General features: G+C 35.4%; 5 protein-coding genes, 1 long non-coding RNA gene and 1 other non-coding gene across 11 annotated transcripts; 2 read left to right on the plus strand and 5 right to left on the minus strand.

The window, feature by feature from the left end:
- Nucleotides 1–38,836: 38,836 nt before the first annotated feature.
- On the minus strand, nt 38,837–47,406 carry fbxw10 (F-box and WD repeat domain containing 10). Its single transcript, XM_051124607.1, has 14 exons — nt 46,742–47,406; nt 46,511–46,669; nt 46,196–46,426; nt 44,647–44,774; nt 44,229–44,345; nt 44,015–44,127; nt 43,727–43,930; nt 43,530–43,651; nt 43,244–43,398; nt 42,914–43,056; nt 42,625–42,783; nt 42,276–42,499; nt 40,371–40,565; nt 38,837–40,238 (listed from the first exon to the last, which is right to left on the minus strand). Exons 1-14 carry the CDS (start codon nt 47,268–47,270, stop codon nt 39,556–39,558), a joined length of 3,162 nt encoding a protein of 1,053 aa, XP_050980564.1. The 5' UTR covers nt 47,271–47,406; the 3' UTR covers nt 38,837–39,555.
- A 1,015-nt stretch (nt 47,407–48,421) lies between these two features.
- Nucleotides 48,422–48,492, minus strand: trnag-ccc (transfer RNA glycine (anticodon CCC)). Its single transcript has one exon. It is a non-coding gene; the product is annotated as a tRNA-Gly (tRNA).
- Nucleotides 48,493–48,515: 23 nt separating this feature from the next.
- On the plus strand, nt 48,516–69,752 carry unc13d (unc-13 homolog D (C. elegans)). 3 transcript variants are annotated; one of them, XM_051124153.1, is made up of 35 exons: nt 48,516–48,540; nt 51,735–51,843; nt 52,675–52,719; nt 52,822–52,869; nt 53,832–53,888; nt 53,969–54,076; nt 54,172–54,231; nt 54,514–54,580; nt 55,179–55,356; nt 55,450–55,494; nt 55,600–55,671; nt 55,802–55,871; nt 56,411–56,515; nt 57,833–57,925; nt 58,111–58,211; nt 58,448–58,565; nt 59,500–59,621; nt 59,733–59,823; nt 59,965–60,021; nt 60,127–60,224; nt 60,514–60,565; nt 60,673–60,803; nt 62,217–62,337; nt 63,116–63,268; nt 63,346–63,441; nt 63,990–64,196; nt 65,130–65,204; nt 65,311–65,390; nt 65,490–65,595; nt 65,768–65,839; nt 66,207–66,290; nt 66,374–66,494; nt 66,741–66,864; nt 68,093–68,289; nt 69,505–69,752. In XM_051124153.1, the coding sequence occupies exons 2-35, from the start codon at nt 51,781–51,783 to the stop codon at nt 69,606–69,608; spliced, it is 3,321 nt and encodes a 1,106-aa protein (XP_050980110.1). In that variant the 5' UTR covers nt 48,516–48,540; nt 51,735–51,780; the 3' UTR covers nt 69,609–69,752. The 3 variants fall into 3 exon arrangements, with proteins under 3 accessions (XP_050980110.1, XP_050980111.1, XP_050980109.1); XM_051124154.1 differs by lacking the exon at nt 48,516–48,540 and adding an exon at nt 51,332–51,550; XM_051124152.1 differs by lacking the exon at nt 48,516–48,540 and having other exon boundaries at nt 51,572–51,843.
- Nucleotides 69,753–69,775: 23 nt separating this feature from the next.
- On the minus strand, nt 69,776–83,717 carry unk (unk zinc finger). The gene is given in 16 exon segments (XM_051124159.1): nt 69,776–71,216; nt 72,734–72,994; nt 74,777–74,961; nt 75,192–75,377; nt 75,501–75,599; nt 75,925–76,093; nt 76,179–76,244; nt 77,299–77,340; nt 77,342–77,523; nt 77,714–77,798; nt 79,081–79,198; nt 79,468–79,603; nt 79,694–79,824; nt 81,470–81,646; nt 81,733–81,942; nt 83,494–83,717. Coding segments are annotated over 16 exon segments (2,361 nt in total). The 5' UTR covers nt 83,646–83,717; the 3' UTR covers nt 69,776–71,054.
- A 1,966-nt stretch (nt 83,718–85,683) lies between these two features.
- On the minus strand, nt 85,684–94,401 carry si:ch211-250n8.1 (uncharacterized). 3 transcript variants are annotated; one of them, XM_051124187.1, is made up of 17 exons: nt 94,124–94,400; nt 91,327–91,566; nt 91,138–91,242; nt 90,377–90,452; nt 89,950–90,106; nt 89,831–89,876; nt 88,601–88,659; nt 88,460–88,495; nt 88,313–88,365; nt 87,945–88,077; nt 87,085–87,302; nt 86,939–86,984; nt 86,742–86,807; nt 86,577–86,636; nt 86,408–86,496; nt 86,075–86,169; nt 85,684–85,963 (listed from the first exon to the last, which is right to left on the minus strand). In XM_051124187.1, the coding sequence occupies exons 2-17, from the start codon at nt 91,334–91,336 to the stop codon at nt 85,929–85,931; spliced, it is 1,284 nt and encodes a 427-aa protein (XP_050980144.1). In that variant the 5' UTR covers nt 91,337–91,566; nt 94,124–94,400; the 3' UTR covers nt 85,684–85,928. The 3 variants fall into 3 exon arrangements, 2 of the variants coding, with proteins under 2 accessions (XP_050980144.1, XP_050980143.1); XM_051124186.1 differs by lacking the exon at nt 91,327–91,566 and having other exon boundaries at nt 85,685–85,963; nt 94,124–94,399; XR_007828832.1 differs by lacking the exons at nt 85,684–85,963; nt 91,327–91,566 and having other exon boundaries at nt 86,134–86,169; nt 86,722–86,807; nt 94,124–94,401.
- LOC127174020 (uncharacterized) lies at nt 93,603–102,334 on the plus strand. The gene is made up of 5 exons (XR_007828836.1): nt 93,603–94,078; nt 96,888–97,030; nt 97,334–97,463; nt 99,003–99,203; nt 102,153–102,334. It is a non-coding gene; the product is annotated as an uncharacterized LOC127174020 (long non-coding RNA).
- LOC127174014 (galanin receptor 2a) lies at nt 101,491–105,255 on the minus strand. Its single transcript, XM_051124199.1, has 2 exons — nt 104,648–105,255; nt 101,491–102,788 (listed from the first exon to the last, which is right to left on the minus strand). The coding sequence occupies exons 1-2, from the start codon at nt 104,992–104,994 to the stop codon at nt 102,047–102,049; spliced, it is 1,089 nt and encodes a 362-aa protein (XP_050980156.1). The 5' UTR covers nt 104,995–105,255; the 3' UTR covers nt 101,491–102,046.
- Nucleotides 105,256–144,179: the final 38,924 nt, after the last annotated feature.

A 144,179-nucleotide genomic window follows, 5' to 3' on the forward strand; every position in this document is an offset into this window, starting at 1 on the left:
AACGATGCTGAATTTATTCATACACATCATCTGTGGATTAGTAACAGCTCTTAATTGAAACCATCTCATGCAAGTCGGCCCATCGCGTGTCGGGTATAGTGAAACGGGGCCTGATGCGTTCCAGTCCCATAATGTTCAGTGAAATATGAAGAGCACTGGCACTTTCAAAGGGGGAATTATGAGTCTTTATTTTTCCTTGAGGAACCTGGTTGGTAGGTTTTGCGGTACGACGCAGAGCAGGAGGTTTTGATGGAGACTGAGTCTGCTGGTTTTGCACCTCCTTTGCATTTTGGTGGTTATGCTGCATTTGGGTTTGTGGAGATTACTTTTGTGCTGGACCTTTTCACACGTTACAGCTCTCAATTGTTTTACATAGACCTCAATTAGATTAAATAGAAAGCAAACGGAGACCGTTTAAGTGGACATATCAGCAACGTTGCACAATTAGATGGTTTCTGAATGAACAACTGTCTTTATTTTGATTAATAATAAATATTTTGAATTATTAATGGGAACTGTGGCATTATTGGCATTATCACCGATTCAGATCTGGTAATAATTGGCAAATTAAATAAGTGTTTACATTAGTAACTCAACTTCTAAAATCTAAAAAATAAATATATAAGAAAAAATATAAGAAAGCTAAGAGAGCTAAATTAAGTCTCCAAAATAAAATGAAATAAAATATAAAATAAAATTAGTGATTCAACTCATAAAATCTCAGGAATATCTTATAATGTCAGATGGTTTGCAATCAAAAATTAGATTTCATTATGAACCAACGGTCTCATCTGCATCTATTTCAATTTGATGGGAATTTTAGGAGAAACATCTATGAAGCCAATATTCAATAAAGCGTAACTGAGTCTCTAAAATAAAATAAAATAAAATAAAATAAAATAAAATAAAAATCAGAGCTTATATGTGTCCTAAATAAAATATAATAAAATTAAAAACTGAGAGCAAAATTAAGTCTCCAAAATAAAAGTTTAAATAGGTAAGTTAAATAGGCTTTTAGATTACTGACTCGATTAATAAAATCTTAAATTGATATTCAATGAAACCTAATTCAGAGCTAAATAATGTGATTATTTAGAGCTATTTATGTAAAATAAAATAAAATAAAAAATAGGTTTTTGATTAGTGACTCTACTCAAATGTTCTATGAAGTTGATATTTGATGAAACCTGAGCTAAATGAAGTCTCTATAATAAAATTAAATTAAATTAAATTAAATTAAAAAAAGTTAATTCTCCAAAAATTAAGTCTCCAAAAAAATTAAGTAAAATAAAAAATAATAGGCAAGTTAAATAGGTTTTTAGATTAGTGACTCGGTTAAAAAAATCTTAAATTGATATTCAATGAGCTAAATTATGTGTCCTAAATAAAAAATAAAATAAAGAGTAGTTTTTTTAGATTAGTGACTCAATTCATAAAATCTAAAAAAAAAAAAATCAATATCATTAAATATTAAGTTTTATAAAGTTGATATTTAATGAAACCTGAGCTAAATTAAGTCTCTAAAATAAAATAAATATATAAAAATAAATATAAAATATAAATAACCTAAAATTAAAAAAACCTAAGAAATTACATTAATTGTGACACCCAAGTGCCGCTGGTGATTTATTGTGCTAGGCGAGTTAAATAATATTGTTATAAAAACATATAACCACAAATCGATTTTTGCCTCAACTCATAAAACCTCAAAAATCGTGCATCGTGCATCAACCTCTTGCAGCTGTCTCGCTTTGTTCCTCATTCTCTCTGTCTCTCTTTAACACATACACACATGGGACGCCCATGTCTGCTTTTCGACCCAGTGTACATGCCTATCAATCTCTATGATATATTCAAGTGGGAGACAAATTGCCCTGCGCCTGGTCTGCACCCAGTCAGCCTGTCTGGCGTGAGCTCATTGGTGGCCTGCTCTCTCGTTTGTCTTTGACAGCCGCCTGTTGTTCGCCACCAGCGCTATTCATCTCAGTGTCAGTCACTAAATAGGAAGTCCCACGGTGAAGACCTGCTCATTAATATAGATCTGATCACGGCCAGACAAAAGATAGAGTGTGCGGATGCCTTTTCCACTCGTGACCCAGGTGAGAAACTGTCTCACATCACAGAAACGTCTAACAGACAAAACACAGCTGGCTGAACTCAAGAAATGAAATGGATGAGAAAATAATATGTAAATCTGTCAATGTGCCATTTAGAATTAACAAACCTCACAGATGCGACAAACATATCAACCTTCTAATATGCTTTGAAATAATAGCAAGTAAATTGCAGAGATATTGTCCTTTAACAAATACTGTTTTGGCTTTGAAATAACAGACTAAATAACTTAAAGGGACAGTTCACCCAAAATCATTTACTTACTGTATCTAAGTAACTGAATTATTCACTAATTGAATCATTCACTTACTGTATCTAATTCTTTCAGCAATATGGTTTCATCTAGAAACAAGTGACTGTCCTTAAAAAAGGCTCAAATGTAGAGCTCTGAACAAAGGTCTTACGGATTTGGAACAACATGACGGTGAGTAATTAATGACAGAATATCTGAGTGAACTATCCCTTTAACTGTTGAAATACTACCATAACAACAGTTTTCCTATAGATCTGAACAGTTTTCTGCAAAAAAATAGTAAATAATAGAAACCAAATACATATCAAGTTGATATTGTTGAAAAATTACTAGAAGCAGATCTTTTCATGTAGTGGGAAGAAAAAAAATGGCAGGCAACTGAACCTTCTGATACTCATACATTTTTCATAACGAAATGTTTTTTTAATGATGACCTTTAAACAGAGAGACAAAGCTACAGTAGACAGAAAAAATACTTTCTCCACCAATACAATCAGACTCATATTACTAATACTTCTGAGGAAATAAATAAATAAATAATAAATCTATCCATCGTTTACTCTCCCTCATGTAATTTCAAAATTTGAATACTTTTGCAGAACACAAAAGAATATTTCAGCTGTTTTACCCCAAACAACAACATTGGATCACACTTACTTTCACTGTATGGAATAAAATAAAATAAAATAAAATTAAATTAAATTAAATTAAATTAAATTAAATTAGTAACTCATCTCATAATATCTCAACAAAAAAATATCTCATCATGTGCTCAGATGGTTTGCAATCAAAAAATAAATTTCATAATGAGCCCACTGTATCACCGCCATCTAATTTTTTTTTTTTTTTTAGGAGAAACATCTGAGATTAAGTTGATTTTTTGATTAAACCTAACTGAGAGCTAAATTAAGACTTGGTGACTTAACATTAGGAATCATTTAATTTTATGAAAATATTTCTTAAAAATAAAATAATTTGCACTATTTATTTGAGTTTATTTATTTATTTTGTTATTTACATAACATAAAATGTTTAAATATTAAATTTTAAAAATAATTTTACATTGAATATTTATTGTATATTTTTATACCTTTTTATCAATTGTATTTTTTAAAGGAACATAAATTAATGTAGTAATTAATGCAAATAACTGTCGAAACAAATGTATATACACGACCAGTCAAAAAGTTTTTTAACAGTAAGATTTCTAACATGTTTTAAGAAGTCTCTTCTGCTCACTAAGCCTACATTTATTTGATCCAAAGTACAGTGAAACAGTCAAATTTTAAGTATTTTACTATTTAAAACAACTGTTTTGTATATATTTTAAAATGTAATTTATCCTTGTGATTTCAAAGCTGATTTTTTAGCATCATTACTCCAGTCACATGATCCTTCAGAAATCATTATAATATTCTGATTTGCTGCTCAAAAACATTTATTATTATTATTTTAACAGAGTAGAATTTTTTCAGATTTCTTTGATGAATAGGAAGTTCAGAAGAACAGCATTTATCTGAAATAGAAATCTTTTGTAACATTATAAATGTCTTTATCATCACTTTTGATCAATTTACAGCATCCTTTCTAAATAAAAGTATGAATTTCTATCATTTTTTTTTTTTTAAACTGACTCCAAGTTTTAAATGGTATAGTGTATAATGTGTTTATTGAACAGCAAATCAGCATATTAGAATGATTTCTGAAGGATCATGTGGCACTGAAGACTGGAGTAATGATGCTGAAAGTCCAGCTTTGATTACAGGAATAAATTACATTTTAAAATATATTCAAATAGAAATCAGCTACTTTAAATAGTAAAAATATTTCACAATATTACTGCTTTTGCTGTATTTTAAATCATTAAAAAAAAAACATTAAAAATCTTATTGTTCAAAAACTTTTGACTGGTAGTGTATATATAAATAAATTCTTTTTATACACACACACACAAAGATGAATATTACTTTCGAAGTGCCTTCCCCAACATTGGTAGTACATTTGTGGTATTATTCAGCAAATGAGTACCAGCAATGGTTGACAGCCTCAAACAGTAACTAGAATTGCATTTCGAGACGTCCTACCGACATCATGGGATTTTTATGGAATCACTGCTTTCAGACCTAAAATAAAATCTGGTTCATTTGAGGTACAGTTGAGAGCTGAAATGACCATTCATAAGTCACTTGTGGTTTGATAATGTTTAGTTTGCAAATTGATTTTTGATGGATGTACATTTAAATACCCTTAAGAGACCTGCTTATTACATTCACCATGCAAGTCCACCACCAAAGGGCCAAGACATACAACAGGCCTGCAATTTTTTTGTCAGAGTCACGGCTGGAAGCCTACATTGTAATTTACACCTTTATTAAAAACATGCCTTCCCTTTTCTACCGCTCTCCGTCTCTCCTTTTGTATCTCAAACCTTTCAACACTACCATCTCCACCACTCGTTCTATCAATCTATCGCTCTATGCATCAGGCAATTTGATGTGTATTCATTATAACTCACTGTTTGACTATTCTGTGCTTTTAAAAGCTGTCTGTTATCTGTCCTCACTCTCCGTCCGGGTTCACCCTGTGCTCACAGCACCTCTTCGCTGGATCACAGCCAAACAGGCCAGCCTTAAAAGGTTTCCCGCTTACCGGTGTGGAAGCTGACAAAAAAGGGGTCAAGTTTGAAGCGCTCATCTTGTTATCTCTTTTAAGCCAGCAGCAGTCTGGTGGCTTCGACACTATTATCACTTGTCTGACCATGTATGAGTAAAGATGCATGGGGAAATATTGCATTTGGCAGTGGAGCAGGGATTTTACTGTGGCCAGGAGAAGCGCCTCATGTGGTCATGCCTGTTTTCTTTCATTTTCAAAGGCTGTGTGAGAGAGCGAGAGGAAGAAGAGTCAGGCAAACAAGATAGTGTTTATTCTAAACTTACATCATCTAACAACTCATATACACACCAAATGTTAAAACGTTTGGAGTTGGTATGATTTTGTTAATGTTTTTCGAAGTCCTTTACACTCACAAACGCTGCATTTATTTGATTAAAAATGCAGAAAATCTTAAAGATAGTAAAATATTATTACAATTTAAAATAACTGTTTTGTATTGTAATATAATTTAAAATGCTATTTATTCCTCATGTCAAAGCTGAATTTTCAGCATCATTACTCCAGTCTTCTGTCTGAGTAATTAAATCATTCATTGATTCATCCGATTTGCTCAAAAACACTAATTCATGCAGCAATGAAACACGAAACAAGCGGTTAATTGAGTCATTCACTTACTGTATCTAAATAACTAATTCATTCACTCACTGAATCATTCGCTTACTGTATCTAATTCATTCAAAAACAAGCAACTCTTTGAATCATTCACTTACCATATCTAAGTAATTGAATCATTGTCTCACTTAATTATTCACTTACAGTATCTAATTTGTTTAAAAACATGGTTTCGTGTACAATCAAGTGACTGTCCTTAAAACAGCAAAACAAGAAAAACAAGCAACTCATTGAATCATTCACTTACTGTATTTTATTGGTCCAAAAACATGATTTAATGTGGAAACAAGTTTTTTTTTTTCCCCGAAGGTTATATATTGCTATGTTAATAGGTTTCCAAAGTCATGAAGTGAGATGTTCAATCATTGATTCATTCATCCGATTCACACATTCATCCAGAAATGAAACTCACTTAATCATTGAATGATTCACTTACTGTATTTAAGTATTGGAATCAGTCACTGAATAATGACTGAATAATTCACTTACTCTAATTCATTCAAAAACATGGTTTCATGTAGAAAACAAGTGACTGTCCTTAAAACAACAAAACACGAAAAAAGCTACTCACTAAATCATTTATTTACCCTAACTAAGTACCTGAATCATTCGCTTACTGAATCAATGAATCATTTACTTACTGTATCTAATTCGTTTTGTGTAGAATCAAGTGACTGTCCTTAAAACAGCAAGTCACTTACTGTATCTAATTTGTTTAAAAACAAGCAACTAATTGAATCATTCATTTACTGTATCTAAATAACTGATTCGTCCACTCACTGAATTATTCACTTACCGTATCTAAGTAACTGAATCATTCTCTCACTTAATAATTCACTTACTATATCTAATTTATTCAAAAACATGGTTTCATTTAGAATCAAGTAACTGTCCTTAAAACAGCAAAACATGAAACAAACAACTCATTGAATCACTGAATCATTCGCTTACTGTATTTAATTTGTGAGTCTTTATGAGTGAGTTGTTCATTCATTCATTCATCTGATTCATTAAGTAATTGACTCATTCACTTACTATATCTAATTCGTTCAAAAGCATGGTTTCATGCAGAGACAAGTAACTGTCCTTAAAACAACAAATCACAAAAAAATACGGCTCATTGAATGATTCTGTATCTAAGTATCTGAATCATTCACTCACTGAATCATTTACTTACTATATCTAATTTGCTCAAAAATGGTTTCCTGTGGAAACAAGTGACTTTTTCTGAAGGTTATATATTGCTATGTCAATAGGTGTTCAGAAAAGAGACAGTCTTCGCAAGCGAGTTTTTTGTTCATTCATTCATTTATTCATCCATCTGATTCACACACACTAATTTATCCAGCAATAAAACATGAAACAAGCAACTCTGAATCATTCACTCACTGTATCTAAGTAACTGAATCATTTACTCACTGAATCATTCAAGTACTGCATCTAATTCATTCAAAAACATGGTTTCATGTGGAAACAAGTGACTGTCCTTAAAACAACAAAACACGAAACAAGCGATTCATTGAATCATTCACTCACTGTAAGTCACTGAATCATTCACTCACTAAATCATTGAATCATTCACTTACTGTATCTAATTTGTTCAAAAAGATTGTTGTATGTGGAAACAAGTGACTGTCCTTAAAACGACCTATTAAGTCATTAATTTAAATGATTCATTCAGGAATAAATTACATTTCTGTCCTTATGAGTGACTCATTCACATGTATGTATATTCCTTGAGAGAAAAGGCACAAAACCCCTTGAAGCCAGCAATCTTGCTGCTATAACACTTCACCCCCTCACCAAATAATTGTACTAGAGGCTAAAATTACACATACATAAAAATATCTGGATTAATTGGCTTTCCTTTTCTTTTCAATGTTCATCAACCTCAGGGACTCACAAAAGTACCCAGCATCACCCGAATAATGGGCTGCTCACAGAGAAGAAAAGAACAGAACAAAAGGCTTTTGGATAATAACGATATCATCAGTTCTCTAAAGCAGAACCAAAAAACAGACACCTTGAAATTTCCATGTCGGCTGGAGGATGTGGATAAGTGTGTGATATTTCACACTCTCCCACTAATCGCATTGCAAAGTAATGTGAAGGACTCTCCTTCATGGTCATCTGAGAGTGCTGCGACTGATGGAAGGAGGATGGCACGCTATGCTAAACCGCAGCTGCGCAGAAATCAGGAATATCTTGATGGGATGCAGTGCAGCAGAAATTCCTTTTGGAAATCTGTGGGTAATTAGGCATTTCAGGCAGACCTAAGGTGGGTTTAAGTTAAGCCTATAAGGTTTATGGGTTATACCTGTTTTTCAGAATTCCTTGAAATCTGCCAGAATTCGCTCCTCATTATTTAGGATAGGCATTATAACCTTTGCCAAGATTCCCAGATGCTGCTGATGCACAGCTGGAAAAAATGAGCTCATGGTTCTGTCTGGGAGAGACTCATCCACCGGAAAATGTCTTACTCTGTGAATGAATGACTTATAGTGCTGTCATTCAGCTCAAATACAAGACAAAAGCACCCTAAGATAATATAAATATTAGTTTAGATCAAGGGTCTTTAAACTTTTTGATGCTACAGACCTTCTTCCTAAAATACAAAGGCAGCTACACTACCATTCAAAAGTCTGGGATCAGTAAGTTTTCATTCATTTATTTATTTATTTAAAAAAAAAAAAAAATAGTACTTTTATTCTTCAAGGATGTTACATTGATCAAAAGTAAAGACAAAATTTCTATAATTAAAAGAAATTCTGTTGTTTTTTTTTTTTAACAGTATCAGTATCATATTTTCGGGAAAATATTAGTGTTTTCTACATTGATAAAATCAAGGTTTTTTTTTTTTTTTTTTTTTTTGAGAACCAAATCAGCATATTACACTGTTTTGTAATCAGTTTCATCATGTGAAGACTGGAGTAATAGCTGATGAAAATTTAGCTGCACATCAGAGAAATAAATTACATTTTCCAACATATTAAAAGAGAAAATAGTCATTTTAAATTGAAGTAATATTTCACAATATTACAGTTTTACTGTATTTAAGATCAGATAAATGTAGCCTTGGTTACCTTTCAAAAAATAAAAAATAATTATAAAAATAAAATAAAATAATAAAATAAAATACTTACAGGCTCCAAGCTTTTAATTGGTACTGTTTATATTTTATATATACTTTTAAAAATAAAATATCCTAAAAATGTGTAAAATGTTACCTTAAAAAATATATATTATAACATATTTGTTATATATGTATGGACAAACCCAGCGACTGGGTTGTTTTGACCCAGTGGGTATTTTTATTTAACTGAACTACTGTTTAAAAATTACTATATGGCTGGGTTAAAATGAACCCATAACAGGTTGGAAATAAAAAAACAGACATATAATTAATAGAGGCATCAGAAATAATCAAAAGATTTATTAATTTACAAAATTTATTAATTAACAAATAAAAAAGTATTTTTTAAAATTTACAACCTGTTTTTGGGTTTATTTTACACAAGCAAAAATACTGTAATTTTTAAGCAATAGTTGAGTTAAATAAAACTACCCAGAAGGTTGGGTTAAACATTTAACCCAACCACTTGGTCAAAAATCTTAATCACTGTTTTTGTCCGTATTTCACCCAGCGCTGGGTTGTTTTTAACCCAGCATTTTTTAGAGTGCATTATTATTTGCTTTGATTCTAAAAGCAGCACATATTTATCTTAGTCGCTCTATTAACAGCTTAAAGTATTCACATTGCGGGCAAAAGCACAGATGCAAGAAGGGTTAAATGAATGAAAGAAGTTTGACTGAATTAATTATGAAAACAAAGAACGGAAAAATAAAGAAAAACATGATGAAAGAAAACTATAGACAGACCCAATTTCAAGACGCCCCTCCTCTGGCGGAAAGATAAATCGTCTGAACCGGTCCTGAACCTTATCACTGTATGAACTGAAAGAGAATCACTTCATTAAGATTCCCAGCTCGTCTATCCCACTCCTTCTCCTGCTGTTTATTAAGTCTAGCTCTATCGGCATGGCACTTATCTCTGTTTTCATGTCTGCAGAATGTTTATTGTCATTTCAAGCTTGTTTTCTGTGACTACAGGGAGATTGTATTCCTCTTGCTGTCATTATTAATCATGAGAGGAGGAATGCATGTGGAATTAGATCCACCAACACAATCACGGCGGCCATCCGTTCACAGGTCCTTTCAAAAGTGCATTTTTAAATGCACTTTTGCTTTTGCAATCAGACTGGCTCATGAAACGCTTGACTTGCATGTGATTATTAACACGCTGTTCGGAAAACTATGATGTAGCACCTTTGATACGAATTTCACACATGAGTGACACTGGCTCCAAACAATCTCCTTTTTCGAATTTTCTCACTGTTTATCCGTGTCTGGTTTATTTTCCAGATCCACACACTGTGTGAAACCAATAATGAACTGACAAAACTGATGTCAACAGTTACGCAACGCTGAACGCCTCACCTGTATCTTACACTGCAAATATGAGCCCTCGTGTTAAACCCAAATATTAGGGTTGAGCGTTTCTCCCCCTTTTTCCATGATGTAGTCAGTGCTAGCACCCTTTCCATCATTCTAGGCATGTTTACAAGTTCTACAGCCACAAGATCACCCAAAATCAGTTTGTGCATGTCAAAAAAATGAAAGCTTAAATGTTGTTTAAAGCAAAAAGCTTCTAGACAGACCTGTCATTAGCCCTAAGATTAAGCGGTTTTTCAGCATTTTTGTGTATTTGAACCCTTTCCAACAATGACTGGATGATTTTGAGATCCATCTTTTCACACTGAGGACAACTGAGGGACTCATATGCAACTACTACAGAAGGTTTAAACGCTCACTGATGCTCCAGAAGGAAACACGATGCATTAGAAACCGGGGGGTGAAAACTCTTCAAACTGAATTTGAAGATCAGGGTAAATTTAAGTTATTTTTTCTTCTGAGGAACATGTAAGTATCTTCTGTAGCTTCTGAAGGGCAGTACTTAATAGAAAACAATACCATATTTATACAAAAAAAGAAAAATGTACACATCTTCATTCAGTTTCAAAAGTTTTCACCCCCCGGCTTTTAATGCATTGTGTTTCCTTCTGGAGCATCAGTAAGCCTCAGTGTGAAAAGATGGATCTTAAAATCATACAGTCATTGTTGGAAAGGGTTCAAATGCACAAAAAAGCTGAAAAAACAAGAATTTGTGGGTTCCTAATGAACAGGTGGCAGTTTAACTGTTCAGGACAAACAAGGAACTCATGAACAGCTATCACTAAACAAACAAACAAACAAAAACACAGCTGTGGATCATTCAGGTAACAACACAGTATTAATAATCAGGTGTATGTAAACTTTTGAACGGGGTCATTTTTTATAAATTCAACTATTATTTTTTCTATGTGTAAACATATTTTATGTGAAATATCTTATTCAGGTCAGTACTAAATAAAAAATAACATGCAATTTGTATGATCCCTCTTATTTTGGTAAAATAATTAACATTTTGCAGATTCTGCAAGGTGTATGTAAACTTTTGACTTCAACTGTATGAAAAAAATATTTTATTAATCACATCCATTCTTTTGGATGCGATTAATTGTGATTAATCAATATGACAGCCCTACTTAGTACATATATTTCTGGTATATATACAGATATATATTTTAAAAAAAAAACTACAGTATTTTTATGCAATTTACTTTTATTTTGCAAGTCAAATTTTGTGCACAGCTTTGAACAGTCTGTGTAATAAAAAAAAAAAAAAAACATGGAGAAAATAAATACAAAAAATACTAAAAATAGTCAGAAAATGAAAGAAGGAAAGAAAATTAATTTATCATTAAATTACTACCATACATAGCTGCCATATATAACCAAAATAAATCTCTTATGCTTACCAAAGCTGCATTTATTTGATTTAAAATACAGTAATTTTACAATAAAACAGTACACTTTTGAAATATTACATATTACTACAGTTTAAAATCATTTTAAATATTTTAATAATGTAATTTATGTATTACATTAAAAATGTATGTAATATTTTAAAAACATGTTTTTTTTCCTGTTATGGCAAAAATTTCAGCAACCATTACTACCAATCTTCAGTGTCACATAATGTTATTTTTTTTAAAAGATTTATTAAATAAATTTAATGGAATAAAAGTATTAACTACTAACCTCAAACTTGTTAAATATAATTATAACATAAATAAAATCTAAATATTAATGTATATCCTGGATGAAATTATCTTTAAGCAACCAAACCGACAGGAGCATTTGGTAATAAACAATAGGGTCATTTCCACATCCCAACTTTGTTCTGTCCATGAAACATTTTGATAAAACCGTAATCATCAGTGTCTCGCTATGACTCTCTGCAGGTGAATATCTATGAAATGTCTGCTATGTTGATCGTGGAATGGATAGAGGATATTGGCAGCCACTACAATTCCTTCCCAAAAGCTGTGCAAATAAATGCAGACCTCCAGCTAATGTCAGCAGATATGAGAGGAAGTAGGCCTGGCAGGACATTCTGACACTTGTGGGGCATAAACAGAGAAAGAGCCTGAAAGGGGACATCAGACATGCTAACCGCTAGCCCATGGTATGTTATTGTTGCCGTGGGAGAAAAGGGCGTTAAAAAGTATGCAGAGATATTTTACAATCCCAACCAAGAAAAACATCCACGGTTAGACCTTTACAGCTCCTGAGCATTGGGGTATTGTTATACTATAACAGTACTGCAGTGGGTCAGATACGTTAAAGCCAAGAAACATGGTTTATGATAGATATTCTGGGTATATTCACACAACCGGATCTGCTGAAATATGAATACGAGCGGATGGAGGAACAGCTCAAATCTGATACTGAGCCAGTCATGCCTACTGCTCACATGTGGAAATATGGCTTTTTGAAAAGCTCTGGATTCATTCAAACAGCATTCGCAGATCTCTTACTGGAAAAGACTATTATTTAGGGCCCACTGACATGGCGCAGTATCATCTGAGAAGCATCGGGCGAGAGTTGCCTTTTAAAGCTCACCGCTTGCCCTTGATGATGACAGATTTAATACGGGCATACAGACACAAGGCAGATCTGATATCAAACGTATCTTGTGATTTTATTCGTCTCCTCTGGAGTTATTTTCAGCCGGCCGTGACAGTCACACAGGTCGCAAATACCGACCGAAGCCAGAAATGGAAAGGCCCGGGCGGGCAAAACCACATTGTTTTTGAGTTTTCACTATACCAAAGACCTGAATACGGAGGGCGAGTTGGAGCTGATTAGCCATGGAGATTATTCCCACTTGGTTTTCATTTTCCCACCTTGTTTATAAAACATTACATTCCCCCAGAGTCCCAAAACAGCAGCTGAGGTTTCAGTAAGATTACACACTGTACACGGAGGGAACGGGGTATTTGTTACTTTAGACGAGGCTTTAGAGTACAATTGGGTAAGTCAAACATCCAATTAGTTTTACTGAAACATTTGCGGCCAGCCCATACTGTAATGTTTTAATTGCGCAGTCTGTTTTGTGCCCAAGTCCTTCTGTGCTTTTACTGGCGGACGATGGGCTTGCAAAGTAGGTGATGAATTGTAATGTAAGCGTGTCGCATATAAACCGCTCCTCTTTTCAATTTGATCCTGATGTATTGATGTCATTAGTGCGCTTGGTTTAAATGATAAGCACAACTTGAAAGGTTAGTTTTGGCCCCTAGTGATGTCATTATACACGTTATGTCTGTATTGCCAGACCTCAGTGTTTTATTCTGTCTGCTAAAGGTTACGCAAACATTTCCTTAATGAGCAAAATCAAATTCATTTATCAACGCATACCACATTTTTTGAGGGTAACACATTTCTCTTAAAAAATAAAGGTTCTTTATTGGCATCTGTGTTTCCATGAAGAACTTCCATCCATGGAAACGTTTAATTCCACAAAAGATTCTTTGTAATGAAAAGGTTCTTTAGAACCTTATTTACTAAAAGTTTGTTTACTAAAATATTCATTAAAATTTTTTTTTTTTTTTTTAATTTAAATATATTTTTTAAATTCTTTTTTTTATTTTTTTTTTTTTTTTTTTTAGTCTTTGACTTATGTAAGCCTCTTTCTGCCACGGAATATAAAATTCAGGTTTTTTTATCTCACAATTCTGACATTTGTTTCTCAGTATTGTGAGATATAAACTCACAATTGCAAGAAAAAAATGGGAATTATGAGATTTAAACAATTCTGAGAAAGTCGCAATTCTAAGAAATAAAGTCACAACTGCGAGATGTTAGCTCACAATTCTGACTTTTTTCTGGGTCTTCTGAGAATTCTGAGTTTGCATCTCAAAATTCTGATTTTTTTTTCTCAGTATTGCGAGCTATAAATTTGCAATTGCGAGAAAAAAACTCTAAGAAATTCTAAGAAATAAAGTCACAATTGCGAGATATTAACTCTATATTAACAATTCTGACTTTTTTCCTCAGTATTGCAAGATGTATACTCATAATTGCTAGAAAAAAAACTGAGAATTGTGAGATTTAAACACAATTATGAGAAAGAAAGCTGCATTTCTAAGAAATAATCTCAATTACAAGATATAAACTCACATTTCTGACTTTTCTAAGAATTCTGAGTTTATATCTCGCAATTCTGATTTTTTTTTTTTGCAGTATTGCGAGACATAAACTAGCAATTGTGAGAAATAAATCTCAGAATTGTGAGATTTAAACTCACAAATTCTGAGAAAGTCACATTTCTGAGAAATACACTCAATTATAAGATATAAACTCACATTTCTGACTTTTTTCTGAGTTTTCTAAAAATTCTGAGTTTTTCTGAGACTTTTTTTTATAAAAAATTTAAGAAAAAACTCAGAATTTTTAGATTTAAACTCGCAATTATGACTTTTTTCTGAGTTTTCTGAGAATTTTGAGTTTTTGTCACAATTCTGACTTTTTCTCTCAATATTGCGAGATATAAACTTGCAACTGTGAGAAAAAAGATCAGAATTATGAGAATTAAACTCACAATTCTGAGAAAGTCACAGTTCTAAGAAATAAAGTAACAAACTCACAATTCTGACTTTTTTTTTACAGTATTACAAAATATACCCTGACAATTCTAACTTTTTTTCTGAGAATTGTGAGTTTGCATCTCACAATTCTCATATTTTTTTCCCCAGAATTGTGAGATATAAACTTGCAATTGCGAATTATAGAGTCCAGTTCTAATGGGGAAAAAAAGAGTTTATATCATGCAATTCTAAGAAAAGAAGTCTGAATTGCAAGTTTATATCTCACAATCCTGGCTTTACAATGCGCAATTGAGTGTTTATATTCTGCATTTCTGACTTTATATCTCACAATTCTGACTTTATAACTTGCAATTGTAAGTTTATATCTCATAAGTTTGGAAAAAAAGGTCAGAAATCTGAGATACTCAGAATTCTGAGAAAAAAAGTCAGAATTATGAGATAAAAAGTTGCAATTACCTTTAATGTTTTTTTCAGTGGTGAAAACGGGCTTTCATGTTGACTTTTACAGAGTTGTCATGACATAAATAAATTAAAAAAAATGTATTGTGAAAATCCTGACAAGCTTATGAAAGATAGATAATACAAATGCATTATTTTATTTCATATCTGTTTTTGTTTAAAAAACAAAATTCATTATTGCAATGATCCTGTGTAACACTTGACGGTATAAAAAGCTAAAATATCAAGGTGCAATCTTAGTCAGAGTATTAGGTTACAGAGGACTGGCACAGGATCTAAGGAACCTCAACAGGATGTGTTTTTATGATGCATCCTCAAATATCTAACCCACTCGAGCTGTGGGTGACGGCCAGCATACTGTAGCTACTAGCGGTTGGACGCTTGCACTTTTTCCCCTTAAAGGGACATTTGCAAGAAGCCATAACCATTTGCTAACACTGTCCGCTTATACTTCTCTCACACTGATTTCCATTTTTATAACATGAAGAACTTGATGGAGGTTTGCTGCCAGAAAACATCCTCATAAAACAAGAGATGATATCATAATGGCTCGACACATTTATGTAGTGAGGAAACCTGAGATATTACTTGTTTGTGATGCAATTAAAATGTAAAAATTGAAGAGAGGAGTACAGACTGGTTATATACGGGTCATTCTACAACTGTGGGTACATCTCATGTCTGTGAAGTATATTTCTAATATATTTTCATTAATATAAAGCCCCGATGCTTAATTTTCTAGTACACAATTTTAGGATTTTTCCCAATCACACTACTATATGTTGAAAAAGGATGTTCATATCACATACAACCCAGGTATTCAGCTGTTTGATTTTGTGAAGTTGCTCATTCTACTCTGCATTTAAGCATGAAAATTACCTAAAATATAAATTAATTTCATAGTTTTGCTTTCAGTTAGATTAGGTTAACAAGACATTTGGGTGTGCGCTACAAAAATAATATGTGTTTATTGTGATATAACATGTCCGAAAAACCACTGTCAACCACTGTCAAGTTATCCACTTTTCATTTTAATGTCATTATTTCATTTTAATGCTCATGTTTTGTCATTATTATTAAATTTATTATTTTTTAATATATGACCCTGGACCACAAAACCAGTCTTAAAGGAGAAGTCCACTTCCAGAACAACAATTTACAAATAATTTACTCACTCCCTTGTCATCCACGATGTTCATGTCTTTCTTTATTCAGTCGTAAAGAAATTATGTTTTTTGAGGAAAACATTTCAGCATTTTTCCCCATATAATGGACTGATATGGTGCCCCGATTTTGAACTTCCAAAATGCAGTTTAAATGAGGCTTCAAACGATCCCAAATGCGGTTATAAACGATCACAGCCGGGATCCCAGAAGGGTTTTATCTAGCGAAACGATCGGTTATTTTAATAAAAAATAATACAATTTTTATACTTTTTAATGCCAAATGCTCATCTTGTCTTACTCTGCCTGAACTGTTTTTGTTCCTGTTCGTGACAGTCAGGGTATGTCGAAAAACTCCCATCTCGTGTTCTCCCTCATCTTCAAAATCGCCCTATATCGCTATTTTACCTTTTTTGTTAAGGGTGTTTGATCTTCTTTGCATGTTCACTTTGCAAAGACTGGGTCGGTACTTCTGCAATGATATAGGATGATTTTGAAATTATTTTTGAAGTTGAGGGAGAAAATACGGTCTGAGTTTTTCAACAAATCCTAACTGTCTTGAACCAGAATACACAGAGTTCAACGAGAGCAAGGCAAGAGGAGCGTTTGAGAATAAAAAGTATTTAAATTGTATTTTTTAATGTAAATAATCAATCATTTCACTAGATAAGACCCTTCTTCCTCAGCTGGGATCATTTACAACCGCACCTGGGATCGTTTGAAGCCGCATTTAAACTACGTTTTGAAAGTTCAAAATCGGGGCACCATATCAGTCCATTATATGGAGAAAAATGCTGAAATGTTTTCCTCAAAAAACATAATTTCTGTATGACTGAAGAAAGACATGAACATCTTGGATGACAAGGGGGTGAGTACATTATATGTGAATCTTTGTTGAAGTGGACTTCTCTTTTAAGTAGCACGGGTATTTTTGTAGCAATAGCCAAAAACACATTGCATGGGTCAAAATTATATATTTTTCTTTTATGCCAAAAATCATTAGGATACAAAGTAAAGATCATGTTCCATTAAGATATTTTGTAATTTTCCTACCATAAATATATCAAAACTTAATTTTTAGCTAGTAATATGCATTGCTAAGAAATTTTTCTTAGTATTTTCTTAGTATTTTGATTTTTTGCACCCTCAGATTCCTGATTTTCAAATAGTTGTATCTTGGCCAAATATTGTCCTGTCTTAACAAACCATACATCAATTTGATTTATTCAGTTTTCAGATGATGTATAAATCTCAGTTTACCCTTATGAGTGGTTTTATGGTCCAGGGTCACACACACACACACACACACACACACACACACACACACACACACATATATATATATATATATATATATATATATTAGTTTTAGTTATTTTAGTAATTCAATGAAAATGAGCAATGTTTTGGCACTGCAAGGTAACATCTGAAATAACATTATGTTTATTTCAGTTAATGCTTATTGTATTTCAAGTACTGTAAATGTTTTGTGGTTCTAGCTTTAGTTTGAGATACTATCAAAGTCAAAAGGTTGGGAAATTCAGAATCCAGATTTGAAATTTCACATTTACATTTTGTCTTTCAAGAAAAAATAAATAAATAGCTAAAATAAAACTCTTAACATGCTCAAAAACATGTTGAGTTTTGTGTCCATCTGGAAGGTTTAACTGTGTAGCAATTGTGGGGTTTTATGTGACTGTGCAAAATTGGTCAGTAAATTTGGTTACTTTACTGAGACTTTCATTACTTGCAGAGCTCAGTGGAATTCAAACATAAAAATACATATGATCTGTATATATATTTTCCAAGATAAAGATGCAAAAACCCATATATCTCATGTCACAGTTTTGGTTTGAAATGAAAGGCTTCGTTTTACTTTGGAAGCTGGTTTGAGTTGTCGTCTTAATGCTCTCACTCCTTCAAAAACACTTGCCATTCAAAGTCAACCAGACCAATCAGACCATCAAACCACTCTTTCAAAAAATGTGAGATGCAATCATCCCTCGATATGCACAAATCCCAAGATATCCACTCACTTGGATGAATACATTGTCTTGGGTAGAAAATGGACTTTCAAAGATCATTTCTGATCTCCACATCGAACATGTCAGCGCACACATGTGGAAGCCTGGCATATCTGACTTATCAAATCAGATCAGGTTACCGCTTCGGGGCACATTTTCTCAGGCTTCAACCGCATGAGGCTCTTAGCAGAATTGTCAAGATCGAGGACCCCATTACTAGCGCGTTCAGCAGATTGCAACTGATATTCTTCAGCCGCGGTCGCATTGCCCTCTATCATGTTCCACTGGCAGAACTCCACTGTTTGCCCTAGTTAACTTGTAGATAGCCTCTCTATCCATCTGCCAGTAAGTACTTAGCCTAACAGCAAAGAGAGTTTGGTTAACACTCCAGCTACCCATATACGCCGTCCCAAACGAGGCCAAGATGCTGAGGGATCAATTACTTTCCAATCTTGTGCAATTGTGGCTACATAAACACTCCAAACAATGCTGTTTATATGAGCGTAAGGTGGCCAGCAATATTGTTTTATTATCTCCAGTTTTTTTTAAACTCTCACTTCAGGCTCTTAATTAATTTCTGTGCAGCTGTTAACAGATGTTGTGAGGTGAAACCCTGAAATATGTTTCATTAGAATCGTTATAGGCGGCCGGGGAGAATCCAATAAAACAGGCACGTCAGAGCAAACTGACAGCCAAACGGACACAGCCGTGAAAACATTTGCTCAGAGTGAAGAAAATTGACGAAAAAGTCACTAGTGATTTGTGGGTCCTGGGAAGGTTTTGCCCACTCCATCACTTCAAAACCAAGATAAACAATGTTAAAAGAGATATGAATCTGTGAACAAGCTTTTAAATGGATCAAGGGAGAAAATTTGCAGTTTGTGTGTTTCAGAAATTTTCAAAGTGAGAAGAAAAGGACTGTATTTCAGCCCCTGAAATGATGTGTTATTAAAACTCTTGAAGCTGTTTATCCATTGCATCTAGGATAAAATATGAATATTTTTATTAAAATAATGATATTATTGAGATTAATATTTATAATCATTGTTTATTATGATATATAATGAAACAATAACAAGACAAAAATAAAATTATGTGATTGTATTTTATATAGATATTTCAATTAACCACATCTAAAACTTACTTTTCTCAAATACAGAAAAGGCACATCATTTAATAAAGCAATAAGCCATAGGAGGCCATAAAGAAAAGACTTCACATTGAAAACAATACTGCTGTAATGTTTTTCCAAAGAAATATGATAACACTTTTTTTGTTTGTGTGCAGACTTTTCTATTTTTGTGATTATATTTAAAATTACTGTGGTGCAGTTTAAGAGGTTTTCTTAAAAAAAAAAAAAAATGTACACACCGTCATTCAAAAGTTTGGTATCAGTAAGATTTTTAATGTTTTTAAGCATAATGTGACACTGAAGACGGAAGTAATGATGCTGAAAATTCAGCATTGCATCACAGAAATAAATAAATAATTTATTTTATATTAAAATAATATTACTGTTTTGTCTGGATTTTTGATCAAATAATGCCTTGATGAGCATAAGAATCTTGAATGGCAGGGTATAAATTCGTCATTCTATAATTGTGGGTACATCTCATGTCCATGAAGTACATTTTTAATATATTTTTCCTCAATATAAAGTCCCAATGCTTAATTTTCTAGTGCACAATTAGATTTTTTTCCAGTCACACTACTGTATGTTGAAAAAGCCATATCTTTTGTTCAAAATCATGTTCATATCACAACCATGGTATTCAGCGGTCCGATTTTGTAAAGTTTCTCATTCTACTCTGCTTTTAAGCATGAAAATTACCTCAAATATAAATTAATTTAATAGTTTTGCCTTTAGTTAGATTAGGTTTTCAAGACATTTGGGTGTGCGCTTCAAAAGAAAAGTGTTTATTGTGTTTATTGTTTTATCTGTGTCTGAAAAACCATTATCAACTAAGTTACTCACAAGAAAAACCCCCTTCAAAAAAGAATGGTTTGTCCCATTCTCTAATAATTTGCACAGTATGATGATATTTCCTCTAGAAGCACATTGATAAAACACTAGAAGTTATGTTCTCTCTCAAGTTACCTGTCAACTGTGTTACCCAGTAAACAGGACAGTAGCAAACACAGATGGTACTTTATGCACATATTCCTACAGATCACCTTTGTTTATGTAGCACTTTATACAATATAGATTTCAAAGCAGCTATGTGAGGTCATGTTTGGGTTTTTGTGCAAAAGGAAAACTTTTTTCTTCACACTGTCAAATTATAAATGTACCCCTAATTATAGAAGGAACCATATGTGCTTATGATATAAGACACCAGAATTTAATAAATACAGTAGTTCATTTCATTACCAATATGATTACCAATGCTGCAACTTGGCACAGTAATATATAATGTGAGCTCACAGGTGTGTTTATTGCCATTGCACATCGACTTTGAACACAGCTCATTAAATCAGAATTTAGAGTAAAAAAAATCTCGATTTGTTGTTAAAGCCAGATGTTCTGAACTCCTTTGAGTGTATAGTCTAGAGACCTCAGCTGTAGCTTTCAAAGATGTCTGATTTCTCCCTACATCCATGTTTTGTTAAAACTAGTAATGCCATCACACAGGGCCAGTTCACATCAATGGAGAATGCAGGCACATAACAGAGACTGGAGTGTGAGCAGAGTAAGAGGAATTGAGTGAAGAGAGTTTATGATGCATATAGAATGCCTCTGGTGTCCCAGACACACCACAAACCCTCTCTGATGTTCAGGATCTGCTCCCAAAGCGATCCAGCATTCTAGCTGCGACACTTCAGTCTGATCAGTTATTAAAGGGGTCATCGGATGCCCATTTTCCACAAGTTGATATGATTCCTTAGGGTCTTAATGAAAAGTCTATAATATACTTTGGTTAAAAATTCTCAATGGTTGTGTAAAACAACACCTTTTTTACCTTGTCAAAATGAGCTCTGCAAAAATCATCCCATTCTGAGGGATTGTTCCTTTAAATGCAAATGAGCTCTGATTGCCCCGCCCCTCTCTTCTCTCTGTGGAGTGACGAGCCTGTTTACTTTAGCCGCATTTAGCGCGTTTAGCCGCTTAACGTTATTAGGAAAGGTGATTACAGAGATTCATTAAAAAAAAAAACCTTATACTCACTTCTGCTGTAGGTGAAGCTGGATCACGAATGATTTGCGCGAACATAGACGGATTTATGTAGATCGGGAGGCGCATTCCCTTTACAAACAAATGTAATCCACTGCATCTTCAGCGGCTCAGATGTCGGAAGTAAATGACGACCACTATGTTCATTACTACATAAAGCAACACAACACCTCAATTGCTCAATCAGAGATATTCTTGTCTAACTTACATCCCTGCTCCGGCATCGAAACAATGGAGGTCGGACTGTTACAACTGATCTGAGGTAAGACGCTCATGTCAATCAACTATCGTGGGAGCGGCCTCTGTGGGTGTGACGCCACACCGACAGGCATCTGAGAATGGCTCGATTTGAAAAAGGGGATATTATTTTTTACAGAATAATTAAAAACCACTGCATGGATTTTTATCATTATAGGGTAGATTTGTACATACACTACCAACACACATTAATGTTCAAACAACATGTAAAAGTGAACTTTGCTGATAATTTACTCACTCCCATGTCTTCCAAGATGTTCATATCTTTCTTCAGTTGAAAGGAAATTAAGGTTTTTGAGGAAAACATTCTCTCATATAGTGGACTTTAATGGGGATTAGTGGGTTGAAGGTCCAAATTGCAGTTTCAATGCAGCTTTAAAAAGCTCTACACAATTCCAGCCGAGTAAAAAGGTCTTATCTAGCAAAACGATCAGCCATTTTCAAAGAAAAATACTAATTTATATACTTTTCTAACCTTAGTCTTGCGTTAGTCTGCACAGAACGCATTACATAATCACATTGGAAAGGACACTTGTGTCGAATGTGTACTTCGGTTATGACAAAATGGCAAAATTATTTTTTAAAAGGAAAAGACGTCTGATGTGCACAGCTAAAAAGCTGAATGCACAAATGTGAACTCCCTCTTTCTCAAAGTTATAAATTAATGCCTTTTCGCCGCTGCAGAATACAACAAGTCCTTTCACAAACCATATTTAAACCGGAGAGGAGCCAACATTGCAACTGACCTCCATTTTCTTTTCCAAACTATTTGGTTAGCACCAAGAAAATCAAAGCAACCTACATTCCATGTTTACCTTCCCACAGACTTTAAAAGCCTTGTCTTTGCATGACACAAACACCCAAACTTACTGACATGAGTAACACATACAAACTGCAAAATGAAGTGGATCGGGTTGTTACCACATCAGAGGCGGCTGGTTAACAAGGCTCTTCAGATGGTCAGAGATGAGTGGACTAAAGCACATTTTATAGAAAGTCAAAAGAATAAGACGGCCGAGTGCGTGTTTGCAGCTGTGCAGAGCTGCGTTGAAAGTTTGGTCGGGCTCTATTGTATGGACAACATGACAAATGATGGCTGTTGTTGTGTGTGGAAACATCTTTCTGGTTTTGGCCTTCTCTTAGGACAGTTTATGATTTTTTTTTCCAACAGTGGAGACCAGTTTTCTGGATCACGAGAAAGGAATGCTCATGAACATCCAACAATCTCTTTAAATGATCCATCAAACCAGATCCCACCCATAAGGCTCAGTCTTAAAACTTAGTCAAATGTTTATTGCTAATTTAAAGTATCTGACTGAGAGGGAAATATAATGGATGGAGAATAGATGATCTTATGTGGCTCATTTTCTGATGAAGCAATATGTTTTTAATCAGGGTTGTCGCTTGTATTGTCTGATCAGAACTTTAATTAATGGATCCAAAGCATTATATATAAGAACATCTGCAGATTCTGCAAAATGTTAATTATTTTACCAAAATAAGAGGGATCATACAAAATGCATGTTATTTTTTAATTAATACTGACTTGAATAAGATACTTCACATCTAAAATATCCCACAAATTCTTTGGTTTTTCAGCATTTTTGTGTATTTGAACCCTTTCCAACAATGACTGTATGATTTTGAGATCCATCTTTTCACACTGAGGACAACTGAGAGACTCATATGCAACTATTTCAGAAGGTTCAAATGCTCAGTGATGCTCCAGAAGGAAAAACGATGCATTAAGAGCCAGGGTGAAAACTTTTGAACAGAAGGAAGATGTGTATTTTGCCTAAATAGCATTTTTTTTTTTTTCATTTAGTACTGCCCTTCAGAAGCTACAGAAGATATTTACATGTTTCACAGAAGACAAAATAAGTTAAATTTACCCTGATCTTCAAATTCCAAAAGTTCAAACCATGTTTAATGCATGGTTTTACCTTCTGGAGCATTCTATTTATAAAAGAATCCTGAAAAAAAAAATACTCAACTGTTTTAAATATTTATCAAAATAAAAAATGTTTCTTGAACAGCAAATCAGAATATTAGAATGATTTCTGAAGGATCATGTGACACTGAAGACTGGAGTAATGATGCTGAAAGTTTAGTTTTGATCACAGGAATAAATCAGATTTTAAAATATATTAAATAGAAATTTATTTTAAATAGTAAAATTATTTAAATATTTTTCAGGGGGGTTTTTACTGTACTTTGGATCAAATAAATGCAGGCTTGGTAAGCAAAAGAGACAGAATAATCTTACTGTTCAAAAACTTTTGACTGAGAAATTTGCAACAACACTATTCAAAACTCCAAGAAATAAAGCACATTTTGGCGGTAACGAGACCAGGGGTGCGTTTCCCAAAAGCATCGTTAGCTAAATATGGTCGCAAATTCCACTGAACTTTTGGGAAATGCACTCCATATCTTTTCCCAGAAATTCCCAGAAAAAGCATGAACTGAATATATACCTTTAATTCAGTGTCACTTTGGATAAAAGTAACCGTATTTAGTAAGCGTTGACCATCCTGCTCTATCCTTTCCCATACTACTCATCAAGCCCACATTCCTGAACGAAATAGAGGCTTTATTCAATACCTATTCTGTCATCCACAAATCTCTACATCGTTAAGTTTTTATAAGACAGACTGTTTACATTTTTCACACAGCTGCCACGAATGTTTTCAATGTGTTTCATGTAGTCACTATTAAAGAATTTTCCAGAATTTCAGCAGACGTATCTCACAGCCTCAGCGCCTAACGCAACTCAGAGCGTGGTCTATTTTCACCCTCCCCAATGGAGGTGTCCATTACACATCACTGGGGATGAATTGAAAACACCTGATGAACAGGGCGGATTATTACAGTGAAGGTTGTGAATACCGCAGCTGAGAGGAATGTCAGTAGTCGAAGAAATCCATGCCAGTCACCGCAGCTCCCTAACAGACCTTATTCATTCCGCTTGGCACCTTCAGACCACCAGCTCCACACGGAAACAATCATCGGTGCAATTTTGAGTGTTTTAACAGCTGACTTGCTGAGTGCATCTGTATGTGTGTGTTTTAAGGGGTGTTTGGGACTGGGAAGATGACAAGCGCAATACCCATCATGCCGTGTGTCAGTGCCCAGCTCTCGGAGCTGTCGACTAGGGGTCACTGCTCAGCGAACAGTGCCGGGGTTCATTTTCTCACACTTTAGTCCTAATAGTGGGTTCAGCTTAACTGCATGTGTGTGTCCAGCAGTTTAGCCATGGGAAAATAAAACCGTTTGCTAACCGCATGTTTCTGTGAAAGCCAAAGGATTTTAAAAATTTCAAAACCCACTGCATTAAATATATTTATAAAAGTGTAGTAATGAAAAATGACTTGTAAGGTTCTGCTTCTTCTCAAGCCACACAACTAATGGACTTCATAGTGAGTGCCTGAGTTATTAAAGCAGGAAAACCTCAGGAAGCTTCTTAAACACAAGGCAATAACAGTAACATCCTCTCCAGGATTGATTTTCCTCATCTGTGAGCACAAACTATCACTCAAGCCAGGTAACTGCGCCAGGGAGAATCACGTTGGCACTCAAGACCAAATGCTTTGTTGTTGCAGTCGATTCTTTGTTCCTTAAAGGAAAAGTTCACTTCCAGAACAAAAATTTCCAGATAATTTACTCACCCCATTGACATCCAAGATGTTCATGTCTTTCTTTCTTCAGTCGTAAATAAATTATGTTTTTTTGAGGAAAACATTTCAGGATTTTTGTCGATATGGTGCCTGTGAGTTTGAACTTCCAGAATGCAGCTTAAATGCCGCTTCAAAGGACTCTACACGATCCCAGCCGAGGAAGAAGGGTCTTATCTAGCGAAACGGTTATTTTCTAAAAAAATGTGACCAATTATACACTTTTTAACCTCAAATGCTCACCTTGCCTAGCTCTGCATATACTCTGTGTATTCCAGTTCAAGACAGTTAGGGTATGTCAAAAAACTCCCGTCTCATCTTCTTCTCCAACTTCAAAATCGTCCTACATCATTGCACAAGTACCAACCCAGTGTTTACAAAGTGAACGTGCAAGGATGATCAAACACCCTTTACAAAAAAAGCTAATACAGCGATGTAGGACGATTTTGAAGTTGGAGGAGAAAATGAGATATGATATGAGATATGTTTTTCAACATACATTAACGGTCTTGAACCCGAATACACAGTACACGCAGAGCTAGACAAGACGAGTATTTTAGGTTAAAAAGTGTATATATATATATATATATATATATATAAGAAAATAACCAATTATTTCTCTAGATAAGACTCTTCTTCCCCAACTATGATTGTTTAGAGCCCTTTGAAGCTGCATTTAAACTGCATTTTGGAAATTCAAAAATTAATTAATTAATTTCTGTTTAAAAATTTGATTAAATTATTTTTTATAAATATATGTGATCCTGGACCGCAAAACCAGCCTTAAGTAGCAAGACTATATTTGTAGCAATAGCCAAAAATACATTCTATGGGTCAAAATGATCTTTTTATTATTATTCTTTTATGCCAAAACTTATTTGAATATTAAGTAAAGGTCATGTTCCATTAAGATTTTGTAAATTTCCTACCGTAAATATGTCAAAACTTAATTTTCACTTAGTAATATACAAGCTAAGAACTTCATTTGGACAACTTAATTTTTTTTTTTTTTTTAAAGATTTATTTTTGGTGTTTTTGCCTTTTTTATTGATAGGACAGTAGTAAGACAGGGAATAAAGTGGGAGAGAGAGGGGGGATGGGATCGGGATAGGTCCGCAAGCCGGGACTGGAACACGAGACGCCTGAAGCGCAACAGCGTTGCATGTCAACGCGCTGCCCACAAGGCTATCGGACCAACTTTAAAGGCGATTTTTTTTGTATGATGTATAAATCTCAGTTTTGAAAAACTGACACTTATGACTAGTTTTGGGGTCACATATTTTAAAGTAGTCTCTAATGTTCACCAGGGCTGTATTTATTAATACAGCAGACATAGTAAAATTGTGAAATATTTAAAATAACTCTTTTCTTTTTTAATGTTTTTTTTTTTTAATGTAATCTCCAGTCTATGTCACATGAACCTACAGAAATCACTCTAATATGCTGATTTGGTGCTCGACACATCTCTTATTATATTTGTAGAAACCATTATACATTTTTTCAGCATTCTGTAATGAATAGGAAGATCAAAAGAACAAATTTAAATGAAATATGTATTAGCTATTTATTAGCTTACTTGAAACCATTCTCCGCAGAAGCAACAATACCCTCTACTTGTACTGCAACACCTTTAACTCTCTGATTGGTGGAGGCGATTGCAAAACGGGCTTTTGAACATCTGGTCCTGGTGTATAGGTTGTTTCCTACACTGCAACAATCGACAATAGAGTTCTTTTAATAACTTAATTGAAAACACAAATCATTCTCATGGTCCATTTTTGATGTGCCACTTGAGTTTATGTGAAAAGGATCACTGGTGAACAGTGAAGTCAGTCAAAGAGAACAATGAGCGCCTGTGTGGAGAGACCACTGAAGTTGTGACTTAACATTAAACAGTGTCACATCATGGAGAGGGCGTCACAGACAGGGTAACCGGTTCTGAAAAATGAACAACAAGTTAACTGACATTTAGATTAAACGATGAAATCATTCATCAATGACTTCCTCGATCCAGCCAGAACATTAATAACCTCAACATAATTGATCTTCTGAACCGTGAAACATATTTGAGTAATGGAAAGAAATGTAATTGATATCACCATTACTGTGTGTTGAAGTTTCAACTCAATGTTTATACGAAACTATAATGAAATATGTATCTATTTTAAGTTTGTTCGCGAAGCTGATCGCATTTTAATGGGGTTAAGTTACAGATTTTATCACTTCATATGTTTGAGCATATATTTGAGCTCAAGCCAAATCTTACAGCCTGGAATCCCTCTTGTACCAGGTTAAATCCAGTTTAAACTCACAGCTTGAATTTAAATCTGATAGCCCCTGAGACAAAAGTAAGCCAGTGTAACTCGCTCTCCTTATAACTATCACTAAAAGTAGCTCAAATGCTCACTGCTTCAATTGTTTGAATGCATATTTATGCATCTTTCTAAATAACATATCGCATGTTGTTCTTAGTGTCCTGTGCATTTAAGGACTAAAGAAGAGTAACATCTCTTATGAGCGTGCAGTAATGGCTAATTGCTTGTTAAAGCAGGATGAAGTTCTGGAGTCTGGCCCTTAGGACGTCTCTAATAGCACTCTTCATTAACTGTGCTGCTCAGTGACCGCTTTGTCTGTGTTAGCGGGCTAATCCCACCGATTACCACCACTTACAAAAACAGCACTGATAGTGTAACGGGGCAGAAAGAAGTCAGGCAATCCTCACGTTCTTTAGGGGCTAAGTGGATTTGTTGTTTTTTTTAAAGTGATAATAGAAAATTGGCCTTGTAACAACACACATTATGTATTTATTAGCTAATTACAGACACTTTTCCTTAATCCTATAGGTCTATTCACAACAAATCCCAAGAATAAAATGCAAATTTATTTTATGTTATTTTATTTTAGGTAAATTTGTGAATTTTGTTATCCAGACTTTTTAGAGAACTATTTTTATGCAAAAATAGTTTAGGAATATATAATACTTTTGTCATGTAGTCACATTATATGCAAACCTAAAGAAAAAAACAAGGTTTCTTTAAGTTTCTTTAATATCTCAATTGTTTGTCCTACAGAGCAATGAAATACACTACCTTTCAAAAGATTAAGGTTGGAATTTTTTATTTTTTTAATTATTTATTTATTTTTATTTTTTAAAAAGTCTCTTATGCTCACCAAGGCTGCTATTATTTGATCAAAAAGTAAGTCAAAGTAAAAATGTTAATATTATAAAATATTACTACCATTTAAAAAAAAATAAATATAAATAATTTCTAATATGCTGATTTGGTGCTCAGTAAACATTTCTCATCATTATCTATTTTAAAAAGAACAGCGCTGTTGAATAGTTTTGTGGAAACCGTGATTTTTTCAGCATTGTTTGATGAATAGAAAGTTTAAAACAACAGCATTTATATTTTTACTGTCACTTTTAATCAATTTAATGAATCTTTGCTAAATACAAGTTTCAATTACTTAAAACTCTTTTGAATGATAATGTACATTGCAAGCAAACAGAGACTTCTGCTTAAATCTTGTGCATTTTATATTTCTCAGTATCACACGTATTAAATATATATTTATTTTAATTCAAAATTAAATTAGTGGATTTTGGTATCCAGACTTTTTAGAGAACTATTTTTATGCAAAAATTGTTTAAGAATATTTAATACTTTTGTCATTTAGTCACATTTTATACAAACCTAAAGAAAAAAAACAAGGTTTCTTTAAGTTTCTTTAATATCTCAATTGTTTCTCCTACAGAGCAATGAAATACACAAAGACTGAAGTTGGTAAGATTTTTAATTTTCTTTTTTTTAATTGTTATTATTTATTATTTAATATTATTATTTATTATTATTTAGTCTCATGCTCACCAAGGCTGCGGTTATGTGATCAAAAAGTAAGTAAAAGTAAAATATTGTAATATTAATATTGTTAATATTGTAAAATATTATCACAATTTAAAATTGTAAAAATAAATATAAATAATTTCTAATATGCTGATTTTGTGCTGAATAAAAAGTTTTTATTATCTATTTTGAAAATAATAGGGCTGTTTAATTTTGTTGTGGAAACCATGATTTTTTTAGGTTTAAAGCCACAGCATTTATATTAAATAGAATTTTCTTTACTGTCACTTTTGACCAATTTAATGAATCCTTGCTAAATAAAAGTTTCAGTTACTTAAAAAAACTCTTTTGAATGGCAATGTACATTGCAAGCAAATGGAAACTTGCTTAAATCCTAAAAAATATTTTTCTCTTGAGTAATATTACACGTGTCTCCTTTTATAGTTTCATAAAAAGTCTCAAACTGTGCTCGGATTTGCCAACATCCGTGATTAAAAGTTAGATTTTATTATGACCTCATCAAAAACTTTTAAACTGTATGACAACAATTGTCTTGTTTGTACTGTCTGTTTCTATTTGTTCTTTAGAAATGTAGAGAAACAACCAAGACAAACTTTAATAGTATAATAAAACATATTCAAGAACTCACTGCCCAACATAGAGCACATAAATCATCTAAAATCAACTCCACACAACAATAAGCAATCCAAATACATTAAAACAATAGCAGAAAGATCACATACATAGAGAAACCATAAATGAGCTACAACCATCTTATGAGCACTAAAATGTTCCTCTGGGTTGCTGTGAGCAGGCCTTTCTTCGTCAAACTAACCTAAATTCACGGAATCCATGGATTACTGCAGCACTATTTGACTAAACATTTGGTAAATAACTGGAAATGTCCTGAATACACAAATTCCAGAACACTCACCAACTAACCTGTAGCTTAGACTGACAGACGGAGCCTACTCGAATTAGACTGCCATTCATTTCAGCTTGCCGTTAAAAGTCGGAAAAAATAGAAAAGCTTGCTTATGGAAATCTTTCCTGTGTGAATTGGCTGCTTGTTTGAGACTGCCTCCCTCCATTGCCCCCCTCTGATCAGGAAGTTTTACGCAGTTCACCTTTGACTTTCACGTCTCCGTATTTATGCCTTTGAAAACAGGCGAATTATAACAATCATCACTTTCGGCTCTATACACGTCTGGGTCACTATCGTTGGCCGGGACTGAGAGCCTTTTAAAACTCCAAAGCGTCCTTTGAGAATAAGACCAATAATATTATCTTCTTGAATAGGGTGCTTGTCTTAAACACACGGGTTGCTACAAACGTCGCCTTAGTATCTGCAGCTGCCATGAAATAATGTATTTTGTTACTTTTTAAGATTTCTTTTATGAAATAAACATGCAAATATTACATTAAAAATGTATTTTTGTAATTTAGTGTAACCCAAACAATGACCAAAACGACCAAAAAATTAAAATTCTGTTATCATTCAACTTAAAATAATGTTACCCGACTGCCTTAAAATTTTAAGTTCAGTCAACTCAAAAAGTTGTACTAAGTGACAACTTAGATATTTGAGTTCATTCAACTTAAAAATTTCAGGCAGATGGGTAACAAGCCCAGCTTTTAAGTTTAACAAACCAAATTGTTTGTTTAGTCAACTCAAATATCTAAGTTTTCACTTAGTACAACTTAACATTTCAAGTTGACCGAACTTAAAATATTAACAAGGGTAACAAATTATTTTAAGTTGACACAACAAATTGTGTTTTTTACAGTATATTCACCCTCAAGTTATTCCAAACCTGTATGAGTTGCTTTCTTCTCCTAAACACTAAAGATGATATTTTGAAGAATGTTGGCAACCAAACAGTTTCTGCCAGCCATTAACTTCCATATATTTTTTGTACATTTCCATGGAAGCGGAAGTATAGTATATTTCCATGGAAGTCATTCTTCGACATGTTTTCTTTTGTGCTCAACAGAAAAAAGAAACTTGAGGGCGAGTAAATAATGACTGAATTTTTATTTCTAGGTGAGTTATCTCTTTAAGAGAAAACTGGAATTCAAATGGTAGAGTAAATGTCACGCAGCATGGTAGAATTACTAAACTGACAGGGAGCTGACAAAGTAAAACGCCGCATTTATGTGGAAATAATGACATGCTGTTGCATGAGGCTGGTAAATCATTTCTAACCGGCAGCAGCAATGAGACCTTTTCATTAGCAATATGTAGATCAAGGCTGCCACCTACAGGTCATTTCATGCCTCCACAAAGGCACCAAACTCTCAGGTCTGTCACAAGTTGGTAACCTGAGCCCTACAGGGAGGCATCAGCGAAAACAAAGACTGACACTTGAAAATAACAATCTGTCAACTTGAAAAAATCAGCACCTTGTCCACCAGCACTGCATCCTTTGATCCACATTTTTCCTTCCACCAGGCTGACCTAATCAAGAGCTCTTTGAACAAGTTAAAGTTACCAAAACCACACAACGTCTGCTATTGATAAAAACCAATCAATGAGCAATCAGGTTAGCTATATGAATGAACTGGGCGGTAATTAGTCCAATAGCACAGCTCGAAATTAGAGGCAATTGCCCACCCAAGATCAGCTTACGTTTTCAGTCCTTATCAGCATAGCTAATTGATCCAGCTTCCATCTGCTTTTTCTAGAAACGTGACCTAAGTAGGTTGTTTTAGACAATCCATAGATCTTCAGATATTATTGTCCTCAGATACATTAAAGCTCTTTTTAAAAACCTAGTGAGCTGCCTGCATACTTAACATTTTAAAGCATTACAGGGTATGTGTAGGCATTATACTGCTTTCGATATTTTATGGTCAAATTCTTGCATTGCATATCATTGAAAGGCATAAAACACTTAGATAAACTCAGGAAGTAATGCAACCAAGATGCCAGATAAGAGAGAATATTTTCTTATGCACTGGAACATCACACTGGTTCCTTTTAGCAAAAATCCAGTGGGGTTTTATTTTTAAATCCAATAGGATTTTTCCATTGGCTTTTGGATTTATGCAGAAAATAAGTTCTGTGACAGTGTTAGCTGTTAGTATCATTTTTATACTAGTGTAGTAGTTTTTTTTTTTTCAATTAATCTTTATTTCAATTAATGAAAATATTTTAATAGTTTAGTTTTAACTATTAAAACACTACTCAAGTTTCTGATTCTTCCATTTTTTTTTTTTAAATCAAGATAATCTTCACAAACACATACCTTAACTATGAAACCAGTTTCGGCAAGGTAATTGTAACTTTTTTTTTGCAATTCTAATTTTTTTTCTCACAATTGCAAATTTATATCATGCAGTTCGGAGAAAAAAAAATCACTACTGCAAGTCACTACTGTACAGTTCTTAGAAAAAAAAAATAGAATTGTGAGAGAAAAAGTCGCAATTACCTTTTTTATTTTTTATTTAAACTCGCAGTTGTAAGGGAAATAATTGTGAGATATAAACCCACAATTCTATTTTTTTATTCTAAGTTTACATCTTGTAACTCTGACTTTATAACACACAAAAAGTTATTAAGTCAGAATTGTGAGATATATAACATCAGAATTGGATGTTATATCTCACAATTCTGAAAGAAAGTGTCAGAATTGCAAGATTATAAATCACTATTACCTTTTTAAATTCAGTGGCGGAAACGGGCTTCCATGCTAAATACCATCACCAGAAATAAAAAGTAAAAATTAGGATAACAAACTGCATCATAACTGCATGACTACCACAAAATTTATGAAAACTCATCAACATTATTTAAAATCTATGTAAATTTAATGAGAATAGTTTGCAAGAGCACTAATATAAACAAAGTACACTAGTAAGTAAATGCGTTTACCTGTTGTGATTGCGCTTAACGTCTCTGACAATCACAACGGTCCTATTTAGCCTTCTTTAAGACACATAAAAGCTTAAAGAAAGAAAGAAAGAATGAAATGAGGAAAGAAAGGAAGAGGAAGGAGTATTACTAATTTATTTTATGTTTTGTAGAATAAAACATGAAAATATCTTAAGCTTATGTTAACCACAGACTTTATTTCAGGCATTTTTTCAAAAACCCACTGGAACAATTGACCTGGAAGTGCAAAAATGCGAACTTATTTCTAGGATTTAGAACTGCAGCATTTTTGTGATAAATCAATAGTCAAGCCAAATCTCTTGAGCACTTTGTGCTTGTGTAACCATCTCAAATCACCCTCTTGTGAAGTTTATTTTCTTAGAAGACAGCTGCTTACGTAGCCAGTAGACAGCAAGGCAGTTCGCTAGCTTTTGGAGTCTTAATAAAAGAAAAGCTGTGGCTTCCACTGTTCCACTGTTTTTGTATTTAAGTGATGTCATCAGGTTTAGATAGAGTTACAACATCACGCTCCTGACAGAATATTTAGTCAAGGACTGAAGTATTTGCTTCAGCCACTGGATATTTAGCTTCAAATTACTCTCCACAGAAAATATTATTAGGAAATAAAGAGAAACGTAGTTTTGACAATGAAAACTAAACCATCTGTTTCTACTGTGTTTCCTTTCACATCACATCCAGGTCGAGAATTACACACGCTCTAGCTTAGCTAACGGTGATTCCTTTGTTGTGACACTGCGGATTGACGTTATGACACAAGCACTTCTGGATGGAGAACTAACCCTGGACTGCAGTATGAATCATTTCAAACTTTTCAAATAAATCTTAACTACATGTCAATCTCCTTGGCAGAAGTTTTCTTACCAAAGAGACTCACAAAAAAACATTCTGTGTTGCTGGCAGTACATATAAGAAGGCCCACACAGAATCTGCGGTCACAATTGTCCACATGTTTCAGCAGAATTGAAACCTATCATGAACTACACCTGACCTTTGCATATTTATCTAATATTTTGCCTAATGACAATGCTTTCATCAGCCGCCAGCTCCTGTAGCATAACTAGTACGGCATGATGACTGACCGCGACATCAGGCCTTGGTTCACAAGGAACAAAATGTACACTTTATTACTTAATAAGATTTTTTTAGATAACAGCGTATTTTGGGGGACTGATTTTTTTTCATTCTTTTATTATGGAAGCCAGTTTCCACCACTGAATAAAAAATAAAAAGGTAATTTGTGACTTTTTCTCAGAATTCTGAGTTTATATCTCACAGTTCTGACTTTATAACATGCAATTCCAAGTTATTCAGTCAGAATTGTGAGATATAAACAATTCTGAGAACATATCAGTCCTTTTCACCCCCTTCAAAATTGGACCTTATAACTCACAATTGCACGTTTATATCTCACAATTCTGAGAAAAAAAGTCAGAATTGCAAGAAAAAAAAACGCAGAATTGAGATACATAACTCAATTCTTTTATAACTTTTTATATCAAAAAGTTTATAACTTGCAATTGTGTTTATATCACACAATACTGAAAAAAGCAAGAATTGCGAGTTTATATCATTTATATCTCGCAATTCTAACTTTACAACTCGCAATTGAGAGTTTATTTAACATGATTCTGAAAAAATTAAGAATTGCGAGATTATATCATTTATATCTCGCAATTCTGGCTTTACAACTGCAATTGTGTTTATATCACCCAATTCTGAAAAAAGTAAGAATTGCAAGTTTATATCATTTATATCTCGCAATTCTGACTTTCTAACTTGCAACTGTGAGTTTATATTGTTTATATCTCACAATTCTGACTTTATAACTCACAATTGTGAGTTTATATCACGCAATTCTGAAAAAAGTAAGAATTGCGAGTTTATATTGTTTATATCTCGCAATTCTGACTTTACAAGTCGCAACTGCGAGTTTCTACCTCACAAATCTGAAAAAACAACAACTGCGAGATAAAAAGTCGAAATAACCTTTTTTATTTTATTTATATATTTTTTTATTTAGTGGCTGAAACAGGTTTCCATATTTTATTCAGCAAGGAGGTATTGATCAAAAGTGAGATCAAAGACATATTGTTACAAAAGATTTGTATTTCAAATAAACACTTTTCTCTTAAGCTTTCTATTTTCCCTTAAAAAAAAGTGTTTTATAAAAATATCAAGCAGTACTGCTGTCTTTAACATTAATAAGAAGTGTCTTTTGAACAGTAAATCAGCATACAATGATTTCTGAGTACCGGCTGCTGAAAATTTGCCATCACAGGAAAATTACATTTGAAAATATACTAAAATAGAAATTTTATAGGTATTTTAAATTGTAATAACATTCCACATCATTTCTGTTTTTGCTGTATTTCTGATCAAACAATTCTTGGTATGGTATTGGCTGGTTTAGGTTTGCTCCTTCAAAAGCTAAACATAAACTAGTCATTCATTCATTCATTCATTCTTCCAAAATGAGGCCTAATTAATGTCATTCCTCTGTATACCCTCATTCTGTCATGTCTATCCAGCCTGGGGACAGTTCTGTCAAATGTCAAAATGCCATGCAAATAAACTGTGGTTTAACAGTTAAAATATGAGCCACCGGGTCCTTTGAGCAACAACCCGCCATGTGCTTCCAACTGCCACCTTCATCTGTGCAGCACATCTGCAGCAATGTGATTTGACAGACCGTCATGACTAAATCCCTCGCGCTCCCAGTCAAATGGAGATCACAAACCCTTCTGGTCATTCATATGCACCGATTCCACCTTATTGTTCAGCTCACATCTGAGCTGCTTTATGGAAAGCAGAGAGTTTTTTCTAGGAACCTCCTTTCCTGCACGCATCCAGCCCCCTCACCCCTACGAACAGCCTCAATATGTCCCACCCCAGGTCTTAAAGAGGAACAGGAGGCTTGTGCGCACTCCTGCATGAAGCCTGTCTGTTGTTCACCTTTGCTTTGATTTCATGCTCGTTATCTCACCATGGAGCCGGTGACCCTAGACAACAAGGCCGCTACCTGGGGGAACAATGCTGGGTTTTCAGGATTTCGGTGTCCACTGAGAAGGCTTTTCTCCTCCCCCCGGTTTCAGACACAGTTACTGGTTGGAAAGAAAAGAGGGATACGGTGAAGCCTAATTTTCTGCAGATTAAATCAAATTAGCACAAGAGAGCTCCTGAGAGAGTGGATTTCAGGGGTGAGGGGTGATTGCTCTTACTGCGACCCACCCCTCGCTCTCCATTGCTTTCACTTGCCGTTTGCTTCCTCCGTTGCACCGCTGCACAGCTGTTGAATGCTCAAAAGGACCCTCCCTGGAACAGAACCTCATCCACACCCATCAGTAATGCCTTGAAGGCAATGGTGGACAGCAGGTGGCAAGTAGAAAGAACTGGTCAGGATGGGTCACCAACAGCTGCTGGACATAAAACCAATCGGTCCAACTTTGAAAAGTATCATGTAACTCATTTCTGCTCCCAATCACTTTGTAGTCAGACATTACACTAACACATTTGTTTTGAATAAGTGAGTCAAAGCAAAAAGGCACTCACCAGCAAGTATTGTGAACAGAAGTCTATCCAATCCATGCTTGATTGATGAAGGCTTACCAAAGACCATATTCTCTGTGTTGCACTGGGGGCTAAACATGTTTTCTGAGGCAATATTTATATGAAACTTCCAGATAACTGATCTTGAGTTGATCTCCATGTTCAGTTCATTTTCAAACGGAGAAAGATGGTTAAACAGAGATGACAGAATGAAGGCAGCACTGAAAGCAGCAAAAGTATGACTGCTAAAAGCACATATTTTCTTTTCTATTTCATGGCTACTGTTCATGGCTTCATTGACAAATCAGAAGTCGTTTTATTCAAATTGGCCTTTGGCTTTTACGATAAATTCGGAATGAAATGAAAGTAATATTTTTTTCTTCCTTTCATATAGGGCTCTACGATTTCCGCGATGCGTAAATAGTGGACGGAATCACAGAATCCAGTCATAAAAATGGAATTTACAGTATAACGTGAATTTTGGATTAATAAATCAATATATGGACTAGTTTCTGTGAATATTAAGCTGCAAAAATACTATTTAAATATGAATCCTGCCTGTCTCTATGTGAATGAATGGAGCAGATGCGCAGCAGTATTTTCAACCATCGCCACCGCAATAAAAAAACGTAATTTTTAGAACTGCTCTGAGAGTCACTGATTCTTTTGAGAAAAATCGTAGTATCATATACAAACAATGTCTTCACCTGTCAAAATAAAAGTTTGGTTTAACTTGAAGAAACTGTTATAGAAATATATTACTTAATGTAATGATAGTACTACTACTAATCAAATTAAAAAATTATTTTTAAGGAATATTTACCAGAAAAATATATTTACCTGAATTTATTTACCAGAAAAATATAAAAACACAACACAGTATTTCTATAAATTAATAAATAAATACAAATAATAATAATATTTTTAAATAAAATTAATTATTTAATGAAACCATTAAAATGGAATCCAGAAAATGAATGGAAAACAAACACGATTAATCGCATACAAAATAAAAGTTTGAGTTTGCCTTATATTTCTCTGTATACTGTGTGTAATTATTATGCATATATAAATACACACAAATTAATGTATATATTTAAGAGAAATATGTTATTTATGTACAAAATATTTTATTTATATATAACATAAATTATATAAAAATTATAATAAATATATACTTGTAAATATTTCTTAAATATATACATGAATGTGTATATATATATATATATATATATACATAATAATTACACACAGTACACACACATATTAGGCAAACTCAAACTTTTATTTTGTATTCGATTAATCGCGATTAATCGTTTGACGGCCCTAATAAAATGTATTTCATAGGCCTTAAAAATTAAATGTTTAACTTTTAATAAACTGCTGTTAAATTGTGTACATTTCATGATTTCAATTAATTAGACATGCGTTTTGATTGATATTTTTGAGTATAGAATGGGAAAAATTGGAATCCAGACAATAAAAGGGGAATTTGGGAGAAAAAAAAAACGGATTTCATAGGGCCGTATTCATATTGCGAAGTACATTTAAGTAAAACAAATTATCGAAAAAGGAAAAAAATGAAAAGTGATTCTATCCAACGGTTGTTGATGGAGACAACTGGCTGAATGCAAGGTTGCAACTGATTGTAAGAAAGGGGCAGTTAAGCAGACTAAATGACTGGAGAAGTCCGGCATACAAGACTAAAAAGAAGTCAGAAGATCAAGAATTACAAGGTAAAAAAATATTAAAAGGCATTACTTGCTAGATGCATCTCACATAAAACTCAACACTAAAATGCTACATACTTATCTTTAAAATTAGGGAACTTCAACAGATGATGTTCATTTGATAAACATAATTTGTTTAAAGCAGACAGCTTTACTCTGCCTGCCACATCATCTACTTTCAACAATAATAAACCCCATCTCACAATTATTTTTCTGTTTCAATCTTTAAATTAGAACCGCTCCCTAATAGGAATCAGACACATAAAGACATAAAATAACAGAGTTCTGACAGAGATATAAACAGTTTCTTCAAAGATCTCTTTACACACAGTGTGTGGCAAATCTAATTTATTTTATGTCTCTCCAACATCAGCAAAATATGTTTACACTTCTTGTCAGCATCTCTCATTAATTAGGTAAAAGTCACAGTGTTTATATATGCATGCAGAACTGCTGATGAATTGTCTGAAATAATCAAACACAATCTTAAACGAGAAAGAATGCATAAGGATTATAATGTAATGCAAAATATCACTTAAAATGTAAAGATTTGTAACTATTTTAAATAATGTTAATTAATAATGTACCACCCTGAGATGATCATATATATTTACACACATTTAGACATTTTTAACTACATGGGACATTTTAACTTGTACTTTGCTGCCCCCTAGCAAACAAGTATACAAAAAAAGCCACAAATGGAAGCCAGGGTACTAATAAGCTCAAATTGCACAGATGTAATGCTACATCTTTTAATTAAGTGGTTTTGGAACATGGTTTTTACCTGGTTATTAGTTCATTGAACAGCCACCATGTTCCAAAAACTAATCTGGTAGCTTGTTTGTTGTTGGTCCAAGATGGTTTAGCTAATGACCAGGTTGGACCAGTTGCCACTGTATGTTCTCTGTACTCTAAAACTATTTTTTTCACCAGCAAATGCTAGCTGAAGTTACCAAATGTGACATAACATTTTAATTATATTATCTGTTTGTATACTTCTACAGAGTTTAAAATTTTAAACTGAGAATTCAGTTGTGGATGGTTAGCTATGGTAAAAGTGTCATGCTGTTAGATATCAGTACCTTACTGATGACAATGGCTGTGCTTACAAACAGCTTTACTTTGGTCACCACTGGCATGTTTGTGAATCTGATGCTGTCTGGTGCACTCCTGAATATAAGCCTCCAGTTGTGTGTCCGTCCTCAGCTGAAAGACTCCATGCTCCCTGAAGGGGTTTAATGGGACGTGATATGAACTGGACTTGTTGGTCATTTCAAAATCTTCACTGCAATGTGTAGGCATTGAAGTTCGCCTTATAAACAATCGCTGTGGCGTCTTGCCATCTTCAGGGGAAGTCGTATTCAGTGGGCGAATCTTGTTTATGCCAGACCTTACCACTTTGAATGATCTCTGGGATTGTTTGGGAAGAGAGTGAGGTGTGAAGCAGGTCTGTCTAGACTGTGAGGAGCTCTGAGGGTTGAGGTCAACACTATGGGTAGTGATTGGGGTATGGATTTCAGAGGTTTTTTTGGTGGTGGTTTGAAAGGATAGCTCTTTGGATGAATCAGGTCCCCATGCATCTCGTACTCTGGCATTCAGCTCCATGTTGGATCTTGCCAGGTCACTGCCCTGCTGGGCACTGCTGGTCCTTAGTAGAATTAGGTCTTGGGTCATTGGGTGGTGAGGACCTCGCTTTCGCACCCTGTCTCGAGCTGCCTTCTCACTCCGGCTGAGTACTGAGCGTTTGGTTTCAGAAGTCTTCTTATCTTTAAACAAGGAAGCTGTTCTCACACTTCATGCATGAACATTCATATGAGACTATAATGTTCTAAACATGTTCTACAAAGCTTTTAGAAGCATTTGCATATCAAATTATTTTAACTGAGTTACTTTCTTACCCAAGCTGCTGGTAGAAGTGCTTTGTGTTTGGTTGACTTTGTTTGGAAGGTCCCTGTATCCACTGACAGGCCTGCCTGCTGAAAGAACAGATCGAGGCCTTTGGAAGTCAGACTGTGGGCTGATGGAGGCCCTGCTGTGGCAATAAGCTTGGAGTTGACTCCACGTCGCCGCCCTTGTGAACTCCTGCTGAGCATCTAATGGTTAAAAAAACAGCAATGTTAAAGTCAGCATGAAAAGAAAACTCACACTATCTATTTTTAAAATGCATGTTATTTATTCATCCATGTTTCATTTCCTTTTGCAATTTTAACCTCATAATGGTAAATCGAAATGTCATAACTCGATCTTCTGGTGAAATGAAAGACTTCTCTCTGGTGATATATGCTGGAATTCTCCAAACATTTAGTCAGCCAAAATCACACCCTTTTCTTTTAATAGACTGTCAGCTTACGACGAAGAACCAAATCACCATCCAACATTTTTTCCTTTTCAATAGCCTGTTGCACTCAGATATACATTACAATATAGAAGAAAGGATCTGTCACTGCTTAAATTTTATCACAAATTTATAGGTCATGTCAGAAACAGTAGAGGAAGAAGATGGAGCACTCATATAAAAATGAAAAAGAAAAATATGGAAAATATGGTTCAAATTGAATTTTTGATAGAGGCATCAGCTGTTTTTGGTTGTGCTTTTTTAAGTTTCTGATATTAAATATATTATTCAAATGTAATCTTGAAAAAAAGTTTTAAAGATTTCAGTCTTTCCCCATTCTAATATGGCTGAGGAGCAAACTGACATGTAAACAGGAGTGTCTAGACAACCTGTTTGGACTTTCTATCATTAATTGTTTTTGGTAATGCTAGAAGTGCAGAACTTACAAATGGAAGTTCACTTCCAGAATGAAAATTTCCTGATAATTTACTCACTCTCATGTTATCCAAGACATTCATGTCTCTCTTTCTTCAGTCGCAAAGAAATTATGTTTTTTGAGGAAAACATTCCAGGAATTTTCTCCATAAAACAGACTTCAGTGGGGACTAATGGATTGAAGGTCCAAATTGCAGTTTCAATGCAGCTTCAAATGACTTCACACGATTCCAGTCAAGGAATACAGGCAAAACGATCAGTCATTTTCTTAAAAAAAAAATAAAAATAAAAATGTACACACTTCTTAACCACAAATGCTCATCTTGCACTAGCTCTGCGATATCCATGCAAGTCTTCACACACAGTTAGTTATTCGTCTGTGTACTTCGGTTAAAAAAAGTAAGGTAGGGCAAAAACTTGATCTCATTTTCCTCTCCAATTTCCAACAAAATCGTCCAACATTGCTGTTTTAAGTTTTATTGTAATGGGCGTTTGGCTTTCTTTGCATGTTCACGTTGTAAACACTGGGACAGTAATGCATGAGGTCGAGCTAGTGCAAGATGAGCATTTGTGGTTAAAAGGTATAAATTTGTATCTTAGAAAATGGCCAATCTTTAGGTAGATAAGACCCTTATTCCTCGGCTGGGATCGTGTAGAGCCCTTTGAAGCTGCATTGAAACTGCAAATGAAGTCCACTATATGGAGAAAAATCCTGGAATGTTTTCCTCAAATACCTTAATTTCTTTTTGACTGAAGAGAGAAAGACATGAACATCTTGAATGACATGGGGGTGAGCAAATTATCAGGAAATTTTCATTCTGGAAGTAAACTTCATTAAGTATGATAAATGTCAACCACATCAGGTCATTCATTGTCAAAACATGGCAAAGCATTTAATGCACAATGCATTTATACAAAATATTTATTTCAATAGTATAAACTCCTGCTTATTGCAGTTCATAATCCACTGTAAGCAAATATTAGAAATTATGTTCTGTATATATTTGACTATAGTCTGTTTGAAAGGTGGTACCTTGTGCAAGCTGCATACTGGAGGTTGAGAGGCTCTTGAAACACTGGGAGCGTCTTTTTAGTCTGGATGAGCCCCCTCGATTCATTCGCTCAGCACTCCGAAGCTCATTCTCAGGGGAGACGTGGGACTGCTCAAAAAAATTCCTCACAGCACTGGCAGAGTAGTCCCAGTTAACCTCAGCAAACTGAAGCATCAGTATACTGCTTCTGGTGTTTACAACCACACTGAGAGCATGACAGAAAACATCAATCAAACCTAAATGCAACATTTTTTTTGCAATTACATTACATTATAAGGAAGAACAGCACCACAAAATTGTGTGATATGTCCGGACGTAGGGTGTACTCACGTGTTGTCATGCGTGTGCAGAGAAAGAACAGGGCATTGCTTCATGTTTGTCTTAATAACTCTCAGGCAGTCTCCAGTTAAAATGTTGAAGATCCGGATCTTTCCATCCATGCAGCCAGTAATGATCCGCAGGAACAGGAAAGACATGGTCAACACCTCTCTAAAGACCATAATAGAGAATAGGCAAGAGAGAAAACCATTTATGAAAGTACACAATTACGCTATTAAAAGTTATTAATGAGAAGGACCAGCTGTAAGGTCACTGATGACAAAACTGTTTGCTTAGTCACTTCGGATGCTGGAAGGTCCTCAAGCACTTCTTGACGCAAGAGTTGGTGCTCCATGCTTTGACTACCCCATCTGAACCCCCAGAGAGGATATGCCACTGATCGATGCACAGACAAAGCACTGCCCCCTTGTGGCCACTGATTTGCTGAAATGATAAAAGAATTCAGTGAGGGAGTGAGGGAGAAGTGAGGGAGAACATCTAGCATTCGACTATTCAGCAGCTGTTTCATGAAGAACATGTTGCTGAAATTTATCAGAGGTCAGGAATGCCAATGTTTTTATGACTATTTAAGCTTTTCTAAGATTAAAAACACATGCATGGAGCATCTCACCCTTATAAGTGATGCTGTTTCCATGCTCCATATTCTGATCTGACCTCCAGCACAGCTGCTGACCACCAGAGTTTCATTAATCTTCACACACATGATTGCTTTAAGGTGTTTAAACTTTAGATTCTCAACGCACTTCCCCGTCAGCAAGTTCCACACTATGATAAATAAACACAAACAGATACACATATATTACAAGCTATTAGGCTTTGGCCTGTTGGTGTAGACAGTAACCTCTCAGATTTCATCAAAAATATCTTAATTTGTGTTGTGTGTCATAACCACCTACCTTTAACTCTACAGTCTTTGGCTCCAGACACCAGTCTATCTTCATACAAATCCAGGCAGTTTATAGTGCCAAAATGTCCATGAAAAATCATCATACATATACCTGTCTTCAGATTCCAGGACCTTTGTAAGGAGCACAGAAATAAAGCACTGCCATCTATGATCTAACTTCATTAAACAACCATAGTAATGTCTAACCTGATACTGAGGTCATAGCTGGCGCTGATAACTAGGTCTCTCTCTTCACAAACCAGCACTGCTTTTATACTACCTGCATGTCCTTGGATCACTGGTGGAATCTCTTTTAGTGATGGGACATGCAGCAACCTGACTATACGGTCCTTGGAGCCAGCCGCCACCAACTGTCCTCCAGCATAATGCATCACTCTACTGGGATCTTCTCTAAATGAAAGAAAATGAACAGGATGTATTAAAACTATGATGCATCTATATATTTAACAAATTCATCTTACACATTTTTTTTACCTTTCTAACAGGACTGATATGTTATACACTCCACAGTACACGTTGCGTTCTTCCAGTTGGACGGTCTCGGTTTTAAAGCCTTTGTAGACTGAATTCAAATCTTGCTCTTGTGACTAAAAACATAGGAATAGTCATCAATCTATGCAATGTTTATAATAAAGATTTAAAAGTACATTAAAGTTTTAATCAGAGTGCAAACGATGGCTTTTTATACCAGCTTATGTTTGGGGAAAGCTTCTCCATGCTGAAAGTGCTTGTCGTCCTCACTGATGGGCACTACAACTTCACAGATCTTCGCATAAACAGGGTTGACCTTAGACGTTGAGTTACCCTGAAAATTCATACAAATCAGTGGAGTTTATATGCTAGAATTATACCATTGAGAACAAAGTTACATTACATAGTCATCTGAACTACTTTCATGTGGCAGAAGAGAGACCAATCTTTAAAAAATTAACACACTCACAAAATTAGTATGTTCTAAATTTATCCTAAAGCAATATATTGTGCTTGAAGGTAGGAATCAAACCCACAAACTTGTTGTTAACACCAGTTTCTGCCAGCTGATCTGCTGGTTACACTAGCATATTTAATATATATGAGCTGTCACACAGATCTCTATGATGTATTACCTGTAGAATCATGGCCTGTTTCTCAACACTCTTCTTTACTTCAATCTCAGTTAAGACCTCCTCTGTTAAGCACTGCCAGTGCATGGACACACGCCTGCAGCTGTACAGCGAGGCCTTATCCAAAAGCCCTAAGTGTCAATAACAAAAAATATCAAAATACGTAAAACCGGAAGAAAAAGATTAATATTATGTCTTCTTCCGTGACTTCTGGGTCCAAACGCTCTATCAGATGACTATGAGAAAACAACAAATGGTACTAATGATACACTCACAATGTCATATAATACTACCACAAAATTATAATCCTACCCTTGTAACTCCATACCGAAATCCCATACAATAAAAATATAAATATAAATAAATAAATATAAAAATGATTTGTGTTTGGGATGCTGTGAGCATGGAGACTGTAGTGTACACCGTAAATTTGAAAATGTTTAGCTCAAATGTTTAATATGAATAAACAGTGCTCATAAACGGCTGCTGAGATAGTATTCTCAAGTGAAATGAGTTGGGGTTTGGACCCGGAAACAGTGTTCGTTGGTGCGTTCAATGGACTCATTACATTGTTACTTAACAAGCCCGTGTGTCTATATGTCTGGATAGTGCTAGGCTACCTTTAGGATGAAAATGCATAATTAACGCATACAGTTAATTTAATATCATATATTAAAATGGCAACTAAAGCTCAGATACGAGAATTTCTGATGATAGTACTTTCAGAAAAATTAGCTCTCTTAAAATTAGATCTCTTGAAAAAATATTTTTTACCATTAGTGTTTTCAGTTCAGTTGCTAAGTTTTTTACACTGTAGGTAAAGAGTATCTTTAGAGTCAGCCTAACCCTCTTGTCCACAGGCAATAAAATTGTTTCCATAGCAGCAAGTCTAGACTATTTCATAGGTCTGAAAATAACAAGGTGACGCCATGAACTAAGCAGGCACTCATATATTAACCTAACTGAAATAAAGCATCTAAATTTATAACATCTGAGAATGTGAAAAGAAAAAAAAGAGATTTTCTTTTGGAAAAAAGTAGATATAGTTGAACTATGAGACGATATGCATGACTCAAAATAGAATCTATGTATACTTACTTCTGACATTAGAGATAGTCCACCCAAAAATTAAAATTCTATCATTAATTACTCACCCTCATGTTGTTCCAAAACTTGTAAGACCTTTGTTCATCTTCAGAACAGATAGATATTTTTGATGAAATCTGAGAGCTTTCTGACCCTGCATGGACAGCCATGCAACTGACACATTCAAGGCCAATAAAGGTAGTAAGAACATTGTTAAAATAGCCTATGTGACATCAATGGATCAACCCTAATTTTATGAAGCTACAAGAATACTTTTTGTGCCAAATAAAAGAAAAATAACGACTTTATGCAACAATTTCTTCTTTTTAGCATCAGTCTTTAATGCACGTTCACAAGAGTGCCACGACATAATTAATGACAGAATTTTCATTTTTGGGTGAACTATCCCTTTAAGTCTGAACAGTCAAACTCTCAACAGCTCCATGTGTGGATAAACTAGACTTACCTAAAATCCTCTTTGCAATGTCGACTGGCAGGCTTCGAATAAAATCCCTATGACGGCTGACCCCTGACAGAGATTTCGACGACCTGGGGACGACAGTGAGGGCAGGATCTGGATCATCTGAACAGTCGGAGTCTGAATCTTGGCTTTTTGTTCTTCTGTTCCAGGGGTCTACACTCTGCACGTCCAGCTCAACCTCATCACAGATACTCTTGAGAGATTTGGAGTCCTTCACTGAATAATAAAAGGGGCATCTTGAATAAACCCAACACTTATAAATATATTTACTATCTAATCATACATGCAAAAGCTCAGTACTTTGTTCTGAACGCTCCTGTTTTAAGACATCTGTTTGATGGTGAGCTTCTAGAGGCAGGTCAGCTGGATCATGTACAGAACATGCCTGAATGAGAAGATCCAGATCTGTGTGGTCAGATTCTGAACGGCTGGAGAATCGTGACTCTGTAACTGAGAGATCTGCAAAAACATCTACAATCAGGCAAGATATCATATTTTTTGTATAGTTGGAGAAGTTACATGCACTCTTACCAGCACTGTTGAATTGTAGAAATTTGTGTTTCTCCCAAACAATCAGGATATGCACCAGATTTCCTAACATGTGCAAAAGAGGGGTGTCACATAAAGACAAGAGCCCCAGCACATACTTGGACTTGATCCAGTCTGGGCTCTTCCTAAACCATTCCCAAGCTTCCAACATGTCCATTCCTTTCAGTTTTGTGTCCAGAGCTCCATCCATGCTCCATATGGAGTCCTCAAGTTTGCTGAGCTGGGCTCTTGACCTGGTATATGTGAAATCCTTGCCTGATGTCACTTGTAAAACACTCTGAAGATTCTCCAGGATTTGAAGACTGTGGCACCGCACAAGGATGCCAGTGAGAAATCTCCTCTGGGATGCTCCTCCAGCCTTTTTCATCCATTGGGTGGAGTGGTGCAGTTTCTCAGAAAGGACACACGAATGACAACGTCCACAAATGTTGAACTCCCCATCCTCTCCTTTACAAGACCATTCGAGCACTGAATCACCACATTCTCCCCTTAAACATTTCACTTCAGTCATGTTGCAGATTCATTCAAGTGTTTTTAAAACACAAAATAGGTAAGGAATGACAAATAATAGAAGTAATTCGATTCACTAAACAGACTTGAGTTAGTGAAGTCTCAGACTTTCAGTTACACCCTCCTAGAAACTTTACACAAACTTACGAGGCATGTTGCCGAGCAACAACAACAGAAGCACTTCAGTTCACACAGTGGCATCCACAAGCTACCTTCGCTTACATGTATTTGTACAAGAAACGTATTTTAATACAAGAAACGTATACTAAAAAGACATTAACATTAGCCAAAATCCTTCAATATAATATTCTGAAGATGTTTCAACAGTACACCGAGTCTAGTAAAACAACTGTTTACTTTAGTTTCCGTGGAGAGAGTATTTTTCCATGGCTGTGTATTAAGTGTTCACTGAAGAGTCTATTGTCTATAAATAAAAGATGATCCGGTTATGGTTTAACAGTAGCAACAATTATATAACAAGGTATTTCGTCTGATGACGTGGACGACAGATGCTGATTCACTCAAATGAATCTTTTGAATCACTTAATTTAAAAGATTCATTCATATTCGTTCAGAAATATGCCACTGGGTGAGTGATTCATTGAATCTTTCACTCAATCGAAACACCAAGCCCATTAAACTCGTATTAGCTTATTTAAAAATGCCACTATGGGATTCGGCGTTTTCTTTCTATAATATAAATAACATGTAATTACTAATTGTATATTGACACTGGTCGTTTTTACACATTTTTTCCTTCATTTTACGATATGGCCAATCTACATGGACTCTTATTCAGTGTTGAATAAAGGGGGCGTATCCGTTCAGTCAGTCCAACCAATGAAATGCTCGTTCACAGCCCGCGCTCGAATATTATTTGCTGGCACAACAGACAATCTTTGAAGCTAAACGGTCACTCCCGTTTTAAAATAAACAGCTCACAGGGAACGAAAATCGTGTGTTGGATCGTCACCGAAACAGTTTCAGAAAGTGACCAGCCTTGACATCAGTAATTTTGAAATATGAACAGGCTTTGCGCTTTATCATGTGTCTTTTGATTATAATAGCTGAGTCGGTCGACTTTTTTTTTTTTTTTGAGTCTGCTTGGTCTTTGGAAGTATTTCTGTTTTATTTTATGGGTTTAATAAATTGTGCGCCGCCCGGGAATCGAACCCGGGTCGCAAGAATGGGAATCTTGCATGATACCACTACACCAGCGGCGCGTGCTGCTGAAGGGTAAATGTACTGGACAGGAAGCTGCTCCTTTCCAAGTAAGTCAAAATTTATTATCATCCAAGAATATGAGTTGCCACTGGCTGCAAACTGAATTTCAAAACGGCTACAACAAACAATATAGCACTATAACACAATACTAATGTACCACACATCCAGGGTGACAGTTAGAATATAGGGATATGCATTATAATACAAATTAAAATAAACTGTTTCAGTAGAATATTTTCTAAAGATTAAACCTGAAGTAACTTAAAACGCTTCTGCGGTGATTTTATCTTTAACGTTAACTGTTAGTTTTGCATATTAGCATCTTTCTCAACACTAGAATTTCCTCCTAATGACCACATGATGGCGCTTTTACTCTTCACACAGCAACAATAAATAGTTGGGAAGCGTATGACATTATTATATCCTCCTGACAACCAGCTATGGAGTTTTGTCCTCTGTACAGGACATTTCTTTTAAGGAATTTCTCTCTGGATGCCCTGTAAAGAGCACATTTAGAGCTTCTCAGAGATATCTCTTTTTGGTTTTTAAATATGGCTGACATTAATTTAGTGATTAACTTTAACACCCTGATGGAAATAGGATAATATTTTGTAATGATGATTTAAATTTCCCAGTTGTTTGTCATAAATCAACATCTCAGGAAATGTTATGGTTTTCAAATCAAAATATGACATTGATTTCTTACATGTCCACTGTAGAGGACACAAGGACTTAAAGCATGTTTATTACACATTTTTGGAGACACAACAAATGAATAGGGAAAGAAATTATGTATCAGTATATAAAAAAAAAATATTAGATATTATTATGAAAATCTTGCCAATTATTACACTTATTTTTTTCATTACATGTTGCCCTAAAAACACATTAATTTTGGGTTTTTGATTTTAGATGCAGTGTATAGATACATTGTGTACAAATACCTGTTTATGGCCATTTTGCAAACATAAACAAATGATATATTAGGTCATTCTGTTATATCTTTCATAGCAAAGCTGAGAATCATTTTTATTCAAAGTTTGGTATAACAGATAAAAATGAATTGGTCTTTATTTCATAAAAAATATCTTTTTTGTATTTTAAAAACAGGACTTAAAGCCCTGGTGTCCTCTACAGTGTACATAGCAAGCATAACATATGAATAAAATATTTTTTTTTTTTTTTTTTTTTCAATTTTTTTCTTATGCTCTAAACAATGTAATGACATTAAAAAATATAATAAATTCACAAAAATTTACTATTATATTATATTATAGTATTACGTTGTATTACACAGTAAAGAGTTTTCACCACTTAAAAACTTAAGTTCAGCAGCTGCCTTAAAATTTAAAGTTATATCAACTTAAAAGTACAAGTAATTTCAACTCATAAGTTAAAAACAGGACTTGTTAAAGCCCTGGTGTCCTCTACAGTGTACATAGCAAGCATAACATATGAGTAAAATATCATTTTTGTTATTTTTCCATTTTTTTCTTATGCTCTAAACAATGTAATGACATTAAAAAATATAATAAATTCACAAAAATTTACTATTAGATTATATTATATTATTACATTGTATTACACAGTAAAGAGTTTTCACCACTTAAAAACTTAAATTCAGCAGCTGCCTTAAAATTTAAAGTTATATCAACTTAAAAGTACAAGTAATTTTAACTCAAAAGTTAAAAACAGGACTTGTTAAAGCCCTGGTGTCCTCTACAGTGTACATGGCAAGCATAACATATGAATAAAATACCATTTTTCAAAAATGTTATTTTTCCTTTTTTTTTTTTATGCTCTAAACAATGTAATGACATTAAAATATAATAAATTCACAAAAATGTATTATTATATATTATATTATATTATATTATATTATTATATATTATATTATTACACTGTATTACACAGTAAAGAGTTTTCACCACTTAAAAACTTAAGTTCAGCAGCTGCCTTAAAATTTTAAGTTATATCAACTTAAAGTACAAGTAATTTCAACTCATAAGTTAAATCAACTTACAAGTACAAGTCATATTAACTCACTTTATTGTAGTGAGTTAAAATGACTTGTAGTTTTAAGTTGATTTAACTTAAAATTTTAAGGCAGCTGCTGAACTTAAGTTTTTAAGTTGAAACTGCTGAAAACTTTTTACCTTGCAGCCCCCTTGGAGTTTTACAGCCCTAAATATAGAAAGGAAAATGTGTTTTATGGGGATTTCCCATTTACAAAATGCAATATGAAATAAATGTTGGTGGGAACACAAAGGAATATGAATGACTAAGACTTTCCAAACAATAGCATCACACTTTTTTCTGCAGTCACTGATTTAGCAACCCAACTGAAATGGCATGCACTCTGCATGGAAAATTCTGCTTAATAAAACAAAATTATGCAATTGTGCCTCTGGACATAGTACAGAATGTTTCCTTGTAGTGTAGAGAATACAAATGGTCTTTTGTTTATTTTATGTTTTCAGTTTGCCGTTATTTATTTCAGTAGAAAATGAAAAAAGCAGACCATTTTAAGAAAAAATAGCTTTCCATTCCCTTTACATTCTTTTATTTTACAGTTGCGTTTAAGATTTAAGTCTTCATTCTATCTGGTTAATATCTTCAAAATAATGAGCACTGTAGAAGTTACATTTTATTTTAAGAAACACAGTCTCCAATTAATTGTTCCCAACAGAGAGTTTAGGACATGTTAGATTGAACACCATTTTTGGTTTTTTCCTCTTCTAATGCAAATCAGTGGTGTTCTCCATTATTACTGAATGTTATCTGCAGGAACCATCCATTTTAAATATTGCAAAGTTTAGTGTGCTAAAGCTACAGACGGGTGGCATACACTATGTCAAACCAAGGAAACTACGAGAGCATCTTGTTAAAAAAAGAAGCTACCAAGACTGCACCATACTGGTGTATACATAGCTTCTAAATACATAAAGATAAGTTTGAGTGGAATAGACTTGTGCGTTGTGAGAGAGGAAGGAAGATGGAGTGACAGAACAACAGAAGGAGACGACGTGGTAGCAGTTTCTGCTGTATGAAGAAACAGTTAAGTTGCAGGTCCGACCTTTAACAGGAAACGACAACTTCCGCACCCGAAATGAAACACTGCGCTCATAAACATGAGACGTTTGTGAAGACTATTTGACTGATAACTTCAAGAGGTTGACTATTCGATGTAACAAAAGAAAGTTGTGAGCATCTGTCACATACTCACGTTGCTTGTGTTTAGGAGAGCTGAATAATCGGGTGAGGAGTGACGAGTACAGCTGTAAAATATGGTACCAGTCCAAGATGGGGCATCCACACAAGGGGAAAATCTACTTCTTCCTCCTAAAGAGGTTAGTAAAATTCATGACGTTTTTTAAAATATTTATCTTTTGGGTCAAAGCAGTGTTTTCCCAAGCTCCAAGCAATGGTGTTAGTTGAGGGTAGTTGACATGACATGTCACACAGTGACAGCAGTGTCCTGCAGTGCTATACTAAAACAATTTAAAATATTCTTTTAGAATTAATTTCAGTTTAGTAACCTCATATTTATTGAGGAACAACATTTGTGCTTTTATAAAAAAATAATTTGACACACTGCGGGATTATTTTCAGTTATATTAAATGCAAAAAAGTCCAAAAAAATTTGAATTGAAATGGTGTCTAGTTACCTAAATAGATTTTAATCTAAAGTCTTAATGTTAAAAAGTTTATATAAAATGTTTTTTGTTACTGGGGGTTGCTTAGATATTCTATTTTTTATTAAATATTATTTCATATTTTTCAGTAAAAGCAAAATGTCTTTACTCTCTGCGATCTAAAAACATCCTAAACCCATGATGGTAGGTCACTATGATGGAGTTTCCTTATTGCTAATTATAATAAGGAAGTGCTGCAGAGACCATAGGCCTACTATCATGCATTTGCATGAGCATTTTCCATGTGGAGTCTGACACTTGATAACTGATTATGAAAGAGTTTATGTGGGATTATTTCATAAATGATTCCATTTCTGCTGAATGTTTTATAACAATAAAAAATAGGAGTATTTGGAATTAGAATAGACAATGTTAAAGGTATTTGCATGTAGTTTCTGTATTATTGTTAACAGTGATTGCAGAAATGTTGCAAATTGTACATGTATTATTAAGTACTCTCTTTGTTTCATTTGTTTATATCTGTAGACCCATGTTGAAAGTACAGGGTCCAATCGGATCCGACAGAGGCAGGTACTGTGTAATTATTTATGCTTTCTTTCTGAATTTCTTTCTAAATTTCTGCATTTCACTCCAAATTCCTGAATTTAACTAAACCTCTTTTTTCTCTCTCAGTCCTCCCCTGCACGGAGAATGGGCATGACCAGAAAACTGAACAGAAAGGTCAGGAATTACACTTCCAGTCAAAAGATTTTTATTGTTTTTGAAGAAGTCTCTTCTGATCACCAAGCCTGCATTTATTTGATCCAAAGTACAGCAAAAGCAGTAAAATGTTAAAATATTTTTACTATTTAAAATAACTGTTTTCTATTTTAATATATTTTAAAATGTAATTTATTTCTGTGATCAAATCTAAATTTTTAGCATCATTACTCCAGTCTTCAGTGTCACACGGTCCTTCAGAAATCATTCTAATATGCTGATTTGCTGTTCAAGAAACATTTTTTTTATTTTTATCAATATTTAAAACAATTGAGTACATTTTTTTTCGGGATTCTTTGATGAATAGAAAGATCCAAAGATCAGCATTTATCTGAAATCAAAAGCTTGGAGTGAGTATAATTTATATATAAATTATACTCACTCCAAGCTTTTGAATTTTTTTTTTTTAATTTTATTTAGCAAGGATGCTTTCAATTGATCAAAAGTGATGATAAAGACATTTTTAATGATTTATATTTCAGATAAATGCTGTTCTTCTGAACTTTCTATTCATCAGAAAAGCCTGAAAAAATTCTACTCAAATGTTTTCAACATAAAAATAATAATAAAATATTGAGCAGCAAATCAGAATATTATAATGATTTCTGAAGGATCATGTGCCTGGAGTAATGATGCTTAAAATCAGTTTTTAAATAGTTTTATTTTAAATAGTAAAAAATATTTCAAAATTTTAATGTTTTTGTTGTACTTTGGATCAAATGAATGCTGGCTTGGTGAGCAGAAGAGACTTCTTTAAAAAACACGTAGTGTATTTATTCTATAATTTCTCACAAAAATATTTTTGAAGAGATTTTAAAACTGTATTGATGCTAGTTCTATTTTTTTTTTTTTAAATAAGGATATTGTGTTATGAGTTATGTAAATAAATTATCATATTTGCTACAATATAATTAAACCATCAGGATTTCAAGGACTCTGAGAACCCAGAGGAGAGTGAAAAGAGACGTAAAGAGTTGGAGGTAATGATTCAGCAGAGACAGATAACTTCAAGTATTTTCCAGTGAGCTTTGTGGAATAATGACTATTATTATCCCTGCAGCTCAAACCATTGTACAAGGAGCTTCTGTACACAATCAGTCATATTTTAGGAAAAACGCACACAAAAGAGCAATACAGTGCCAAGCAGTTACGAGACTATATCAAAGAGGTAACACACTTTTCTGAATTTGTTTGTACTCTTGTGTATTTCACAGTATTATTGTTCTTTTAAAACTTGGGGCTTAAATATTCATTCTCTGACAGGCATTCTCCATGACAGAGGATGAACATAAAACCTTAAGTGAAAAAGTCCAGAGCATCCTGGTAAGAATAATGAAGAATATGTGTAATATAATTGTAATTGTACATACATGTAATCTATAAAGTATAATGTAGTCAGCCTGTCATTATTGAAATATAAACCCAGACAGAGTGATCAAGACCCATTATGTGTTCTCATGTGTACGGAAAAGCATCTCTAAACCTGACAGACTGCAAGATCACAAGAAAATCTTAACACCTATACCACATGTAAAAAGTGATTTTGTGTTATTGTTTATGTTGTTATTTACTTAATTACATATGTAAATTTCTCCACGACTATAGGCCCCGATTTACTGCCTCTTGGTTACAGTGAAACAAGCCAAGGGAATTCTTGGGAAGGACATTAGTGGTATGATTTTATCTGCTTTTTTGCTGACAGAGGGTTATTCATTTTACAGAATAGTATAAGAAACATACAAAAGCACAGCCTTGTCTATTACTGCACAATGGATTTTCAGGATTTTATCATACACTACCAGTCAAAAGTTTTTGATTTTTAATGTTTTTAAATAAGTCTCTTCTGCTCACCAAGCCTGCATTTGTTTGATCCAAAGTACAATAAAATTTGAAGTATTTTTACTATTTAAAATAACTGTTTTCTATTTGAATATATTTTAAATGTATTTTTTATCTGTGATTTCAAAGCTGAATTATTCTAATATTCTGATTTGCTGCTATTATTATATTGAAAACAGCTGAGGAAATATGAGGATAGAATGGAGTAATGATGCTGAAAATGTAGCTTTGATCACAGGTATAGATTGCATTTTAAAATATATTAAAATAGAAAACAGATATTTTAAATAGAAAATATTTTTACATTTTACTGTTTCAATCAAATGAATGCAGGCTTGGTGGAGCAGAAGATACTTCTTTAAAAATCTTTTGACTAGTTGTGTAACTACTATCCAGACAATATCTAAATGTATCTGCATTTTTGATAACAGGATTCAGTGATCCGTACTGCCTGCTATCGATCCTGTATGAAGACAAAGAGTCTCAAAGTGGTGCGGCATCGAATAAACCACAGAAAGCAGTTGTTCGGGGTTCAGCTAAAGGGCAGGTGTTGCAAACCACCATAAAGAAACAGACACTCAACCCTATCTGGGATGAGACCTTCAAACTGTAAGTAGGCATCTCTTCTATAGAGAAAGTATTTGATCAGCTGTTCTCACAACTTGCTGAGTGATTGTTTTGAACATTGCTACTTTCTTACAGGGAATTTGAGGAAATCTTAAATGCCAATTTCCATATTGAGATGTGGTGCGTGAAAACAACTTGTTTTTTAATAAGAAATACTGATTGTACTGTACTGTATATTTAATAGTATGTTTTAATTCTAATCACCTCAATCATGTTCATTTTAAGGGACAAAGATGAAGAGGTGTCACTAGTGCAAAAATTTGACGAGTTTCGAACAAACATTCATGGACTTAAAAGGTTTAAAATGTTTAACATTTTTAAAGCTTTTCAAGTAATACAAACCTTTTTAAATAAATATATTAAAATAATGAATATAAATGGTACTGGCATTTAATTTAATGCTGAGTGTTCAACTGTCTCTTCACAGGATGATAAAAGATGCAAAAAAAGAGAAAGGCCAGGATGATTTTTTGGGGAATGTTGTTCTAAAGCTGAAGGTATTTTGCATAACATAGTCTTTATCAGCTCCACTTACCAGTTCTTACATCAGACACATTTGTTTTATGCAATATTTAAAGAAATATTATAGTATAAAGATATCTCTCATATGTGACCCTGGACCACAAAACCAGTCATAAATAAGCTTTCCATTGATGTTTGTTAGGATATTACAATATTTGGCTGAGATACAGCTATTTGAATATCTGGAATCTGAGGCTTCAAAAGCAAAATATTGAGAAAATCACCTTTAAAGTTGTCCAGATGAAGTTCTTAGCAATGGATATTACCATCAGAAATTAAATTTTGATATATTTACAGTAGGAAATTTACAGAATATCTTCATGGAACATGATCTTTACTTAATATCCTAATGATTTTTGGCATAAAAGAAACATAAATTATGTTGACCGATACATTGTGCTTTTGGCTACTGCTACAAATATATCTGTGCTACTTAAGACTGGTTTTGTGATCCATGGTCACATATTCTGTTGCACAACATATGCTTCATATACTGTATGTGTGTTATGGGCAGGACCTGCATTGCACAGAAGACACATGGTATAACCTTGAACCCCGAACAGAGACATACCCAGACAGAGGACGATGTCATCTTCAGCTTAAATTCATTCATAAAGAGGTGAAATCTTTTTTTCTTTGATATTAATCAGCAGGCCATCCAATTCCCCAGTACATAAAAATGGTGGTTTTTGTTTGGTTAACTTGTAAAGATCACAAAGGGATTTTCTACTATGTTGCAATAACTTTTTTTTCAAAGAAGTATAATATTAAAATATCTTTTTAAAAAGTGAAGTGCACCTGTGTGAATGACCAGAGCATGTGGTGTTATTTTCAGTTCGTCTTGAAACTTAACCTAAATATCTATGCTTTAGTGGGTTTCAGTATTATCATTAGGTAAACTATTAACACATTATTAATTGAAATCAAGCTGAAATAAAATAAAGTATAAGAATAAGATAAAAAAAACTGATGGAGATAAAACTGGCTTAACAACTAGCTACAATAAATTGTGTTAAAGCACTAAAATAAAGAACTAATTCTGAAACTAAAATAAAATTAGATTTAAATAGTCATATTTAAGAAAAACAATAAAGTTCATTAGTTAACATTGGTTAACTACATCAGTTAATATGAACTAAGAATGAACAATACTTCTACAGAATTTATTAATGTTAGTTAATTTTCAGCATTTACTAATGCTGTAAAGTGTTTACCTTATTGTAAATTGTTACCAAACATACATTTATATATTATGCACTTAATAAAAATACCCTGCAGTTGTACTTTTAGTATACTAAACTGGTATGTTTAAAGTCTGCTAAATTGAAACAACTAATTTTGTACTTAATGCACTTAAATTATGCAGAAGTAGTGCTGAAGTCCAACTAAAGATATACTTAAGTATGCTTGAACTTAAAGTGGAACTACTGCAAGTATACTATAGGTGCACTTTAAATATTTTGCAATTAAAGACCAATATTAAAGATTAAAGATAATACAAACCTTAACAATAGTGACATTAAAACATATTTTATGCTTAATGTGCATTGCACACAAGTAGTACTCCAACTACAATTTTAATATCAGTAAGTCTCGAGTGATATGTCAGTAAATATGTTAATAGACTTGAACTTTATTTAGTATAAAATAAATGAATTTTAAATCTCTTTTTTACTAGGAATTACAAAACTATACTGATGTGATGTATGTTATTTAAAGTGAAAGACACTCAGTGTGGCAAAGTTGTGATATGTAATTTGGAAAGTACACTGTTTGTACCTTTGAAACAGACCAGACCATTGAGGAACATTGCAAACTTTAAACTGGTGCACATTGCAAAATTATACTTTTAGTATACTTCAGATAATTTATTTACTCAGTATTGCCTGAATGACAGATCCTTAGTTTAAATTTAATTTGACTCGTTTTTTTACAGAGAGATGAGACCCTGAGTGCTGGACGGACTCCTTATGTGAACTACTGTGGCATCCTGCAGCAGTTTGTTCAAGCTCATATCTCTAAACAACAGGTACACATTTAATCAAAAAAGAATTTGTGAAAGCTTCTCTAAAAATGATGAAATATCTTAAACGGCCACTGGTTGTGTAAACATCAGCATCACTTCCTGACTCACAATACTTTAAAGTTTAAATTCAACTTTTCTTTTCTCTGCATCTGTCTGTTTCTTAATACTACTCTATTCGCACCCTTCAGGACAGTAATCCGTGGAAGGGAGATTTGTGTGGGGAGGGGACGGCCCTGCTCGAGCACTACGCCAACCAGAATGACATTTCACCTTTTCTCCAAGACTTGGCGTAAGAACATGTCATACTGCACATCACACTTCATATGTGAAACTGACCTGAAAGCAAGAAATAGCAAATCAGACAGTGCTGATTTGCACTTTTCATGGACAGATTTTAAAACATTTTTCTACTACATACCCAGTACGAATAGCAGTGTCAGCTGTTTTAATGTAATGGATGGAGTACATGCTGATGGATTTAAATCTCTTTTGCATATGTGTGGGTTGTTTGTGGGTGCTACACAGGAAGTGGGTGGCCTACAGCAAACTTTACCAAAGCCTGGAGGTGGACTCAACTGTGCTTTTCCAGCAGCTAACCAGTATAGAGTACCACTGGGACCAACAGGAACTCCCCTACATGCAGGTTGGTGATTGTTGCCACAGCTTTCAGAGTGGGTATAGATGTACAGAATTAGAAAAAACTTTCTACACTGCATCACGAACAGGGATGTGGCAACAGTGTCACATGATGTTTTAGCAATTTATCACATAAATCATCAGTGTTGTGGGCTGATATCAAGTCATCAAGTCTCATCGTCATGCTGTGGTAAAGCTGAGCTGTTTTTGCTGTCATGAGGAAGCCAAACATTTTATCAGCAGCTAAAAATGTTACAAGATTAACATTTTTGTTCTAGTCGTTTTTGTCTTTTATGTATGTGTCTTTACTGTCATTCTTGATCAGTTTAAATTGCTTACTCACACTCAAGTTGTTCTGCATGGGTTTTTTACTTCTGTTAAACACAAGACATTTTCAACTAAACAATTGCTGGTAGACATTGATTTCCATTTTTTCTGTATTTGACAACTTGAGGGTGAGCAAATGACAGAAGTTTCATTTTTGGGTGAACTATCCCTTTAACATATCCCAAACGTTTGAACAAGAATATATGTGACCCTGGACCACAAAACCAGTCATAAGGGTCAATCAAACCAATTTTTGGTTTTTATATATTTACAGTAGGAATTTTACAAAAAATCTTCATGAAACATTATCTTTACTTAATATCCTAATGATTTTTGGCATAAAATAAAAATCAATAATTTTCATCCATACAATGTATTTTTGGCTATTGCTACAAGTATACCCCAGCGACTTAAGACTGGTTTTGTGGTTCAGGGTCACATATTTAAAACCAAATTAGAATGTTAGAGTGATTTTTGATGGATTGTGTGACACTGAAGACTGAAGTAGTGGCTGATAAAAATTCAGTCAAGCTTTCAAGGGAATCATTTACATTTTGAAATATGTTAAAGTAGATGACATATTAAACAGGTTACAAATGTTTGCATGCTAACAGAAACAGGAGCTGGGTGACTCTCTACATGGGTTTCTGCAGTACGGGCTCTGTTTAGTGTCCAAATACAGGGACATCTATCCTCCAACCCCTAAAACAACACCACGGCTGCATACACTGCTCAGGTAACATGCACAGACTTAAAACATAAGTTAGAAATCATTCATTTGTTTATACATATATAGTGCTTTCATGCAAAACTTTCATAAAGTATATTTATGTTTTGGTTCATGTAGAGTTCTGGTTCAGATTTGTAAGACTCGAGCATTTCAGAAGCTCAATCCTGCTCAGTTTGACTTACACGTTGAGGTGACAGATGCTGTTGTTGTAAGTAACAAAATATTATTAAAACTATTCAGTTTAAAGTGAAAAAAACCTGTCCAAAATAATAAAAACAAACAGGCCAGTTTTTGCACTTTGAATATGATTTTACATTTTTAGTCACGTAACACGTTCCTTTTCCTCCAGAATGGCACAGAAGAGTGGTTTAACATCAAAAAAGGTTTACATCAACCCATGACCAAGGTAAGTAACCATGCAGATTATTGACACTGATCATATGTGTATAAAACAAATATTTCCTGTAAATTTAGATGTAAGTTCAGGTTCTTTATAAGTGCTCTTTGACAGGATCCGTTAGAGACCGTCAGCGCCCTCACTCGGTTGATTGGAGAAGTGCAAGAAGACATTCGACTCAGTAAAGATGTCTGGAATAAGGTGTTTGTCAGGTAAAAGTAATGAACTGTACATTTTTATCTGTAAGGTTTAGCTTCTTTTCTGTTGTAATTTAGCCAGCTAATTAACTTCTAAACATTGGATTTCTACAGGACGTCTGAGCTGAATACATGTGCTGCTCATTGGATATAATCTTAACAATTCTTGAACTTGTTTCTTGGACATTTTTGTGCCACTGAAATTAATGGATAGTTAATTTGATAGCCATTCTTATCCATCACATCACTGACAAGAAGCGTAACTTTATGACTCTCTTAAAATACTGTCTCTCTCTGTTTCCAGTGCTGTGCAGTTGGATGTTTTTACTGTGGTTTACCGAAAACTGGACTCTCTGGTAAAAATCAAGAAATAAACATAAAACTACTGTGTGTTTTTTCTCTGATCAGTCTTTTTCTATAATCAGTAGATCATTGGTTGTCCCTTATTTGTGTCTGTGAATAGCTGGCTGATGAGTTACGAGCTACCCTCTCTCAGCTGGAGAATCTAATGGATCAGCCACTGGCAAACAGCCTGTTTCCTGTGTATCTCACCTTGCAAGCCATCCACAAAGACAAAGCCTTCTTACAAAAAAGGTCAGTCCTTCTTACAATCAGCTGTAACTTTTGAGTTGTTGCATACAGTACATATTATTTTGTGATGTACTCAAAATCTGTTAAAATCACAACCAAATATACCGACTTCCTTAGCATCTACACTACTAGTCAAAAGTTTTTGAACAGTAAGGTTTTTTTGTTTTTTTAAAGTCTCTTCTGTTCACCAAGCCTGTATTTATTTGATCCAAAGTACAGCAAAAACAGTAAAATTAAGAAATATTTTTACTATTTAAAATAACTGTTTTTTATTTAAATATATTTTAAAATGTAATTTATTCCTGTGATTTCAAAGTTGAATTTTTAGCATCATTACTCCAGTTTTCAGTGTCACATGATCCTACAGAAATCATTCTAATATTCTGATTTGCTGCTCAGAAACATTTATTATTATTATTATGTTGAAAACAACTGAGTATTTTTTTTTTAGGTTTATTTGATGAATAGATAGTTTATCAAATAAACCTAATAAATGTTCTCAACTGTTTTAAATATTGATAATAATAATAATAATAAATGTTTCTTCAACAGCAAATCAGCATATTAGAATAATTTCTGAAGGATCTTGTGACATGGAGTAATGAGCAGAAGAGAATTCTTTAAAAAACATTAAAAATCTAAAAATTAAAAGTCTAAAGATGGATGCTCTGCAGTGAATCAAAGTTCAAACTGCTGATGAAAACATCACAATATTTCACAACTAATTTATTTTTGGGTGAACTATTCCTTTAATTCATTATTCCTTTCTTTGGTGGAACAACAAAAGATATTTTGAAGAATGTTGGCAACCAAATGGTTTTGGGTCCCACTGACTGGCATAGTATGGACAAAAATATTTAGGAAGTCAATCCCTGTTGAAAAAACCAGCATATACTGGTTAGGTATGTTTTAAAGAATGGTAGCAACTAGCTCCTGCTCAGGACCAGCTCAGAACCAGCTTAAACCAACTCATGACCAACTAAGAACCAGCTTACACCAGCTCAAACCAACTACTATGCTTCAAAACATACCTAACCAGCATATGCTGGATTTTCAACAGGAATGGGACCCAAAACTGTTTGGTTGCCAACAGCATTCTTCAAAATATAATCTTTCGTGTTTCACAGAAGAATGAACGTCATACAGGAACATGAGAGGGAGTAAATGTTGACAGAATTTTCAGTTCTGGACGTGAAGTTTTGGTCAGCACCCATAGTCTTGTGGTTAGTGCATCGACATATAGCACAACTGCGCTCACGGCGAACCGAGTTTGAATCCTGCCTTGAGGTCCTTTGCCAATCCTGCTTTGCTCTCTTCTCCCAGTACTTTCCTGTCAGCTCTCCACTGTCCTCTCAGAATAAAGGTGTAAAAAGCCCATAAATATAAAAAAACATGAAGTTTTGGTTTCTCTTTTAGGGGGAAGTTATTGCAGCTCACAAGTTTCCATGAGGACTTCAGAGATGCTCTTCCATACTGGTTAAACAAAGCCTTTAGCACCACAATGGAGAGGGTGGAAAAAGCTGTGCAAGTGGATCAGGTAACACTGTCAACACTTGATTGTAAAGCTTTTTTTTTTTTGGTAAAAACAGTTTTATTATAGTTCTCAGTATCCAAAAAACACTCAAACAGTGTTATCTATTTTGCAGACTTGTGTACTTTATCCCAAATCTTTCGAAGAATGTTTAAATCCAGAGAAATAAGCAATTAACTAGTGTAACGGATTGTGTCCTTGCATCGCTTGCCAATGACATCATACATCCTCAATTTTCCGGTTTTATTTTGTAGAAAACATGGAAACCCTAAAGACACTTTAATATGTTATGCATTTTATTAGACAGGTGACGAACGCAAAGAGTAGCCTTATAACAGAACTTCCAACACACTCAAATGTATCTAGTAAGATAAAACAGCACTGCTTTTTCCTACATACGCATGACTAGAAGGAGTGGAAGCGCTCGACTGCGTGACTGTGGCATAATAACATCTCCGCTGCTTTCAAGCCGTGTATTGTGCTCGTCCCCTAGCAATCGCTCCAGCAGCGTCGTTTCGCTTCCATGACATTCAGCCCCACACTGCTTCATACTACAGTGACGGTAATAAATCTTTAATACATTATACCCGAGTCCCAACAGATTGCATTAGCTGTGGGGCTGAAGACCACAATTCCCATGATTCCACACTCAATCACAGCGTCATAAAACTATGCCTTTGGTTCTTTGTTTGTTTTGAATATGTGCCCTCTAGTAGCGAAAACATATTGTGCCCTTAAAGCTGAATGGAAGTGCACAATCAAATTCCCTTTCTCTCGTTTCTAGTTGCAGCCACTGCAGACTGGAGGAGTTCCCGTCAAGCACAGCTCTTCTGCAGTGGACATTGCAGCATGTTTGCATCCTGTTGCACAGCTCTGGGAACAGTTGAGTTGGCCTGACCCTGAGGAGGCCTTCATGCTGATGGTCAAACTCACAGAGGTACACACACACAAACAAATTTTAGCATTTATGCTAACTGACTTTTGGGATGTATAAATTTGCATTGTGTTTTACAGGATGTGTGCAAGATTGCATCGACATACTGTCAGATGCTGAAGGCTCGAGTGAAAGAGTTGTCTGTGGACTCAGATCGTGAAAGCGCTATAAAAATGGTGAGCTGATGATGATATGACACACTCATGTTTGTGGTTAAAAAAACATGAGCCCTATTTGGATGGGACCAGTTTTGGTTAAGTCATCATTCTTTTTATCAGCTTTCTGGGTAAAATAATCATTGGTTCAACTACTAGCTGAAAATAAAACCCTAAAAACAATCTAAAAACAATTTTTTTTACTCAGAAAATACTAGTAAATTATTACAAATAATTACAAAGAAATGGCAAGTAACACATTTGTGGTCCTGGGTCACATATGATTAGAAAACTGAGTGTGTTATAGATGTATTTTTTCACTTTTTATTGTCTTTTAGATGTGCATGGAAAATAACTTATCTGTTCTATATCTAGTTTATGTCTGTTTCTGTTTATGGCAATTGAAGTGTGTGAAACAGCTTATATGAGGCATTTTTAGTCTGGTATACCTAATATAGCATTTTTTATACTGACATCTCATGTGATGTGTGGTCTTTAACTTTGTGTTGTGTTTTAGCTTGATCATCTGCATGTTTTACAGTAACCCCTCATGGTTTATGTATATTTAGCTGTGCGTGGTGGTGAACGATCTTGAGCATCTGCACACCGTTTTGACACGTCTACCACAGCAGCTAAACTGGGCGGGGCTCCGAGAACGCACACGTCACGTGATTGGTGATACTCAGTTCCAGAACACGCTTCCATCACAGCTGCAACACACACAGTCCGCCCTGAATCGAGAGATCCGCTCTGCAGTTGAAACACTTGGGAAGAAGGTACCAAAGCTGTGATTACATCATCAATAGCATCATTTAAAGATTCTGTTTGTGGCATTTTAAAGTTTTGATGATACCATTATTAAGAGTAGGTGTCTCCAAACTGGCATATAATACTCTTTTCAAAGCATGATGGAAATAATCTGCTTCAAAACCTAAAACTCAGCTTTTTTGCTGAACAGAGAAACAGGTAGTGTTAACCTCTCTCACATCCACAGTACATGAGCCCTTCCTGAGATGGTGCAACAGTGCACTTTCACAACAAGCAAAATACACTTTTTACTGTTTATTGGGTAACACTTTATTCTGATAGTCCACTTTAGACATTCTAACTGTAAGTAACTTTGCACCTACATTAACTAAGTTATGATAGTATTAGTAGACTGTCTGCTTAATATCTGCTAACACTTTATTTTGATGCTCCCCCAATTCTACTGACTAAAAGTAACTTTGCAAGTGCATGTCAATTATTCTACTACACTACCAGTCAAAAGTTTTTTTTTTAAAGATTTTTAATGCTTTTTAAAGAAGTCTCTTCTGCTCCCCAAGCCTGCATTTATTTGATTAAAAGTTTTGAAAATGTTGAAATATTTTTTACTATTTAAAATAACTGCCTTCTATTTGAATATATTTTAAAATGTAATTTATTCCTGTGATCAAATCTAAAATTTCAGCATCATTAATCTAGTCTTTAGCGTCACATGATCCTTCAGAAATCATTCTGCTATGCTGATTTGCATGAAATGCATGAGCATTTGATTTGCATGAATGCATGAAACATTTTTATTGCTATTATTATCAATATTTAAAACAGTTAATTAAAATTTTTCAGGATTCAGCATTTATCTAAAATAAAAAGTGCACTTATATATATATATATATTATGTTACTGTTTTTTTTGGATCAAACAGGCTTTTTTGTCTCTCTTTTTAGTTAAACACAGACATTGAAACCCATGTTCGCAACATGGCTTCACGTCAAAGGCTTCCCTCCAGATCTACAGAGGACGTAAGGGATATGTTTTTGACTTTTATCAGCTTGAGGCATAACACAAAAAGTACATTTTTCTAAACCATTGCAACACTGGCTGACTGTCTGACTCTCTTATCTCCAGGCTGTGGTTCCTTTGATGAAATATCTTGAGAAAGAATTGCAGTATATGAATGAGAATTTGGTTCAGGAGAATTTTAATAGGTATTTTAACTTTTTTTTTTCAGTCAGACTATGTCTGTACATTTTGATTGTTTTTAACTGTAGTTAATCAGCCATGGTATTTTTATTTATGTCTTACAGTCTTCTTACTCCATTGTGGATGAACTCGGTTAAGATTCTTCATCAGATATCTCTGCAGGAGGACAGTAACCTGGTTTACTTTCAGAGATTACTGTACACATTGCAGGTTAGTTGTTCAGCTTAATGCTAAATATTACACTTTAGCATATAACGGTCAATGATGCCTTAAATAGTGTGGTCCACATATTGCTATATTACAAACACTCAGAACACCTTAGCATTGCCTTGCAACCACCTTATATTTTATATTTTGTTTTTATGTTTTTATTCCCTGACAGTGCTTAGAGCAGTGTTTTCATGCTGAAGGAAATGGACTTTCTCTTGAAACACTACATACTGAGGAATATAAGGTCAGTGTTTTATTGCTCCTCACCATTGATGTATGGTTTGTTAGGATAGGACAATATTTGGCCGAGATACGGCAACTGAAAATCTGGAATCTGAGGATGCAAAAATAAATAAATATTGAGAAAATCGCCTTTAAATTTCTTAGCAATGCATATTGCTAATTAAAAATTCAGTGTTGATATATTTACGATATTTATCTTCATGGAACATGATCTTTACTTAATATCCTAATGATTTTTGGCATAAAAGAAAAATCGATCATTTTGAACCATACAATGTATTATTGGCTATTGCTGTAAATATACCCATGCTACTTAGTGTTTTTGTGGTCCAGGGTCACATATGTGTTTTTGATTTTTGTTTACTTAGACGCTACGAGCAAACCTGACACAAAACTCTTTAACCTGTAATCAGCTGATAGAGAAGTTCTTTGAGAGGAAAGTGTGGGAACAGGTGAGGAAATCACTCAGATCAGGAAATCACCCATAAGACCCAGCGAAGTGTTACTGACATGGATTTGTTTGCATTTCCTACAGAAAGTGTTTAATGGAGAGAAATACGGAGCCGTCACTCTCATCACCTCATACAAACGCTCAGAGAATAAACTGCATGTTGAGGTTCTCAACGCCGTCAATCTAATTCCTCTCGACTCAAATGGTGAGAAGACAAACACATTTTATACCATGCTTGTTACTCAAAAAAAATGTGAAAATCTATAGGCTTGATAGAAGAAATTGATAAATCAAGAACCAGTAGGTCTTGAAACTATGGTGTTTTGACACTGACAGCACTTGAAATGACCTGAATGTCATTGCATTAGATAAATACTGTATCAGAATTTGCAACTTTGTGCCTCTGATCGCTGTTTGAGTTTATGAAACTGGATTGTTTTGTCTATTACAGGTTCCAGTGATCCTTTCGTTCAGCTGTCTCTAGAACCAAAGCATGTGTTCTGTCAAGTAGAACCGCGATCCACCAAAATCAAGAACTGCGATCTCAACCCATTGTTCGAAGAGTCCTTTGAATTGTATGTAAACGTGCACAGTTTCAGCACAAAGCTCTAATCTACTACATTCTTAGAAGAGAATTTTAAAAAATCCCTGAAGAATAAAAGGGAAAAGCACAATTCTCACAATTCGGGCTTTTTCTCACATTTCTGAATTTATATCTTACAGTTTAGACTTTTTCTTGCAATTCTGCGGAAAATCGCAAGATGTTAACATGCACTTGTGAGATACAAACTTACAGTTGTGTGAAAAATTTGTCAGATAAGTCACAATTACTGTACTTTTTTTAGTTTTTATTCTATGGCAACACCAAAAAAAAAAAAATAGAACTGTGAGATGTTTCTGAGAAAAAATAACTGAGATGAAAATGAATGAAAAAAACAAAAATAGAATTTTAAGATGTCACAATTTGAAAGAAAAAAAGGCAGAATCATGAGATAAAAAGCTGTAGTTACCTTTTTTATATTTTTATTCCGTGTCAGATATAAACTTCCATAGTAAAGTTCTTCTCTCTTATTAGGTCCTTGCACACAGAGTATGAAATTCTCGTCCACAGCCTCTGAAACTTTCATCCGTCATTAAAAATTCGGATCTGGTTTAATTTTCTTTTGTTCACATGCATAGCAAGCATTTTGAGAGGTGTTTTTACATTTCTGAGCCACTGTGATGTGCGTGAAGAATTTTGACGCATACGAAAATTTCTGACTCAGTGTGAAAGGAAGTATTTTTCTCAGATTTTTTTAATAGAAACCACACGCTTAAATAATCACACTCATTCATTCAACTACGTGCCACACACAAACTTTAATTTTCCAGCTCTCTTTTTGTGGAAAGCCAAAATTACGGTTTTTTAAAGCCTTTCAAGAACATGCATCACCTGTTTACTCATTAGCCCAATCAACATCAGGTAGCCTATTAGCATGTCATACATCTAAAAAAGCACTAACAGAGAAAGAGAACAAGAACAAATACAAACTGTTAAACTGAACACAAATAGCTGGCTTTAGATCAGGGGTGTCCACTCGTGTCCCTGGATGGCAACTGTCCTGCAGATTTTAGCTCCAGCCCTAATTAAACAAATCGTAAACAAGCTAATCAAGGTCTTACTAGGCACACTAGACACTTCTAGGCAGGTTGGAGCAAAACTCTGCAGGCCACCGCCCCTATAGAGCAGTTTGGAGACTCCTGCTTTTTAGATTGTTGTTGTTTCATGGTTGTAATGCAGTTTCTGTCCTCTGGGGGGCACAGTATCATTTCTTTAGAGCAGTGCCAGTCTCCTGGAGCATGTCTGATGGTGACAGTGCTGGACCATGACACTTTGAGGAGTGATGACTTCGAAGGAGAGGCTTTCCTCTCTCTTAAAGCCGTGCCAGGAGTTGGAGGTGGACAGGATAATCCCACGCCCGCACAGATCCGCTTACCTTTGATGCACCCCAAACCCAACAGTACGTTACTTCCCGTTACATGCACAACATTTAGTGAAAAAAATAATCATATGTAATCTTTATGTTAAAGCTGCAGTCCGTAACTTCAGGCACTCTAGCGGTTAAGAAACAGAACTGCATGCGTCTTGCGGAAGAGCATTGTAGTTGGAACCCCTCCAAATAATGTGAATAATGTGAATTTTACCACCCGGAATGCAATTTTTCCTGGGGAATCTTCATCGAAACGTGATTGGGATTTCACAACGGATTTTGTTGTGAAAACCTGGTAACCCAGTTACGGACTGCTGCTTTAAATTGTTAACATTTAGATCATGTTTCACAAAAGAAAATAATATTAAGTTGGAATGACAAAATGAACACTACTTTTTTAGTTTATTCAACAAGGGTACATTAAACTGATCAAAATTGACAGTAAAAACAATGTTACAAAAAGATGTCTATTTCATATAATTGCTGTTCTTTTGAACTTTCTTTTCATCAAAGAAACAAGGAAAAAAAAACATTTAGCATTGGTTATAATCATGTTTCTTGATCATGTGGCACGAAAGACTATGAAATCCTGTTTCCGCCACTGAATAAAAAGTAAAAAAAAAAAAAGGTATTGCGTCTTCTTAGCTCACAGTTCTGACTTTTTTCCTCGCAATTCTGAGATTTCTCATAATTACGTGATACAACTCAGATCTTAATTTTTTCTCAGAATTGGGTGACAAACTCAGAACTGTGAATTATAAAGTCAGAATTGCGAGACAAACTCACAATTTTGAGAAATAAAGTTATAAGATATAAGATAAGTTATAAGATATAAATTCGCAATTCTGAGAAATTAAGTCCGAACTGCATGATATAATCTCGCAATTGCGAGTTATAAAGTCAGAATTGCAAGATATAAACTCACAATTCTGCCTTTTTTTTAGAATTGGGTGACAAACTCGCAATTGCGAGTTATGAAGTCAGAATTGCAAGATATAAACACAATTCAGTTTTTTTTTTTTTTTTTCAGTTTATATCTTGCAATTGTTGCTTTTTTTCTCAAAATTCCGAGTTCATAACAATTTTTTTCAGTCTTATAGTTTTTACTGTTTTTGATCAATAAATGCTGCCTTGGTGAGCATAGCTACCTGTACTTGACAGTACTGTCTATATTTTTTTATAACTTTAAATGTTTTTAAACATATGTAGCAATCTGTTATGACCTCATGCCATTTGTTTTTGCAGGTGAAAATACCTTGAAGTTACTTGAGGCCAGAAAAGGTGAGCGAGAAGCTCAGGCCTTCGTTAAATTACGCAGACAAAGAGAAAAGAAGTCTCAGGAAATCTAAGAGGACAAAAAATGACCGAAAACAACCAAATTAACATTATATTCCCTTTTTTGTCTATTATTTGTTATATTATTTAATGTAGAGTCTTTTTAATTATTGTAAGGAAGTGTTATTATATGTTATTATTTGACATTAAAAAATAAACATGCAACATTTTCATCCAAAAATATACATTTGTTTATTGTCTTTTACAAAATCAGACTGAAACACTGTGTATGAACAAAACTGAGCAGGTGATTTCTGAATTCACAGTGAAGCAACAGGAAGTCATCTGTTGAGCATCCCATATAACTGTGCCTTCAAACTGAATTCAAATAAAATCATCCAAATAAATCAGAAACACACTGAAGTCGAGCCCTCTTCTGACAGCCGTAGCTTATTACGTCTTATGTTTGCTAATCAGTGCACATGAATTACCCTCTTTTCCACTGGTGTCACACATGTGTTCGCATAAAACGCCTTTACATGAATGGAAAGCTGCAGTTGGGAACGTGCTGTTGGTTTAGTAAACGGGCTAATTATTCAATGAATGCATTAAATAAAATATGCACATAAAAAGAGTGTTTGCCTTCTTGTTCTTGCACTCCAGTTTAACATGACTCTTTCAAAAAAAAATCCTGAGAATGAAAAGCTGCAAAACCGTATTTATTTTCCATTTTGCTGTATAGCCGTTCCCTGGAATCTTACAAAAAATCCTATGAATGCAATTGTAAATATCCTATATGGCTACTAACTATACTAATCTGTATTAATTATGAAATCTCCCATGTCTGAAAAAAAAATCATTTCAGCTGCACTGAAGACTGCATTTCTACTGTAAACATTTCAGAATGTTCTAAAAGGACATTCCACATTTCAAATTTAAAAGTGTTTCTTAAAAAAGAATAGGATTGTCTTACTATATATGCGTGTGTTATGATTCTATATAAAGCGTATAGGAAATATGGGAGTTTGGTATCATGATCATCACTTAAATATTTCCTTAAAATCTCTAAATGTGTTGTCATGCACTAACTAAATTATTAGTGCTAGACCAGGTTTGAATACTAATGCAAGTTATGTTTCCTTTGTTCCCATTTAAAAGACATGGAAAATGAAGATTACAATGAGACGTAAGCATATTATTATATCGTGAAACATAAAAATATCACAAACTGCTGATGCATGTCAGTAGCTCTAGTAATTTCTTTCTTTTTGAATATAAAATGGTCCCACTGAGGTCTAGGACTGACTGCATGCTAACAAACGATATGACATGTCTTATTGATATGGTTGATATCAATTAAAACTAGATCATATTTCTCAATTAACTCTGAGCTTTTAGCTAAGATAAGGCTTTGGGCTCTGTAGGATACATTTAGCCGTAGTTGTAATGGGAATTTGAGTGAAATCTGAATGTGAGTGGTCAAGGTTTACGTCTAGTGTGTGGATTATAGCAGATTAGGATTATGACTGTGGGATGTTCATGCTCTGCTGGTGTTCGCTGCACAGCGGGCATTCTGTGGACGCTGCGCATCGTTCGCAGTGCAGGCCATGTTGGCATGGCAACGTCACTGATCCCATCTCATCGCAAGATAAACAATGTAATCTCTGCTTCCTGAACACAGCCTGAAAGAAGAGAGAAGAGAGATTCAATGCAATCCAACATGCGTTGTTATTAATCGAATTCAGCTCTACTTGTACGTCACATTATTTGGTGAACCTTAAAAATATATATATAGGTCATATTTGACCAGAAAAGAAAAATTACATTTCTCATTAAAGCTGCAAGCAGAGTTCAACAGGCCCTCACACCTGGGCTCACCACGACCCGGTGGCTTTAGGAAAACTGTGAAGAGTGGGCAATATGCATTTACAGTGGTATATACAGAAGTCATTTATATGTGCCAAACTTCCTGCTGCCAGGTGGCGGCGCTATGACTATAACTGGATATTGGCATGTAGATGTCTTCAGGCCAGCACTTTTATCAAACATATGAAGTTTGGTGTTTGGGTTAGTGCAAAGCATGACGTATCCCATTGCCAACAGGTGGCGCTATGATTATAACTGAATATTGGCCTTTAGATGTCTTCAGGCCAGGACTCTTATTGAACATGTAAAGTTTGGGGCAGATTGACAGTGCATGTTTAAATTAGTGTAAAACTAGTCATTCCCTGTTGCCAGCAGGTGGCGCTATGGTTATAATAGAATAATGGCCTTTAGATGTGTTCAGGCCAGGACTCTTATTGAACATGTAAAGTTTGGGGCAGATTGGACACTGCATGGCTGAGATACAACATCTTCTATTCCCATGGCAAAACATCAAACTTTGTCAGGCCGCCACAAACATGCCCTTTAATGAAAACCTAAGATTTTCGCAATTTAACGTCACAAAGGCCTTTAGATTTAGATTATCTTTAGATTAGACTGACCAAACAATGCTGATGTTATTAAATCTCTGAGTAGTCTGTTAGAGCGTAAAACATTCCACTTTCTGTTGCCAGCAGGTGGCGCTATGACTATAACTGAATTTGGCCATAAATTTTGGCGCAGATCAGACACTGAATGCCTGAATTATAACAACTTCCTTTTTCAATGGTCAAACATCGAAGTTGTCAGGCCGCCACAGACACGCCCTTTTAACGGAAACTCAAGATCTTCGCAATTTAACGTCACAAAGGGCTTTAGATTGCACTGACCAAATTTGGTGTTGATCTGTTTAAATCTCTAAAGGAAGTTTGTTTATTTACAACACATGAAAAATGGCAAAAACGGCACAAAACCTGACGATAAAATTCAGACTTCACAGACTTCTTGTTGGGTTTCGGATTTTGTACTGCAGGACTTTTTTGTAGGTATTGGTGTGTTGCATGTGTCTATCGAATTTCATACATGTATGTGAAACATAGCTTGAGGGGCCCTTTGTTGAAATTTTACAGGTGGCGCTATTGAGCCATTTTGCCACACCCATTTTTGCAACCAATATCAAATGTATATTTTCACCACTTTTGGTGTGTGTGCAACGCATGTTTAGGCCCTCAAAAATGTGACTCATTTTGGAGAAGAATCTAAGCAATTCCAATATTAGCAAATGAAAACCCATGACAGTTTCACAAGGTTCTCAGGTAGCAGGTGTGTTCATTACCTGTTCTACAGTGCGTAAGCAAGAGCAGATCTGTGCCTGCAGGCTGCAGATGGAGCTCAGTGGAAGTCTGTGCAGTAACCGTAGCTGGTGAAGCTGGAGATGTGGGTTTTCTGCGTGCCGTAGGCTGTCTAGCGCCTCCTCCAGGAGAGCGGCTTGCTGTTGCGCCTCCACTTCAGCCTGCCGCGCTCGTTCCGCCTCCATACCCAGCTGCCCCGCCATGAGACGAGCTTCCTCTGCGTCTGCTTTTAAGACCGCCAATGACTGCAGCAGGTAAGAGAAAACTGTCAGTCAAAACACTAACCATACTATAGGTCAACATATAATTGCATGGATTCTGACTTAGGGAAGTGCAAACATACCATTGATTTAAAGGGATAGTTCATCCAAAAATGAAAATTCTGTCATTAATTGAGTAACTAATGACAGAATTTTTATTTTTGGGTGAGCTATCCCTTTAATACAGTTGAGGTCCAAAGTTTACATACACTGTGCAGAGTCTGCAAAATGTTAATTATTTTACCAAAATAAGAGGGATCATACAAAATGCATGTTATTTTTTATTTATTTAGTACTGACCTGAATAAGATATTTCACATAAAAGATGTTTACACATAGTCCACAAGAGAAAATACTAGTTGAATTTATAAAAATGACCCTGTTCAAAAGTTTACATACACTTGATACTGTGTTGTTACCTGAAAGATCCACAGCTGTGTTTTAGTGATAGTTGTTTGTGAGTCCCTTGTTTGTCCTGAACAGTTAAACTGCCTGCTGTTATTCAGAAAAATCCTTCAGGTTCCACCAATTCTTTGGTTTTTCAGCATTTTTGTGTATTTGAACCCTTTCCAACAATGACTGTATGATTTTGAGATCCATCTTTTTGCACTGAGGGACAACTGAGGGACTCATATGCAACTATTACAGAAGGTTCAAATGCTCACTGATGCTCCAGGAGGAAAAATTATGCATTAAGAGCCGGGTGTAAACTTTCAAACAGAATGAAGATATGAAAAAAATATATATTTTGCCTGAATATCATATTTAGTACTCCCCTTCAAAAGCTACAGAAGATACTTGCATGTTTCCCAGAAGACAAAATAAGTAAAATTTACCCTGATCTTCAAATTCAAAAAGTTTTCACCCCCTGGCTTTTAATGCATCGTGTTTCCTTCTGGAGCATCAGTGAGTGTTTGAACCTTCTGTAATAATTGCACACAAGTCCCTCAGTTGTCCTCAGTGCAAAAAGATCGATCTCAAAATCATTATTATTGTTGGAAAAGGTTCAAACACACAAAAATGCTAAAAAAAATAAATAAATAAAAAAAAAAAAAAAACAAAGAATTTGTGAGACCTGAACGATTTTTCTGAAGAACAGCGGGCAGTTTAACCGTTCAGGACAAACATCACCATTCAGGGACTCATAAACAACTATTACTAAACCAAAAAAAAAAAAATACAGCTTTGGATCATTCAGGTAACAACACAGTATTGAGTTTTAAATAACTTTTGAACAGGGTCATTTTTATAAATTCAACTACTATTTTCTCTTGTGGACTATATGTAAACTTATTTTATGTAAAATTTATTATTCAGGACAGAGCTAAATAAAAAATAAAATGCATTTTGTATCATGCAAATGAACATTTTGCAGATTCTGCAAGGTGTATGTAAACTTTTGACCTCAACTGTATACAACAGATTTAATATTTATTTATTTCTGAATTTTATATATATTTAATTTATAATTGATTTAATATGTTGGTATTTTTTACATGCAAAAAGGATAGCAAATCATATTCCCAATATGAAAATCATAAAGATATTGAACTAATATCATCCTAATGAATTGTCAGGACCAGAAAAAGTGTGCAAAATGAGGTCACAGAAAACTAGATTACATTTGTTTTTGGAAAAACAAACCTAGACTAACGTCAGTGGGAAAAAAAAATCAAATGCTATAAAAGTGTGAAATATGGTCCTTTAAATACACAGTTCCCCATTCCCTTCACATAAACATGCACACACACACAGATGGAGTCTGACCTGAGCCATCTGTCTCCAGCTGTGGTCCCAGTGTTTCAGCACCCTGTGTGCCTCTTCTACTTCCTGTTTTAGACGTGACGCCTCGCTGTACATGCTCCCTGTGGAGAGCAGGGCAGGAGGGGTACCTGGTGAACTCTGGCCTGTTGGAAAATGTTCCCAAATACTGCTGCTCATGCCATTTAAACCTAGAAGACAAAACCAAACTGTCATGTTTGACTGGATCCCCCGCACAATTGCTCCAGTTTATTACAGCAAAACAGCACTGCTTTATATCAAAAAGACAACTAGTAATTCAATTTTATGTTACATTTATATACTCTCACTGTGCTTGTAAACAAGTATGCTGACCTAGATGTGTCACAGAATGAGCAAAGCAGCCTTGCAAAAAAGCAGAATGGAGTAATATAACACAAACCTAAAGAACCATGGGAGGTCCCCAAAAAGCTGCTCTCTGATTGGCTGGGTTGTGGCAACTGCGCAGAGAGGAATGGTGAGTGGTGGGCTCTGATTGGTGGAGAAGGTGAGGGTGATCTGAAAGGAGAGGGGCTGCTGAGGGAGCCAGGGATGTTGACAGGTGCTGAACTCTGTAACTGACTGCCTCCTGAGGAAAAATGATCACAAAAACAGAACTGAAGACAGACGTCAGTGCTGATTTTTTGAAGTTATAGCGTTTACAACAGCAACGCTGTCACCTTTTTGATGAGACTGTAAACTCGTCACCAACCTAACATGAGGCCCATGCTGGGTAAAGCTGAACTCTCCAGACTTTTCTCAAGAGCCGAGACTCCGAAGTCGTTCAGGTCGAGATCATCCAATGCAGACTCTAGTCAAAAGGACAAACAGACACTGTTTAAAAAAAATACATTCTATTTAACAGTAAGGCTTAATTATGTGTACTTTTTGCACATATTTATAAACAAAAATTACTAAAACAACACCAATTCTTAAAATGACATTTTGTGTTCCACAGAAGAAAATAAACTGAGAAAATAATCATATTAAATATTTAATAATAAATACAATGTTTAATAAATTAAATTATTCAATAAAATTAAATAAATTAAATAAAAAATAATTAAATTAACTTAACTTAAATTAAATTAAATTAAATTGATGTAATTTCATGGGGTGAACCATTTCGCACTCACCCACTACTGACTCCACCGTGTCACTTGTAGGGTAGAACGGAAGAGCATTGGCGTTCATGCCTGAAGATGGGCCGGGGGGTGCAGGGCTGGGTGGGGTGGCTGCCAGACTGGAAGGTATGCTGGAGGACATACTGAGAGGACTGCCGACAGGCAGAAACACCAATAAATCCTGAAAACACACAACATAGAATGCAAAAGGTGCTTGCCCTATTTGTAATTTTCATACACATGTTTTGAAAGAGTAGGTTCAGTACCTGTTTGCTGTGCATGGATGAAATTTCTCTGCTGCGCTGGTCCATTGAAAAACTTCTATGTTTGGCCTGTACAAAAGATATTAAACTTAAGCTATAAGATTTGTTTTGTCTTTCATGGAGAATTCTGGGGCATATTTCCACTTGTCACATGTCAGATATCAATTAATGGAATTTATTCAATGTTTGGAATAAGATAAATAAATAAATAAATATAAATAAAAGCAGTAATATTGTGAAATATATTTACTATTTAAAATAACTGATTTCTATTTGAATATATTTTAAAATGTAATTTATTCCTGTGATCAAAGCAACATTTTCAGCATCATTACTCCAGTCTTCAGTGTCACATGATCTTTGAGAAATCATTGAGATCAAGAAACATCAAGAAACATCAGATCAAGAAACATTTATTATTATTATTATTATTATTAATAGTAATAATAAAACTGTCGAGTATGTTTTTGTTTTGAAAAATCTAAAGATCAACATTTATTTGAAATAATAATAATAATAATAATAATAATAAAAACATTCAAAAGCGTGGAGTCAGTATAATTTTTCTTTTTAGAAATTTTATTTAGCAAGGAAGCTTTAAATTGATCAGAAGTAATAATAAAGACATTTATAATGTTACAAAAGATTTATTTTTCAGATAAATAGTGTCTAATAGTTTCTATTTATCAAAAAAACCTGAAAATATTCTACTCAGCTGTTTTCAACATAATAATAATGATAAATGTTTTTTTGAGCAGCAAATCAGCATATTAGAATGATTTCTGAAGGATCATGTGACCGGAGTAATGATGCTAAAAAATTAGCTTTGAAATCACAAGATACATTTCACAATATTAGTGTCTTTACTGTATTTTTGATCAAATAAATGCAGTAAGAAAAAAGCCTTTCTGAACCTTTCTTTTGTAGTGTATTTCTAGCCACTTAACTGTTTTAGAGCAGAGCAAAAATGTAACTTTTAAGATTACTAATTTTTATGACTTTTCCTAGCTTGGAATCATAATTTTAAAATTCATAGGTTTTGTATGACAATGGGAATACTGTGTTTATCTCAAAAACACAGACTCCTTCAATTAAAAGCATTAATAAAGTGTTATTACTATACCTGGTCTTCCCTCTCAAACCCAGGAGCTTTCCCATAACCCCCCCTCTCCTCCTGGACTGGCATCAAAACTGGAGGACTCCTCAAACAGAACCCTTCCCAGCAGCCCTTCCTCTGTGGCGGCACTCATTCCGCTCTGGCTGAAGTCTTCTAAGGGAGCAGAGCAGGACATTTCTAGGGGAGGTGAACTGCATTGTACAGCCAGCTGCTCATCACTAACAGTTACTTCTGTGAAACAAAACAGAAACAACACAATCAATGATGATATACAATGCAATACATATTCCACACAATCATCACATTCACGTTTAGAAAAAAAAAAGATAGTTAAGTTACCATGCAAGATCTTATACATCCAATGAATGTGAATCCAATAAATAGTGTCACCACATGTTCACATTACAAAATGTAAACTTACTTTCTAAATGAGCAAAAGCACAGAACGGCCCTCTGGGACAGTTGCCACTTTGCTGAATGTCATTGCATTTGGTGGATTTGTAGATCTGTGGAGGAAAAAGTTTATAATTAGGTAAATATTAGTGGTACTTGATTTATCAAAAGCACCAAAAACATCAGTGCTGTGCTTCCAAGAGGGTCTCAAGATAAATTAAAATTATTTAAATGAAGAGAAGAAGCATGCTTTAAATATGTTAATTTAAGATACTAAATATTTTAATTTAGCCTTCTCAGCAACTTTTTATTTCAAATCTGTGTAAAGGCAATTAAAAATGTTTCTATTCTCTGATTTGCTTTAATACAGACTTTAATATTGCTTTACACAGACACAGGAAAAGTCATGTAAATTAGTGAAAGCTTAAATCATCACAGCAATTTTAGAAAGAATATACATTTTTTGTACAAGCCAATCCGTAAAATATTTTATCGGGTAATTTTTATAATTAAAAATATTTTTGAAAAATCCAATAAATCATGAATGACCATGAAAAAGTCATTTAAATTGTGACCCTGGACCACAAAACCAGTCATAAGTAGCACGGGTATATTTGTAGCAATATCTAACAATTCACTGTATGGGTTAAAATTATAATTGTTTTCTTTTATGCCAAAAATCATTAGGATATTAAGTAAAGATCATGTTCCATGAAGATATTTTATAAATTTTCTACTGTAAATATATCAAACGTTCAACTTCATCTGGACAAATTTAAAGACAAAATTAGATTTTTTTGCACCATTAGATTCCAGATTTTCAAAATGTTGTATCTCAGCCAAATATTGTCCTTTCTTAACAAACCATACATCTATGGGAAGCTTCTTTATTCAGCTTTTCGTGTGTATTCAAAAAAAAAAAAAAAATACCATTTTGACTGGTTTTGTGGTCCAGGGTCACAATTAATTGATTAAATAGAGTGGAAAGAACTTTTAGCTCCTAAAGCTTAATTATTTTAATGTTTTTTTGTATTTTTTACTTTACAAATATAAATCCATAATTTTCAGATTCCTAAATATCACTCAGGTTGCTTTTTTCCACACGTTTTATCCTTCGCCAGACAAAAATCTTGTATCGTCACACTTAGAAGATTAATAACGCAAGTATGACTAACATTAACACCACTAATCAATAACCTTAAAAAAAGCCACTTGTGCCAAAGGGCCAAACAAAACAGCAACCCTAATGAGCATCACAAGCACAGCATAATCAAATAGTCACCGTTTTATTGCATTACATCTATAAGTACCATGCAAAAACATGGATGTCCTTGTTCTTACAGGAAACGCTGATGTTAAACAGAGTCCATCCGCATTAGATTGAGTGTAAAATACCTCGGGGTGGAACTGCTGTTCCGTCCTCGTGTGGCAGTACTGACAGCTTTCTCCGCTTTCACATTTACTGGGGTCCCCCCACTCATCGCTGTGCTTCACTGAGGGACACGGCAGGGCTCTTCAGGAACAAAAAATAGCACCATTAAAAAGCATTATGATGGAAAATGTCTATTCTTCACAAAAAGCAATCACATGACTTCAGAACACAAATGTAGCACGCAAGTAGTTTCTGTCTTTTTTGTTCACTATGAATAGTTGTTGTATGAAAATTATCTCCATAAGATTCAACAAAATGTATCAGTTTGTGTTCCACTAATAACACAAGGACCAAAAAGAGCAGCATATTTGTTTGGAATAACATGAGAGTGAAGTATTTGTTGTTCAGACCTGTATTTGTGTTTGTGAGGGCTCCGTCTGCGGTCTTTGCTGTTGTGATAGTAGGGACATGCATAGCCCTGACGACACAGCCGAGGAGGTTTTTTGCAAAGCTCAGTCTTGTAGTGGGAGAGCACGAAACTGTTGTCTGCATGAGGAGAAATGAGCAAAGAAAAGCATGAAGAACAACATATGAATGTAGCATAGGTTTAAATTCACGTAGAGAGGTTGATTTCACCTTGCCAGCGTGGATCTTCACTAAGGATCTTTTCTATGAGTGCAGTGCTGGCCACAACTCCTGACTGCCCTTCTCCAGATGCTCCCTCAACCAATCCAGCACCAGCTTGGGCTTCTAACACCTGAACCTCTCTGAACAAGAAGTTAAAAACACAAACGTCAAACCCAAGGGGAAAAAAACACCATGTACACTACTGTTCAAAAGTTTAAGATCAGTATGATTGTTTTTTTTTTAATCAGTTAATGTTTACTTAGCAAGCATGCATTAAACTGATCAGAAGTGACAGTAAAGACATGAATAATGTTACAAAATATTAATATTTCAGAAAAACGCTGTGCTATTCATCAAAGAAACTTGAAAAATATATATATCATTTTGTTTGTTTTCAAAAATATTAGAAAGCACAAATGTTTTCAACACTGATAATTAAAACAATTTCTTGAGCAGAATGATTTCTGAAGGATCATGTGACACTGAAGACTCAAGTAATGGTCCTGAAAATTCTGCTTTGCATCACAGGAATAAATTACATTTGAAAATATACATTATACACTACCAGTCAAAAGTTTTTGAACAGTAAGATTTTAAAGTTTTTTAAATAAGTCTCTTTTTAAAGTCTCTTTTGCTCAGCAAGCAAGTACAGCAAAAACAACACAATTTTAAAATATGTTTACTGTTTAAATGAACTGTTTTCTATTTGAATATATTTTAAAATGTAAGTTATTCCTGTTATTTCAAAGCTGAATTTTTAGCATCATTACTCCAGTCACATGATCCTTCAGAAATCATTCTAATATGCTGATTTGCTGCTAAAAAAAAAACATTATTATTATTATTATTATTATTATGTTGAAAACAGCTGAATATAACTTTTTTCAAGTTTCTTTGATGAATAGAAAGTTCAGAAGAACATCATTTATCTGAAACAAAAATCTCTTGTAACATTATAAATGTCTTTATCCTTACATCCTTACTAAATAAAAGTATTAATTTCTATAATTTAAAAAAAAAAATATATATATATATATATATATACACACTGACTCTGAAGCTTTTGAATGGTATAGTGTATAATGTTACAAAGCTATTATTTTATTTAAAAATGTACTCAACTGTTTTAAATATTGATAATAATTATTAAAGTTTCTTGAACAGCAAATCAACATATTACAATGATTTCTGAAGGATCATGAGACACTGAAGACTGAAGTAATGATGCTGAAAATTTTGCTTTGATCACAGGAATAAATAACATTTTAATATACATTACATAAATAGAAAGCAGTTATTTTAAATGATAAAGATTTTTCACAATATTACTGCTTTTGCTGTATTTTGGATCAAATAAATGCAGGTTCGGTGAGCAGAAGAGACTTCTTTCTACAACATTTAAAACATTTTACAGACAGTAAACTTCTAAACCCTAGTGCAGGGGTGGCGAACGTCGGTCCTGGAGAGTCGCAGCCCTGCATAGTTTTGCTTCAACCCTAATCAAATGCACCTGAACAAGCTAATCAAGGTCTGAAGAGTTACTAGAAAGCAGCAGGCAGGTGAGTTGTAATTAGGGTTGGAGCTGAACTCTGCAGGACCGGAGTTCGCCACCCCTGCCCTAGTGTATAATAATAATACATTTGAATGCAATTTAATTAATGACTTTGATTAAAAATTACTCTTTTTGTCTCCCACAGAAAGAAAGGATATAGGTTTGGAACGACGCAGTGAATAAATGATGATAATTTTCATATTCAGATGTATTATTGCTTTAAAAGTGCCTACCTGATGTCATAGACAGGGCTACGGAGATCATGGGAGCCGTGAGCAAAGGCACAGTGAGGGCCGTTTTTACTGCAGTGGCCTTTTCCATCAGTCTCGTGGATACAGGAACCAGTCTTATAGTACCGTAGGTGATACCGCCTCTCTGTGTCTCCGGCTGTTCGGTGCAAAAATGGACACCTGGCAATACGCAAACAAATTAAACAAAGACATCAGCATGAAGTCAGAGACAGTGACTTAAAAAAGGAGTTTGTCCTGGTTCTTACTCATCTCCATCAGGGCATGTCCCTGTGCCCTCGTCGTATTTAACACAGTACACATCAGGGCTGTAATTAAACGTTCCATCTCGTCTGCGAATCGGCCTCCGTCGTCTCTGGTTCAGAAAGTGCCAGTGGAAGCAGGTGAAGGGCCGGTGCTGAGTGCACTTGTGCTGCACGAATAGGGGACACTGCTCCGTCCTAAACTCTTTCAGATACCTGAACACAGACAAGAGAGGATAATGAATCATTAAGCTTTAAAATGTCATAGAAAAGTGATTTTTTTTCTGGCAATTTGTTCTAAATTTGATGATACATTGTGAGTATATTTGGCTATTTGTGCGTGTAAAAACTAAAAAAGTCACAGAAATCATGGATTTAACATAATTCATGACTGAGAGACACAAAACCAATTAATTATAAACACATAGTGATCAATCTCAATTCAAATTATTTTCAATGTCAATTAAGGTTATGACCATGATGTATTAAAATGTACAGAGAATAAAATGAACTTACAAATGTAAATTTTATTATAATATACACTACCAGTTTTCTGCTAACCAAACCTGCATTTATTTGATCCAAAGTACAGCAAAAACGGTAAAATTTAAAAATATGTTTACCATTTTAAAGAACTGCTTTCTATTTGAATATATTTTAAAATGTAATTTATTTCTGATCAAAGCAAAATTTTTAGCATCATTACTCCAGTCTTCAGTATCACATGATCCTTCAGAAATCATTCTAATATGCTGATTTGCTGTTCAAGAAACATTTTATTACTATTAATATCAATATTTAAAACAGTTGAGTACATTTTCTTTTCTCAAGATGAACACAAAAGTCTGAAAATTAGCATTTATCATTTTTTGGGAAATAAATTCTAGAAATTAATACTTTTATTAAGCAAGGATGCTTTAAATTGACCAAAAGTGATGATAAAGATATTTATAATGTTACAAAACCTGAAAAAATTACACTTTTTAGCATAATAATAATAATAACAAATGTTTTTGAGCAGCAAATCAGAATATTAGAATGATTTCTGAAGGATCATGTGACTGGAGAAATGATGCTTAAAAATCCAGCTTTGGAATCACAGGAATAAATTACATTTTAAATATATTCAAATTACTTTAAATAGTAAAAATATTTCAAAATTGTACTGTTTTTCTGTATTTTGGCTTAAATAAATGCAGGCTTGGTGAGTAGAAGAGACATTACATTAAAAGAAAAAAAAAAAAACATTACAAAACTTTTGACTGGTAGTGTAGATTAAAATCTAAAAGATTGTAGATTTTTGGCCCTTTGTAGTAAATACTTAAATACCTACATACATTTTCTTTTATGAAACAAATTACTATACAATTTTTGTCTTGAATCCTTATACTGTAATGAACTGAACAAAAGCAAATTGCTTAACCAAACATTGTGGGGACCCAGTTACGTGGTGTTTCATCAGTGATTTGTGATCAAAAGAACGGATGTAACTTCAACCAAGATTTCACAATGCATAACATTTTAGTCTAATTAAGCACAGTATAGCTCGCTTTGTTTATTGTGTTTACACACCGCCAGAGCATTCTTCAAAACATCATCTCAACGCAATGCATGCAAACAATCGCACAACTAGGCCCCTGTAAAGCAAGCTCATTATTCCAGCTCACCAGAGCCGTTAAAATCATCAGAGGTGTGTAAAATTGCTCATGCATGAAATATATGTGATTTGCATGAGTGATCAGGTGGGTGTAAAGGTGCGTTACGTACGTGTAGTGCTGGGGTTTCTCGGGTTGTGCGTGCAGCACGTTAGCGGGGGACGTCGTGCCACCTGCCGAGGGCGAGGAGCAGGAGGAGGACGATGAAGGTCCCAGGTTGGCCGCGGCACCCGAAGAACCGGGCTGAGATGGTGCTTTCGACATGATTTATCAAATTATGGCCATCAAACTATTTAATATTGGGAGAGCTGCGAAGTCCGCATTCTTTTTCGATGTGCGCATGCGCCAGATCTGGCGAGGAGGAAATTCCGGGCCATTGTGATGACGTCGTATTAAGGCGCGAATCGGTTCTTTTGAACTATTCGATTCGAACGCTGCTCAGTTCGTGAATGCGTTGGATTTGTTGTGTAAACTGAATCAATTGATTCAGATTCAAAGAATCAAGCTAAAATAACGAATCGTTCACTGAACGGACCTTGCTACGACATAGGAGAGTGAAGTTAGAGAGAATGAACAGAGGTAAATCCCCAAGTTAAAAGTGAAATGTACTTCAAATTCAAAGTCGCATCAACGGAGTTGGACGATATGATAAAACTGCCAGCTCTCTGTGGCTTATTTCGTCTTCATAAATGTAAAGTTATGATTGTATGCCCACTTTTAGGATTTTTTTGTTAATCTAAAATTATTCTATGATTCTCTTTGCTCATCACTTGATAAAAAAGCTAAAACATCTGTACTGATGAAAAACGGATTCGATGTAAGGGTTATTTATGTATTTATTATTTTGGCCTAATTATTTTAGTAGAATATCACTGTATTATGTATTCTGCATTGCTTTGCATGAACCCAAGGCACATTTAGTTCTTTTAAACAATATCTATGTTGTATGTATCCAATGTGAGTGTTGTTTTAAATGAAATATAAAATAAAAAATTTCAAAGGCACAGATAAGGGTCTCCAAAGGTGATAGTGATTTCTTAATGATAAAAACTGCATCACAGTTAAAGGAGAAGTCCACTTCCAAAACAACAATTTACAAATAATGTACTCACCCCCTTGTCTTCCAAAATGTTTATGTCTTTCTTTCTTCAGTCGTAAAGAAATTATGTTTTTCGAGGAAACCCTTTCAGGATTTTTCTTTATGTAATGGACTTATATGGTGCCCCGAGTTTGAACTTCCAAAATGTAGTTTAAATGTGGCTTCAAACGATCCCAAATGCAGTTGTAAATGATCCCAGCCAAGAAAGAAGGGTCTTATCTAGCAAAACGGTCGGTTATTTTCATAAAAATAATACAATTTATATACTTTTTAATCTCAAACTCTGTGTATTCTGGCTCAAGACAGTTAGGGTATGTCAAAAAACTCTGACCGTATTTTCTCCCTCAACTTCAAAATCGCCCTATATCGCCGTTTTACCTTTTTTGTTAAGGTTGTTTGATCTTCTTTGAATGTTCACTTTGCAAAGACTGGGTTGGTTCTTCTGCAGCGATGTAGGATGATTTTGAAATGATTTTTGAAGTTGAGGGAGAAAATACGGTCGGACTTTTTCGACATACCCTCACTGTCTTGAGCCAGAATACACAGAGTTCTGGGAGAGAAAGGCAAGACGAGCGTTTGAGATTAAAAAGTATTTAAATAGTATTTTTTAAAATGAAAATAACCAATCGTTTCGCTAGATAAGACCCTTCTTCCTCGGCTGGGATCATTTACAACCGCATTTGGGATCGTTTGAAGCCGCATTTAAACTGCATTTTGAAAGTTCAAACTTGGGGCACCATATCAGTCCATTACATGAAGAAAAATCCTGAAATGTTTTCCTCAAAAACATAATTTGTTCACGACTGAAGAAGAAAGATATGAACATCTAGGATGACATGGGGGTCAGTACATTATCTGTAAATTGTTGTTCTGGAAGTGGACTTCTCCTTTAAGGATGTGTGTCCCTGCCCTGCTTTTTATTTTTACACGTGATGGAAGCAAGAACATCTGTCCTTTTGTACATTTGAGTTTCTTGCTCAATAACATGCATTTATATTTACATAGAGTATTTGATTACATACTTAAATAGTGTAGAATGGTAATTATATATCGTATTTATTCTACGTTGTTTTTTATTGTACTTCTTTTAAAAAAAAATAATAAACCTTGTTTTTTTACAAGCTTAAATGCAAAAATGCATAAATCAGAATTACAACATTTTTGGTGATTTAAATTACTTGTTTGTTTCAAGGTGTTTTGTATTTATGTATTGTGTGAAAAAAAAATCTTGTAATAAAAAGAGACTCAGTGTTTCATGTATTTCTATCAAAACAACACTGCACAAATACAGCATATTACAATAAGGTTTTATCTATCATATACAGTATACTATATAAACTATATTGTTAGAATTTATTGAAATATATAACAATGCATTATATATATTGTGCTTAGAAACACATGATGCACACTTCAGAAGATGTCCAATTCACTCAAGTTCTGAATTTTCATACGAACCATTCTGTATGTTTGAACCCAGCGGCTGTGGGGTTAAAAAAACAGTACAAAACATTAAGTATTTCCAAAGTGACTAGCACTTGACATAATTCTTTCATTACATTAATACTGTGAATTAAGGCAGTTTCACACTCACCTACACGGTTCACAATCTCTTCACACTCACTGCTTGTGGCAGCCTGCAGGACCACACAACAGAAGCCTGATGCTTTGCCTGCTTGCGGTGTATCTCTGAAACCAATTTCATGGTTAGTACTGAAAACACAAAGCCTGGAAGGAAATGTCTCTGATAAGCAAATGGAATGCAGATAAACCAGTCTGGCATTTATTCAAACTCCATATCAAATGAGTTTTTAGAGAGAGTTTCATATCTGAGAGAAACATTGGGAAAAACATTTCAAGAAAGAAAGCTTAGCACAAAATAGCATGCCATGCATCTATGTCATTTTGATGATTTGAACAGACTTACAGTACACAAAAAGCAAAAATGGTTAAATCAGGTTGGCTTCCAAATCTCCCAACACATGATATCTCAGGGAAGTGATGTTGAAACAGCTCCTGATCAAAAGAGAAAATTTGACTTAAAATTACTCACCTTTAACCAAAGTTATTTGTGTTTAGTATTGAACAACACAAACCTGCTTATTGGACTTGTCTATGCAAGTAAGATGAGTTTCCTTAACATCCAGCAGTACTTCCTATATGACAAAATTAGAAAGCATGCATCAAATATTACATAGGTCTTGAAATAAGCTTACATACATCTCTCTACATAAAACTCACTTGCTCAATTGTAGATATACCTTTCTTGCCTGTCTGCTCTCCAAAACCACAGGAATGGCATGCTGCAGGACTTCTTTACCCCCATACTGAAACAAAAATAGCATTCATATTTAATAATCACACAGTTTAGGATCACACATTGAGTCAAAAATACACATGCATGGATTAAAGTGCAGCAAGAGCACTATAAAGAGAGATGTTTACACAACTACTGTACCATTCCTATGTTTGCTTTTCCTAAGAGGTGCACAGCGTACAGGATCCTGTTAATGAAACACGATCAAACAGTTACAGGCCGAGGCTGCTTATGGCATTTAAGTCTAATACAATTGCAAACACACATGAAATCTTTATTGAGAGCACCTGCCATCTTTCACACACTGCGTCTGCCCTTTCTTCTGACCCGCGGTTCTGTCTTGCTGAGAGGCTGGTTTTGGCCCGAACTGAAGTGAGGGCTTTTCCTGTTTGAGTTGCTGTAAGTGTTTGATCAGCGGCTGATAGATAGACCCATCTTCTCCTCTCCAGCGTATCAAGTGAATGGAAAGGGGCTGACTCTTCAGCTTAGACAGAACCACACCTGCCTTTGGAGGGGAAAAGTGTGTGGCCTGTTAGTCAGATAACAAGCGCTATAGTTTCTGTGTTGTTGATTTTTTTTCACATTTTATCTTCACAGATGCATGGGAAACAGATTTGGTTCATTTTCATTTAATGCCAATTTTAAAAACACAATATACAACTTACATTTTGCTCTGTTCGTCACATAAGTTACTGTATGTCTTCAGAAAACTTGGAATATAGTGCACAAAAAGTATGACTAATTTTAATGCTACTTTAACAATGCTATTGTCAGGAGCTGTGTAGTTTATATAATCATGTACTTTGATAATTATGATAACTGTGGAAAATGGCAGCTCAGATTGTACCTAACATCCTTTTTTGTCTCCCAGACGACAGAAAACAATACGTGGCTGGAACAACATAAGGGTGAGTAAATGATGACTATTCCTAACTATTCCTGACAGGAGCTGTATCATGTGATGAATGAGTCTTAAAATAAGCAAACACAATGGGAACACAGAAGCTTATCATGATTATATAATCAATTCAGGCAAAGCAGATAACAGAGTACATAAATATGCCTGCAGAAGTAATGTAAGATTCATTTATGATGGTATGTTAGGTAACGCAGGACACATTTTATAAGTAAGTTTGTTACTTCTGACCTGCCCATTGCTAGCATTCCTCAGTGATATCCCATTGATTTCATCAATGATGTCACCAGGCTCGGCAAACATATCCACCTGAGCTTGACTACCCTGAAGCAGGTCTAGTACAAACACGCGTCCATCTAAGTACCTTTGAAAAGAACGATTATTAAAATATGGGATATGAATAGAAATACAGATTAGGAATATTTGCTTCTAATTCTAGAAAAACACAATCTTGCAGTGTGGAGTTAAGCATGACTTTTCAACACAGAGAGCAAACAGGTGATCAGAATGTAATAATTTTGTAAAAAAAAAAAAAACTGGCCAGAATTACAAGAACAAATGCAGCATTCAGAATTGAAAAGACATGGCAACATGCTAACCTGAGCACCATCCCCAGCTCCCGACAGGGAACAGCTTCATAGATTTGACACACCTAAAATACAAGCAAGATTTGCAACATGCAATTCAGCATGACATCTTCATGCACATACAGGTAAAGCAAGTACATCAGAGCATTAGGATCATACCGGAAGAAGCCAGCTTTCATCCAGGAAGCTGCAGTTCTAAGATTAAAGACACAAACAAAATGTTTTTCGAGTAAGAAATGAGGAGAACTTAATGAAATGAAGCATATAGCAAATGCAGAGGATAAGTCGTTCATACTGTACCTCAATACTTATTTTAAAGTTCATTTCTGACAGCACCATAGACAGCGAAAGAAACGGTTCTGTTTGGAGACAGTTGAGACATTATTAGTAATTACAAAAGGAAAAATCAGTATATAACTATTAAAGCCTGTTTTCGCCACCAAAAAATAGGTAACTGCGACTTTTTATCTCACAATTCTGACCTTTTTCTCGGAACTTTATTAGATATAAACTCGTAATACTGGGAAAGTAAGTAAGAACTGCAAAATATAAACTTGCAATTCTGAGAAATAAAGTCGCAATTCTGAAAAATAAAGTTGCAATTGCAAGATAAAATCTTGCAACTCATACTTTTTTTCTTGCAAATGCGAGTTTGTTTATAAACTCGCAATTCTGAGAAATAAAGTTGTGATTCTGAAAAATAAAATAAAAGATAGATAAAAAAAGATAAAAACTCGCAATTCAGACTTTTTTTCTCATAAGTGCAAGTTTGTTTATAATAACACAATTCCGAGAAATAAAGTCGCAATTCTGAGAAATAAAGTTAAAATTGCGATATAAAAACTCACAATTCAGACTTTATTTCTCGCAAATGCAAATCTGTTTATAAACTCGCAATTCTGAGATATAAAGTCAGAATTGTGAGATATAAACTCGCAATTACAAGTTTTAAAGTCCACGGGGAAAAATGACCGGTATGATAAAAAACAAACAACAAAATTACTAAAATTAAAACGAAAACCTAAAATATAAAAAATAAAAACTAATTAATAATAAATAATAACAAAAACAATAATAGTATCTCAGTGATACTAAAACACCAAACAAGCTTTTCCTTCATTATCTTGTCCAACTAACACTTTGTAAAAAAGTTTGTAAATAAATGCTTATGTTGACAGCTTGTTGCTTGTTGCACAAAACTAATCTGAAGCATTAAATCATTGTATGCACTTAGGTCAAAAAGGTTATAAAATCAAGAGAAACATAAACTGTTAAGTGTGTCCAATTCAGACTTTTTTTCTCACAATTCTTGCTTTTTTTCTCAGAATTGTGAGACATAAACTCGCAATTGTAAGTTATAAAGTCCGATTTAGAGAGGAAAAAGACTTATATGTTTTCACAATTGTGAGTTTATATCTCACAATTCTGACTTAATAAATCGCAATACTGAAATAAAGTCACAATTGTGAGATATAAACTCAGTTCTCAATTCAATAACTGTTAAGTATCTCGGCCAAGCAAAAAACTCACCAACAAACTCCTCATTTCTCAGAATGGCAACATTAGGGCAATACCACTGTGGAGAAAAGAAATAATGCTGATTGTCTGTAAAAACAATTTTTAATCATCACTTGTGAGTGTCCACTAACCTCAATTACTCTGTTTGTGTGCAGCAGGTGTTTTATTACATTTCCCAGGGTTCTCCTCATCAGCATGAGCCGTATGAAGAAGCGTCCTCGGCCTTGAGAGGTTATGAGTTTGCTGCAGGCTGTTGTCTGCTGCACGGCCAAAGAAACTGAACTCAACCTTCAATAGCAGACAGAACATTCTGATCAGAAAGACCACATTTTCACAATTTCTATAAAGTCCAAAAGCATGAAATTGAAAAGGCATTTGCCATTTTTACCCTTTCTAATATATAACTTTTTTATTGCAATTATCAGCATAACAATTTGTGAATGACAAAAACATTCCTTTTCATTCTTTGTAATATTTTTAAGGTACTTAAGACTAGATTTTAACCTTAACAGTGTGTCATGCTAAAAATGAGAAGCAAAAAAGTGACAAATGACTCACCTCCCACATGTGTCGTGCTGTAGAAGCTGTTCAAAACAATGCCAGTAATCTCTATGTGCCAAACTGAGAACAGGCTCTAAAAACAATAACAATATGCCACATTATTGATATATACAAATATAGTGTAATTTGCATACACTTTAATTTGCTTGTATTTTTTTTCCTGTCAGTCAAAAGTTTGGACACCCACTTATCTTTTATTGTCATATTTTCCTCATCTGAATAATATATATTTATATAATAATTATTTTTACACTTATTTTATTTCCATTTTCATTTAGTTTAACTTAATGTACTAAAATAACTGAAAATGTCTAAAAATTAAATAAAAAATAAAAATTTAGTAACAAAATTACTAAAATTAAAATTAAAATGAATACAAAATTAATTATAAAACAATAATAAATCTTGTCCAACTAACACTTTAGGTTTGTAAATAAATGCTTACATTGATAGTTTATGCTTGTTGCACAAAACTAATTTAAAGCATTAAATCACTGTTTGCATTTAGGTCAAAAAGGTTATAAAATCTTGAGAAACATAAACTATGTTAAGTGCGTCAAAACATCTATTGTATATTGTCAACACAGACATCTTTATCTGTAAACTGCAATAAAAGTTGTCATCCTGTAATGTGTATGGATTTTCCCACAGTGTGTGCCATCTGTTGACAGCTCTTATTTGAGTGTTTGTACTGTGTTTGCTGACAGGTGATGATGTGCAGGTGTACAGGAGAGTGTATGTTGGTGTGTGAAGCTCACGCTGTAGTCCCTTTCGCAGTATAAGTTCCAGGAGCTCACAGCAGGATGCCAGGTGTGGGTTGGAGTCAGTCACAGTGCCATCCAATTTCAAATTCAGAATGCACACTAAGAATAAACAGGGAGGATTATGGTTAATGGTTAGTTTCTGTTTTTAATCACAAGATATAATGTAATGTAGGTGGAATTGACCTTGCTTCATTACCCCAGACCAAAACAGTACACACTGGCATACTTGGTTGCCCTGGAGCTCACCACAGCTGTGTGTGTTTACCCCAGGAATACAGTGGGCCGTTCCTTCTGAGCTGCTTTTTAATAGTCGGTAAATGTGCACATGTATCAGACAGATGTATTTTGCTGTTGCATGATGTCTTGCTTGTTTCTCAGCATCTTACACCATGAGCGTCACATTTATATAAAGGCGTAGTCACACTAGCAAAATTTCAAAGGCAAAAAAGGTCAAGTGTGTAGTAATGCATGGACCACTGCTCACAGAGAAATCACTTTTAAACCAAGAAGCTTTCTATTGGTTAATGCACAAATTTTCTTGAACAACTTTCCCTGTTGAATAAAACAGCGTATGCTGGTTAGGTATGTTTTGAGCTGGCAAACACAGGCCATAGTCAAGTTAGTCGCCATCTTGAATTCATGAGGGATAGCTGTGGGTTTGTTGTGTTTTTATCGGAGAAATAGAAATAGAGGGTTTTCACGACACATCATCAATTGGCCATATTGGCAGCACTGAACGTAAACAATGCCACTGAACCGAACGAAACTCACAAATATAGCTGATTATTTCTGCTGGAAATGGTAAATTATTGTCATGTTTTGCACTGTACTAATCGGTCGGACGGGGCAAAATATTTAGAGTACTATGAGACTGACAAAAGTTATAACAAATCAAGGAGAAGAGTGCAAAACACAGCCTTCCCTAGTGAAAAAAACAGCATATGCTGGTAGGCATGTTTTGATGCTGGAATGCTGGTTTAAGCTGGTTTATGCTGGTCCTTAGCTGGTTTAAGCTGGTCCTTTTCTGGTTTTTGCTGGTCATGTTGCTGGTCAAGGACCAGCTTAAACCAGCATCAAAACCTACCTAACCAGCATCCCAGCATCAAAACATACCTTCCAGCTAGGGCTGTCAGTGATTAATCGCGATTAATCGCATACAAAATAAAAGTTTAAGTCTGCCTAATATATGTGTGTGTACTGTGTGCAATTCTTATGTATATATAAATACACACAAATTAATGTGTATATATATGAGAAATATGTTATTAATATACAAAATGATTTTATTTATATATAATAGAAATTATATAAAAATTATAATAAATACATATGCTTGTAAATATTTCTTAAATATATACAAGAATGTGTTTGTATGTATATATACATAATAATTATACACAGTACACACACATATATTAGGCAAACTCAAACTTTTATTTTGTATGCGATTAATCGCGATTAATTGTTGACAGCCCTGGTGTGTTTTTTTCACCAGGGTTGAGGAACAAAAGATGTTTGTGGTTGGCCAAAATGAACCAGGATTTCTAGGAAAAGAATCTTGACAATATTTATGTTTGTTCTATTAATTTCAGGTCAGGTAGGTGAAGTATTAGGCTAATATCTTTATTAATACTGCTCGTGCGTATCTTTACTACGTATTAACTTCGGTTTGTCAAAACATTGTGCCAATTCCTGCTGACTAAGTCCTTCTCTATATGATTTACCAGCTTCCACACGTTTTTTTCAAGGTTGAGACAGCATAAATTAGCAGAACAACGTATTCAGTAGTACGTTAACCATGCAGTCCATGCTGTTGTTTACATCCCAGTATCACCAATGTGACCCGCACATCCGGGTAACAGACCAAATCGTGTTAATCATTAATTCATTTTTCTTCTTTTTTAATAGAACTACTGTATTATAGTGATTATAGCGACAATGCCACTGAAATTTTGAAACAAAATGAAAAAAAACGTTTTATATTGTTTTTTTTATCAATATTAATGTTCACAGTATAATCTACAATAATGATTTTTGTCATAATAACACTCTATTGTTATAGACAACAGTTTTAAATATTGATTAAATGAAATTTAAGTATTTGACATTAAAGACAACATAGTATGGTTTTGATGATTTGAAAGATGATTATAAAATTGCCCTCACAAATGTAAAAAATATTGCCCCTTAATGGAAAAGTTCGTTTCTGACCCTGGGCTGGAGTCTTTCCAGCAATTTTTCATTTTTGGGTGAACTATTCTTGTAATTTCTGTTCGAATTATAACTGAACCTTTGCCAAGCTGAACAATTCTAAAAAGTTGAGACAGCATAAATTAGCAGAACAACGTATTCTAGTACGTTAACCATGCAATCCATGCTGTTGTTTACATCCGAGTATCGCCAATATGCCCGCGCATCCGGGTAACTGACCAAATCGTGTTAATCATTAATTCAATTTTTTCTTTTTAATGGAACTATTGTATTATAGTGATTATAGGGACAATGCTACTGAAATTTTAAACGACTGTGGTCTCGTGCTAATATAGCCTACTGTTTAAAATCCTCACTTATTAACATAGCAAAAGTATGAATGCTCAACAAACAATAATGTTTTATTATTATTATTATTATTATTAAATAAAATGTTAGTTTAGCATATAAGGTTCACGGGGTTTACAGAAAAAATGCTGATAATATAGCAAATATCTCTACTACATAGAGCAGCAACTACCAGCGTTTCGAGTCAGTTCTTTCCATATTACTAATTCAAAACGGCTTCTCTGAGTGCGCAAAACAAGTATGCTAGCTATCTGTCTACTGACAGGCACTGCTAACAGAGCAGCAAGCAGAAGCTGCCTCAGACTTGGCAGTCTGTCATCTTCAGCTGCGTGACCAGAACAACAACTGATCAGTAAAACACCACACCGAAGATCAGGTACAACCCTTATGTGTAGGATAATATATAGGATATGAAACGTACCTTTAAGTGTTTCGATAAGCGGGTCTTTTGCAGGCATTATTGTCAACGCGCATATTCCGCGACATCCATCCAGTTACACTGAAAACAAATGCTAATAACCTGTCATGAGTGGTTTGTTTTCTCAAGGTTGGTTCATGAGTGAAATGACACCTGTCATAAATGTGCATTAGACAGTCTCTACCGCCCCTTTATGAACCCATATGATGATGGTGATGAAGATGATGGTGGCGCCCTCTTTATTAATTCAATAAATCAACTCGACAAATACTGTACAGTCGCTCCTAGAAGGCTCCAAAACATTATTAAAACTATGAAAGAGCTAGTTTTGAATAGTTTTACCACAAACAAAAATATACAAATAAAGAAATAACAAAAGTTTAGCGTATTGCAGTATATTATACACAAATAAAGCATGTTTTTCATGTTTTTTTACTAATAATATCCACTAGAGTAGGCTATATAGATTAATTTTTCGCATGAACATGCTTCCATCACATATCATGAAGTGTTGTGTTTGGAAATTTTACATTTTTATACATTAATAAAACGCCAAGCTCTACTGTTCACATTATTTTCTTGTTTGGAAGTGATGCACAGTTCTGTTCACAAATAATATTTACCATTATTTATGTGTGCCTGAGGGAAACCGACTATTTAACACAGTGGTATTATATATATATAATGGTCAGTTATCCTCAGAGACAACAGAGCTGAGAATCACTTATGTTGAAGTGTTCTGATTGTTATGAGCTTTCAATTAAATGGTGTTGTCATTGTGCATCAGTGTATGTATAGACACAGCACACCTATAGAAGACTGCATTTCTTATTGATTCACAGCATGAGGGAATTAAAATTCATAAGCCCAGAGTAGCCACTGGTTGTGATAAGTGCTTTTTGAATTACCATTTCAAATGGGAATTACCATTTACTCAATAAGTTTAAAGCTTAAGTCTAGTTACCTTGGTGATCATTTTATGTTGCTGGTGCAGAATAATCACACAGCATGTTGCAGCACATGCAGTAATTATATTTTAAATATTCAGATTTTGTCAATCTGTGAATCTGAGGAAAAGGAACAGTTCACTCAAAAATGAAAATTTGCTAAAATGTACTCACCCTCCAGGCCATCCAAGATGTAGATTAGTTTCAAAACTTCATCAAAACAGATTTGGAAAAATTTAGCATTACATTACTTGCTCACCAATGGATTCTCAGCAGTGAATAGGTGCCGTCAGAATGAGAGTCCAAACAGCTGATAAAAACATTGCAATAATCCATAAGCAATCCACATGATTCCAGTCCATCCATAAATGTCTTGTAAAATGAAAAGCAGCTTGTTTGTAAAAAACAAATCCGTCATTAAGGCGTTTTCATAATCCATAATCAAGTCCATAATCCAACACTTTCTCCAGTGAAGAACTCCATCCCCTGTTGTCCTCTCAAATCAAAATCCTCTGACATAATTGTTTAGAAATGTCAGATATATTTGGTTAGAATGGTTTTAACATATAAACGGTGCTTGATCTGTGCAAATTTCTCTCCCGATTTAGACAAGAAGACTGGTCTTCTTTTCACTGGAGAAAGCAATATTATGGATATAAAGGACTCTTATTTTAGCTGAATGCAAATATTTGCATTAGATTTGTTTTTACAAACATGCAGCATTTCACTTCACTAGACGTTAATTGATGGACTGGAGCAAGGTTGGAAATGAACGAGGGCTTGTGGCAAAAATGCCACCAAATGAACAAAAATGCACCATAAATTCAAGACAAAGGGGCAAAAAATGACCCTGCTTAATTAAACAATATATTACGGCTGTCGCAAGTTAAATGAATGAAAGTGTCCATTTGCAGAATTACATGTAGAATCGCTCACACTACACCAGATTGCTTTCACGCGCTGTTTTGTGCAGCGTTGAACCTTACAACCAATCAAATGCATTTGTGTTGAATTTAGGAATGCATTGGCCAATCAGAGGCGTTTAGAGTAGTCAGTGCACGCTTACGAATTCCCTCATCATGAACAACACAGTGCAGCTATGATGTAAATAATAATAATTTCATAGTTTCAGTGATTATAACAGGAGTTTTTGCATAACTTGTGATAGACTTGGCTAATGTCATGGTCTGACATGTTTTCCTGTGAAGCCAGAATGTGACGTGCCCAAAATGAAACAAAAACATTTTATATTGTTTTCTATATCAATATTAATGTTCACAATATAAAGAGCAATAATCTACAATAATGATTTTTGTCATAATAACATTCTATTGTTATTGACAGTAGTTTTAAATATTGATTAAATTAACTGGGTAAATTTAAGTCTTTGACATTAGAGACAGCATAGTATGGTTTTGATGATTTGAAAGATGATTATAAAATTGCCCTCACAAATGTAAAAAATATTGCCCCTTAATGGAAAGGTTGGTTTCTGACCCTGGACTGGAGTCTTTTAAGCAATTTTTCATTTTTGCGTGAACTATTCTTGTAATTTTTGTTCGAATCATAACTGAACCTTTGCCAAGCTGAACAATTCTAAAAATCCATGTTCTTTCTTTTTCCTCTTTTAATTTAGCACAAAAACTCACACTGACAATTCCTTTAGTGCGATGTCGGGCCTTTGCTTAACAGCAGTTAAAATGTACTTTTCTTGTTGTTGAGAAAGTCTTAGATCCTAATTGGATGTACTTCACTTGAGGCACAGGTCTGCTGGGAGGAAACATCTCTGCTTAAATCTCAGAGCATGCTTTAACTTACAGGTCCTTCCATTAGAACTGATTGGAAACATGAAGTAAAGGACGGCCACTACCTGTTACGTCCCAGTGTGATGTCTGAAATGATAGAGCTTATGAAGGATGCAGCAGGATCTAGACTTCAGCCATGAAAACTGCATGCTGCTTAGGTAAATGCTGATTTTTTGCATTTTCAGCCATGGTGACACTATAATGGAGCATATGTCAAACAGTTCTGGATATATTAATGGCAGAGGTTTCATATTTACAGAGTTAGAGGTTTAGAACCAACCTGGGATATAGATCAATAAAGCACTGGAATAACAAGCTTTCAAGTACAATGCGCAGGCTATCAGTGTGAACGCTGTTTACTTTCACAATGTTCTATTACAAGCCGAAGCTGACAAGAGCCAGCTAGACTAAATCAACAGCTTTCATTAAGCTGGATCTTTTCTTTCCCCTTTCCCCCCTAGAGAGACAATGAGACGCAAGAGGCATTTGGAAAAATTACACGATCACCTCATCTGTACACACTGAGGTGTGAGGTGGGCAGAAGTGACATCGTTACGGAAAGACAACCAGTACCTTGCCTTATCAACATCAGTAAGTCATCTCATGCCCCTGAGGCAAGACAGAGAAGTAGCTTAATTGGTGAACTTTGACTTGACTGTAACACTAGGCTATCACATTGCATTTTCAGCAGAGAGCCATTAAAAATGTGTGGGGGTTGGTAGTCTGAACATCAGACACAAGAACATGCTAGAAAAGGCCAATTCACTGCCACAATGTACCACTGTGCTGGTAACTAGTCAAGGGATTAAACCTGAATTGAGTAAATACTGTATTTCAAATGCAGGTTTTGTTTATACATTATTCTGTTTACCACTGCCAAATTTACATAAATATATTTACACTGCAGTTACAACTATATATTTTAATAGGGGCTGAGGTGAGTCAGAGCCAGCTTAAAGGGATAGTTCACCCAAAAATGAAAAATACTCATCTTTAAAATACTCAAATTTACTCATCTTTAAGCCAGCTTAGATGTATATTATTTCAGACAAATACAATCGGAGTTATGTTAAAAAATGTCCTGGCTCTTTCAAGTTTTATAATGGCAGTGAATGGGTGTTGAGATTTTTAAGTCCAATAAAGTGCATCCATCCATCATAAAAAGTGCTCTACATGGCTGCAAGGGGTAAATAAAGGTCTTCTAAAATGAATCGATGTGTTTGTAAAAGAAAAATATCCATATTTAAAACTTTATGAATTGTAATCTCTAGCTTCCGCTAACTGTTGGATGCACGTACATTAGATAGTCGCGTTCCAGCGGATGTGCGAAAGTGAAAAGAGCAAAACAAAACACTGGTCAAAAATTAGAATTACAAAATGAGTTTTGTGAAGAAAATGTCAGAGGATTTTGATAAAAGCCAAGAGGAGACTTGCTGTAAACAAAACTTGGTTCTCCTGAGATTAGTATATTTTTACTGGAGCTTACGCTACGCCTACATCATCTGTCATCCGCTGGAATGCCACTCTCGTGACTGTGCGTACGACAGTTAGCGAAAGCTAAAGATCACGGTGTATAAAATGGATATTTTTCTTAATCAAACACAAATTCGCTTCAGGAGGCCTTTATTAACCCGCCAGAGCCTTGTGGAGTATTTTTAAAGATGGATGGATGCACTTTATTGGACTTCAAAATCTCAACACCCATTCACCCCATTGTAAAGCTTGAAGGAGCCAGGACATTTTTAATATAACTCAGTTTTTATTAATTTGAAATAAGAAAGTTCAAGGAAGGTTACACTGTAAAAAAAAATCTGTAAAATTTACGGTAAAAAAATGGCAGCTGTGCAAATTAGGTCTTAGGGCTCTGGCAAACAGAAAGACTTTTGTCAGTTCCTCACAGAAAGCTACAGATAAATTTTATGGTGTTTTTCTTGTAGCACAGCTATAAAAATCACCATTTACTTTCATTATTTGGCAAAGAGAAGCTCTAGAGTGAGTAAATGATGACAAAAATGTTTATTTTGGATTGGACTAACTCATCTAAAGGAAGAGATTTCTTTCAGGACACATTCTTTTTATTTATTCCTTTTCTGACAGCCTTGATTTTCCATGTCCGTTTTGTGTCAAAAGCTCAGATCAGTGTTTGGCTCCTGATGAAAAGCTGAACTGTTGACCGGCAATAGGACACATGGGAAGAATAATCATGGAGAGCAGAGGAGAATCATCATCATCATCCTCAGTAGAGAGCCAGAATTGCTTTTGCCACTCCACAGCTGTCTTCTCTGCATACGACAATCAGTTTGACTGCAGAGTGGCTCTTCAAGAAGAACCGTAAGTATTTGGTTCATGGGCACCAAAGTCTCCTGCACAATTACATTGTGCATAAAGAGGCTTTTGACACCCATGAAGGACACTGAAATTAACATTTCTTCTCATAACATTACTAAAAAACAAACTACTTGCCAGAATGGCAACAGCTGGTGCTTTACAGAGAAGAGGTCCTTATAAACAGATGCCCTTATACTCTTTTTAGCATCATGGGAAATATAAAATAACCACAGATCTGGTTAAATAGTGATTGTACAATAAATACTTACGTCAGTCGTTAAATGAGGCTGCAACCCTGGCCTTTTTCCACTGATGGAGCAAATCAGAGCGCACATATTACCCACAAACTCTCTAAGCAACAGCTGAGCTTAAAGCAGCTACACACGGGAACCAGCCAAATGGCACATTCCCAGTGAAGCCAGATGCAGGGAGAACCAAGATAAGTGGAAGTTCTTGTGCGCATCTGTTTCATAGCAGCTTGAGTGATGATTCTATACGTTCTGTTGCTTGGAAATCATCACAAAGACCATCCTGTAATTTTCATTGCGGATTTACTCGTGAACAATTGTTTATTTATTCATTGTGAATTTTTTGTAAGCATTTTTGGCTCAACCCAAGTCAAAATACATTTGGGTTCCACCACCATTACATTGATGAGAGACATTTAAAGCATTATCTTTAAAATCCATAACATGCTTTACAAATCACACAAACCTATAACACAAAAGATGTAGTGCTACAGATATATGTGAGGCAAAGTCAACCATTTTTCTGTTTCGTTGTTGAACAGAAGCAAAAGATTTAGGAAATTAGCTATGTGGGTCAATGATCATTGTTTGTCCTATTTGTTAATTTATTTAAAATAAATACAAAAATGCAGGCATTTATACAGTAATATACACTACCATTCAAAGTTTGGGGTCAGTAACTTTTTTTTAAAGAAAGAGAAAGATAGAACAAACACTGTCCACAAAAATGTTAAGCGGTACAGTTGTTCATACCAGTGTTTCTCAACTAGTGGGTCACGTAGTGTACAGTCAAAGAAACAACAACAAACACTAATTCTAAATGTTTTTCTGATGTGAGAATTTTGTTTCGAAAGACGTGTGTGAAAGCTGTTAACTATAGAAGCCCATTTCCGCCACTGAATAAAAATGAAAAAGTTTATTGTTACAACTTTTTATCTCACAAACTCATAATTTTGAGAAACAAAGTCAGCATTGCGAGATATAAACTCAATCGAAATATAAACTCGCAATTTGTAACTTTTTTCTTAGAATTGTGAGTTTATATTTCGCAATTTTGAATTTTTCCTCAAAATTGTGAGTTTTTATCTCACAATTCTGACTTTTTTTCTCACAATCGTGAGTTTATATCATGCAATTGCAAGTTTATTTTTATATATAAATTAGAGAGTTTATGAGATATAAACTCAATCGAGATATACTCACAATTGTGACTTTTTCTCAGAATCTCGCAATTCCGAGTTTATATCATGCAATTCTGAATAATAAAGTCGCACTCTGAGAAATAAAATCAGAATTGCGAGATATAAACTCAATCGAGATATAAACTCACAATTGTGATTTTTTTCCCCAAAATTATGAGTTTATATCTCGCAATTCTGAGTTTTTTCTTACAATTCTGACTTTATTTCTCACTATTCTGACTTTACATCACGCAATTCAGAGAAATAAAGTCTCAACACTGAGAAATAAAATCAGAATTGTGAGTTTGTTATTTCTTGCAATTTTTTGTTTATATCATGCAGTTCTGAGAAATAAAGTCCAGTTTCTGAGAAATAGTCAGAATTGCGAGATACAAACTCAACGGAAATATAAATCACAATTGTGACTTTTTTTCTCAGAATTGCAGGTTTATATCTTGCAATTTTTACCTTTTTTTGTGACGAGTTTGTATCACACAATTCTGAGAAAAATCGCAATAACCCTTTTTTTATCTTTTATTCAGCAGCAGAAACGAGCTTAACCAGTATTTTGGAGCAAATATATGCCTTTTTGGTTTTTTAGGTTTTGTTTTGTTTTGTTCAAAAACATGAAAAAAAAATCTTACTGACCTGAAACTTTTAGTGTAATCCCAAATTAAGAGCATGTTTTTAATTTATGCATTAAAATTATTTTTAATATTTTGGGATATTAAAATATCTTCAAGAACAAAAAGATTCATTTCTTGAAAAGAAAGTTGTATTCTTTTATTCTGGATATATAGGAATATTTAATATTAAAATATTTGATGTACCAACAAATCCACATGACACAGCTGACATATATTATAAAAAACATGCAAAAAAAATACACACATACACAAACAAACAAGAAAACACGTTTTACAAAACCACATGATCACATGTGCTTTAAGTAGGTTTTTAAAAATTTTCTATACCTGTAGGCAATAGGCCTAAAGGAGCCGAGAACATAAATTCTAAAAGTATGTTCAGACATGATCAAATTGTTATAAATCTTCACTGTGTGAACGTTTGAACCAAACAACTTGCTGCCAGCACTGTCCTCTGATAATTCAATCTGTTCGTACCTCCGGAAAACCCTACCATGATTCACAGTCAGAAAACACATAGCCACCACTGCACAGTGACGAAAGCTGCCAACATTGACAAAACACAGACGCAGGAGATTTTCGTTTTAAACATCAGTCACTGTCCTCACCAAGAACACAAAAGCGCTGCTTCCTCTCTACCTGACAATCTGCACCTATATGATAACTTTTGTTATGTAATCACAGCTCAAATGCTGTTAAAAGCCACTGGAACAGAAGAGTTTTATACTTTGGTGAGCACTGATTTGACAGAGGGTGAGAGTGTAAGTGGATTATGTCACATTAAATGTCATGAAGGCACTCGTCATCATCTTCTTGCTACTTTTGCTCCAGAGGCGACCCCGGTTTGACCCGTCGCTATGATTTGATCCTTCGCAGGAGGCGGCTTCCATCAGGCTCACCGTCTGCGCCGGTTGCACGGTGTGGATCCGGTTTACAACCCGATTACGAAACGCGCAGCCGAACACCTTCTTGAAGCCCTTTCGAAAGTGTTTAGACACCAGGGCGTAGACAATGGGGTTCAAGCAGGAGTTGGTGTACGCCACCAAATGAGAGAGAATGCGGAGGACGTAGGTTGTGTGGTTGAGTGGGAAGTGGCCGAACCACATGCATAAGATGACTAGGTGATGTGGCAGCCAACATAAACAGAAAAGCGCAGCCACGATGATTATCATCTTGGTCACTTTGCGCTTGGCCTTGCGGGACTCCGACATGTCCTGCATGGGGTCCACAGAAGTCCAGAGGTAGCGGATGGTGCGGGCGTACGTGATGCCGAGAATGAGGACTGGGATCAGGTAGCCGAATATAAAGGTGCAAACGTCCATGGCTCTGCGATGATGGGTGTTCCACGCCGGGATGCAAACGGTGGTCCCGTCTAGATCCATCTGCTGGTAGTAGCTGAGATAAGGGCTGGAGAAGAACAGCGATAGAGCCCAAACAAGGCTGATGGAGGTCAGAGCATTACGAGGAGTTCTGGTCTCCCTCGAGCGGAGCGGATAGCGAATGGCGAGATATCTGTAGGGAAAATGCAAACATTTGAAATCATTAAAGCTGGACTAGATGGGTCACGCTGGGAGATCAGCTGAAGCCAGCTATGGCTATGCCCAAACTCGTAAGATCTTCATTCATCTTTGGGGCACAAATTAAGATATTTTTGATGAAATCTGAGACAGCAATGCAACTATCACGTCAGCAGCACCACATGCATGTGTCGTGGTACTCTCGTAAGCATGCATCGAAGAGTTGAATAAAGTTATTTTGTTTTCTTTGTGCACAAAAAGTATTTTCGTAGCTTCATAACATTGACAATGATTTAAATGATCTCTTACTACCTTTCTGGGCCTTGAACTTGGTAGTTGCGTTGCTGCCTATGCAGGGTCAGAAAGCTCTTTGATTTCCTCAAAAATATCTTAATTTGTATTCTGAAGATGAACAAAGGTCTTACAGGTTTGGCATGACACAAGGGTGAGTAATTAATGACAGAATTTTCATTTTTGAGTAAACTATCCCTTTAATGTGGACTGTTTAAATCAAGATGTTTTTCTCTCTCGTTATGTCAAGTAAAACAGTGACTGGATTGACTAGTTGATACTAGCCCGTGGTTGTAACCTACTACATTTTTCACCAATGACGTCAATCAAAAAAGTGTGTTTGTTTATTTGCAAGCAATGTTTCAATGGATAATGTTTAATTATATTATATATATGCCAGGACATTTATTGAGGGCTGTAAAAAACGTCAAATGCACTACATAATTACTAGCTATGGGTTTTGATCTGCGTTGAGAAATAGAATCAGACTCTGAGATATAAAATCAGAATTGTGAGATAGAATTGTGAGTTTATATCTTGCAATTCTGACTTTTTTCTCACAACTCTGACTTTATTTCTCATAATTCTGACTTTATATCACACAACTCTTAGAAAACAAAAAAACATAGAATTGCGAGATATAAACTCAGAATTTTGACTTTTTCTCAGAATTGTGAGTTTATATCTCACAATTCTGACTTTATTTCCTGCAAGTCTGAGTTTAATAACGCAATTCTGAAAAACAAAGTCACCAATCTGAGAAATAAAGTCAAACTTGCCAGATATAAATGGGTTTTCCCGCCAAATTGGGCTATTTTAACAGTGTTGCTGCAGGTTTGAGCGACCCCAATAACGTGATATTTAGCCCCTGGAATGCAAATTTTACCAAGGGAACCCCGCCTAAAACGTGTATTTTACCCACCGGAACGCGATTTTTACCGGCGGACACCCCTCGAAACGTGAGTATTGGGTATCACTTTTGGGGGTTTGTTGTGAAAACCTGGCAACCCTGGTTCTGGTACTGTGAGAATTTTTTTTAAGCGTTTTTGTGACATTATTACTGTTTCTCAAATGTGAATTTTATTGCTTACAATTTTCAGCAATTATCAAAAAGTGCATTTTAGCGAAATAATGTTATAATTGCTCAAATTATTTTTAATGAAATACTCATTTAATTTTTTAAACTGCTAGGGTGAATTCAGGATAGATGAAATGGATAAATGGAACACCTTGCTTTTGGTATGACGAGAAAATATCCCAGTTATTCTGAGTTAAATCCGTATTAATCCCTAAAATTCAAAACTAAACAACTGCAGTTGTTTAATACATTTTTAAATTGGCAAAACAATACCAAAATAAGAAAAAGACAAATACTTGAATTACAGACCGCCAACGCAGCAAACAATATAGTAGCAGCTAAAGTTTCTTTCTGCACTGGTCTCTGATTGAGTTGCTTATTGCTTATGTGATTATTGTGGCTAATAACATCTCAATCAATTATGCGTTTCAACACAACTCACTGAATTGGAAAGAAAAGCGCACAATAGATGATAATTAACACACCTGTCCAAAGACACCGCTGCCAGCGTAAAGATGCTTGCGTACATGGTCAGATAGATGATAAAGTGCACAGCTTTGCACACAAACTGTCCAAATACCCACTCGTCCATAGTGTAGATGGTCGCCTGGAGAGGCACGCAGAAGACGATGAAGCAGAGGTCCGCCAGCCCGAGGTTTAGGATGAACAGGTTGGTGCTTTTTGTGTTCATCTGGCCGTTGCGAATGAGGACCGCGAGCACAAGACAGTTCCCCACGGTGCCGACTAAAAAAATCATCGAGAATATGAGAGAAATGATGACCGACTCAACTTTCCAGTTGGAGGAGAAGTGGATCTGCTGAGATGCGTTCATCTTTCTGACCACTGAAACGTCTTAAATGCTTCAACGCTGCAGAGACTCCATATGGAAGGATGAAGAACTTCTACATCGTAATTTTGTTTTTGCGCAAAGTCCTACAAATATACGCAAGCACAACGAGAAAAGAAAAGCATCTTCTGTCTGTTCGGTGATGGTTTTTCACGCAGGTACAGATAGTGGAGGTGTTGAACATCTGATGATCACTCCCATCACCAGCCTCCTCCCCTTATACTCAACTATTCAATAAAAACTTTTCTTAAAATATAATGCAAAACGTTATATGGCGTTTTAAACATTTTGGCTGTTTCATTAATAATTGTTAGCGTTTACTATTAAAGTTTATATTTAAACGGGCTGTTTAATTGGTTCCATTGTCAAAATGTTTTCCATGAACTGCACTTAAATTTTCACACATCTGTTTAGTGTTTAAATTTTTTGAAAATGAACAACAGATGCTAGATTCAAGGTTTTATCATAAAGAGTTTGGGTGCAAATGTAACAATGGTTATGATGAAGATGACTCTAGGCTGATAAATATATGTAAATATATGCTGTTTTTGCTGGATTGAGAAATACTCTTTAAGTCTTTCTACCTGAAATGGTATAAAACTGGTATAAAATTCAGTATTATGATGTTCCAATTTAAAACTGGTTTCCAGTAGCTTTATAATGAGCGTTCACATTCATGACCACTCACAGTCATAATTTATCTACTGTACATTCCAGACCAGATATCATGCTGCTTTACAAATCCTCAATTCACCCCCATCGGCTCTCTCAGGTACCTGCAACACATCACATGTCACTTAACACTGCTGATATCTAGTTCATGTAAACTATAGGATATAGTTATGTTATATGTGTTATGTGTACCAATACCAAGGTTTTACCTTTTGGGGCCAAGCATGTTTTTAGGATGATTGGAATGCTGTTTTGACCTATCAGCATCAAGGAACTAGAACAATATGTTATAATTGAAAAATAAGGTAAACCAAGCTATTGTGAATATAATCCCTGGTGAAAAAACCAGCATATGCTGGTAGGTATGTTTTGATGCTGGAATGCTGGTTAGGTAGGTTTTGATGCTGGTTTAAGCTGGTCCTTTGCTGGTTTTTGCTGGTCATGTTGCTGGTCAAGGACCAGCGTGAACCAGCAAAGGACCAGCTTAAACCAGCATCAAAACATACCTACCAGCATATGCTGTTTTTTTTCACCAGGGATGTGGAACATTTACAACCATTTCAGTCATGACTATATTCATATTTCAACACTCGTTAAGCACTTTACTGCTTAAATACAATGGTTGTTACATACTAAAAATATTAAGAACATGAAATTTCATTAAAAAATAATTTTAGGTAAATTCAGTAGGTAGAGTTTTCTTATACAAAATGTATAATGGAAACCTAAGGTAATATAGTGCATAATGGTGTACTTTAGCTAGTAAGTGTTTTGTGTTATAGCTCTTATGTTTTTAGCATTACTGTGTCTTATGTATCCACCTTATTTTTCGACGCGAAAGTAAGGCGTTTTCCGTGAATGTGTGAAACTTCCGGTTCATTATCAGCTGTAGGCAATTACGCGAAGAATAACAAAGTGCAGTAAACGGTAAAACCGTTTGCACTATGAACCAATGTGTTCATAATTAAGATAATGCATTAAAATAAAATGGTAAGACGCACCAGTTTGCGATATGAAGCAGCAAAACGAGTTGTTATGGATTTGAATGAGACCGGAAGCCAGATCCATCAAATTTACAAACGGCCGCGCCCATTCTTATGGTAAAAAAAGGAGGATAACAATATAAAGTGATATACTAATGTAGTATAAAGTGTCAAAGATATGTTGCTTTTGTAATCATCGATATACTTTTATAATTATAGCCTATAATATTTAGCATTAAACAAAGAAAAATTCTTAAATATTCCATTCTGTTCTACTTTGTTCTCTGGTTGCCCTCTAGAGGTAAATGAAGGTATTTTTTTCTGACAAGAAAGTTCATGGAGTACAACTCCTGTAAAACCGTGAGTGGATCACGTCAGATATACTGTGTGCGTACCTTACATTTTCATACTGAATAAATCGATTCATCTGTGATATCATAATATGACATATAAACAGTAATTCTCAGTCATATCCCTCATATACTTTACAGGAGCGCAAACCACAGTGTCACCAATTAGCCACAAGACTCAAAGACTCAAAATCATTGCTGTATCTGACAAAAGCTAAATCGCTCAGTTTTTAACTCTGATTGCAACAGACAGAGCTAATATCCTAATATCACTTACGTATGTCATTCATCTCATCCTGAATCCAGATACCTGACCCAGTTCCCTTAGAAGAACCCCATTCAGCCAGTTTGCCCCTGTCTGAACCCCACCATCCTTACAGCGTGAGTCACGTTTTTCCACTGCTACACATACACTCATTACTAAGTTTAACCACTGCTTTTTATACCGCTGGACATAGACTGAGCTTTGCCATTTGTTTCCATCTAGATTTGGTTGCGATATAACAAAAATTTCAATCACTGGCAGCAAACATAGAGAGGATGAAGCGGGTGAGGGTTTCTAAAAATGAAAAATGAAAATGACTTTTTCTATGCCTGATATTGCATTACTGAGTCAGGGAAAACACACTGAATCTATAGGAACATGAACTTTCATCACAAATCTATAAAGGTTTTTGACCTTTGATTTGACCTCATGCATCAACGTGCATGTATTAGCATGTAAACACATGAGACCACCACCAGAGGGCAGCACTATCACAAAAAATGATAAAACTGTGCCACCGGAGCAACACAAAAATGATGCTTGTGCATTTTTAAGCTGCACAGAACTATCCACCTGTTGTGTATCTTACATCGATTCATAATAAAGTTTCCAAGCATCTAATATTGCTTCAAAACTTAAATATATAAATCGGCACATTTCTTTAGAGTAGCCTATTAACCAAAACAGAAGAAAAAATTACACACAGTTTGGCTTGCCAGATTTCGAACTGGTATATTTTAGGGTATCAAGGGAAAAAAACATTATTTATTAATATTATTATTAGTTAAAAATGTTACGTCCCAAAAACTCTCAAAGGTTTATTGACACTGACGGCCCATTCTCTCCAGACTCTTGGCTGGTTGGTTACTACTTCTGAAAGAAATGCCTGAAATATCTGCAAGCTGAAAGTGGCCTAGGATGCCTCAGTAATGACTTAACCTTCTGGTGGTGGGTCTCTGTCAAAATAATGACTACTGCTTTCGGAGTCAACTAAACAGCACTCCATTCATTCAGAGAAAGAGAAGAAAAACAGAGGAAAAGGAAATTTTTCCCTTCCTTTCCTCTGACCATTTATCACTCTCTCGTACGTTCTTTACGTCACACGGTCTTTTTCTGAATACTCGCTGTCTGTTTTTGGCTAGGGTTTCGCTGTGGTCTCCAAGTCCCAGTGATCCTTGAAGAATTGAGGGTTCTATATTTTCCGTTGGTCATAAATTGGTGCCTGCTTACACAACCGTTACCGCTGCGAGGTTCTTGTATCAGGTGAGCCTGGCCTGAATGACCCCATTCTATGCATTCGCACTAGCGGAAATGACACAATAGGCTGTGAACTTGTTGCTCCGGTGGGCTTTGCTCGTTCAAAGCTGCTGGGTGATATTGGGGTAACAAGAGCTGACAGCCTCATGCCGGCCACACATGGGAATATTTTGGGGCCCAAATGCGTGTCGGCTGGGTGGCTAAGAAAAGAGGCACTATGGGAAGCATAAGCTCTGCACATTTAATTGAAGATATTCATATATAACGTTTTTGGAAAGCATAAATAATTGAATAAGCTAAATGCAGACTTTACAGGAGTTTTCATGCTGATTTGTGGATGCTTACGTGACAAAATATTGTCTTGCAACAGCCAACAAAAGCATTCAAAAAGTGCAAGTATCCTGTATCCATACCTTTTTTATCTGCACCAGTGCTTGATTGCTTGTTCATGTATTTATATATATATATATATATAAATTTTCACACTACTGAAACAAAAGTGCAAGTATCCTCTTGTCTGACATTGATCTAGGTGTTTATTTATTTATTTTGGAATAATACTGATTGCAAAAATCCAATCCCTTTTTTTTTATATACGCCAGTACTTGCATGTGTGCTTATTTATTTGTTTTATTTTATTTTTTAAATATATTTTTGATAGAATTTCTTTTACACTACTGAAACAAAAGCATTTAAAAAGAGCAAATATCCTGTTGTCTGACACTGATCTAGGTAATAATTTATTTATTTTATTTTATTTTTTGGAATAATACTGATTCTAAAAATCCATACCTTTAAAAAATCTTTTTATTTATTTTGCTTTTATTTATTTATTTGTATAGAATTTTATAGAATTTCCTTCACACTACTGAAACAAAAGCATTTAAAAAGTACAACGATTTTTATTTTTTTATTTTGGAATAATACAGATTCTAGAAACACATTTTTTTGGAATAATACTGATTCTAAAAATCCATACCTTTAAAAAATCTTTTTATTTATTTTTGCTTTTATTTATTTATTTGTATAGAAATTTATAGAATTTCCTTCACACTACTGAAACAAAAGCATTTAAAAAGTGCAACGATTTTTATTTTTTTATTTTGGAATAATACAGATTCTAGAAACACATACCTTTTTTAAAATCTTTTTTATTTATTAATTTACTTATTTATTTATAGAATTTCCTTCACGCTACTGAAACAAAAGCATTTAAAATGTGCAAGTATCCTGTCATCTGACATTAATCTAGGTAATTTTTTAATTTAATTTAATTTTTTTTTCCTGTCATCTGACATTGATGTAGGTAATTATTTATTTATTTTTGAATATAAATAATATTAAATATAATAATAATAATAATATAATATTGTGTGTGTGTGTATATAAATAATCTATGCCAGTGCTGGCTTGCTTGCTTATTTATTTATTTATTTATTTACTATTTATTTGCAGAATTTCCTTTACGCTACTGAATCTACACGGCCGTAGAATCTACAAGCCTATATCAAATAAGTCCTGAGTTGTTTGAACTGAATAAAATGGGGAAAAAATAATGTGCGTACTGTGAAATAATGGCGGAAAATCATTTTTTCACTTCACAATTTTTCTGTGTAGTCCCGTTCATGAACAAATGACTCTCATTAACTTTTCGGTGAATCAAAAACATACAGTACAAATACAATTCAAAATGAAATGACTCTTTTGAATCTGTCTTTTAAATGAATCATTAAAAGACTCTGGAGTTACAATTTGAATCAGTCTGACAAATCCTTCGCTGAATAAAAAATAATAATAAAATGTGTTATAATTGCATACATTCTCTCTGTGATTATTATTTGTTAAATATCATAAAAAAGAGAGAGAGTTCGAAACAAATCACACTAAATTAAAATCAGAATTGAAAGCTTGCAGCTGAAAATTACAGTGGAAAATGTGTATCGTTCCCAGGCCCATAATCCAAAGCTCTCATTCAGCCACTGAACAAATCAGAGACGCTTTTAAATCGAATGCGCAATATTTTATTCTTTCTATGAGCTTGTGCTATTGTTCAGCATGCCTTGCATCTTATGAAGTGCAGAACAAGGGCTGCATAATAGTCACTGTCAGACTCTAAGTAATGGTTTGTGTGTGTTAAAGCAGTACGCTCTGTACAGGAAGTTTTATTTCATCACTGGCTTTTTCATGGAAGCCGGCCAGAGCCGAAGCGGGACGGACATGTCCATAACTGCAACCCCACAAATCACAGCGACCCCATTTAAGTTGACTCCTGAGAAACAGCCTCAGTGGGCAAAGGTAGCAGCCTTTAGTATTAATGTAATATTTAAGAAAGTTACGCCTGTTTCCTTCTTTCTCAAACCTGGGTTTCATAAGGCTCGAGTTCTCTTCATCCCCTGAAATGCCTCTTTCCATTCGTGATAGACTCACATGTTATGAATAGCGTGCATTTCTAATATGTGTGTGTGTGGATAGCGTCACTGCTTTGGGAAAGGGGCTAGAGGAGTGTTTCATTATAAACCTGTGCCATTAAAAAGCTGCTGGCGAGATCTGGCTTTTGGCTCCTGCTCAAGCTTTCTTCCTTTTATACATATTTAGTGTGTGTTCTTAAGGACCCCTAAGAGAGACCAGTACACGAGCGCTACGACCTGATAAGAAACGAATTTATCAGCTCGCCGCGCTCTCATTAAGCGTCGTAAATCAGCGCGCGCTGCGAATCGACCTGTCGACGAATTGCATTTGTAATGGAAAAACGTGTATGAATTATAGCGGCAAGATATCACAAAAAGCATTCAGTTGAGACGCAGATGATCACGGGTCAGAGACTCAGTTTGTGCTTTTATTATTTCAATCTGGAGTTCGTCTGAAATGCGCACAAGAGAGGGTGAAGTAAGAGCTAAACTTAGACCGCTCGAAGATGTTTGTTGCACTTTTTTTTTTCCTTTTTGCTCTCAGTCTGTCTTTTTTCCCCGGGTCTGGTTCGGACAGTTGTGAGAAGTTCAAAGGTCACGGAGGTCAGGTGGCGGTGCGTGCAGGTGCTTCTGGGAGTTCGGGGGAGGAAAGGGGGAGCGTGTGCAGGCAGCAGAGCCACAATCACGCAAGCTGCGTGTGGTTTGGCACTGGCAGCCAAGACCTCTCACTCTGCGCGTCTCAGACTTTCTCCCAGGGCTATCCGATCTTTCCTCCATCCTTCCACTCGCTCCGCCGGCTGCTGCCCGCCCCTGACTTCCAACCACACACAAATGGTTTGAATAAAAGACCGGCATGACTGGGCCATGTCTTCTGAAGAAATCCCAAAGAGTAATAGTTTACTTATCCTAAATACCCCCGATTAGACGAATTGAAACATTGTTGTTATGCGGTGGAAACTCAAGGACCCATTGGCCGAGTCTTTTAACCCAGTTCCGGAAAGGACCCACAGCAGTTTTCTGTCATAGGTGAACCACAGGTTCTGGTGAACTTCAAACAAACGCACAAAAACATTCGAAAAGGAACGGCAGCGTCAACAAAACACCTCAATGAAATTCCAAAACATGGATGGCGAAAAAGGCACGAGGTACATAAAACAGATCCGCCCGCAACCGGTCGGCCATGCCTCAGGATCTCGTAATATTTTCCTCCCGTATTTACAGTGCCTTCAGACATATTTTAGCATCCCTTGTTTTCTCAAAGACACGGAATAACCTCTCGGACTGTCACGAACAGCTTAAGTTCTTGGAGGAGGATTAGATAAACCGGAGATCAGCATTTGTCTCTAATAACAAGGCATTATACCTGTTTGTAAGGAAATGCTAAATGTGTTTTGAGGCATTTTGCCTTTATTTACAGGATGTGTGCAGCAGAGACTGGAAAACAGAGGTGGGATCAGGACCTGACCCAGGTCAGGCTTGAACTTGGGTCTCTGAGAGCCAACAGCTCTTCATGTACATGTTCTGAGCCCAATGCAATCACAGACATTTATCCTTTGTTTCTATTTTTATTTCATTTTTAGATAACTTTACCATCTGGATCTAGTGATCTTAATGCGTTGGTCTGCTAGTGTCATAAGCAGCTATTAAAAAGACTAAACATATAAACCAATTTGGAGTAGACGTCACAGTTACATCACTTGCAGCTGTGTGCGCATTGTGGTGGCAGAAAAACACTGGTAACAAGTGGAGGGAAATGGGTAAAATCCATGGAATAAGAGAAAAAATGCAACATAGGCTCACTGGAAATACGAGCCTCTATATACATTTCTGCAAAACTGAAAAAACGTACCTATATGTACGAATCACTGCAGTTTCCAGTTTAAATGTGAGCCTGGACAACAAAACCAGTCATAAGGGTCAATTTGTGACATCTGTTATTATAGGATAATATTTGGCTGAGATACAACTATTTGACAATCTGGAATCTGAGGGTGCAAAATCTAAATACTGAGAAAATCATCTTTAAAGTTGTCCAAATGAAGTTCTTAGCAATGCATGTTACTAATCAAAAATTGCATTTTGATGTATTTATGGTAGGAATTTTGACCCATACAATATATTGTTGGCTGTTGCTACAAATATACCCATGCTACTTAATGACTGGTTTCGTGGTCCTGGGTCACAAATGAACACTAGAGGCAGTAAATCTCCAACAACTTTTATTCTTTTTCAGGCAAAGTATGATTTACAGGAACAGAGTTTTAATTAATAAAATAAATAATTTTCACACAATTACTTTTAAAAACAACTGTAACATACTGTGCGATTTGAAAACTGATATTTTTGAATGTTGTCGTCACATATACAACTTCATATTCATGAGTTTTCTAACTCAGTAGGTTTGCTCGGTAGCTCAAGTGATACAGTGTTGCACTTGTGATGAATAGTTCCGGTACAAACCACGGTTCAAAAAAACAGCTCAAATCCGCATAATGAAGTTAAAATAGCACAGCTGCATCAACGAATGCATTTTTATATCACTTTTGCATTTGTTAAAGGGGTCATCGGATGCCCATTTTCCACAAGTTGATATGATTCTTTAGGGTCTTAATGAAGTTTATAATATACTTTGGTTTAAAATTCTCAATGGTTGTGTAAAACAACACCCTTTTTACCTTGTCAAAATGAGCTCTGCAAAAATCATCCCATTCTGAAGTATTGTTCCTTTAAATGCAAGTGAGCTCTGCTCGGCCCGCCCCTCTCTTCTCTCTGTGGAATGACGAGCCTATTTACTTTAGCTGCTTTTAGCCGCTAAACTTGCTAACTACCACGTTATAAGGAAAGGCGATGACAAAGATTGATTAAAAAAACCCTTATACTCACTTCTGCTGTAAGTGAAGCTGGATCATGAATGATACGCACGAAAATTAAATGAATATATGTAGATCGGGAGCCGCATTCCCTTCACAAACAAATGTAATCCACTGCACCTTCAGCGGCTCAGATGTCGGGAGTAAATGACGACCACTATGTAATATTTTATTATTTTATTTTTTTCTCAAATTCATTTTTTTTTTTACCAAATTCTGGGCTTTCCATTAATTTTACAGATTTCATTTTAATGGCTTCATTAAATTTTAATAATTTGACATTCTGTTTAAAAAAATAATAATAATTTTATTTATTTATTTATTTTTCCTTCCAGAAATACTGTTATGTATTTATCTTTTTCTCATAAATAAATTCTGGTAAATTTTTCTGGTAAATATTTCTTGAAAAATAATTTGTAATAATAAGTTTAGTAGTGGTACTGTCATTACATTAAGTAATATATTTCTGTCACAGTTTCCTCAAGTTAAACCAGATTTTTATTTTGACGGGTTGCTGTGAAGACCTTTAAGTTTTTGTTTGTATATGATATGACGATAGTCTTTCTCAAAAGAAACAGTAAAATGCTCATGAAGTGACTCTTTCAGAGAAGTTCTAGAGATTATGTTTATGTGTTCATATACTCCTATAGTGAGGTGTCAGAGGCTCAAAACACTGTGAGCGCCACGCGTGCTTCAGTGTGTGTAGTAAACGAAACCGCTCGTCTGCGCCATTTATTCACACAGAGATACGCAAAACTTGCAGGATTCATATTTAAAGGGATCATCGGATGCCCATTTTCCACAAGTTGATATGGTTCTTAAGGGTCTTAATGAAAATTCTATAATATACTTTGGTCAAAAATTCTCAATGGTAGTGTAAAACAACACCCTTTTTTCCTTGCCAAAATGAGCTCTGCAAAAATCATCCCATTCTGAGGGATTGTTCCTTTAAATGCAAATGAGCTCTGCTCGCCCCGCCCCTCTCTTCTCACTGTGGAGTGACGAGCCTGTTTACTTTAGCTGCATTTAGCGTGTTTAGCTGTGAACCTTGCTAACTAGCACGTTATTAGGAAAGGTGATTGCAGAGATTCATTAAAAAAAACTTATACTCACTTCTGCTGTAAGTGAAGCTGGATCATGAATGATTTGCGCGAACATTTTGCGCATTTATGTAGATCAGGAGGCGCATTCCCTTCACAAACAACCGTAATCCACTGCATCTTCAGCGGCTCAGATGTCAGGAGTAAATGACGACCACTTTGTTCATTATTACATCCAGCAACACAACACCTCAATCGCTTAATCTGAGATATTCTTTTTTAAATTAACATCCCTGCTCCAGCATCAAAACAATGTAGGTCGGACTGTTACAGCTGATGTAAAGCGGTTCTGAGGTAAGACGCTCATGTCAATCAACTATCGTGGGAGCAGCCTTGTCGGTGTAGGCATCTGAGAGTGGCTCCATGTGAAAAAGGGGATATTATTTTTACAGATTAATTAAAAACCACTGCATGGATTTTTTCATTAGGGTAGATGTGTACATACACTCCCAACACACATGAATGTTCAAACAGCATATAAAAGTGAACTTTGCATCCGGTGACGCCTTTAAATAACATAGTGGGCAGCGTGCCGACATACAGCGCCGTTGCGCTCCGGGCGTCCCATGTTCAAATCCTGACTCAAGGACCTTTCCTGAACCCACCCCCCTCTCTCTACCACTTCACGTCCTGTCAATTCTCTTTTGTCCTGTCACAGAAAAGATGAATGAAAATGCCCAAAAAAAGAAACTAATTTTGATTTAAGTGTACTGACCTAGTTCAGATTTTTTCATCCAAAACTGGGCAAACTCCATGACATTCTGTGTTTTACAGTAAATTCCATTTTAATGACTGGATTCCGTGATTCCGTCCGAGTTTTTCGTATCGCCCTAAAAACCTTACCTAACCCAAATTTGTAAACAGTAATGTAGGTGGCTTTTTCTAATGGGCAACATTCTCATTTAAGAAATTGCGGCTGCCACATACTTTGAATAAATCCATTAACTTCAAGATTTCCCATGACTTCTCCTTCTAGAAAACATTTGACACTACGTTGTTTGATTTATCTACCGCTATTTGCGTACAACAGTCGTCACATTACCAAGACAGGCCAAGATCCATACCAAATGACCACGCTAATACATCCAGCCATTCTGGAATTCTCTTTTCAAGAATACCCATCTCCCATCTGCACAGCTGCAGATGCCGCAGACAAGAGGTCATTTTCTCCCCAATCAAGGTGATTGAGGCTCTATTTCCAGACAGCAGTGCTTTGAACTCTGGATGCCATGGCTCGAGGGCACGCTCTGCTGCTGCGCTCAGCCAGCTAGACACTCTCGTTTAGGTGCGTTTGGCTGCCAAGGCTGAAGCTGGAAATAATGCAACAACGCACCTCACGTATTTAAACGGAGAGCGGCTGGAAAGCGCACCTGGATACAGCACATGTCGTCAAGACCTGGCAAAGCTCACATGCATATTGGGCCCTTCTGTGCCATTAACCACATTATCCATCTCCAGAGACATGAAGGCATTTGAATTCCTTCTTTGCATGAAGGTCCACAGGCTGTTTAGAGGTCATCATCTGAAAGAATTACATCACCTGGGAAACACTTTAAATACTTTTTTTTCCCCCCACATTGTTGTCACAGTGCAGGCCATTACTAGAGAATATAAAGAATGCAAAGCCTCTTATAGTGAAGTTTCAAGTCAAAAGACCTTGGAATCGGTGGATATATTCAAATATATATTAGATAAATATTTTTATAATAATATCTGATGATATATAGATAAGAAGCCTGTTTTCACCTCAGTTGATCACCTAATCATATATGTGATTTTTTTCTGCCATTCTATATATCACAATGGCTATTTTATATCTCATAAATGGCGTTGAAACAATTTTCAATCAGTAATTGATAATAAATTTTACAGATGAAGATTTTTTTTTACAACTTTAAAAAAATTTTTTTGCAGTGCATCTCACAAATGCAAATTTATGCATCACTACATAGATAACTTCTAATTTTGCAATTGCGTTTTTAATTTTGAGGCAAAAATATAGTTACCTTTCTAATGGGTGAATTTTTTTTGAAAATTACCAGTCAAAATGTTTTTAAACTTAAAAGTTTTTTAATGTTTTTTTTTAATAATTCTCTTATGCTTACCAAGCCTGTATTTATTAGATTCAAAATACCGCAAAACCAGTAAAACTGTGAAATATTTTTCTATTTAAAATAACTGCTTTCTATTTGAATATATTTTCAAATGTAATTTATTTCTGTGATCAAAACTGAATTTTCAGCATCATTACTTCAGTCTTCAGTGGATTATATTAAAGACTTTTCATTGCATTTCGTCTTCGTGTTGCGCCTTTACTCTTACGTACTGTGACATATTTAAAACAGAGATGGAACACTTTTATTTAGCAAGGATGCTTTAAATTGATCATTTATAATGTTAAAAAAGATTTCTATTTCAGATAAATGCTGTTCTTCTGAACTTTCTATTCTTCAAAGAAACCTGAAAAAAATCTACTCAGGTGTTTTCAACATAATAATATGAATAAATGTTTAATAAATGTTAATAAAAAGCAGCAAATCAGAATATTAGAATGATTTCTGAAGGATCACGTGACTGGAGAAATGATGCTAGAAATTCAGCTTTGAAATCACAAGAATAAATTACATTTTAAAATATATTTAAATATTATTTTAAATAGCAAAAATAGTTATTTTAAATAACAAGAAATTTTCTAAATTTGTGCAGGCTTGCTGAGCAGAAGAGACTAATTTAAAAAAAAAACTTTTGACTGGTAGTGTATTTTCCTAATGTCACGCCTCGTAAAATTGAAACACAAAATGTGAATTTGAGCAATACAACTCACACTCTTTCAACACTCTTCTCAGTTATACTAAGCAAATCAAAAGAAATCAAATCCCATTAGTTCCTAATAAAAACAAAACTTTCACTGCGCACAATTTCAAGTAATAATACTGACTAATCATCTGTTTTACAAGCACTCTGTCCTTAAATCTGTGTAAACATGCGTGAGATGGACACAACAGCTGTAGCGGCACCTTACTAAAGTTTATCAATGCTTTAGTAAATATTGTAAGTCATACATGATGAAAGTTTCCATCGGGGTGGTTTTTCATTACCACTATGACAGTGGAAATAAATAGTGATCACACACTATGAAATCCATTTGAGCAGGACGCCCACAGTCAAAATGATTTGAAAAATTGCAACACATTTCATCTTACAGAAGCTAGTGTACAAGCCAAAACCATCTCAGAATCTGTCAGGAGTATCACCTAAGGTTCTCCCCATCGGTTTAACTCTCTGACCCATCAAGACTGTCGCTTCACCTGAGCCAGACTAAAATGATTCTATTAAACACATTCAAAGACCCCTCCAGAGCCTGATTGAGAGAGCCCTTTGCATGCCTTAATTTCCTCGAGGGGAAGCGGGGCTTAAAGTCCCGGCAGACGCAGACTGATTTTCCACTGTTTTAATGAGAATGACAGAGAGAGGGGAGACCACGAAAGGGGTATTTATAGAAACAGCTGGAATGTGAAGGGCTAATTGTGCTTAGTCTATTGCTCCCTGCATAGTCTGTTCACCATTACAGTGTTTTTCAACAGTAAACGTCGAGAGGAGAGATACACCACTGGAAGAAAGGTATCTGAGTTTCCTGACCTATTTTCACCCACACTGGCAAAGAAAAAAAAACCTACATCTGGTCTAGAGGTATATTTCTTGCTTTACATGTGGGTGGTTATGGGTTCAGAACTTACTCAACTGACAAATTTAGGGCCAGGTTAAATATCACTATTCTGATTCATCGTTTCAATATTGACTCCTAAATCCCAACATTGATTGTTTACTTTTGAGCACAGTGCATCCTGCTACTGAATCACCACTGCTGAATCTACAGCTCCTCAAGAAAACAAGATATTTTTAGTCCAAACTGAATGAGTTATGCATTTCGAAGAAGTATCAAGAAAACATGCTTTTGCGTGCTGCACACAACATAAAGGGTGGGCAATGTAGTGCGATTCAAGAACAAATGACTCTTATAAACCATTTGTTTTTAGTGAATCAAAAACATACAGTGCAACCAGTGTAGTCCAAGTCACAAAAAAACAAATCCTTTCAGTCAGTGCTTTTATTGTATTAGATATTAAACAGATTCTGAATTAGTCTGAAACTGTGAGAGCTGTTATCGACATAAACTTCAATTATTCTAGTAATTCAATATTTTTATATTACTGGAATATTTCTTTTTCTGCATATACATTTATGCATTTGGCAGATGCTTTTATCCAAAGCGAGTTACACTGTATTCAATAGGGCTGGGCAAAAAATATCAATTTCTTGATTTTAATTGATTCTCATTTTTTATGGGAAGCGATAAATCCCAAGAATCGATTAGTCTAGCCTGTTTTCAGTTAATGAACGGAATATTGTAGCACACCTCCCATCCAATGAATCGCAATAAGCTTTGTGCTTTGTTACTTTTGATATGAAACAGATGAAAGTCTCAGATTTCAAATTCTGTCAATTTTGTTACAATGAAATGACAGATTGCTGTAGCACCTCAATTCAAGAGAAGCGGCAGTGCAATGAAATCAACATGAATCGATTTTTAACAATCATCAATTGCATTTTGTCTGTGTCAAGTAATCGGCAAAATACCGGAAATGGCGCATTCCACATATTGAACCTATTTAAAAATCATAATAAAATATAATGCTATTAAGAATTCACAAACACTATGATTCATTGAAATAAATGTATGTGATGTTTAATAGGTTATATATATACGCTTGAATTATTTACATGCGTGTAGCTTACGTACGTGCATCTCAGAGCGGCTTCGTTCACAGTAAATGACAAATCTAAACAAAAATATTTTTTTGTAATTAATTAATCAAATTAATTGCATATTAATCGCATTTACCTGAATAATTACCCACAAAAGATCATTTAAACTCCACCTCTGCATGTTGTTGTGAGTTCGGGTTTATTATAATGTTCATCTGGGAACGCAACTTGTGCTATTTCATCAGATTTGTAAGGTAAATCATTTATAAACCTACCCAAACAGAGGAAAATACATCAATATCTTTCTCAATATGCTAACTGTTCATCGCAATTTCAAAATAAATGTTTATTCCCTCACTCTGCGTTTACAAGTTTTGATGTCCACATATTCAAGAAATTACAGTGGCTATGGCTTTTCTATCATGAAGAAATGGGCAAATATTAAAGATTAAGTGGATATTTGAATTAAATGTTGTTGGGTCTATATTAAACATGGATTAGATTGTGCAGTAAAGTGTAAAAACAATCATCAGGCCACTGGCGGCTACATTTGTTATAATGTGTAATGTACATTAGCTCTATTGTTTACAATACATTATGTATTTTAACAGTTTTGTTCAATAAAACCATATGATTACTTGCTTTTGATTCTTTATTTGAACTAATTATTATTGCCTCATTGCTATTATATATGTATTTTAAGTCCTACTGTTCACTTAGGTCTATTTTTATTGCTACAATTTTTTAAAATTATCCGACTACTCGATTAATCGTCAGAATAATCGACAGACTACTCAATTACCAAAATATTCATTAGTGACAGCCCTTGAATGAACATCCGAAGGTATGTTAAAAGAAAGAGTACAACTTTTCAAGATCCGTATCCCATCTCATGAAATCACTCAATGAGTGTTTCAACCGTGCAAAGACCTCAATATAACAGCTTGTAAACAATATCAGGTAATGTCACATTTACCTAAAAAAACATAATCGATGACCAAGGAATTCAGACGAATCGAATCAAATGGGGAATTGAATCAAATCACAAGCATGTCAATCAGAATCTAACTGAATCATGAAATTTGTGTCAAAACCTAGCCCTTGTATTCAAGGTACACATTTGACCAGTTCTTGCTTTTCTGATAATCGAACCCATGACCTTGGTGTTGCTAGCGTCATGCTCTACTTTCACAGGAAGTAAACAGTAGGTAGTGTTTTTATGAAAGTGGTTTATTTTGGAACTAAGTTAATGAGTGAGTCATTGAATCATTGACTCGTTCAAACACATTGATTTATGCAGGAACAACTTACATGCCTTCATGAGTGAGTCATGGAATTATTCACTCAACCGATTCATTCAAAAACATTGATTCATGTAAATATGCATTGCTCAGAGAGTTGCAATGGCTTTGTTTGGAACAAATTTCAATGGCAGAGCAAAAACAAACCAAGTAACTGGCAATATTATGTCTAAAACATAAAATTTCCTTAACAATAACATGTTTATCCGACGGTTATATAAAATCAAAATATGGGTGTCAATGGAAAACCAAAGGGAAAACCATGCTCCAATTCAACATCCACAGTTTTTCTAGAAATAGTTAAATCAGTTGCAGTGTACAGTGTTATGTTTTCTGTTTGTTGTCACTAAGCACAATCTGATTTCAGTTGTTATTCGTGTGTAAGGGTCATATGGGTTTAAACTCTATCAGGAGAACCTGGATGCAGAGATGATGCCTTCTCGCCCGGAAGGGTATAAAGAAAAAAACATCTCCACATGATTGCACTTTAAAGCGTAGATGTAATCCTTTGCAATATGAACCAGGCAATACATACTCACTCCAATTAAATATATTAAGCCAGACAATGCGGAGCAATCAGTTGATCTCCAATGTATACATCAGAGCAAAGATTGACATGGAAAAAGCGCGTCGGAAAATTTGATGCCACGGAACATGCGCACACGCAGCCTCGTGTCACTTTGCATGCGACAGACGTTCGCTCGCAGCCTACATCTGTGCAGCACTCAACCACGCTACGCACAAGGCCAAACACCCAGCAGTCTTTTGTTTGCATTTCTCAATGATGACAGTACACTGACCTGATGTGAGGGAAGGCCAGACTTTAAATAGCACATCTGCACATTACCACGTGCAGCGGTCTGGTGCGAAAGGTGCCGTTACCCTTCCCTCAAAGCTGTGAAGAAGTTTACAGTCAACAGATTATTTATTTCAAAGACTGTTTCTACCCAAACAGACTGTTATCTAAAAAAACTGGACAAACTGTTTAGCAAACAATATACAGACAAGCACCTGTTAACTCCCGCTTAAACTCTTTCTCACATTAAACTCAGCTGTGCATTAAAACTCCCTAACTGTGATGAAGGAAAATCATGTTACATCTTCAACTAAGAGCAAGTGCAATTCAAGTGTGCCTCAAAAATGGTCAGTCAAAAAAACAAACAAATAAATCAGAATAACTTTCAGTCAATAAACCCCCTATGATATAATACTTGATAAAATGTCATTTGACTATTAACAACTAGTTAGTTATTATATCTATCTATAAACCGTAAATATATAAGTATTGTAACATATGTATTATGGCCTATTAACAACAAAAATGAAATTGCCGTTTTGAATCAGTACGATTTTAACATTTTTAAAAATGCGCATCAAGGCTGCATTTATTTGATCAAAAATACAGAAAAAACATTAATATTGTGAAATATTATTGCCATTTAAAATAACAGTATTCTATTTTAATACACTTCAAAATGTAATTTATTTCTGTGATGCAAAGCTGAATTTTCATCAGCAATTACTCCAGTCTTCAATGTCACATAATCCTTCCGAAATCATTCTAATATGCTGATTTATTATCAATGTTGAAAACAGTTGTGCTGCTTAATATTTTTTTTTATTTTATTTTATTTTACTTTTTGAACCTGTGGTACTTTTTTCAGGATTCTTTGATAAATAAAAAGGTAAAAAGAACTGCATTTATTTAAAATAGAAATCTTTTGTAACAATATACACTACCGTGTTTGGGGTCATTTTTTTCTTTTCTTTTTTTTTTTTTAAAGAAATGTATAGTTTTATCCAGCAAGAATCTGTTAAATTGTAAAAAAAAAAAAAAAAGTGATACTAAAGACCTATATTGTTAGTAAAGTTTTTTATTATGAATAAATGCTGTTCTTTTAAACTTTTTACTCAGCTCTCAGAGGACGTGGCACCTTGACACACTCTTTCTGGCTTCTCATGATATCCCGACAATAAAATTGGAACGTGTTGTACTTTTTTAAGGCTTCTCATATAAGGAAAATGAATATACATTGCCGTGCAATTGGATCAATAAGATTTTTAATGTTTTTAAAGATGTTCATTAAGGCAAAAATACAGAAAAAAAACAGTAATATTGTGAAATATTATTGCCATTTAAAATAACAGTACTCTATTTTAATATACTTTAAAATTGTATTTATTTCTGTGATGCAAAGCTGAATTTTCAGCATCCTTACTCCAGTCTTCAGTGTCACATAATCCTTCCGAAATCATTCTAATATGCTGATTTAATATCAATGTTAAAAACAGTTGTGCTGCTTAATTTTTATTTTATTTTATTTTATTTTATTTTATAGAACCTATATTATTTTTCAAGATTCTTTGACGAATGACGAGTTTAAAAGAACAGCATTTATTTAAAATAGAAATCTTTCGTAACAATATACACAACCGTTCAAACGTTTGGGGTCAGTATTTATTTTTTTTTAAGAAATGAATTGTTTTATTCAGCAAGGATTTGTTAAATTAATAAAATATAAGATAGTAAAGATTTTGATTATAAATAAATGCTGTTTTTTTTTTCACTTTTAAGTCAGATCTGAGAGGAAGTGGCACCTCAACACACTCTTTCTGGGTTCTCATGATATCCCTAAAGTAAAATGGAACGTGTTGTACTTTTTTTAAAGGCTTCTCATATAATTTCTAATGAGAATAATCAAAAACAAATGCAGACCATATTTTTATAGTATGAAATGATTGCATAGCAATTTTTAATGACTCCTTTCTCAGATTTCTTTTTCCTTTCTCTCTCCTCTAGCGTTTCTATGTGCATTTCGACACAGACGGCCAAGAAAAACAGGGACAGAACAGGTTAAGAGCTCGTCTGGTTGTCTGGCAGACAGCGGCAGTATTCTCACTGGTAGGGGGTCAAATCCTGGTAAAAAGCTTTAAAAATAACCGAAGAAGAACTGAAACATAACTGAAGCTTCGACACCTTGTGATCACCTATAGTCATTGCTTGCAACAACTCCAAACCCAGATTGCATGCTGGATTGATTAGAATAAATTTTACAGGCCAATCATATCATAAAACAATAATGTTTCTCTGGCCACTGAGCAGGAAACAGATATAGTGCCGATTATTAATATCATTTGTTTCGTTGTGCCACTCATTTTAGATCAGCATTTATTCTCAGTATAATTCGTTTGACTTGAGCGATTCAGGTCAACCGTTACAAAGAGATCCACTGCCCAAAAATATCTCAGAGGGGTTCAGTGGGTTCTTTTTCACTTGCGAAGAAACACCATGAACTGTACAGACTAAATTAGAATAGCTGTAGAGTGTTATTCAATGAAAACTAGAAGCAAACATGACAGAGAGTTACTTTCTGCAGTTCATCAATTTTGTGTAATGAAGTGCAGAAGGGTAGCAGACAAATAGGCATCCATGTCCATGGGACATTCTTTTTCAACATAATGATTATAGATTAAATGTATGTTTAAAATTTATACATAATGGAAACTTATGTATAATGCAAAGAAAAATTTGCTGTAAAATTACTCACCCTCATCCAAGATGTTTAAATTTAGCATTACATCACTTGCTCACAAATAGATCCTTTGTAGTGAATGGGTGCCGTCAGAATGAGAGTCCAAACAGCTGATAAAAACATCACGATAATCCACACTAATCCAGTCCATTCTGTGACATGAAAAGCTCAGTTTTTGTAAGAAACAAATCCATAAATAAGACATTTTTAACTTCAAACTATTACTTCTGGCTAAAATATGAATCTTCTATCCGTGTATTTGTGGTTTATTGTGATATTTTTTATCAGCTGTTCAGACTCTCATTCTGACGGCACCCATTCACTGCAGAGTATTCACTGGTGAGTAAATGATATAATGCTTAATTTCTCCAAATCTGTTTTCAACTACATCTTGGATGGCCTGAGGGTGAGTACATTTTCAGCAATTTTCCAAATTAGCATTTGTCCCAATAAAAATGATACCTTTCTGAGATACAACAATTTGAAAATCTGGAATCTGAGGGTGCAAAAAAATCAAAATATTTAGAAAATCACCTTTAAAATTGTCCAAATGAAGTTCTTAGAAATGCATATCACTAATCAAAAACATGATCTTTATTTAATATCCTAATGATTTTTGGCATAAAAAAAAGCCAAATAATTTTGACCCATACAATGTATTTTTGGCTATTGCTACAAATATACCCGTGCGACTTAAGACTGGTGTTGTGGTTCAGGGTCACATACATATTTAATTGTTTGAAACATTGAAACACAAAATCAACGTTTTGTTGATAGTCCTGTACTTCTTGTATTAGGTCTTGAGTAACATTCAGTGTGCGTCAAAAATTGCACAACTAGACTTTCTTGCGTAGCTAACTGTGTTTCACACACTCGTAGAGTTCTGATAATTATATTTTATTTTCCTTCTCTCCACCTGTACGGTTTCTGCTGCCAAAGAGGGACAAGAGTGAGACAAGCGACCACCAAAACTCAGTGCTCACTCATCGAAATGCTGACTAAAACGGCAGTGTCATGCCCCCAGGGCTCACTGAGAAGCCAAAAGAAACACACAGAGAATGACGTCATCAAGAGAGAGGAATTGCTGCGGTGAAGCTGAGAAAGGCAGCAGAACTGGCCTGTGCTGCCCGTGTTATTCAATCCACTTCCTCCTCTATTCAGCTGTGTAGGCCATTAGCAGAGCTATGCATGGGAACTAAGGGCCTGCCAGACAAGTGCTCCTAGCGTCAGGCTACATTTCCTGGGGCTCTGACAGGCAGACCCATAGAATGAGAGGGTGACTGGATAGAAATAAACTCTCCATATGACCTCCATATGAAAGGTGCATTAAAATCCAAAGTTCTGCTGAATAGGTACAGGGAGTGTTACTTTTAAAAGTAACACACTCTGAGAAAAGTCTGTAAAAATAGGGCTCGATGTACTGTGCTGATATTAAAATAGGGCTCGATGTACTGCATTATGTATTTTCCATATTGATTATCCACAGGTGATTTGCATTGTGTTTTAGTCCATTGTTGATAATGTCCTGGCATATTACCAGTACCTTTTCTATACAAGGGATTTTACACTATTATTATAACAAGTAACTAATTATGTTGCAATGCTGCATTTAATAGAAATAATAGAAGCTTGACTTACAGGATTGTTTTTACATTGGAAGAGCTGTGGAGGGGGGTAAATCTGTGTTATCACCCCAACATAGTTTGCATGCAATGACAAAAGGGTTATACCATGCAAAACAAGTCATAATATTGGCAAAGTTTATGATGGCAGTACGAGGGCAGAGCCAGTCCACCGCTGTGCACAACAGGCATCTGAGGCAAGACATAAATTCAGTTGTGTTATGTTGTTGGCTACAAATAATACATAAAATTAGATTCTAAATAGTTAAATTGCTGTTTTTCTGAAACTATGCATTGCATTGCTTTATTGATTGTGCTGGATTCCCTGAATGTGCATGTAAGCATTTTCAAATCAAATGAAATTAGACCTAGACCCATATTTGGTGGCCTTTGTTGCACAGTAGATGTAAAAATCAATAGTGTTGTCCATCACTGGAAAGTGTTAGTCATTACTATATCACGAAAAATGAAAATTACCCCATGATTTACTCGCCCTCAAGCCATCTTGGGTGTATAAGATTTACTTCTTTCACATGAATACAATCAGAGTTATATTAAAAATATAATGTCTTTATAATGGCAGTGAATGGTTGTTCAGATTTTGAAGTCCAATAAAGTGCATCCATCCATCATAAAAAGTGCTCCATGTGGCTCCAGGGGTTAATGAAGGCCTTCTGAAGTGAATCGATGCGTTTGTGTAATAATAATATCCATATTTAAAACGTTATTAAACTGTAATCACTAGCTTCCGTTAGTAGATGACATAGGACGTAGACGTAGCGTAAGCTACGGTGAGAATATGCTTATTTTCAGAGAACCAAGTTTTGTTTACAGCAAAATAAAACCTTATATCGAAAGCCTCCGTCATTTTTCTTTACAAACCCCCGTTTTGTACTTCTACTGTAATTTTTGTACGTCATGTACTGAAACGCCACTTTGTCATAACACACGTACGACAGTTAGCGGAAGCTAGAGATTACGGTTAAATAAAGTTTTAAATATGCATATTCTTATTACACAAATGCATCACTTCAATTCAGAAGGCCTTTATTAACCCTCTGGAGTGTGGAGCACTTTTTATGATAGATGGATGCACTTTATTGGACTTTAAAATCTCAACACCCATTCACTGCCATTATAAAGCCATATTTTTAATTTGGTCTAACTTTGCAGACACTGCCATTTGCTTGCAGGTTGGGATCTATTCGTTGTTAAAACATACAAAGATATTGTAACTTACATTTAATGGTAAATTATTGTAGAAATAGTTCACCCAAAAATGAAATGGTGTAATTTATTTTCCCTCATGTCGTTCCAAACCTGCAATAGTTTTTTATTCTGCGGAACAAAAAGATATTTCAAACACTTTTGATTACCACTTAATTTTAAAAAAAAGTCTTCCCAAATTAGAATGACAGAAAATCAGATCAAACTAGCGGCTGAAATGCATTTGAAAGGCAAGACACTTGATATCTTCACCATTCTCTAACAGAGAACTTTCTCCTTCCACTATTAACATGGTCTATCCAGCCAACACAATCAAACCATGGTCCAAACGGTACAGTTTTTCTTCTCACTCAAACCATAGTTGTGGCTTCAAGGCAAGCACGCTAGATGATCGAGATATTCCGCTGCGAAAGAACATCTCAGCATCAAAAAATAGAGCGGATAACTACAAAAACACTGCAAAAATGCATGACCGATTTGAGGCAGTCAAAGAATTTAAGAATGCCCTACATGACGACTCGTTTTCCTCACTCTCGCTCCACAGACCACCACCATTCCTGAGCCCGCCACCCGTGGCCTGCGGTTATTCAACGTCCGCTGTTTTTCTCTGTTTACTGAATATGCACAGCTAGCTTCTCCGCCTGGTCAGAAGGGTCTAGGTGAAAGAGACCACCATGAGCCCCACATTGTGTTGACTCAGTTGCCTTGCCTCAGGCGCGACAACATCCCCTGAGGAGAGTGACAGTTCTGGAGATTTTAGACCCTCTTCCCTGATCCCTCACTCCTGTCAGGGGTCACCGCTTTCCAGGCCCAAAGCTTAGTCTGTTCCCCTCCCTTACTTGTAAACCAGTTTAATCTACCTCATTGTTTGTCTGAAGACCTTCTCGCCCTCCCCAGAGTTCAGTTCACCCATCAAAACATCATCAGACTGCCACGTCGCTTCTTGACATCTTCATCCATTGGTTGCTCCGAGGTAAATCTTGATAGAAAATAAAATCTGAAATCGGATGCAATTCAAGGTCAGTAAAAGTGTTATTCTAGCATCGCTAGGACACTACTAGAGTTTTAGTTAGAAAACAAGCATAATAGCATATAATAGAATGTTTCTTAAATCCAGCTCCAGATCGGCAACTGTATTTCAGCAGCCCTTTTAGTCTGTTAGTTTATTCAAGTCTAGATATCGTGACTCAGGCTAGGTGGAGCGTGGTGTGAAGCGTGCCACCAAACATCAGGACCGACATCTGCGGGTTAGGAAGCGTCAGGTTAATGCCGAGCGCCTCCTACGTCTTCCCGCTCACACAGAGCACAATTCCAAAAGTTGAGACAGATCCCATAACACTCTCCAGACGGCAATTGAGGGAACCCAAATGGGAACAGTCAAAGGCTACTGGCTGGCCATCGTGTTGACGCACCCTCATCTACATGGATTCCAGGCAAAACTGTTTACTGGCCTAGATGGATTGGATGAGTGCCGATAATTTGTCTAATTTAAGCCACTGGATTTGTCATCCTTAAGCCTTTTGGACTTTCCTTTCATTCTAGCTATAATTGGTGGTGTGTCTCGAGCATTTTGTTTTTAAGGTGCGTTTTAATGTATCAAACAATTCTAAAATTCACTACTTTGTCGTATGTTACCCTGAACTACAAAACCAGTTTTAAAGGGATAGTTCACCCAAAAATGACAATTTGATGTTCATCTGCTTACCCCCAGGGCATCCAAGATGTAGGTGACTTTGTTTCTTCAGTAGAACACAAACAAAGATTTTTAACTCAAACCTTTGCAGTCTGTCAGTCATATAATGGCAGTCGGATCCATGGCTTTAAGAGTCAAAAAAAAAACATACACAGTCAAAACCAAATTAAACCCTGCGGCTTGTGGCGATACATTAAGGTGTTAAAACATGAAACAATCGGTCTGTGCAAGAAACTGAACAGTATTTATATAATTTTTTACCTCGGATCCACCGCAAAGTCCAGCTGACCTGAGCGCACTCACAACAACCGGCGTGTGACGCGTCAACATGCTCTGACATAGTAGACGCATACGCGGAAGCTATCTGTCATGTGTATACATCACTCATCATTTACACAGTGAGATTGTGGGTATGACGGCTACTCAAAATGGTATTTACTTGTGCTTATCCTGATTGTTGCAATTGTTTAAAAACTAAAAGATTAGGTTTGCTTGCGCAAACTCATCTAGGAGTGTTGACTTTCCACCGACTCCCAACTTTTGAGCCTGATCACCTATGCCAGAGCACGTTGACGCGTCACACGGCAGCTGTTGTAAACGCGCTCAGGACAGTTAGACATTGCGGTGGATCAGAGGTAAAAAATTATAGAAATACTGTTCTTCCATGACAACTCTCGCAAGATTTTAGCATGGTAATATATTTGGTCTTGGCGGAATAGATCTGCTACGCTGCTGCTGAATTGCTGCTGCTGTTGGTTATTGCTGCTGCTGCTGCACAATAGCATACAAAATAACCCATAGCAGATCTATACAGGTGGAGCTGGGGAAGGTGAAGGGTTTCAGAGCAACTCAAAGTGTGCTGCTGCGAAAGGCTCAAGTGAATGTCAACCAGCCATTTAAAGGTAAAGGTTCAAACTCATTGGCTGCGTACGCAACATGAACCAATCAGCTTGTGCCAAGTGGTATAAGGCTGTGAATATCATCAGTTACATTAACACCCGTCAGCCTGCGCCATCTAGAGTTTCATGAAAGAACTATGCATTTCAGTTTCTTGCACAGACCGATTGTTTTGTGTCTTAACACCTCAATGTATCTTTACGAGCCACAGGGTTTAATTTGGGTTTGTCTGTGTATGTTTTTTTGACTATCAAACGGTGGATCCCATTGACTGCCGTTATGACTGACAGACTGCAACGGTTTGAGTTAAAAAACTTTGTTTGTGTTCCACTGTAAAAAACAAAGTCACCTACATCTTGGATGTCCTGGGGGTAAGCAGATACACATAACATTTTCATTTTTCGGTGAACTATCCCTTTAAGCAGCATGGGTATATTTGTAGCAATAGCTACAGAATTACATTGTATGGGTCAAAATGATTAATTTTTCTTTTATGCCAAAAATCATTAGGACATTAAGTAAAGATCATGTTCCATGAAGATATTTTATTAAATTTCCTACTGTAATTATATCAAAACGTAATTTTTTGTTACTAATATGCATTGCTAAGAACTTCACTTGGACAACTTTATAGGCGATTTCTTCAATATTTAGATTTTTTGCACCCTCAGATTACAGATTTTCAAATAGTTGTATCTCAACCTAATATTTGCCTGTCTTAACAAACCATACATCAATAGAAAGCTTATTAATTCAGTAATGTATACATTTCAGCTTCAAAAGAATCAACCCTTATGACTGGTTTTGTGGTCCAGGGTCACATATTATATGGGTGAGTCATTTGATTTAGGCTCTTATATCTTATAAATAATTATTGCTTTTTCTAATGCATGCCTGGTGTGTCAGTTTTGACATCTACCACATCCAGAATGATTACATCACATGACTGTCGGATGGTATGCCGGTCACGTTCCACATGGGTTGTAATGTTTTATTTACAATGTGTCTGAGTTGAGATCGAACCTTGCCAACGATTTGATGCCATATCTGCATCTCCAGTAAAGGTAAATGGATGTGGTCGCGGGCGTGGACCAGAATTCAGTCTTTCAGTCACGGCATTTGAACATTTTCCACATCAGCTAATTTCCTCCAATCCCGTACTCCTCTTCACCACAACCATTAGTCTTTCCGCTCTCAATCTCTCCATCCACAATCACTAACTCACGCTCCTTCTTTCTCCTTTTCCCCCTCTTTGTCCCCCTTACTCATTTTCGTTCTTTCTGAAGCATGGCGTCTCGGCAGCCACAGCGAGTTGCAGGCCAGTGCTGCATAACCTGCTGGTGTTCACAGTAATATCTGACTCACCAGCTTCCCTCTACATTAAAATGTGCTTATTTCTTCTTTACACAAATATAATCTGTTCTAGAATAGAATTCTGGATTCCAGTTAAAGAGATTTCAAGCCATCCAAGATGTAGATGGTGTTTTCATCAGCTGTTCGGACTCTCATTCTGACAGGCCTCATTCACTGCAGAGGATCCATTGGCGAGCATGTGATGTAATGCTAAATTTCCCAATATCTGCTGAAGAAACAAACTCATATGCAACTCTGTACGGAGCCTAAGAATGAAATGAATGAAATTCCACTGCGCATTCTCTGAGATGACTCGTTATATAACATTGTCATGTAAACGATTTGTTCAAAACGAGGAAATTGTTCATAAATTAGCTGCTTGGAGACACAACGGTTGATTCACTTGAATCAAGTTTGGGACTATTTTCGTTGGCAGAGTAAAAACAGACAAAGTATTAAAAACAACAGGACTCTATTCATATGATATTGCTTAATTTTAATATGTAGGCAATGCACGCATTCATTTGTAATGTTTTCGGATGCCCATTTAATCACCTTAGCAATTCAGACTGGCAAAATGACTTGAATATGAAATAGATGTCAGAAATAGATCTAATTCACTGGGAAGTTCATCAAAGAAGTGATTCTAAAGTTGACATCAAAGCGCACATATGGAAAATATGCGGAATACCCAGATAATACCAGTTTGGATGGCCTACATCTGCCTTCTTGATGAAGGCTTATGTTATTTCTACCTAAAATGCCTGGTATTACACTATGACATCAAAGTCTCCATAAGCACAGCTCTTTCTTTGTTTCTAAGCGGTTGTGAACTCGTCCTCCATATTGTTTTTATTTTTTCCCAGTCCAATAATTACTTAAAGGTCATTAATTAATTTCCTATTGTCTTAATGGAAAACGAGGGCAGCTTTTTCCACTGGACTGCTGTTGCCGCTGCCGCTTTGTGTGTGTATGTGTATGTGTGTGTGAAGGGTTGTTCATTTTGCTTCTGGACACCATGAATCATGCTTTTCATAAGGCTGATTCAATGCAGTAAAATCTGTTCCTGACAACTATATTAGAAACAGCTTCTTGAGCGATTGAAAAAATATATTTGTTATATCATTTTTTTGGTGGTGTTGTTTTTACGCAGGCAGTTTTGCTTTTGCCAGAAATTCTCATACTCTTTCGATGCAGATAGTAGAGTCTGATTCATCTGTTATTTTGGCTGTCCATCACAAAGCATGTTCAAAAGGTTAGTAAGCATTGCCGCGAAAAGTTCAAGGATATAAACAATATTTTTGTCAATACGTACAGTCACTCAGTTGCAGATGGAGCATAAACTATTACAGCATTCTCGCCCCCGACCAGATTTAAGCGATTAAAATCCAGACTGAAGTATTCGATTAAAACCAGAGGTAGGTCTGCATAACCTTTTAACCTTTGTTTCACATTTAATCGTATTTTTTTCATTTGAGGCTATTGCTTCAAAGTGTATTATTTCATTTTCCTTCTACAACAAAGACACACACAAATAGCAGCAGTGATCAATGTGAACGACGGGCACGAGTGCACAAACGTGTGAGGGAACGGAAAGGCCAAACAGACTGCCGTTAAAGCACATTCAATTGATGGCCCTTTGGGTAGGATGGAAAATGTATTGAACACAGGAGCAAATGCCCACATTCATCTGATCATCAGAACATCAGCTTTGTTTACACCCTGCACCTTCCTGAGAAATCTCAGAGAAAACTGATTCATGTTCACTTTCCTGTGTACTCATAGTTCACTGAGCACAGAATGAAACAGGTCAGTGATGTCACACGACCGCCTCAGCGACTGTGTTTTTGTTACGGTGGAGTCACTCTACAGGGTGTGGCGTGTGGAAATGGAGTATATGGGATGAGGATAAGATGTATGCATGGTTTAACAGTGCTGTTATAAGTAGAATGACTCTGCGGTGCATTATACCTCATATACTGTAAGCATTGGATTTGCAAAATACTGAATTCATGATATATCATTCATTCAAATAACACATAAACTTGAATTTTGATTTGAATTGGTTATATGCCACAGGATTCTGTATTGGAATGATAAGAAAGATAAGAAGTGGAACAGCAAATAATAGCATTCTGGGAAATTAAGTACTTCTTAACTGACGGTAAGGCCTACAATACCTTCACACACTTCCTTTACACTTTCTGGGGTTATGTGAATTTCTTTGAATGTAAGTGTTTAATTCTACTTAAAACTCAAAAATCCATTTAGAATTTAAAAAGCATTCTCAATTTAGTTTGCCGCTAGAGGGCACATTTTCAAAACAAACAAAGAAACAAAGGCATAGTTTGATGACGCTGTGATTGAGTGTGGAATCATGGGAATTGTTGTCTTCATCCCCATCAACAGAGCAGTGGTCTCAAATTCCTGGTAGGCCAGAGTTCTGCACAGTTTAGCTCCAACCCTAATTAAACACACCTGATCCAGCTAATCAAGGTCTTCAGGATTACTAGAAACTTTCAAGCAGGTGTGAATTGCAGTTGACTGGAGCTAAACTCTGCAGAGCTGCGGCCTTCCAGGAATTGAGTTTGAGACCACTGCAATAGAGTGTTTTCACGACGCATCATCAATTGGCACTGAGCATAAACAAAGCCACTGAACCGAGCGAAACAAGCATATTTTGCTGATTATTGATACTGAAAATGGCCAATTATTGTCATGTTTTGGGCTGTACTAATCGGTAAGACTGCCAAATGTTATAACAAATCAAGAAGAGTGCAAAAACTGTCTGAGGAACAAAAGGTGTTTGTCGTTGGCCAAACTGAACCAGAATTTCCAAGGCAAGAATCTTAACAACATTTATGCTCGTGTTTATCATTTCCGGTCAGGTAGGTGAAATATTAGGCTAATATCTTAATTAATACTGCTCGTATGTATCTTTACTACCTATTAACTTAAGTCTGTCAAAATATTGTGCCTTTTCCTGCTTACTTAGTCCTTGATGATTTAGCAGCTTCCATACATTTTGTTTCCATGATTTAGACAGCATAAATTAGCAGAACAATGTACCCAGTAGTACATTAACCGTGCAATCCATGCTGTTGTTTACATCTGAGTATGTCCGATATTGCAAACCCTCTATTCCGACTTGGGCAGAAATCATCTTCATGGATGAGGTAATGTTTTAAAAACTTATTAACGTTTAAAACCCTGGATTGCATGCCCACACAGCAATTAAATAAATATATACATACATATTTTAACATGTTATTAGAAAAAGTGTTACAAAACACCACAATTTTAAAATTACCTGATAGTTCCAGATTTTCCATGAGCTCATGTTTTTTGGAACCAAGCTTTTGAGTTTTGCCATCCAATTTGTAGATCTGAATCAGAACCATGCAGAGCAGGTTTTAGCTCCTAAAAACGTATGCAGTAAACCATATTAGTTACACACATTTATGTGGAAACTGCCATTATGAATTACACTATATATCCGAAACGGATATATCAAACAAAGTGCAACAGTGCCACAGCAAAAACCAAATGTGGGCTGATCCTGTGGCATTGCTGAGCTCTTTATGGCACCCCACCCCTGTTGCCAGCCTGAATGAGGTCATATTGTTCAGGAACCCAGTCATCGATAAGCACAATAGACTGTGTGCAGATCCCATCTGAGGCGAGTTGAGTCGCACCAATCACGTTTCTGGGAATGAACTGGACACACATTCAGCTTCCTGATCAACCTACTGCCCGGTGTTCAGCTGAATGCTAACTTTCCTGTGTTTGACCATTCCAATTATCCATAATTCTTTATTGCCAGGAATCAAGCCATGTCGGAAGTGATGTGTTTGTACAGTTGGGTATCACACAAGGTTACCGCTGAGGACAAACCCTGCCGCGGTAGTTGAGAACTTTCGCCAATACGGATGTGAGCTTTTCTGCTATGCAATGTTAATTGACTTTTGCAGAGACGTTCTCAGTAGGAATGTTTGGGATATGTTTCTCAGTGTGTGCTTTCTGTAACCTTCTTCCATAAACAGCTCTCTCCAGCTCCTCCAGTTGGCCTCAGACCACCTACAGCTGGCCTGTCAGCGAGACCACTGGGTGCTCTCCATTCACCGAGGATGTGAAAATACGAACACGTGTGTTTTGAATTCACAATCATTTCCAAAGTTGTCCCTTTTAAGCACTTGATTCTGAGCAGATATGTTTTCTCCTATTTAATTGCGCAGCGCATTTTCATGTATCGCTACAGTTGGGTTTCGATTGAGCGAGTGATTGAACCTTGGACAGTGACAACATTTCCCGCTGTCCGCGCTCGTCATGCACCTGGCAGGAGGCAGTGACATCATGGAAGATCTCTGGTTTACAGAGCTGGGCTTTACATTGTCAGATGCCTCATAAACCAGCTTTGTTGTGGAATAACAAAAGCCATAACCATGGAAATTAATAAAAGAAACTTTATTAAACAGGTACATCATCACTAAAATAAGCAAGACCTCCAATGCCAGAAAAGGTCTTGAGGTTCAAAAAACATCGAGAAAAAAAATCGAGAGAATTAACATTTTCCATTGTAGAACCAATTCATTGTACAGTGCATGGTGAGATGCTGAGAGGCAATAAACAGTGTTAGGATCAGAATGGCTTTGACATCGAGCACTATGTTATGATTAAAGATGGGTCGAGGGAAGGTCACTGTTTGGGAGGGATGGAGAGCTATTAGCTGTTCTCATAAGAAGGTACACTGTGAGCAGAAGCCAGTGCCAACTGTTCAGCTGGGATCAGAAGACAAACAACAACACCGAATGGCTATTGGTTTAAAGAGGTGAGATCTACTCGCAGTAACTTTTGTTGTCTCCAGAGAATCGAGGCCTTCCAGAAATCTCAGCACCATTCATACCGTCATCATTTCTGTAGGGTTAAAGTCAGCATGAATGAAGATCATACGGTGCAGGTGCTGCTATTGACAGGAAATCCAGATATTCCGACAAATGCATGCCACTTTCCCGCCAAACTCCTTGTTACCATGTCACTATCACAACAGCATGTTCGCATCAAAGGATTATTACAACATCCTCCCGTCTGAAAATTTATTTTCATTCTTTTTGCAAGTCTGGCTGCTCCTAAAATAAAAAGGTACTTCAACAGAGTTGCTTCCAGAGATAAACCGTGATAACATTCTCCTTTTTTCAGCGGCTCTTCAAAGCATTTGTAGATTGATACAGCCTGAGAAGGATTTATAGTGTTCATTACACAGTTTGTAGGTAATGTCTGACAAAATAACAATGTATAATTCTTTTCTGAAGGCCTTGGCTCGATCATGCCTGTCAGACTGAATGGTTATAAAGCTTTTTATGCTACCACATATCTCGAATCTATCCACAACAAGACAGTAAGTCACAAAGTCTAATTTGATTATGCTTTCAAGTCAATATAGTTGGAATATACACTAAGGTTAGAGGAACATTCTGTGTTTGCTGTTAGATTTCTTAAAGGGACAGTTCTTCAAAAAATAAAAATTCTGTCAGTTACTCTGATGTCGTTCCAAACCCGTGAGACCTTCGTTCATCTTTGAAAAACAAATTCAGATATTTTTGATGAAATCCAAGATCTCTGCATAGACAAAAACGCAACTACCACGTTCAAGGCCCAGAAAGGTAGCAAGGACATTGTTAAAATGTCCATGTGATTCAACTGTAATTTTATGAAGCTACACAAATATTTTTGTGCAAAGAAAACAAAAATTCCGTCTGGTAGTTGCATTTTGAACTTCCAAAATGTAGTTTAAATGCAGCTTCAAAAGGCTCTAAACGATCCCAGCCAAGGAAGAAGTGTCTTATCTAGCGAAACGATCTGTCATTTGTTTTTTGAAAAATAAAAATTTGTATACTTTTTAAGCACCGAGCTTGTGTAGGCTCTGAGATGCACGTTCACGACACTACGTACTATTGAATCACGTTGAAAGGTCACGCGGAACTGCAGACCCAGTGTTTACAAAGCGAACGTGCAAAGACTAACAAAGTGCAAGTCAAACGCTGTTTACAAACAAAAAGCAAATCATTTTTCAAGTCATTTCGTTCATTTTAGTAAAATATAATTAAAATGTTACGTGTTACTTCCCTAACACATCTACTGCTTACACAAACGTTGATCACACTACAAACAATACAAAACTATAATGCTATAAGAAACAGAAAAGATTAATTCATTGTTTACCTGGGTCTTTAGTCTGTGATTAGCTCACCTTACCTCTTTTCTGACAGGTTTTCGGGTTTGAGTCGTTCGTTCATCACGTGACAGCCCAATGATATGAACGAACGACTTGAAAAACCCAAAGACTCGAAACAGGTGAAGTAATTCAAGTTCAGAACCTAACAGAATGTTGCGTATGCGCGACTGAATGAATCACTCCCCCGAGACGACTCGTTCTTCCCGAGTCACATTAAAGATCCGTTCAAAATGAACGAATCATTCAAGAATGTGCATCCCAGAGCCTGTGCTACGCAAGCTTTTGTGCTTAAAAAGTATACAAATTTTTATTTTTCGGAAAAAAAAATGACCTATCGTTTTGCTAGATAAGACCGTTCTTCCTCAGCTGGGATAGTTTAGAGCCCTTTGACGCTGCATTTGAACTACATTTTGGAAGTTCAAAATTGGGGGCACAATTGAAGTCCATTATATGAAGAAAAATCCTGAAATGTTTTCCTCAAAAACCATAATTTCTTTACGACTGAAGACAGAAAGACATGAACATCTTGGATGACAAGGGGGTGAGTGAATTATTTGTAAATTGCTGTTCTGGAAGTGGAGTTCTCCTTTAAAAAATCCTGGTCGTAAGTCCGTAAGTATGTTCATTATGAAACTTGCTTCTACATGTACTCGTTCACACTCTCTTTTTCCCTCCCCCTCTTCCTCTGCTTGACTTAACCGTCACCGATATTCCAGCTGGGTCTAATTTCAGTGGCTTTCACCTGTTATTATTATTTTTAATCATAAATGTTTCCTCTCTTGGTGATGTTAATATCTGGAAATACACTGATGAAGCCACAGAACCTTCACATGTGTTTGCACGCTCCATGATTAAGGGCGCCTGGAGAGACTACGACTGGGCCTCAGTGTATAGAGCGAGAGACGGCCGCCATGGCGAGCCTTCCAGTAATATCTTGGATAAATCAGGTGTGATGGCGGAATGGAAAAGTTTGGTCTCCGACATTTTCACCTACTTTTTAATTCTCTTTCCAAACATTTTTTTTTCTAGCACTGGGGTTAATCTTTTCTGCCCTGTTACCATTCATTGCTTTTATTGGCTAAAGGAAAAAAACGAATTAATAACAACTTTCACTCGGAAGGCGTGAAATAGGATATTTCAGCAGTTCATCTCTCTTTCCTTTTCCAGTAAAAGCACAGGCAAAAACAACCATTTACTCACCTTCACAGTTTTCACACACACACTAAACCCACTCACATGCTTTTCCAAATGGCCTGTTCAGTTGTAGGGCCAGTCAGCTTAGCACGCTAGCTGTCCAAACAGGGGGGGAAAAGAGAAATTAGGAAAAAAATAGAGAAGATCGACTGAGAATCAGTGTCGGAAAACAAAGTGAGAAGACACGAAATCCAGCTCCCTTGATGTTGACATTACACTAGTGTTTATTTTAATTGTCATCGTGAAGAAAAAAATGGAATGCAACTTTTATTTTTCACAGATATATTTAGTTCTGGCAAGGCGCGTCTTTGTTTTTCATCGGTATCATCGAATTGGACAGGAGCTGGTGACTGCTTTCAGCTGTGAGGTATTAGGGAAGGTGAGAGACAGAGCAAGCAGACTAGGGCCATGTGCATGGTCATGTGGAGGTCTCAGCATGCAAGCAAAGGAGTTGCTGCCATCAGAGACCAATTGCTCTGTCATGCGGTGTTGATGTTTGGAAAGGGGAAATGCAAATGGAGTGTGATTTTTGGATGACCGAGCTCCTTTTTTTTAATTTGCGAGTGGTATCACTTTGGCAAATTAGCATATTTCTTCCTTGGCAGGATAGTGGTTTGGGAAGTAGATTAGGTCATTTTTCTTTTCATAGCACACTTTCGTGTCTCCATGCAGTTGACCATGCATCCCATTACTGAGTGAATGTATTAAGGCGTTGGCTATGTCTACTTGTTGTTTACTGAGTGAAATGTTGGGCTAAATGTAAATAGTAACAAAAAGCATCTTGTTTACAAAAAGTGCAAATACTGATGGATGCCATTCACACTGAACAAAAACAGAAGTGAGATGACATTGGTACAAAAAGGGTAAAAAGTCAAAACATGTTTTTCCATTACTTGAACCAATTTCACCGATTTCAAATTCATTTTACAAGATTCAGTCAATCAAGTCAATTTAATATCATTTAAGTTAAAAATGAGTTGAACAGCCAATCATAATTTTAAAAACGCAAGTTTTAGCTTGTATGGCTTAATACACTGTAACGTAAATGATGTCTCTTACTGAAAAATGTAGCAGAAAACCCATGAAAGATTTATGTTATTATTTAAAAAATCCACATTGTATATATTTTGGACTATGGGGGGCCATTATTTAAATTATGTAAAATGGTTGCACTCGTGAGCTACTGGCGCTACCTGTTGCTATTTTTACCACAACACAACTCAGAAAATAAAATACTGATACGATGCCACATTGTGCGGCTTTAGCTTGTAATTTTCAGTCGAAGGGCAACAAAAGAAGCGATATAAGTGTTCCCTAGCATTGAGAAGAGGAGAAAAGAATGGGAAGATGCCAATGAACCAATAAAAATTCCTAAAGACCTACGTCTTTGTTCTCACCACTTTAGCCCTCATGGCTTTGAGGCTTTTAGTAGACCACAGCTACCGAAAGAGCTTACAAACGGCAAAGACAAGAAACGCTAGATGCCATCCTGGCAGGATGTAAACATGCTGACGCTTGTCATGATGCCGCAGCCACTGAAAGAGTTTCTCAGGGTGGATTTCACTTTTAGACTCCTTGTGGGGAAAAATCTATGGTTTAAGCCTACGATTATATCCATCGCCACCTATAACCTCTTTCAGTAGCTGTTGTATCAGTATTTTACTTTCCAAGTTGTGTTGCGGTAAAAACAGCAACATTATTTAACATCATTTACACTATATTAAGCCATACAAGTCTTAATACATGTGGTTCCCTAAAAGTTGAATTAGGTGGAAATTTAATCTAGGCTATCTATCTAGGCAATAGACATACAAGTACAGCACTTTTCAGTCTAAATTGGGAAAGACTGAAATTTCCAAAACTTCAAGATTACACTTCAATAACATATTTTTCCTCAGTGAAACTACACAGCTGAACTTTTGATTTGCCTCAGAGCCCGTCTGTATTTTCCTGCACAACATAACCACATTATGACAAGACATTCGTGCAAATTTCCTATGCGCCTTATTTATTCTGTGTACACGCAGAGAGATTCGGATGTGTAGCAAATAGGAAGCAGGACACTGTGAGAGGGTTCCCTCCTGACTCACACCAAATCACAGAGGGGTCTAATTAAAGCCATGTTCCTTTGGGCGAGGCCTGAGTTCCATGGATATATGGTATACAAATGCTACAAATATGAAAAACTTTCTTGGCTGCCGAAGGGCAGTACTGAGTATTGACTTTTTTGTCGGCTGTTCAGAGATGAAAAGCAGTGAAAACAAACAAGCGAGAGTGGAAGTCTACAGCTGTCACGACCATGAAGAATTTCTGGTGGCAAATTCATGACAGATATCCACGTCCATCTGTTTCAGCCATATCTGATGAAAATCTGTTCATCCAACCAGCATTATAATGGTAAATGTATATCTATCTAGAAAATATATATGCAGGCAAAGCATTCTGGGAAATTAAGTGTTCTATCTGTCTGTGTCTGTTATCTATCTATCGTTCTGTCCATCCATCTATCATTCTATCCATTTATCTATCTAGCTATCTATCGTTCTATTATCTATCATCTATCGTTCTATCCATCTATCTTATTCTCTATCTCTATCATTCTGTCATTCTATCCGTCTATCTCTCTCTCTCTAACTTTTGTTCCATCCATCTATCTATCTATCTATCTATCTATCTATCTATCTATCTATCGTTCTATCATTCTATCCATCTATTTATCTATCGTTCTATCTATCATTCTATCCATCCATCCATCTATCGTTCTATCATTCTATCCATCATCTATCGTTCTATCTATCGTTCTATCGCTCTATCATTCTATCCGTCTATTGTTCTATCCATCTATCTATATCTTTATCTCTCTATCATTCTATCCATCTATCCATCTGTCTATCTATATCTCTCTCTAACTATTCTTCTATTGTTCCATCCGTCTATCTATCTATCTATCTATCTATCTATCTATCTATCAATCATTCTATCCGTCTATCCATCTGTCTATCTGTCTATCTATCTATCGTTCTATCGTTCTATCCGTCTATCTATGCATCTTGCAAAAAAAAAAAGGTAAAGTATTCTGGGAAATTAAGTGTTCTATCTGTCTATTTATCAAGAAAAAGGCCAATGAAATGTTTTCTCGGAAATCAATTGTTTTAATTCTCTGTCTGTCAACAAACAAGATATGCAGGTTATGCATGCTGGGAAATGAAGTGTTTTCTCTGTCTGTCTGTCTGTCTGCTTCTTGCAAAAAAATGGTATGTAGGTAGTGCATTTTGGGAAGGAAGTGTTCTGTCTGTCTGTCTATCTATAACCAGAGCAGACCACCTAGAGGATTTGAGAATGCCATTAATGTCCAGGAGAGGCTGGCAGGGACTGACTGAGTCTGATGGTGATGAGATGTGAGGCAGAGCACTCTGAGCAGAACAGAACAGCTGTGAAAACAGGCCAGTCTCACAATACAGACCAGAGCCATGGACTGCACACTACCCGTGTGGTCCAGTCTAACCAAGGATGACATCAAGGTGATCTGCAGCAGGATCCTGACATCTACACATCTTCTGCCACTACAAACAACTGCTGATTCCCAGAATTCCCAAAAATAGCATAATTGAGTTTCTATAAATGATCAGTTTAGCATGTAGATGCGCTAAATAATAATTAGCCTATTATTATTTCTGAACAATTGTTAAGAACGAACTGCAATAATCATAGCTGTATGTACTATTTCTAGACCCAACGGGTGAAGGAGTCCCATTCAAAAACAAACAGAGATCTTTTGGTAATGCTGTGCCCCAACCGCAAAGCGTTCATTCTCCTCCGCAAAAGACGCAGATTAATTCATCTTTGGCTAATTAAACAAGCTTCTATTATCGGCTAATTTTCTGCCATGGAAAGTCACCTCTTGATCCTGCGGTCTAAAATAAGCCTGCTGACAACAAAAGGAGAAAACAGGGTTCAAGCCAATCCAAATGAAGTTCCAGCTGCCAAAACAGATCAAGCATGGGATCCTGGCACTCTCCCTGCCCACTTAACACCACGTGCCAAATTTGCATGCTGGGAATCACAAGATATGCATTCAAACATACATTCCATGTGCCATGCACATGACAAATAAATAACATGAAATCTATACAGCTCCCGTGAGAGCGTTTTCCTTTTCCTGGTTACAGACAAACATTTGCTAGGAGATCAACTGGCACACACACAGCAAGTCAAAAGCTGACTGACAATTACAACCGCATCTCAATGCATATGATCTAGTTTTATCTTCTGCCATCAGTTCTCAGCCTTTTTAATCTGCTTCCAGCCACAAAATTAGAGTCTATGGCTAACCTATTCCCAGTAGGACATTTTAAACACTTTCCAAGGCTGCACACCTCACTGCTCTTTAGCAGCGAAACACTGCATGGAAAAACCACTTTGTCTAACCAACCAATTACAGATGAGTTAGAACATTACCTTTAAGAACACATTAAAACCTAACACTTTCATGAATAAATCAGCAGAACTGTCATAATTGGAAATACGCATTTGAATTAAAACTATTTTTATTGATGCAGTTTGTTTAGATGCTTCATGTAGCCTAAATGAATCGAAAGTTATTCACAGATCCAGCAGGTTTTAATCAGATGAACAAAAAGGTCTGAATTGATGGTGCTGTCACATAATCATGCAGACCAATCCAGCAGTGTGATGGAAAAATTGCATCGTGATGGGTCACGTATGAGTCACCAGAGTTGGTTTGTAAGTCTGTTTGAATGCAAGACAACTGATGAATGGGGCAGACTTTTACTCACACTGTTCTTTAAAGTTGTACAGTATTATGCAGACCAATTACAAAACTATAAGCGAACGTTCGCATCAATGCTAGCAAATCATATATGCAATTACAGAGATTATAAACTCTGATACATTATCTTATTCTGGCATTATATGCCAGAAGCCTGTGGAATATACAGTACCCGCCAACAGCGGGTGAATTGAGAATATTTCCTACTGGCCATGAAACTGTATTTTGCATCATTTTTATAGAAAAATATTTTGTCTCTATGCCAATGGAAAAATTTAGCAGCTTTTTCCTGCATTTTTGTGGCAAGCAGCACGGGTCATTGTGTCACTCGCAGCATTATATATGAGCCAGTCTCATGTGAAATGAAACCTCTCGTAAAAACATTTATACACATGTTTTGGTGGCTTAACACAAGTAATACATCACATATGTTTTGCAACATGGCATTGTAGAGGGGAAAAGAAAAACTTCAGGCAACCTTGATAAACTTCTCTATTTTTACACTGACAAAAACTGTTCCAAACGATCCCGAAACCACATCACTCGTTACCCAGCAACACACAAACTCCGTGGTAACTCTAGTACGGTGTTCTGCAGGGATGCATGTTCGCATTAAAGGGAACATGAGGTCGGCATGCGGCCCACAAGGTGTCATCA

Source organism: Labeo rohita, chromosome 12 (assembly GCF_022985175.1).
Source record: "Labeo rohita strain BAU-BD-2019 chromosome 12, IGBB_LRoh.1.0, whole genome shotgun sequence".
In the NCBI taxonomy this organism is placed as follows: domain Eukaryota; kingdom Metazoa; phylum Chordata; class Actinopteri; order Cypriniformes; family Cyprinidae; genus Labeo; species Labeo rohita.

Bases quoted from the DNA above. Each gene is read 5' to 3' on its own strand.
- fbxw10 (XM_051124607.1), bottom strand. From the start codon at position 47,270: ATGACTGAAGTGAAATGTTTAAGGGGAGAATGTGGTGATTCAGTGCTC. The intron at 44,128-44,228 runs GTATAAAAAGCC...CTATGTTTTTAG, and splicing joins CTTTCCCCAAACATAAGCTG to TCACAAGAGCAAGATTTGAA. The intron at 43,931-44,014 runs GTAAAAAAAATG...TCTTTCATTTAG, and splicing joins ATATCAGTCCTGTTAGAAAG to AGAAGATCCCAGTAGAGTGA.
- unc13d (XM_051124153.1), top strand. From the start codon at position 51,781: ATGGTACCAGTCCAAGATGGGGCATCCACACAAGGGGAAAATCTACTT. The intron at 65,840-66,206 runs GTCAGTGTTTTA...TTGTTTACTTAG, and splicing joins TACATACTGAGGAATATAAG to ACGCTACGAGCAAACCTGAC. The intron at 66,291-66,373 runs GTGAGGAAATCA...CATTTCCTACAG, and splicing joins AGAGGAAAGTGTGGGAACAG to AAAGTGTTTAATGGAGAGAA.
- si:ch211-250n8.1 (XM_051124186.1), bottom strand. From the start codon at position 94,160: ATGCCTGCAAAAGACCCGCTTATCGAAACACTTAAAG. The intron at 91,243-94,123 runs GTACGTTTCATA...GTTTATTCTTAG, and splicing joins GCTTATCGAAACACTTAAAG to TGTGCATTCTGAATTTGAAA. The intron at 86,170-86,407 runs GTAAGTCTGTTC...AATTGGTTTCAG, and splicing joins ATTTTTGCTTTTTGTGTACT to AGATACACCGCAAGCAGGCA.
- LOC127174014 (XM_051124199.1), bottom strand. From the start codon at position 104,994: ATGAACGCATCTCAGCAGATCCACTTCTCCTCCAACTGGAAAGTTGAG. The intron at 102,789-104,647 runs GTGTGTTAATTA...TTTTCCCTACAG, and splicing joins GCAGCGGTGTCTTTGGACAG to ATATCTCGCCATTCGCTATC.